This window comes from Carassius carassius, chromosome 18 (genome assembly GCF_963082965.1).
Source record: "Carassius carassius chromosome 18, fCarCar2.1, whole genome shotgun sequence".
NCBI lineage: Eukaryota > Metazoa > Chordata > Actinopteri > Cypriniformes > Cyprinidae > Carassius > Carassius carassius.
Genome location: NC_081772.1, coordinates 8,860,805 through 9,004,983, shown reverse-complemented (window position 1 = coordinate 9,004,983; position 144,179 = coordinate 8,860,805). Strand labels below are relative to the sequence as shown.

Here is a 144,179-nt window from a genome sequence, read left to right as displayed (position 1 = left end):
TGAGCTAAAAGTTGAATGAAGGCTTAATGCTCTGCATGATGATGCATATCCTCCAGGGCTGTGAAGGTGAAGACTGACTGATGGTGTTTTCCCTTGTGTGTATGTGTGTGAGTGTGTCACAGCTGTAACTCATCACCGGAAAGGGTAACATCATTGGTGTACTACACATTCTTCACTAGCTCCAGATCTAGATGTGTCTAGCCCACGTATTAGGTTCAAAATTCTGAGTAAGATTGTTTTTATGATTAGATACAATACATTTATCCAATTCAAACACATCAAACAAAAACAAATGAGGTAAAAACTGTGGACTTGTAACAAATACTTCTCACACAAAGAAATTTAATCTTTACAATTTTTGAATATTATTAACAGTACTTTTTATTTATTATTTTTAAAGCATTTTTACATTTTAAACAAAGGTGCTAACATTTTAAACAAACTATGTGCTCTCTTGAAAAACAGCAGTAGAGCACGGTGGATGCCAATATCCAGTATTCCCAGTAAAATTACTAATAAAAAATATATGCTTTCAACACAATGTAAATACACAATGTATGAGAAACTGACATAACGCAGAACATTAAATTAAATATATATATTTCTATATATTTATTTGCTTTTAATTCATTTTTTTATTAAGTTCATAAGTACTTATAAATTCATGTTGGTTTAGTATTCATATTTAAAATGTAAAATAAAATAAAATAAAACACACACAACAAGCCTGTTGTTGTTATTAGAGATTTGAGCTTTGTAATTTCTCTTGCATTTCAGTGCTCTTCGCAGCCAACAATGTACCACACAAAACTTGCCATTTTGCATTTTGTGCAGTTCATGTCAGCAGTTTATTCTCATGAAACATGTTGAGTGAACAATTTACTAAACCAGTTGGAGCACCTTTTGCTTTCACACTTGTTTCTGATTTAATCGGAGCAGGATTGATTTGTTGGAGTTCAACTCAGTCAAGCTCTTTGCTGAAGTTTATTTCTGTCTTCTGCTAGAAGAGAGGCTGGGCCTCAGGGACCACAGTTAGCCAATAACATCATGTACCATCAGAGAAGAGATCAAAAGATGAACAGATAAAAGCATTCTCACTGTTTAAATTTCTTTTCCAGCTCCTTGGTATGCTAAAACACTCTTACATCTGCCTTGAGTTGATCCATTTAATTATTGCAATAAAAGAAAAGCAAGAACCCCTTCTCTGGCCTCGCGGTGACAGAGTCCTGGTCTCTCTGTCAGTCATGTTTGTTGCGAGGGGAGTGATGATGCTAATTATGAGTGTGATGCATCCACAGGATATTGCAGCCATGGCGCTCAGTTGGTAGTGTGGACAGGTGGCGTCTCATGCATATTCATGGGTCAGCCCTTGTTCCCTGACAGCACCGGTGTGACAGCGCAGAGAAGTAAGCAAATGGTTTCAGAGAATGTGATGCATAGTCTGTTACCATAGCAATAGGCCTTCACTCAGTCCACACTAGACAATTGGATAAAAATGTTTCTATGTGTGTGCGTGTGATGTTTGGTCTAATGCTCCTCTCCAATCCTTGACTATCACAGCTCAGGAGCTTATGTTTATCAGATATACCCCTGACTCTCTAAGGCTCAAACCCCATCAAACCTGTTTTTAGTATTTCCCTAGAATACTGATTTATGAAAGAAGGACATAATCGAGTAATTTGACTAGAATATAATTAAAAAGGAAAAGTATAGTGAATGTACCATTTTATTTTTCACTAGAAGCTTAACTATTCATCTTTTCATTAGTTTTTATGCGATTTTTATGGTTGATGAGCTGCCCACCATGATGAACCTGAGTTTTTATCTTCATCGCCAGATGGTTGCTGGCATACAGAAAGAAAGTGCAGAAAGCACTGACATGCAGCGTGCATCAACAATTTGACCCCAACCCACTGAGGTCACAAAACAAGTCAATGCTTTCCTGCTCTGGCTTTTTCGTGAAGCCTGAAATGTTCAGTTTGCCTCAACTGATTTAGACAGAAACCGCAGAACTCTGGGTATAACAAACATATGCTAAAAGTGCCTGCATGCTTTTTATAAACGAATGATGAGTCTTACATTTTTTGAGGCTTTGCTTTCCTTCCTTCCTTAGACAGAGGGGTAAATATGGAGAGCATTCGTCAGTCAATCATTGCTACTTTTAATACGTTTTCAAAACACATTTTGATTTAATCTGAGGCTAAATTAAAAGTTCATGTTTTTTCCCTTTTTTATTGTTGTTATTTTTTTATTTTGTCTAGTTGTTTGTATTTGTTGCACAGTACTTTTTTAATTTTAACTCCTTCTTTTAATTCAATTTAAATGTAATTTTAATGTAACCTGTTGAGTAAATTAATAAAACATATATTCACTGACAAAGAAACTGTCACGCTCAGAGGGAAGAAAGAGAGAGATGTAAATGAACTTAGAGAAGTATTTAATAATAAAGGATAAACTCAAAACAGAAAGGTTTCATTCAGAACATAAATCACATCATAAGAAATAATGCAAAAGCAAACGTAAAACAGGAACAAACTTAACTTGTAGACAGACAGAACGGCGGGAAGACTGGTAGATAATACTGTGGTAGAAGAGAGTAGTTTGAGTCCAGTGTCTAACGAGTAGATCTGACAGTGTTCTGATGAAAGTGCTGTGTATATATGGAGGTGCGTTGATGAGGAGCGGCAAGTGCAGGTGATCAGAAGGCGGGTGATTGGGAACGAGTGGGCGTGGTGATGGAACCTGACGGTCTGGATGTGTTGCTGACAGTACCCCCTCCTCCACGGGCAGCTCCCGATGCCCGGGAGCGACGGCGAGGGCGGCCGCGAGGTCTGGGAGCAGGACGATCCGGATGTTGTTGATGATAGTCCGAGAGTAGAGATGGATCGAGAATGTCATTGCGAGGAACCCAGGACCGTTCCTCGGGGCCGTAGCCCTCCCAGTCCACGAGGTACTCAAGCAAGCCCCCTGGCCGCCGAGAGTCCAGAATCTCCCGGACAGAGTAGACCGAAGGGTCCTCCTGGACCTCCGGAGGAGGAGGCACCTCGGCACCGCCAGGTTCTGTGGAGGGAGTAAGAGGAGGATTAGTGGCAGGTTTGAGTAGGGAAACATGGAATATAGGGTGAATACGGTAGTGTGCAGGGAGCTGGAGCTGGTAGGTGACGGGGATGATTTGCCTCTGGATGGGAAACGGTCCGATGAAACGGGGGCTGAGTTTCCTACAGGGCAGTCGGAGGCGGATGTCCTTCGTGGAGAGCCACACTAGCTCTCCAGGTTGGAAGGTGGGAGCTGGACGACGTCGGACATCCGCAAAGGTCTTATGTCTCCGAACTGCTTGCTGTAGGTGAACATGGGCCGAGTCCCAGACCCTCTCACTTTCCCGGAACCAGTGGTCGACGGCTGGGATGTTGGAGGGCTCCTTGGACCAGGGAAATAGAGAGGGTTGATAGCCTAGTACACACTGAAAGGGAGTAAGTCCAGTAGTGGATTGTTTCAGAGAGTTTTGGGCATATTCGGCCCAGGGAAGGTAATGGCTTCAGTCATGCTGGTCGGAAGAGCAATAGGCCCGGAGGAACCGTCCGAGTTCTTGTATCTTCCGCTCAGTCTGGCCGTTCGTTTGAGGGTGGTAGCCCGAAGATAGACTGATGGATACCTGAAGTTTTTTGAAGAATGCATGCCATACCCGGGAGATGAACTGTGGTCCCCGGTCCGACACAATGTCTTCAGGTAGGCCGAAATAGCGAAAGACAGACTGGAAGAGAGTTTCTGCGGTTTCCATAGCCGTGGGCAATCCCTTGAGGGGAACAAATCTACACGACTTGGAGAACCGGTCTACGATGACTAGAATGCAGGTGAAATTGTTGGATGATGGTAGATCGGTGACAAAATCAATGCCAATGTGGGACCAGGGACGGGCAGGTATGGGTAGTGGCCTGAGTTTTCCTTGTGGTAACTGTCGTGGAGTGTTGGTCATGGCACAGACCGAGCAGGCACGGACATGTTGGGTAACCTCACGGGCCATCCTGGGCCACCAGTACCGGGAACGAAGAAGTGAGAGGGTCCGCTTGCTGCCTGGATGTCCAGAGCCCGGAGAGGAGCGCATGGAGGAAGGGACGTACTGTTTCCCTTCTGGACCTCCCGGCGGAACTGGCTCTCGGGATATGGCTTCCTGGAGTTGTTGGTCCAAGTTCCACACGATGGGGTTGAGGAAGAGCTCTGGAGGAAGGATCAGACCTCCGTCCTTCTTCCCCACGAAGAAGAAACTGGAGGCGGCTGGTGAGGTAGATGGCACGATGAAACCTTGGCGGAGAGCCTCCTTAATGTACTCCTCCATGGCCTTCTGCTCCGGGATGGACAGAGGGTAGATCTTACCCTCGGGAAGTTTCGCTCCAGGCAGCAAGTCAATGGCGCAGTCCCATGGCCTATGAGGTGGTAATCTGGTAGCAGCCTGCTTGCTAAAGACGTCCTGGAACGCCCTGTAGTCCTCCGGTATGGAGATGCACTTGGTGGATTCAGGACTCTCGACGAGGGTTGACTGAAGAGAGAGTTTTGGGACGGGTAGGTGTCGAAGGCAGGATTCGTGGCATTTAGAACTCCACTCGAGGATGTCACATCTCTCCCAATCCATGGAAGGTGAGTGCTTAATCAGCCAGGGACGTCCCAGGACGATGTCCACTGTAGCACCCTCCAACACCAGAAATGAGATGTCCTCCACGTGGAAGTTGCCGATTTGAAGTTGGCAGTCAGGCGAACGTTGCTTCACTTGGCCGGATCCCAAGGGCTCTCCTCTGATGGTGTTGATCTGATAATGAGGATGTTGAGGTAAAGCTGGTAGGTTGAGGGTTCTCAGTGTGTTGAGGGAGATGAAGTTCCCCGAGGCACCCGAGTCGATGAGAGCTTGGGCTGTGAAAGCAGAGTCTTTAATCCGCAGAATGACCGAAAGTTTTCTCATGTTAGTTACGTCTGGGGAGATATTTAGAATACTCACAGAAGGTAGTGATGGTTTGATAGGACAGGAAGTGATGGTGTGGTTCTTGCCTCCACAGTATAGACAGAGCCCCTGGGACACACGGCGGTATCTCTCAGCAGCGGATAGATGATAGGAGTCGGTCTGCATCGGTTCTGGTGTTGGGGGGGAATGTCCAGGAACGGGCGAGGCGGCTGGCAGAGAGATGGTGTCAGGAGAACATGCAAACAGGCGCTGAGCGATCTGGGTGGTCTTTTGGATGAGCCCTTTGAGACCGATTGAATCGTCGAAAATCACCAGTTTCTGTCTGATGTTACAATTCAACCCCTGACGGAAGATTGAGCAGAGCGCTGGTTCATTCCATCCACTAAGGGTCGCTAGGGTGCGGAACCGGAGAGTGTACTCACCAGCCGAAGGAAAGCCTTGACGCAGGCGTAACAGTTCATCCAAGACTGATAAGGATCCGGTAGTCCTTCCAAAAACTTCCTTGAAGTGTTTAGTGAATGCAGATAAATTACCGATTATGGGATTTTCCGCTTGCCATAGTGCACTGCAGGAGGAAGCCGTTACATTTGTCCGCCTCGCCCGAATAGCAAGCAGGTAAGGCCATGGGACTTCCAGAGGCAAAGGGGGAAGTGCTCGGTGAAGGCTGGAAGATTGATAGGAGAGGATCGGAAGTGGGGCGAGTTGACATAGTGAAGGATCTGTATCGTGTCTAGGTCAGATCTTCTGTCACGCTCAGAGGGAAGAAAGAGAGAGATGTAAATGAACTTAGAGAAGTATTTAATAATAAAGGATAAATTTAAAACAGAAAGGTTTCATTCAGAACATAAATCACATCATAAGAAATAATGCAAAAGCAAACGTAAAACAGGAACAAACTTAACTTGTAGACAGACAGAACGGCGGGAAGACTGGTAGATAATACTGTGGTAGAAGAGAGTAGTTTGAGTCCAGTGTCTAACGAGTAGATCTGACAGCGTTCTGATGAAAGTGCTGTGTATATATGGAGGTGCGTTGATGAGGAGCGGCAGGTGCAGGTGATCAGAAGGCGGGTGATTGGGAACGAGTGGGCGTGGTGATGGAACCTGACGGTCTGGATGTGTTGCTGACAGAAACTGACAAAGGATTTTGCATTATTAGATTTTATTATTATATTTTTCTTTATGACAACATAATTATTGTATTCTTGCATATTAGTGAGAAACAGTGTAGGCATTAAGATGATTTGTCAAGATTTCCCTCATAAAATATAGACATATTCCACATGTGTGTCACCACATGGAGTTTTGGCAAAAAAAATTTAATAAATAAAAATAAAAAGGATTACATTAGACATAAATTCATGCATCCTGGATAAATGTAAAAAGTAAAAAAATAAGTTTATTCATCTAACAGGTTTTTACACCTGACGTCTGTACTTTGAGAGCTGAAAAAAGGTAAGGTAAACTTTATGTAAATGTGCAAAGAAAATATTCTCAAGATAATATTGTGTTAATATTCCATGACTTTAGCACAGTGACAATACAAACCGAATTATAATTTTTGGGGGGGGAACAGTGTGGTATTTTTAGTACTCTGTAAATTGCCCATAGGTGTGAATGTATCTGTGTGTGAACCCTGCGATGGACTGGGCATCCGTTCTGGTGTACCCTGTCTGTGGACCAAGATGGAGAGGCTCCAGCCCCCCGCAACCCTGCAGAAGATAAGCGGTATGGAAAATGGATGGATGGTATTTTTTATAATATTATGCATACTATTTTTCTCCCACAGTAAAGAATTAAAATACTTAAATTATATAGCCTGCTAATATATTTATACTTCAGTTCCCACAATCCATTTAACTTTGATTACACACATGGCTGCAGCCAATCACACACCCTACATAATCCCTGGACTTCCTCTCTCTCACTGCAAAGTATTGTTTGTATTTATTGCTAGTTAGCCGATAGCACTTTATGGAGCCATTCCTTGTTTGCCCTAGTTCATAGTTTAGTCTTGTTCTTTGCCTGTATTACTTGTGTCTTGATTATTGTCTGTTTTCCTCACTGTGTCTGATCTCTGCTTGCCCTGGACTCTATTGCCTGCCGTGGATTACCTCTCTCGTCTCGCCCCTGTTTGGATATTGTTTGCTCCTTATCAGAACTATTGCTTATTTATCTGGATACCCCTTTGTCTTGCTCACTGGATTATGTTTGCCGATCGTTGACCTTGCCTGTCCCTGGTTTACTCTTTGTCTTGCCTGATATGTACCTGTATTTAACCAGCTTTTGTATTCTTACAATGTCGGAAGTGTAAATTAATAATGTGTATCCCCCCCCCCCCCAAGTTATATGCATCAAGATATCACAGTTTATTTGTCAGAAAAAGTCAGCGGCTTGAATTCATCTTTTGAAAGCTCCGGGGCTTTTGTGAAAACTACAGATCTTACTTCCAAATTCTGTAACCCCACTCATGGATGGTCATATTGAGCTCAGAGAATTGTGGTTGTTAAAGTTTTTCAGCCTTATTTTATTAAAACCCCTTCTTGCCAGTGGTAAATTACCCCTTTAGCCCTCAGAAATCTATAATATTGTGAGTTGTTTAAAGTTATTAAATAATTAAATACCTGTTTTTATGAAATACGAGTAAATACATTAATTTGCACTTGTACAACAATTATATTGTATAACAACTGTCAGGAACACCATGCACTGACCACCATTGCTGAAAAGAATGTATACCAATTCCCTCTGGGTTAAAACCAGCTACTTAAATATAGCAACAAGTCACTGTATTGTATATTTCTACAGCCATTTCATTCCAGATCATTTTGTGCTGTTGACAGGAGAGTAAATCTTGAAGTCAGCATTACACGGTGAAACAGGATTTGTGGGGGATTTGAATCTCTTACAGATCAATATACATTCTCAGCAGTCCTGCCTTCAGGAATGAATGCACATGGTACACATCATGCCCTCAGAGACCCACCTATAACATGTAAGTACACAGGTAGAGTTGATTAACATTAATAAGTAAAGCATAATGCTTATCCAGTGGTTGTTCTCTCAGAATAAACCCCAAAAGGGTGATCAGGACCCCGACCGAAGCGGTCTTGTATCAGCCTGAAGGGGTTTATTCTGAGAGAACAACCGGCTGGATTTACATTATCCTGCTTATTACACGGCTGCTTGCCACATACATAAATAATTAGACACTAAATATTGATTTGAGTTGAGAAATTTGAACGTAAAGCTTCCATGAGCAAGCTTGAAGTTCAAACTACATGGACATTTAAGGGAGACGGTGCAGTCAAATCACATATTACACAACATTTCACCACAAAAATAATTAAGGCAAAAAAAGAATTAAGACGAAAATGTTTTAAAACCTTACCAGTTTGTTAGTTCTCTTATAATCCATTACAGCGTACAAAACAATCGTAGCAAAATGGTAGCAGCTGCATTTGTATGAAACGAGAGCAAGTCCGCGATACCAGGATGACAAAATTAAACAATTGTACACCATTTTGAATTGAGTTTGAATATTTTATCAGCTAAACAAATGCAAAGATTCCACCTGCTGTTACCCAGATGAGCCTGTGTTATTAGCTTTTACCCGTTGTTATCTTTATTTTTGCTCAAATTGTGGAACTTATGTAGGCATTAATGCTGCTGGACTAAGCAAATACTAATATATACAGTATGTGTTTTTGAATGAAAGATTTCCAGATTTTTCAGAACCTCTTTTTCTGTAAAAGACCATGAGATTTTTCTCTAAATGTAATACCTAGTTTTTGTGGTTGATATAATGTAATAAACAATATTCATAATCATAATAAATTCTAAATAATTCGTAATTCAAAATAAATTCTCACAAAGGAACATGCTCCTGTCCCAAAGCCAGATATCACCACCCGTTTTATCTGACCCTCTGATGTTTTCTCATATCTGACAACAAGGTTTAAAATTTCATTTAATCGGTCTCCGTGCCTCTCTACCTTTTCGCTATTACATTTATTAGATACAGCTAAAACTGTAACAGAGCCAGATACATAAAATGTAAAAAATGATCTATTACAATGTCTGATTGTTTTCAGAGAAATCCCTCCAGGGGGTTCAGCAGCTTAGAATTGCTTTCGAATCATTACTGCATCAATTTGGGATTGAATGAACGGTGTGTTTGAGAGGTGCTTCCCTGAGATAAACTGCATCTGATAATGCCAGATGACACATCTGGGATTTATGTGCGGAGCTGATATCATTCATAGTCAAATCAAACTTAAAATGAAAGATAAAATAAAATTAGAACACATAAGGTTAATATATAAATGGTGGTTTCCTGTATATTGCTGTAGTGTTGGCGCTGTTCATGTTGGTTGAAGCTTAATGTCGCGGTGCTGAGACCCACAGCCATAATTGATAGCTTTTTACGAGAAATGACATGGACACATCTGGCTTGTATACTCACATTAACTACCAATTTCCTCAAAAAGCCTGTGCACATTCCTACAAAGAGGCTTGGTATTCATCACTCTCATCTATAATATATCTACATTTCAATATTCCACCAAACAGCAAAAACAAGAACACAGACAAGTTACAAAGAACCAATTTTAGAAGTATATTTTTCCCTGTGTTTGTACTTAAATGCAATAATTCAGTATTTGGAAGCTTCTGGTAAAATCTGTGGAATGTTTAGCCTTTATGTTTAGTATATTAAATTGCAAATCTGCAATTATCTGACTCACACATACAGTATCATGCATTAGCAGAGCCTGTAGGTTGCACTAACACAAGGTTTCATTAATACAAATTATGCTGTGTTATGATCCTCTTTTTTTGCATTTAAGAGTTATTTTGTTCTAAACTTCCTCAGAGATTACTTTGCTGTGATTAAATTTATCATAATGCGAGATGTAGTTGAAAGAGCCCAGAGGTTTGAGTTATATTGACCTCCATACAGCAGTGTTATTTTAGTAATATTTATATATTATGATTATTTTTGATTTCATTTTAATTTGAATCTTTAGTCATTTAGTTCTGTGCTTCTGTCATTTATATAAGCTTTTCATTAAATACTTACTTTTATTCCAGCAAAATTAACACAAATGTTTTCATAGATTTATTAGTTTACTTAGTTTTATTTTAGTTAGTAACTTTATTACTTCATCTTAAATTTATTTCAGGTAAGTTTAGTTTAGTTTGTATTTTTTCTGATAGTAACATGCAGTAGATCTTATAATGGTGCAACAAACTGTGATCCACCAGACTGCAGTCAACACTTTCTGCTTCATTAAAGATTTAGTAAGAGCTGCTTATCACAAAGATTTATTTATATATATATATATATATATATATATATATATATATATATATATATATATGATTTCTTCCATAACATTTTTTGTTTTGTAAAGATTTCTTCAAATTGAAACCAAACCACCTTCATTGATCTTCTCTGTTGAATTCTAACCACATTAAATAATTACTGGGCCTCATTATGTCTGCAAATGAATGGCATCTGCGTGGAGAACAGCTCTTCATTTTTAAAGAACTTCAAAAGGATGTGGATACCTTCTGGCTCGGCGGAAAACTTTGATGTCTCCACGTCCCATCAGTGATGCGCTTCTTTCATGTTACAGAGGCAGTTTATTGATTTTAGATAAACCAAATAAGACCATTAATGAAATCAGGACTTCATACTCCCTGACATCTAGCAGGTGTTGCATCACTGAATATCACCAGCACCCAGGCACTGTTGTTCTTGTAATAACATATGGACTTTCTCGATGAACATGACATTAGACACACCAGACTGCGCATTTTTGGGTACATTATGCATAAAACCTTCATCATAAACCCAACTATGAAGCACATATACTTGTAATTTGCAGTGGTCCTGTTTGTTCGATTGGGAAGCAGATATTAGCATTAATGAGAGGGTTTGGATTATATTTCCATAAGAACCGGTCAGAAGAGGCAATGGAGCACTATAACCCAGATTTAAATGATCTCAATTTGTGGAATGACATTATGCAAGCAGTTACCTTTCAGCAAATGTGAAGCAATCAAGAGGCAAACTTTCAATGATGTTAAACCACTGTGCTCTGTCTTGCAGTTAGCACAAAATTAATTAATCTTTGCTTAAATAACACTGAAGTTTCATGGTCTTGAGCCTGTCTAATGTTCTATCAATTGCATTTTTAATTTTAGTGGCTTCTCTCCAATGACACACAACAGCAAATGTATTTTCTACAGTGGGCAAAATTAGCATTTCAGGATAAAGAGAAGATAAAAAAATATCAATATGACAGCTTTGATGATCATCAAAAATCTAATATTATCTAATAAGGCCAGTAACTTATGTACAATTTAACAAATTAAAGATCATTCTCAAATGGTTCATCTGATGAGATGGGTTTTAATCGTGGGAATGGAAAAGAATCACCCCTTTAAAATAATCACATTTTGTTGCTTTGCAGCCTGAAATAAAGACGAGCACAGTTTTTTTTTTATCCAGCTGTATATACCCAGTGCAACCTATAACATCCAAGTGAAAGATCACCAACATGCCAGTAAAACAACAACAACAACAAAAAAAAAAAACAGAATCACAGAGTTGAAAAAAGGATCACCCCCTCCTAAAATAACTTGTCAATCAGTTGTAGCTAATCACCTTCTCAATGGCACACATAGCTATTTGACTTTCAGTTGTGATCATCGGTGGTCATTTTGAATCACTCAACATGAAAAGAGATTTCCTGGAGCATTTCAGTCCTTGGCAGTGCAACTGAAGCAAACAATCAACTATGGTGGAAAGACACTGTCAAAAGATCGCCGGGAAAAAGTTGTGGACAGGCACAAATCAGGAGATGGATAGTGGTGGGAAACTGAGGCATTGTGAACCGTTTGAGGCTTACATCAAATTGAAAAAATTTTCAAGAAAATACTGACACAAGGGGGTGATCCTTTTTCCAAGTCAATTTTTTTTTTTTATATGTTTTTTTTTTATATATTTCACTTGGATTTTATAAGTTGCACTGAGTATTATACGATTGGATAAGACAAAAACTGAGTCTGTCTTCATCTCAGGCTGCAAAGCAACAAAATGTGATTATTTTACAAGGGGGGTGATTCTTTTCTATACCCACTATAGACTTTTGATTGGCAAGTAATAGATAAAGATTCTTTATGGTTAAGTTATGGCATCTATCAGAAGGGGCTAATAAGGCAATGTTATTCAGCCAAACTTTGATTTATTTGCCTCACCAACAGACACATTTTTCAATCGAAAGAAAAATTATTTATGAAACTAGAAATATAAAACTGCACCAGTCCTGTGGCTATGGATAGATGTTTTCTGCTGGTTCAGCACCATTGCTACAATAAAATAATTGTATGACTCTCCTTGCATAATACTATGTTATGACCTCAAAAATCTTTTATCACAATTCATGTTTTGTAAAATGTGTAAATACATTACATAATGCATAACAGCACCATATGTATGGCTTTTCTTAAGTAGGAACTTTGCCCTGTAACCATCTGGTACAGCATTGGACTTGCAAAGCAGAGCACTCAGATATGAGTCCGGGGAAATACAAATTATGAGAAAAGACATTTAAGACATCTAAGAAACAAGCTAAAATGGCATGGTTACTTCAGAAAATGTATTTTCATCTCACATTTGCTTTTGCTAACACTACTGGTCAGATTTAGAGTAGGGTTTAATATTGGTGGTAAGGTGTTTTCAAATGAATATTTCAACCATAATGACACCGGTTGTTTCAACCATAATGACAATTTCAGCTTCATCTGTTTTTGCATGAAATGGAACTTGCAGTCAGCACCATTCACTAGACATTTCAACTGGAAAGTGTTGAAAAGCGTGCAAGAAGCAATCATATCAGAAACTTCGCCACTGGCACATTTTCCATTGAGGCTGGTTGAATTAAATTTTTTATGTATAAAATGAGAAAAAGTGAGTGCTAAATGTTATATATGATGTACCAGAAGCATTTTACCTAATTGGGAGTCAATAACCCTAAAGTTTATGGTTTGCCCTTTAACATTTTACTTTAACAATTAGGCTAATAATACTCATAGTGGAAGATTGTTTTGCATTCAGAACCAAATTTTAACATTACTAATGATATAAAGCAATGCTGTTGGATATCTTCGGTTTGCATTTAATGAGGATGTTTCAGAACTGTTTGTTAGCTCTGTTAGTAGTAAGCTGTAAAAATGTACAGTAAATGAGCTGTAAAAAATCTGTCATTTTCCATGTATCAATTCAAATATATTTTAGTATAAGTATCATTTCAGATCTGACCCGCAGGGTAATTGTCCTCCGCCTCCACACCTGCTGGGTCTGGATTAGTCTGTGCCTCTCCACTAACGTCAAAACTCTCCACAGGCCTTAGTAGAATTCCATATGATGGATCGCCTCTCCTCTGCTTGAGTCAGTGGCCACCCTTTTGCCACCATGTTTTTCCAGTGATAAAAGAGCATAATAATCATCTACATGTTGAGATTAAATAAGGAACCCTAAGCCATGGTTTTTATGTGGCCTGTTTTACAGCAAAATCTGGAATGTCAAATCTCAGCGCCAAAGGTCATGTTTTAATTTCTCCTCTGACCTCTCCATTCCACTGAGTCTTTGTTGTATCAGTATTCTTTCTGTGACATCACCACATTCACTAATCTTGTATCAGCTGTCTTTAAAGACCCACTCGAGTGGCTGAATAGCAGGCATCCGATTTTATCAAAACTGACATATCGTCATCTTGATCTGATTTCCCTATAATTCCCTCAACAGGATTCAGTGTGTATGCATTCAATTGTTGTGAGGTTGGCCAATTCCATTTAAACTCATAAACTGAAAGGGAGCCAATTCTGACTTGCTGCATGCACCTGAAAATTCCACATTGCACAGTATTTCTCAGTCCAAGGCCATTGCATGTCTTTTCAAAACGACTGTATTCATTGTGCCATAAAAAAGATGTGATTTTTTTAGGCTGGATGATCAGTGAGGTCTGGATAACCCCTTCATTCATTCCCACAGCTCTGATTCTGATTATGATAAATTAAATCCCCTCTTTGTTCCTGCCATAACAAACCTTTGCACTTGCCAGGCTGATCACTTGCACTGTAAGCTCTCAGCAGGAATTTTTCACAAGTGGAATCAGTCATCAAAGCTTTTTGATTTGCAGTTGACCCAATTGGTGTTTGATGTGATTGCATGAGGATGCTTTGGCTGTCTGCATGTGCTGATGTTCAAATGATGTGCAAGGCCTATTTGTCTAGCTGCTCCTTTTCTGCCATGATACTGAATTTATTAGTATGGTGTTTGTATAGAAGCTTGCATTTTGCTTTAACACCCTCTTGTATTTTATGAATTTTAAAGACAAATGCAGTAGGATGATAAAATAATGGCATATTTTGACAAGAGGATGCAATGCATCAAAGAAAGCTATTTAACAGTCTCTCTTCAATGTTAAACTGCAGGAGGTATAATACAGTTGAGCATTTGGAATATACATGAATTATTCATGACATTTTGAAGAAAGTCACCTCCATGAAAGTTAACGCATGAAATAAAATGTTTTAATAAAAAAGATGCCCTCAGAACTACTATTTCTGCTTTCCATCAAATAAAAGCACAGCATAGAGGTAATTTTTCACTTTTCTGTTCTCGCCTGTTCCATTTGACACCTTTATTCTCAGTAGGATCATGAAACTCTCTACAATTGGTTTGTTTCAAAACAAGTTTTCACTTTGTGCTTTAACAGGTTGTTGACCGTTCCTCAGGCGTATAGGCCTCCTTATTGATGCCTGCATTGGGAGAAAATCTTTAGCCATGGTGCTGACTTCAACAAATGTGCAAATGACAAACAGCACCCTATAGATGCAGTTGAAAGAGTGGAAAAGCTGCTAACTGCCTCGTAACTTGGGACTCATGGGACTCTACTGTCAGACCAGAAGTGTGTTAGTGCTTTAAAGAACCATATGCCAAATGTCACTTTGAAGAATCCAAGAACCCACTTCCCAGAGAAAAAGATTAATTGCTTCTATTTGTCCCCAGATACAGTGCCTGTCCTGTAGTAATGATGAAAAATATATATCAGTATCATCACTAAGTTAAGATGTGAAATGACTGTGGCAGGGTCAATGTTAGTGTAGCCTACATTAATTTGAAGTGGAAAATGGGGCTTGCTGGCACAATTTTCATTCTTTATTATATCTCTGATGTAAATTAGTGAGTGACGTGACATGTGGCCAAGTATGGTGACCCATACTCAGAATTAGTGCTCTGCATTTATCCAATCCAAAATGCACGCACGCAAGCACTGCCACGTATGCTGCGGCACCCAGGGAGCATTTGGGGTTTCAGTGCCTTGCTCAAGGGCAGTTCAGTCTTGGTAATGAAGGTGGGAGAGAGCACTGTACATCCCCCCACCTACAATCCCTGCTCCATACGAGCCTCAAACCCACAACCTTTGGGTTACGAGTCCAACTCGATAAACCATTAGGCCACGACTTCCCCAAATGAAAGCTTAGGTCCTTGGGTATAAAACAGACACTTTAATGGCCTCATAATATTGCCTGAATCCTGTTAATGACAAAAGTACTATTAATCATTGATTAAAAACTATTAATCATTTTCAAACTGAAGTAGCACCACTCAACGCATTATTGACACTTATTTGTATAATTAATTTATGACATCTGATTAATTTTACGATAATTTGTAGTGTTTTACCACTTTGCATTTAAATTAAGTTGAAGCCAAAAATATTTAAGGTTGGAGCAGTCTTTACATGAAAACATTTTCAACTAAAAACTATGCGTTTTTTAGCATTGTTGTCGCATAAACGTGCCTTTTGTTTTCCATATACTATAGGTTAATCTTTTTAGTAACTGAGATATTCCACCTTTTAAATAAAAACGCGCGAACTTTCGCCATGTTTGTGGGAACCATTCGCTCGATTTCATTATGATAATTTCATCCACAGAAATAAATGCTGATTTGTTTATCACTATTACATTTACATTCCATAAACATAAAATAAGAATAAATCTAGTTGATGTGTGTGTACATTTTCCTTTACACATTCTTATTTAAACGGACCCCTTGAACGCCATTGTAAAAGTCACCTATTCTTAACCATAGGGCCGCGGTCCACGCTTGGGCCGTGAGCACCACCTGGAGGGCCACAAAAAACTTTACGTTTTTCACCTGTGGGCCGCGAGGGCCGCAGGACCAAACAAGTTATCAATTGAAGATAGAGCCCTGCACGGGCCTCAAATCTAGGACCGAGCCCGGCCCTGGCCCGAGACGCTCAGGCACTAGCCTGACCCGTGTCCGACAGCTCATCAGAATTATCAGCCCGAGTCCGACACGAGCCCGTGTTTTTATTTATTTATTTATTTTATTACACAACAGAAGCCTGCCCTATTTGCAACAATTAAAAAAGGGGTCAGTTTTGTGTTATGTTTCTTTTCATTTCTTTATCAAGTTATTTTAGAAAAATGTTTGGAGCATTTTTTTTTTAAATGACGATTAACGTTAATCAGCCGAGCCGACAGCGAGTAGCCTAAAACATATTTAATCAATTAAGCCTCTCAAATTAACGCTAATACTTTACTTGGCTACAATAAAACAGATATAAGATATAGATATAAAACACTTCAAGCATATCACACAGACAGTTAGTTTAATATATGTTTATTTATTAAACAACAGTGAGTAAAATAAATAAAAATTGAAATACTGAGGCAGGCTCGCAACAGCGCTCGCAAACGAAATGAGAAATAGCCTACAATCTAAACAAATTAAATTCATTAAAAACAAACTTGCAGGTTATCTTACCTCAAAAATGCACCACAGAACATGTCCATTCTTTTTTCCATTAGTTTCCAACAGTTAAACAAAAATAAAGTCCAGTCAAATGAAAAGTAAGAACAGTCTCTTAGAAAAAGAATAGCATCCAGAGTGGAAGGTTTTAACCCAGTCCTCCTCTCTTCCATCACTCTTCCCGCTGCGCTGAAGACACGTTCGCTGCTGCTGCTGGCGGGACACTAAACACTGAGCGAGCCAGTCTTGACAGTTGCGGTAGCAGGGTCTCGTGCTGTTTCCACCATAGCAGCACATCTCGTCCATCACCTTCCATGTTGTGATTGAGGCGCATGTATTGCTGTACTTCATCGTCGCATCCTCGTCCTGCTCCACAATGTTTTCAAACTCGGCCAGCGCTCTCTTCTTTGCTGCGTGGCCCGCAACAACAGGTGCAGACACGGTAAATGCTCGCCGCTGCATGAATCATCATTTTATAATTATTAGTTGGCCAACTAGGCTATGATTAATACATTAATTTAGAGGCCTATAATAGCTACTACTACAGTAAGTGGATATAAGTGAAGTATAATCGTGGGTCGCGCTGACGGAAAAGCGTGCGTGCGTGAGACTGTCATGTCAGTATGTCAGTGTAATTATAACGGGTTGAATTATCAGATTATGAAAGTTATGAGGTTATGAAATGTCTAGGTTTGTTTTTCTATCGTCGACGTCAACTTCTCTTTTTTTTTTTATTAATGTCTAAAAATATAAATAGAAGGATAACCCAAAAAAGGCCCGAGGCCCGGCCCGCGTGTGAGCTATAACGTGAAAATTGGCCCGAAGCCCGGCCCTACGGGCATAAATAAGTCGGGGCCCGTCGGGCTCGGGCTGAAATGCAGGGCTTTAATTGAAGACACCAGAATGACCACTGTTATCCATGAGGCAGTTACGATACACCATCCCACCACTAGTGGCAGTAATGCCTCAGTTGTTTAACAAACGCTAATAAGCAGAAGAAGACACTCAGTTAACCGTAGCCTGAAGCAAAAGTTATGCCTGTTTCACCCCTGATTTCCACTGCACACGTCTGCGGCGCGTTACGGCTCCGACGTGGCTACCGAAGCTGTTCGTAGTCACTTTAGCACCACTTCGCTAAAGATAGGCGCCTAGTCTATTTCTGACGCACCCCGGGTCCAAACCGCACAGCAAATACAAAATAGAGATGAAAAAAATCATGTGCATTTCAAAATAAACACCCTGTGCAGACTCCCAATCGTATTTCACATTACTATATTAATGCGGCCAGAAATAGATGACAAGAGGTTCATCCTTAAAGTTGAAAAACCTCAGATTATTATATGACACCACAGATCAATTAAAAAAAGGAAGTGGTGTGGAGTTTAACAGCAGAAGTTGCATGACTGGAATAAACATAATTAAACCGAACAAAACATTAACATTTAGCCAACCATGTTAGATCACACAGAAATCAAGAAAAACAATGTAGGACCATAGGCTGTAGTGTTGGAGAGACAAATCACGTGATCTCGCGAATCCTACCGCTGTGATCCGCCTGTACCGAGTCTATTTTTGCTGTGCTGAATTAAGGCTGTTTCACACATACTCTGTCTGAAGTGCGTATGCGTTGCATATTTTTTTTACTCACCCATGTTAATGGATTCCAGCGTTCACACTGCATGCGGCTGAGGTCTGTCAGTGCGTTCCAGGAGCAGTCCGTCAGTGCGCCTGTATTTTTTTCATTTGCACTTTATTTAAATTTTCATTTACAACTCATTTCATTTGAAAAATATTATTTTGAATTTATTTTGAATTTTATTGTTTTTATTTATTTTATATAAATGCTATTTTTTTGTAAGTAAAATCTGTCGAATCTTAGGCTACAGTTTTTTTGTGTGTTAATATGCCTGACTTGAGCCTTTTAATTTTGTTCTTGATGCAGATTGATTTGTTCCTTGAATTGCTGTGTGTTTGACATCTTGTTGTATGTGCAGGTTTATATACACACGAATAATAAACGGCTAAACTGTTCATTTTTTTCATTTTGTTATTGAATACAAATCAAACCAAGGCTGAGATCAATAAACCAATACAGTGCTAATATTTGATTGGGCCCTGGGCCACTTTGTACTGTAAAATTTGGGCCCCGACATCAAAAAGGTTAAGAACCCCTGGTATAAGTTACACATTGGTTAATTAAACATAAAAGAAATAACGAAGGCAGAATGCGTGCAAGACTTTACACCTCTACCCAGGGCCGGATTAACCATACGGGCAACTGGGCAATTGCCCAGGGTCCCAAGACCTCTAAAGGGCCCAGGGCAGCAAGGGCACGAGCAAAATACTGTATCTGGTAATCTCCCGCTTTACATTAAACAAACTGTCAACACGGGCTTTTGCGCTGCACAGAGAGACGCTGCGCTGCCTATGACTTTGAACGTGAGTTGAGAGCGGTTGAGAGTCAGTCTCATGCGGAATGACCAATGAAGAGAGGGCCTCAAGTTAAGACCCTCTCCTCATTGGTCAGTCCGCATGAGGTTGGTCAAATGTTACGCCGAGCGGGTTACGTCAGGCGTTGCTACAACAGAAAAAAAATCTGACATGGAGAAGCTAAATGGGAGATTATTGTAAGAAATTAAAAAAGGAAAAGGACATCAGAAACGCAGAAAATGTGAAGTATATACCTAAAATAGGTAATTTCTTCACTCCTGTTAATGTTGCCGACAGTTCTGTTAAGTCAGCTTCCGTCAACGACGAGGACAACTCAGCTAGCCAGGACTTTTCTACAAGATGCCAAATGAAAGCAAACATGCACTTCCTCATTATTTAGGATTAAAATTGTGTGTTTTGCCAGGTTTTGTAGTATTTATTTTTATCTTGTCTTCTAGAGAGAAATTGTGTCACAGACACGGCTCTGCACTTTCTATTTTAGCTATTGGACATGAACTTGTTAGTGGCCTTGATTTTGAAGATGTTATACTGTACACCAGTTTGCACAGTCAAAGTCCAGAAAAAAGCCATTGTAAGATGTGTTTGCCAAATGAAGGCATTTCAAATTCAAACATGCACTTCCTCATTATTTAGGACTAAAATTGTGTGTTTTGCCAGATTATGTAGCATTTATTTCTGTCTTGTCTTCTTCAGAGAAATTGACAGATTTCTAAATGTTTATGTAGCACTACAATGTTTAACTGGTTAATTGTGCTGTGATATGTTGTTGTTCTATTTTAAAACAAGTTAAAATGAGCTTAGGATAAAAATGTTTATGAGCAGATAACAGTGATACTGCATTTTATTTATTTATTTTTTTCCTTGAGGTGCCAGCTTTATTAAAATGCTGTATATTGTTGTGGAGGGAAAACTGGCAGATTTCAAATTGTTTGTGTTGGACTAATAACTTGATTGCCTTGTTGAATTCTGAGGAAACAGGGTCACCCTGTCAGGGTGATTTCTGCTTAAAATGAGCTGAGGACCAAAATGTTTCTTGATGTGTTGTCTGTGGTCTTCTGTTATAGCTATATCAATTCAATACATTTCTATTGGGAATAAATGTTGTTAAATAAATAATGGTTTGAAAGTGGTTGCTTATTTATTCATTTTTGTGAAAATGGAGGATATTTCCCTCCCTCTCAATGTAGTGGGTCAATTTTACCAGATTATACAGATGCTGATGTGTTTTGTTTTCATAGCATCATATGTGAGTGAATGTCTTTGATAGGGGACATAGTAGTGCATTTGTAGTTCTATGAGCATTTAAATATTTGTAAATCAAAATACACCTGATGACAGTTAGAATTCGAAGTATTGAGTATATTTACTGTATATTACAGTAATATATTCTGTATATGACCATATTATGCTGATTCTGGGGTCGTGATGATGGAGCCCTTGAATATTGTTGCCCAGGGTACAACAAAGTGTTAATCTGGCCCTGCCTCTACCTCACTTGCTGATGTCATTTTCTATCATTGCCCCGTCTGAGCTCGGTTTAGAGAGAGAAGGCACAATTTACGCACACTCAAAAGAGCGCACACCACAGCAAAGCTCGCGGAGCACTGTGAACACACACGAGATAGGTTGGTGGGGATGAACACAGCAGTGGCGGATCTAGAAAATTTTGCATGGGGGGGCAAAGGGGTGGCAAGAGGTCTTGGCAGGGTGGCAGGGGTACATGGAATCCCTATATATGAATTGCTTTAAAAAAAAACACAAAAACACTTTTAAACTACAGTAGTTATTGTTTAATCATGCCCTTACACACTACAACGTTTTTTTAATTCACAACACACACACCAGTTTAGACTACTTAATTCTATTGTATTTGTTATTTCCCCAGTTGTAACCTGGTTTCATTGCTGTGATATCTGAGAGGAATTGGATTTAATAGGACTGCTTAGGCTTAGCTAATCAAATGATCGATCTCCTAACTGGCACTGTATTGTGTGTTGTAACGTAACAGCCCAAACTAAAATACTAAAATTTTAATTACTAAATAATTAAACTAAATAATTACTAAAAGTAATTAATTAATTATTAAAGCGATTTAAGGGAATAAAGAAAAAGAAAGGCTTGTTGTATTAGTGAAATAATTGTAACTATTTGCAACTAATATTTTATTTTTAATTTACATAAATGAATCAAGGAAATTATAGCATATTTTCAATTCAAAAAGGCAAAATGTAATAAATAAATAAAAAAGTTGAACTTTTCTATTGTAAAACAGTCAAATATTAAATTATCTACTTACATTTTACCAGGCATTTGTTAACTTATTTAATAATTTTGACATTGATGAGCTAGACCGCTGAACTTTTAGTCTTCCTAACAACAAACAGAGCGTTGCGTAATGTAGTGCATCAGAGCAGCATCAATAATAATATCAAGTGAATCTCTTATCTGCATCTTAAGTTTATAGCCAATAATAATGACAGGTTTGCGAACGTGAACTCGGTGAGCTCGCGCAAAACACATCTTCAGCACAGCGACTCATTTAAACGCCTCTGATTGGCCGATGTGATCAACATACATGTCTGTGATTGGCTACAATGCTCAACGTTGCAAAAGCACGTCAAAAGTACCTTTAATGCAAAGGGAAAAATATAAATAAAAATGTAATATGCACTGTTCATGATTAGTTAATCGCGGCCGCTGTAATCTTATTCACATTTGTTTTTCTGATGAATTGTTTTGCTCTGTGAGAAAGACAATTTAACAAAATATTCGGGGCTTTACTAAAAACTTTCGGGGCTTAAGCCCCATTAGCCCAGCCCTAGCGCTGCCCCTCAATATTTTATATTTTTTATTAAGCTGTTCTTGTCTTTACTAAAATCAAAATCAGGCTAATCAAAGAGAAGAGTGCTCTTACAAATCACGAGGGAGCGATTTGACCGCTGATTTTGCCTAACGTAATAGACTCGCTGTTTTTGCTGATGCTGAATCGTCTTTAGCATACAATACATTCATTACAAATGTAAATTTAAGTTAAACGTGTGTTTAAACTACACCTGGGGAAACTCACTTCACCTTCAGAGGATCTGTCCGGGGCAGCTCTGTCTCTGGTTGCAGGGCCACCGCACCGAAGCAGACTCGCTGTGTGAATGAGCCAGACTGAGCGAACGCCGCTCTGCACGTTTGAATCAGGGACGTAACTAAGTATTTGAGGGGCAGGGGGGAAGGGCGAATAATACATTTAAAATTAAAAATTAAATTGTTCACTTTTGGTAAATGTATTGGATATAGTGGTGGGTTGTTTTTGTAAGTACAGTTTTTGGATCATTAAAGTTAGGGGGGCAGCTGGGGGGGCAAGGCTCTAGAGTGGGGGGGCACCTGCCCCCCCTTGCCCCCCCTTGCCCCCTTGTAGATCCGCCCATGGAACACAGACCGACGCTGAGCTCTATTGTATATCTATAGCGTCACATCACCTCGAGCGCTGCGCGTGGACTGTCCTCGCTGCAGTCGTCACTGCGTCTCTGCCTTTCGCCCCAAAGAAAGCTTACCGCAGCTGTCAGCCTATTAGTGAGCACTTTTATCGCGTTTACCTTTTACAGTCGCCCGAAGCAGGAATCGCCAGACCTCCCTTTGGTTCTCTTTTCGGTAAGTCTCTCAATGACTGTGTGTTTTCGCTGGAATAAGAAACCTTAAGAAAGTCACTATGGAGCTGGTTCATCTAGCCTACCTGCAGCATTGCAATGCATTGATTCATCACAGAGGATGTAATGTGTATGATTATGAAATTTATGAATACTTTTGTATCTTGTATACAAAATAATCACTCTATTAAACCACTTAATTGAATGTTATAGCCTATATTTTAAGATTTTTTTAAGTGTTAGTAATATTTATAAACGAATCACTGTTTTATGAGTTCAAAACATCCAAAGGGGGGGCCAAAGGACACACTAGTAAAGTTGAGGTCAAAAATGTGAGCTTGCCTTGTCAAATGAATAGACATTAGTGGACAATGGCCCCAGGTGTACACGTCTGAGACAGCTGAGTCTTATTGTGTGTCATAAGGCTAGGTGAGAAATGTGTTTGTCCGCACAGGTTGGTGCATATAATACATTTTGTATGCTTTTGACACATTAGGTAGTCAAAAACACCAACAAAAAAAAAACATTGTGTCCTTGATTATTTTTGGAGTTGAACTGTAATTTTGACCCATGCTGCTTGTATTGTATTTTGCTTCTGGAGAGTTAAAGAAAAACAAAAAATGAGCTTTGAAATGATAGTTGTACTGTTTGTTCTATATATCTAGTTTTTGTCTTGTGTTATGATGGAATCCTATAGGAATTTCCCATTAATTTCACTTCCAGATTATGATTATGTTTTTTAGTTCAAATTTGAAAATACCTACTTGAACGAATGTCCTCAGTGCTAATACAGCTTCTTATATTCTGCAGGATCAATGCATAATGTTCAAAAGTGATAGAGCAGAAATAAGAGCGTAGTGTAATTGTAAGCATGTATTTTCTATAAATCAATTATACCTACAATCTTACACTCTCAAGGTCATACTGTAAAATTATTAAATAAATGAAATATAATGTAACTTTAAAGGGTTAGTTTGCCCAATTTGCAAAATTATGTCATTAGTAACTCACCCTCATGTCGTTCTAAACCCGTAAGACCTCCGTTTATCTTTGGAACACAGTTTAAGATATTTTAGATTTAGTCCGAGAGCTCTCAGTCCCTCCATTGAAGCTGTGTGTACGGTATACTGTCCATGTCCAGAAAGGTAATAAAAACATCATCAAAGTAGTCCATGTGACATCAGAGGGTCAGTTAGAATTTTTTGAAGCATCGAAAAAACATTTTGGTCCAAAACTAGCAAAAACTACGACTTTATTCTGCATTGTCTTCTCTTCTGTGTCTGTTGTAAGACAGTTCAAAACAAAGCAGTTTGTCATATCCGGTTCGCGAATGAATCATTCGATGTAACCGGATCTTTTTTAACCAGTTCACCAAATCGAACTGAATCGTTTTAAACGGTTCATGTCTCCAATACGCATTAATCCACAAATGGGAAGTCGTGGCCTAGTGGTTAGAGAATTGGACTCACAATTGAAGGGTTGTGAGTTTGAGTCTCGGGCCGGCAGGAATTGTGGGTGGGGGGAGTGCATGTACAGTGCTCTCTCCACCCTCAGAAACCACGATTTAGGTGCCCTTGAGCAAGGCATTGAACCCCCAACTGCTCCCCGGGCGCTGCAGCATAAATGGCTGCCCACTGCTCTGGGTGTGTGTTCACAGTGTGTGTTCACTGCTCTGTGTGTGTGCACTTCGGATGGGTTAAATGCAGAGCACAAATTCTGAGTATGGGTCACCATACTTGGTTGAATGTCACTTCACTTTCAAATGACTTAAGCTATTAACTTTTTTAATGTGGCTGACACTTCCTCTGAGTTCAAACAAACCAATATCCCGGAGTAATTCATGTACTCAAACAGTACACTGACTGAACTGCTGTGAAGAGAGAGATGAACACCGAGCCGAACCAGATAATGACTCGTTCACTAGTCAAGAACCGGTTGCATCGGTTTTCGGATCACCAGTAACGTTAGTTCTTTCTGACAGTTCGATTCAATAAACCTGTTGAAGAAAACGGTTCACCGGTTCTTTTGCGCTCGACGTAATGGCGTCGTTGGCGATGACTGCAAGCCTTCGATTTACCTGGGCTCATAACGTTAGCACAGAATCAGTTCAGAATCAATCACCAAAAGAATCAGACGCTCTGTGTGTCGGTTTGCTTCACGCTGAATCACACATGCACAGTATCATCAGCTCCTCGGTTCTCGAATCGGACACGTCTGACAGAAACGGTTCTTGACTCGTGAACGAGTCATTATCTGGCTCAGCTCGGTGTTCATTTTCAGTTCTCTTTTCACAGCAGTTCAGTCAGTGTACTGTTTGAGTACATGAATTACTCCGGGATATTGGTTTGTTTGAACTCAGAGGAAGTGTCAGCCACATTAAAAAAGTTAACAGCTTAAGTCATTTGTGGATTAATGCATATTGGAGACGCGAACCGTTTAAAACGATTCAGTTCGATTTGGTGAACTGGTTAAAAAAGATCCAGTTACATCGAATGATTCATTCGCGAACCGGATATGACAAACTGCTTTGTTTTGAACTGTCTTACAACAGACACGGAAGAGAAGACAATGCTGAATAAAGTAGTAGTTTTTGCTAGTTTTGGACCAAAGTGTATTTTCGATGCTTCAAAAAATTCTAACCGACCCTCTGATGTCACATGGACTACTTTGATGATGTTTTTCTTACCTTTCTGGACATGGACAGTATACTGTACACACAGCTTCAATGGAGGGACTAAGAGCTCTCGGACTAAATCTAAAATATCTTAAACTGTGTTCCAAAAATAAAGGTCTTACGGGTTTGGAACAACATGAGGGTGAGTTATTAATGACATAATTTTGCAAATTGGGCAAACTAACCCTTTAACTTGGCTGGCTTAATTTGCATGTGACATAATCTGTCAGGCTCGTGTGGATGTGAACACTGTTGTAATGAGTCGACTCTGGGTTTAAAATGCCTTTTGATCTCTGGACAGGGCTCATTTTGCACAGTCGTCATAACACCTGCTAGTCAGTTCTTAGATGACACAAATGCTTATACAACACATTGTTGTGTTGATCATAACACAGCATTTTTTGTGCTACAATCATAAGATGAGCTCAACACAAACAGCAGATCTGAACATTTGTTCCACCGTGCTGCTGCTACTTTGCATTAACCAATGCTAGTAGTCTGTGTGTACACCAAAATCAGTTTAATCTATATGCATTACAGCAGTGTTGTGTGAAAAGGCAAAATCATTTTAAGAGATCGATTCTGTCTGCGCGATATAGTCACAGGGGACAGAGTATTCTCTATGGTCTCTTGTTGCAGCTGAAATAGCACTGATGCAGCCTAAATGGAAAATGGAGTGGACTCTTGCTTTTTAGGTAGATAGGCTCTACGGTTCCTTTTTTAGCCTGCAGTGACCAGTTCTTTCCAACAGTATCAGTAGATCAGTGCGGCAGTGCCTCATGTTCAGATGGATCTTCTTAAGAGTTAGTAAGGTACTTGTTAAGTTTAGGTATGGGGCAGATGAAGAGATCTAAAATACTGTCACTGTCACAATCTCTAGCTGAAGTGACTGTGAGCTTTGCTAGAGGACACTCCATTCCAGATTCTTGCCATTATACCTCAGACTCCATTTACCATAATCCTTTGAATGGACTCATCATAAATTGCAATCACCTGTCTCTCATCTTCCATCAGTCTCACACTGTAAGAACAGCACCCACACACACATGCTCGCATCGCTGGTGATTGAATGTTTTGCCTTTCTCGTGTTTTGATCCATGGACTGTTACCTTGTTTTTGATTGACAACTGCCTGCCCTGATTGTTGCCTGTCTTGTTGGATTGCTCTTTTGTCTGTGTCTTGGATGTTATTGTTTGCTGTTATCTGACCCTGCCTGTCCTGACTACACTCTTTTTAATGAAGCCTGCTATTGGATTCCCACTTCGTTGTCACGGCGCCTCTATCGTTACAGTCAGACTAACACATTAATATGTGTTTTCTTCTTAGTGAACTGGTTGAGCCAGTTCACCAAATCGGACTGAAACGTTTGAAATGTTTCGCATCTCCAGTAAGCATTAATCCACAAATTACTTAAGTTATTCACTTTTTTACTGTGGCGGACACTCCCTCTGAGTCAAAATAAACCAATATCCCAGAGTAATTCATTTACTGAACTGCTGTGAAGAGTAAACTTAAGATTCACACGAGCAGAGCAGCATGTGTGTTGTACTAACTTTTCTATGTGGACTAAGAGGGCTGCGTAGCCTGCACACTGTGACTCCGTTTGTTTCAAACTCATCATTATGCGCACAGGATGTGCATAATCGTTCTGTGCTGCTCTATAGACCCCTTAATCGCCTACGTCACTGTGACGTCACCGCTCTAGCTGGAGGCAAAACATAAGGCAGAACTCATTGCAGGAGCGCTAAAAGTTTGAGGTTTTGACTTTAAAATGTCTTCTTGTTGAGTTTTTGGGTGCCAGAATAGAAGGAACAACACTTTTGTTTCAAAACTAAAGTTTTACCGGATCCTGGCAGACATTCCTTCACAGAAATCAAGAAGACAATTGTGGTTGAATACAATACGGCGTACAGACTGGACCGAGATGATCATAAATAATGCTCGTGTTTGCAGTGCACACTTCATATCAGGTAAAATAATCTATGCATATGAACTGGTGTGTTGGTTTTATCGAGTAAATAAGCAAGTTTCTGTTTTATAGGTGAAAAGTCGCCAACCTTCAGCGCACTAGCTAGTTTAAATGTTAAACAAACATACAGCGATAGATGTGTGTGCCATCCTTTGAATGGTCTCTTAAAATAATACACATTGCTAATCATAGTGAGCCCAGCGATAGGTTACATTAGAAAATAAGCCTTGACAAAATTCCCCATACCACCCAAAAGTAATTCATATGGCCATATGGCATACGGGTCAGGTAGCCTGCTTCCATCCGCGAGAGTTAATAAAAAAAAAAAAAAGCTGTCACGGTCCCGCAGAGTCAGGGACTGTACATATTCGGACAGTTCCGAACCTTCTTCTGCATCCATGTTTAATAAATCCCTCCTAAAACGTGCTAGTAACGCTTGTCAACATTGCGTCTGCGCCTCTTTTTGCCTCCAGCTAAGCCCCGCCCACCCGGAGACGTTGGAATGTTTACAAACTTTTAAGGGGTCTATACTATAATACTTTTCTGTGCAAAGATTACTATAGCCTTTTTTATTCTGTCCTATCTATCACATTACTGACTATTACTGTGCTATACATTTAAAAGACACATATTTTATATATATGTATATACACTTGTTTTTCATTAATGTATTTTACAACAATACAAAGAGCAATGTGTAACATTTTACCACATTTTAGACATATTCACTTTTATTTGTAAATAAAATATTTCACTAGATTTTATAACATTATTGTGCACCCTTGATTTTTCTAGAGGATCTTTTGCTGCTGAATTATCCACTAACCTAGTTTATAATAGTATTTTTGTGATAGAATGTGAATATATATTTTTTTATTTGTTATTTTTCATTCAAATGAAGTTGTCTATATGTTGTAGATTGTGTTTAACACACAAAAGAGTGACGATCAGGTCAACACAGAGAAGTATAGAAATAAAAAAAAATGTGCTGGTATCGGATTGGATCAGTATGAGCAGAGACTCATACGGGAACGGATCAGATACCTTTTTTGTATGTTTCACAGAAAAGCAGGAAAGTTATACAGGTTTAAATTTTGTGTGAACTACCCCCTCAGAGGAACTACCAACTCAAGAATGAATGTTTTGTCGTCATTTTAAACATGTGACATTTTCTTCAATAGAACACTGAAATAAAACTGTTTTGACCTGCTCTTTTCTACACAGTGAAAATGGATGTTGAACAGGGACTGTAAATCTCCAAAAAGTGGAAAACCCCCATATGCTAGCTTTGTGTGTGATTGAAATTTCAGTCACATGATGTTCACATTACATTAGTAAATGATGATTGATTTTTTTATATTTAAAGGTGCCAGATTTCTCAATATATGATGTCATACTCGGGGAAAGTCCCGTCCATCTGTGACACTCTCTGCCCTATTAGCATATATACAGCCCGGAGTGATAAACAACTTTACAGTTTACTTTCTGTAGCTGCTGGAGATACAATGTCGGTGCCAAAGAGCCATTAAAAGTATGGTGTGTTGGGATGCACCAACGAACATAGGAGTCTCCATAGACCGCTGAGGACATGTTGGTTACATTTCATTTTTGAAGGAAATGTCCTGGAGAAAAAATTGAAAAGTCCTATATGTTTGTGCTAACATTCTACACCGGACTGCCTTACTAAGTCAGTTCAGCGCTGGAGTTATGCAAAGATTGCTTCTGAAAGAGGGATCCATACCAATGCTTTGTGTGCAAATGTCCAGACTCCAGACAAACTAAGCATCATGCATCACATTTTGCTACCATTGTCTCTGCTGGTTTTCACTAATGCTGCTTTCACGTGCTACCAGAATGGTTGTGAATGTGAGGCAATGAATGTGAGCAATGTGAGGTCAGTAACACGGTCACCACCAGTTGAACCGTAACATCAGTATACCCATGAGAGTGAGCTCTTGAAGCTCCACACTCTTCTGAAAAGGGAGGCAGGAGTAGCAGCTCATTTTCATTTAAAGAGGACAAACACAAAAAACTCCGCATTTTGGCTCATACCCTAAAAGTGGCAATTTCAACAAGCTATCTGTGGGGTATTTTGAGATAAAACTTCACATACACATTCAGGGGACATAACAGAACAATTTAAAATATTGTGTGCATGAATTCTATGGCACCTTTAAGTGAACTATTCCATCCTTTAATGGTAGAAATATTGTAAATCTTTGAAATGAAGAGAACAAAATGATTTCACCAATCCTATTGACCAATTATTGGATCATTTGAACTTTCAGTTTTGTGGCTTGACAGAAATCTTTGACAATGTAGGGATCAGCTGGATAAGGATTCAATTTAGAATGATGCTTATTGTCTAATTAGTTTGGTATCATAAATCACACTTACATAATGGGAACGAGCTACTGTATATGGTGATGCATTATTGCTGATTCATAGTCAGTTTCAGGGCAACTGTTTTTAGCACTCAGAATTTGCTGTGCTGTGCTTTTTTCTCATGGGTGGATCCCTCATAAAGAGAGGTATTCCCCAAGGATACAGGCCTCCAATGCAGTCTGCAGATCAAGGCAGGCTATGCTCCTATCTTTAAAAGCTCCCCGGCTCACAGTCTGGGCTTGGTGGCCTCATTTTTACCATATCTAAAATGTATAAATGTTTGTTTTGTAGTATTTTCTGCATCCATGTCTTTAGTGAACAGTCAAGATGCATGTCTTTGCAATTGGCTTGAAAATAAAATGCTGTTGTGCTGTTGTGGAAACGAAATTAGTACTCATTATCGTCAGCATTGCTGCTCGTTTGTCAGTCTCAGGCTAAAAATTTAATATAATGAACTTTGAAGCGTAATGTTCTCATCAAGTGTTTACGTGAGCCTCTATGAGTGTGGTGAGAGCTCATCTATATGATTAAGAAGTAGTGAAGAAATTAAAAAGCAGCAAATTACTCAGCATTTCATCCACAGCACTACTGCCATGCTTTCCTTCTCTCTCTCTCTCTCTCTCTCTCTGCTTTCATTGTAGCCTTTATTAATGTAACCGAAGGAAGGGCTTTTTCAATTTGCAAAACAAAATGAAAATGTCACATTGAAAATTAGGATGTGATGACCTTTTGGTAATTATGTGAATGATGCTTTGTTTAATTAACCCATTTCCCTGACAGTATAGCTGTGTGTGACAGCCATCTAGGGGGAAATGTGTTATGGGCTACTCTTATAAGCATGTGGGCAGGATAAAACACTGCTCATCCTCCAAAGGAACAGACAAATTTGTAATAATAATTATAAGCTGAAATAGGGGATTTCTTATGAGAATGCTCTTATGACTAGTGAGATATTATTTACTGACACAGTCTATTCTGGAACGTTCTTTAGGCACCTTCTCATTTTCTCAGTGCTAAGACTACTGAATGACGGCTTTGTGTTAATGAAAATGATGAGATCTTTCAAGGAAAACACTCAACCAGAGGCTTTACTGGTGGTCACAGACTTTTGGTGTGTTTGTCCCACTGATCTAAGCCTCCTTTAATTGTAATCAGCCAGCATTAAATGATATAATCCACAATCACTCACTCAAGCCATCATTAGTGTTTGTGCACTTAGCCAAAATCACTTAATATCCCATTTTCTCAAATTCAATTCAATTTGTATAGAGTGACACTTATATATATATATATATATATATATATATATATATATATATATACTGCATAGGGTGTTTAAGGTAAAGAAGAAACCTTGAATCCAGACTTCGCTAGATTATTTATACAAATATATGGTCTATTCTGTGAAATGACTGATTTTGAAGGTGATTATGAAAGTGGTTCTGTATGAATTTTATAAGGTTTTAAATATTCTGTCTGTTTTTATAAATACAAAAGTGTTTATATTATATTTTTTAAAAACATTTATAATTTATTATTCAGTAAGGATGGTTTAAACTGATCAAAAAGTACAATAAAATAAATTGTTTTTCAAAATACTGTCCTTTTGAAATTTCTATTCATAAAAGAATCCTTTAAAAAGTATCACAGTTTCCAAAAAAATATTAAGCAGCACAACTGCTTTAAACACTGATAATAAGAAATTTTTTGAGCACTATATCAGCATATTAGAATGATTTCTACAGGATCATGGTCTGGATCAAGACTGGAGTAATGGTCACTGAAAATTAAACTTTGCCATTTCAGAAATAAATGATGTCTTAAAATGTATTGAAATAGAAAGCATTTATTTTAATTGACAATAATATTTCACAATGTTAGAGTTCTTACTGTATTTTGGTCAGCATAAGAAATGTAAAAATTGCCTCAGTCTTGTAGAACGACTTTTATACAGTTTATACAATTTATGCAGTTAAAATGAGCTCCAGCTCCAGCTCCAGGCAGAGTGAGATCATAGCTATTTTGATTTCTGTGCCTTGCAGACACCATGGGGAAACAGAACAGCAAGCTGACCCCTGAGGTAATGGAGGACCTGGTGAAGAACACAGAATTTAATGAACATGAACTCAAACAGTGGTACAAAGGCTTCCTGAAGGATTGCCCCAGTGGCCGACTCAACCTGGACGAGTTCCAGCAGCTGTATGTTAAGGTAGGGATGCTAGTCACTCTGTGATACAATTTTCCTAGATGTTCTGGCTTTTCATTGGTCCTGTTCCAGACTGAAGAGGTCACTGAAGAGTGCATCAGATGCACCTTGTAATTTAAAAGTGACTGGAAGAGCCTTCTAAATCATTCAGTTGGATAGTCTGATATATAACTGGCACCAAACTGAATTCAGATCTCCAGGGCTATGCTAGCTGGCTATCCAAATGGCTGGTTTGTATGGCATCTCAAGGACGAACAGTTGCTGTCATGACAGGTTTTACTCTCCTTAGTAGTTCAGTCTTTTAGATTTGTTGGGATATATATTAAAATTTTGACTGTTTAGCAAGGAAACATTTTGCTACAGATAACACTTTGTCTGCTGAGTTTATCTACTGTACAGCCTTGCAGTTCCAATTATAACATGACACTACATGCTGAATAATATGAATATGAATTATGTAAAGACATTATGCAAGATCATTTCTACTAACAGCCAGAGTAAATAACCATAGGTCTCACAGCTCTGTTTAGAAACCACAATGCTTTCAGATTGGCTTGAAATGAAAAGAAATAGCAGCTGTATGCAAAGCCTTTAAGTGATCTGGGATGGCAGTTTTTACAGCAAAAAGATATCAAGAGTTCCTGCAGACTGGACTGAATGATTGCTTGTGTGTGTGTGCGATGATACTTAAACTGCGATGATACTTAAACATTAACCAATAACTGTGCCAGTAAGGTGAAGGTTCTCTTACGAGAGCTCTCTCGTACTGCGTCTTAGCTAAGACGCTACGGGAAAAAACTCTTTTCACGAAATACTGAAGCAAAAAATTATCCTTAATTTTGTATTTTTGTAAAGCACATTTGCAGCAGTACACTGTAAGAAAAAATACACCATATCTACTCAATAAAAATGAGGCAACAGATTACAAGCAATATTATTAATTAAATTTCACAAGGTTTGGTATTGAGTAAATATTAATTAAATGAGACCCTTAATAGTTATACATTTAATATAAGTAGATTTTAATAGAAAACAGTACAGAATTAATTATAACCTAAACAAAAATATTGAGTTGATTTGAAAAAGATAAACTCCCTAATGTGTAAATAGTACTAATAAAAATTAATTAGATTCTACATATCATAATTGAGTAATCATCATCTACATTAATCAGCACATTGATTTAAATTTAATCAATGCAATTAATTAAATCTAAATATTTCTTTCTTATGAATAATATGGCCCAGAAAGTACAAAATTTAAATACTCAAATAAGAATTTTATTAACAATTCACTTTTGTGCTTTAGACACATTGTAGCACATCATTGAACACTGCAACCACAGTCTCATTTCAAGCCAGAAGATGGATCTTGCATTTCAAACCAGACATTTGAAAAGGACAGAATGCTGACTTTAAACTATTTTGTAAAAACAAAAATAAATGACATACAGAATGGTGATGTGTCCATAAACCTGTTTCCATGCTTTATCACCGAACTTAGCCACTAAATTGAGTCAATAATGATCTTAAAGAAAAATCCTCCAGACGCGCATGTACCAAAACAAAAGCAGAAAAGTGTAATTTGTACGAAGTAAAAAACATTTTGTACCTTGAACTAGAAATCTCAATGACATTAATGGGATAAGAGTCCAAATCAGTGCTAACTTACAAACATAACACTTTCAGATGTGCAATTCCCAAGCTCTGTAGAAGCTAAACATTGTGTAGCAAAACATGTACACTGCAACTACGGTCTCATTTTCAAGCCAGAAGTTTGCTCACGCATTACAAACCAGAAATTTGAAAAAGGACAAAATGCTGACTTCAACTATGAAAAAAAAAAAAAAAAGCAATGAAGATCTTAAAAGGAGAATACGCCATAATGGCATGTGCCAAAACATAAATAATAAAAGTGCAAATTGAACAGAATAAAATACATTTGTACTTTGATCTTACAACAATTGAAATGGCACGACATTCGTGGGACAAATCAGTGCAAACTTAAAAACATAGCACTTTCAAATGTGCAATTTTCAAGCTCTGTAGAAGATGAACATTGTGTAGCACAAAAGTCTACACGGCAATACAGTCTCATTTCAAGCCTCAAGTTTGCTCTTGAGAGACTGGACTTTACTTGAAAGCTTTGAATCATCCAGTTCCAAGAAAAGTTTTTGGAAGACCTCAAAGGTGTACTTTAGCTGTGTGGGATAATTAAGATTCAGCGCGTAGGTCAAGCCAAGGAGGACAGAGCAAGCCCTTGCAATATCTCCAAGTCCTGTGATGACTTCCACGCCCTCTATGATGATCCCAATGATCTTTGGGCTGTTGCTTGTAGAAGCTCCAGGCTTTGGGGTCACAGTAATGGCCATTATGAGCTGTTCAAGTTCCTCCAAGTTCTCAATGTCCTGCAACATGAAATTGTAAAACGGTCAGAAATATATTGCAAGCATATCACATTACTAGAAAATACATTCATTATTGTTTTCATAGCTTATAAATCTATTTTATTAGATTTTATTTTCCCGCAGGCCTTGGTGTCAAATTGGTCTGTTTTGTTTTCTTCTCCACTTTGATGTTTTTGTACAGGGTCCATGCAGGTTACAATAAGTCAAATTCAAGACCTTTAAGACATTTTAAGACCATAAAGATGTAAATTTAAGACCTACAACGATGCATTACCAAAAAATATTCAGATCAAAAAAATTCTGAAGAAAATCATCATTAATTTAATTTACAGATAAAGGTCACATATCTAGATCAAGCACCTATACATGAGAAATTAAGGAAATACGGTCCTTGAATTAAGTTAATGTAAATTAAGTTCACCTACGTTGAATTCTTTGAGATGTCCCACTTGTTCTCCAAGGTATTCTATAAGACACCGGAGAACAACCTCTCTGGTCCTCTCAATCGAAGAGTGCACCGAGTCCTTGGGGAGGAATGCAACAACTGATAAGTCAATCACTTAAAAAAAAAACTGGATGTTTCTGTAATTTAGAAATGTAAACACATGATGCCTATCAATTCTGATCATACTTTACATGCCTGTTTTACTTAATGTGTAAAGCTTCGTCAGACCACAAGGCAGAGCTTCATAATGGCTTTAAAATAGAAAATGTACTGTTTATGATTTTGTGATAATCCATTAGCCCTTCCACACATGCACTGCAAGCCTGAAATTATAAATACATCACCTGAAGGGGATGAATGTGTAAGCACAAATGTTCGAATCTGACATTAAATGGATTTAACCTGGACAGCTCTATAGTACAAAGTCTGTGTCATTTCTGAATTACCCCATGTGTGAATACAACAGTGAATTATCCGGAGGATTCACAGTGAGCGATTGGAGGTATTCAATCAAGATCAATTTGTAAAACAAAAAGCAGCATCTTAAAGGCATGAGCTGTTATTTTTTCCTTTTCTAAAATAGGGCAGCAGCTCTGGAGGACAATTGTCTATCCTTATTCATATAATTAGGAAATCTTATGGAACAAAGCTACTTCTAATTTTGAAAATTACTGTACCTGCAGCAGTTCCATTATGATCTCCAGTCTTCTTCCAAGTGCTCCACCTTTGGCACGAAATAGCATCAGTAGCTTGGGAGTGTGACGGTCTAACGCAGACATAAATTTTGGTTCCAGAAGTACAGTGGTTGTTCTTTGAAATTCTGCATTGATCTGTAACAAAAAGGCAACAATAGAGACAAAGGTATCACATCCGTTCTTAGCCTCTTAAACCTCTTTCATATAAATTGACTAACATTCAATACTTTTTGCCACTGTGAGAGTACTGAAGTCCCCCTCCACAATATTTGTATATTTGAACATTCTGGAATTGTAAATGAGGGAGAGTTAGATGTAATTTTAAGGATTTAATGACATTACTGAAACTTTATGGAAAAAAAAACATGTTAGACAAATTATTAATCAAAGTAATAGTATTTTTTTTACATCTTGAAGTCAATTTGACAAAATTAATTGGAAGCAATCCCTTACAGGGTCGTCAGTTTCACATTTTCATTGTTTCTTAACAGGAATTACACATTCCAACTTACTTGAGAAGGGTCAAACAGGGCAGGCCAGCGGTCCTTCATGGCTCGAACAGTTGGACACAGATTGATGATTTCATGTCGTCTGAGGGCAAATGTTTTGCTCATTTGGTCTTTGACTACATTTTCGTTGTTCTTCTTTTTTGACTCTGTGACCAGCTCTTCCCTTACTTTCTCCAAGCTCTGCTCATTTTCACCAGCTGGGTAGGGTGGCAGATAATTGACCTCTGCCCTTTTTGCCTTTTTTACATTTTTTGCAGACTTCCTGTCAGCAGGGCATTTATGTTTTAGAGCATTGCATGTAACATCTGGAATACCAAAGCCTCTTAACTTGGTTCTGTAGTTAGCCATCTTGTATTTAATACTATTCTGCCAACCAATGACGCCTGAAGAGCTGCCTGGATCCTTGAGACATGGATGTGCCTTGATAAGCGCTTCAGCGACAGAAAGACGATTCTGGAGTGATGGATAGGGAGTGTATGTATAAATGGACTGAGCTAGCTTTTCAAGTATATCGGACTTGATGTTTGGCATAGTCAGCAGTGTGCCCTCTTTTCTATAAACTTCATTTGCTCTTTCAAGAATCATTTCGGTTTCAACAGAGAACCGTGGAATAATGAAATCAGTTGGCCATGGTTTCTTTTGTAGGCTGCTGCTTGCTGACATGATGGCTGAGCTTTCAGATGACGACTCACACGAGCCACAGGAGTCTTGTACAGTGGAACTTGTGGAGGCAGGATCATGGGATTGCTCTGAGGTGAAACTTTCATCGTAGCTGTCATTAAGTGGTAATGGGTATAAACTGAGAACAACTGGATTGATTGTCACAACCTTAATTGTGGCCTTGTGTCTAATTTCAGCAGTGGAGTTGAGAGTAAAAAAGTCACCAAAATCTGGATCTAAATACTGCAGGCTGAAGTCGTCGGTTATACTTAATGTCAGTTTGATGGCCAAGTTCAGCTCCTCCATTGTCTCTGGTATTCCGGATGGAAGAGTCAGTTTCTCTATTCTGTGCCCAAAAAGGACCCGGAGCATTGCTGAATCCATGTCAGGTGGCCTAGTGAGAAGAAAATAGTCTTTAAAAAAATAAAGGTTATACCTCCATTAAGCACCAAAATTACTCAAACCCTCAAAAACAAGTGATGTGTGGGCATCCGTTATTTGTAAATAAGCCAATTCACAAAATCACAAACACCCTACAGTTTATGATAGAGGGAAAAGATAGAATCTACAATGTACAACAAATGTAACGTTTCAGTGTAACCACACGCATTCCTGCAATTGTGTAAGCTGCAAGTGGATAGACATCTTGAAGGCTGAGGTGATGAACAAGATTCACTTCATTACAGGTCTCCAACAGAAAAGATCTGAGGTGCTCCAACTACCAAGCATTGAGTTTCTTGACAATGAAGTAAAGGCTGCTTTCCAAGATCAACATCTGTATGATCTCTACAAAGTCTGGAAGCCCTCCTGTAGAACCATACGTCAAGATCATCCCAGCTGAATACCTTGTTCCATGGTATGTCAAAGTGTTTGACATCTGTACACTTGTTAGATGTGGAAACAGTTTCTTGACAGACTCCTGGATGTTAACATGTAGTACTTCCAAAGGCAAAGATGACACTTTACTGGTTACCAGGGCAGGCTTAGCCATATTTCTTTGCCAGTTGTAAGCCATCATCAGCTGATGTTTTGTTGAAAGTGACGCCAAGACATTCCTGAAATTGCTTGAGAACCTCACAACACGCTTGAAGAACTTATGCTTGGCCTCAAAGCGCATAGTCCACAGTCTAACTAGAGGACCAAATGCTTCTATGAGCGCAGGATAGTGCTCCAAAAAATGGTGTTTGGGTGTCAATCTTAAATCAGGGAAAACTTCTTGCAGTCTATGACGATGCTCAGATATTTTTTGGTCAAGATAAGCAACACTTTCAATGGAGTGGAGAGGGGCCACAGAGAGCTCTACAATGTCCTTAAGTGTCATGAGCATTTGCCACGCTGGATCATCAGAGGGTATCCTTGGGCCAATGAGTAGTGGCAGTGACCTTATGAGTGCCCAGTTCTCATGACCATTTCCTCCTATAGTACCACGACTACCAAAATTTACTGGGATGGGTTGAGGGCGGTCAAGATTGTCTGTAAACTCAAATGGAAATTGCTTTATTAAGTCATTAACTTCTGATAATGTGAAGTATTTGTTCTTAATGAAAGTATTCAGGCAGTGTGCTAATTCTTTAGGGACAATGCCTTCAAATAGGTCGTGGAGTATATCAGGAGGGTAACCTCTAACAAAACTGAAGTGACTCAGCTTCTTAGTCAGTGGGCAAGTTTTCTTGACTCCATAGCAATGAGGCAAGGTGGGGTCATCTTCTAGAGTTTTGAGATGCAAGTTATGAGTTTCCTCAGTCCGGGGTGAAAATTCCCCACAGCGTACCTCCTTTTGAGAGTATTCAGATTGAGATCCTAAGCAGAACCTGCAAATGTAAGGACCAGTGAAGTTTTCAACAAGTCCACCAAGAGAGTGTGCACCAAGATTGTCTGCTGCCACACAATATACAGTGCCTTTTATGTTCTTTCCAGCACAGGCAACAAAAACTCCTTCTTGTTCCAAAACAGACAGATCTTTCAAGAGAGGCTCTAAAACAATATCATAGCCGAATCGTTTAATGTCAACGGCTTTGCAGAGAATGGCCAAGTTTATTGCAGAAAGAGTAGAGCGCAGTCCAGGTGGTACATTTGCCAGGATCCAATAAACTGCAGTGATCTTGTGTTTCTTACGTGACGTCCCTAAAGGGTTGCAAACCTCAAAATCATCAGCATAGAGAATTAATGCTATTCTTGGTTCATCCACAGCAAAAAATGGATTTTGTTTGAAATTTTTCCCATCTTGAAATGATTCATACTGAGTGGATGAGATTTTTTTTTTCAAAACCTCATGTGCAATATCCTTATTGGTCAATATATGCTCCAAGGTCTGAAGAAGGGGCACATATTGAAAGCTGAGATTCTCCTGTGAATCAAGGATGTACTCTACTGGCTGGACAAATTCAAACTGTTTCTTGAAATACTGTCTTCTCTTATACACAGAACCAAAGGGCCCATTTTCTCCCAGTGCCTTGCTTGTAGGGTGTGACTTGCATATTTCCAACACCAATTCGTTAACAAGGTCCTCCTCCACATCACAATTGTACTTTTTCAAACTTGTATCGACAAGCTGACGGATTACTGGAGCAGAAGCGGTATATATAAAATAAAGCTCCTCAACCAAATCATCAATACATTTTCCAGAAACGTTGTGTACACTTTCCAGCTTCAAGAGAAGTGAGCCAATTCTTTGGTGAATTTCTTTTGATATATCCACTGTAGGATTTATACTGGTATCACTATCATCACAATCACTATCACCTGGGGGTAAAGGATCAGTTTCATTTGGTAAAGTTTGGTGTTCACCAATGACATTTGGCTTTAAGTCTTTAAGTGAATGAGGGTTGTGCTTTCTGCTTTTGTGCACAAAAAATGTTCCATATATATTGGTCTTAAATGTACATCCAACAAAAACACACTCTACGGTTTCATGACTCCTTAGATGATTCCCAAGGTGTTGGAAATATTCTTTTTCAGTGGGATATTTAGCGGAGCAAATAACACATGTGAAAGAGAGGACTACACCTGGCCCCTTAGCTTCATCCTCTGCATGATACCTTGACAAATGTGGTTGGAGGGCACTTAATGTTTTAAAGGAGCATGGACAATAATAATCAAGACAAGGTACCGAATTTCCAATCTCAAACGTCCTGTGCTGTAGTCTGTAATGCTGCAGAAGATCACCCCTTGTTGTCGCTCTGAATCCACAGACTTTACACTGCCATCTCATTTGGCTGCACCTAAGGAAAACAAAGTTTTAGATATGAGAAGTGCCTTTCAGTTTCACATTTCTACAGATAAAAATCATCCCTGTGTGAAAAATTAAATGAATTCATGCAAAATATTTACATATTTAGATAAATCCTGGATTTTTTAATTGGAGAAAAGGAGTTGATGTCATTTTAAAGGATTAGTTCACCTCAAAATTAAAACTTCCTAATTATTTACTCACCCCAATGCCATCCAAGATATCCATGTCTTTATTTCCTCAGTGGAAGAGAAATTAAGTTTTTTGAGGAAAACATTTCTGGATGTTTCTTCGAATAATGGACTCAAATGGGCTGAATGTTTTGAAGTCCAAATCAATGCGGTTTCAAAGGTGTTTTAAGTGCTTCAACGGGCTGTGGACGATCAAAGCTGAGGATTAGGGGTTCATCTAGCAAAACGATCGGTCATTTTCTAAAAAAAAAAAATTATTTACATACTTAAGCACAATTATTCGTCTTGAGCCGGTATAGGAAGCACCGGGAACTATATCTTCACTGAAAGGTCATGCTGTGGAAGTGCCAATAGATAGAAGTACCGTTTCTAAACAGTGGGGCGGTACTTCCGCCAGCGCCTGCACTGTTAAGCGTGACCTTTTAGGGATGACGTAGTTCCCGGTGCTTACTATTAATATATTATAATTATAATTGTGCTTAAAAAGTATATAAATAATTATTTATTTTTAGAAAATAACCGATTGTTTTGCTAGATGAACCCCTAGTCCACAGCCCATTGAAGCACTTAAACCACCTTTGAAACCGCATTGATTTGAACTTGTTTTACTCAAAAAACTTAATTTCTCTTCCACTGAGGAAATAAAGACATGGATATCTTGGATGGCATTGGGGTGAGTAAATTATAAGGACATTTTCTTTTTGAGGTGAACTAATCATTTAAAGGATTTCAATGATATAATTTAAGTTATTTTTTGTGGAAAACCATATCAGAGAAATTATTATTCCAAGTAAAGTTAGTCAAAAAAAAAAATTATAAAAAAAAAATAACCGGTGGCAGAGTGCTCTGAGACACTGAAGTCCTAGATTGCATAAGAAGAATAAAGTGACGGTAGGGGCCACTGTTTGATTCAACAACTATTTTGTGTTTAAATTTGGACTTATTTAGGTAAAAATGTAACTTAAATGACTAGCTAGCTAGTTAAAAAGACATTCATCACCAGTCATCTTTATGTCAAATGAACATTTCTTCCAATGGAGTTCAGCTCCCGAAACTCCAAATATCCAAATACAGTATTCTGTTACTAAAATGTTTTCAGAAACTTTTAGTTTAACGTTACAGTTTGGCTGTAAAATGAGAGAGTCTGTGCCATCTGAATTTGAATTCCTCCCCTCCTGCTAGTTACGTTCGCGAACTAACTTAAGTGCTAGCCGCTATGGACGGACATTACCACACTAAAATTAACAGATTTATGCATGGGAAGAAATATAATCGCGGCTCTAAAACGTAACACTGTTAATAGACTGACTTCACGTGGATTTAGCTAAGTTAACTTCACATTTGCAAGTTGCAACAAAACGGTGAAAAAACAAAGAGAAGTTACGTTACCTGCCCCGGGAAGACGAGCTCCACACACGAGAAGTAAAGCCACGGAACTGCGTCAAGTGCCGTCGGAAATATACGATGCTCTTCCAGCGATAACCCCAAATATTGCTCTTTATGGAACCTTAAAATTAAACCCAATGTACTTATTTACGCAATTTCATAAAAACATACTGAGGATATTATATTAACACGCAAAAGACCTAGGAACCATGACAGTGAAAATGCTAACACACATCCTTCAAAATAAAAGTTTGACTTCGATACATAAGAATTCTTCCAAAATGTATAATGCTGTTAATATTATAGCGCAACAACATCACACTATAGCCTTCCAACAGAAGCCAACTTTGTGTTGCTGCTAAGTCTCTTTTTCTGTGGTAACTCATTTTATATTGTAATATACCACTACATGCGTTCTTCTTACTAGCCCAGTGATAACAAAATAAGTTTTCTTACCTAAGTCAACCAGTTAAATTTTGCAAGATGAGCAATGTAGAAGAAAACGAACATTCACTGTCTGTAGCCTAACGTTACTCTTCAAATGTCTTGTAAGCCAGCTGCCTTTTTTTTTTTTTTTTAAAAAGGCGCACTTTGACAGGAAGTGCTTTTCAATTCAAATTTGCCTGATTACATTAATTTGAATTCACTCAATATTCTCTCCATTTGGGATTAGGTAAATATAATGCTTAAGTTTTATTTAACTACAACGGGTAGATTTTATTCCAACCATTTTTATTTGAAATTTAATTAAATATTTGCCTCAAAATCATAAACACAATTATATTGAATACATTTTAACCAAAAACATTAATTCAAATCTACATGACCACAGAATCATTTCTTACAGTGTACACAGCCATAGGCGAGACGGCTCGTCCGCTCATTGGCTTGTTCTGCGGCAACTGCACAGCCAACTGCACAGCCTATCGAGCGCTTCGCGCCCTTCTTGCCACTTTCCGCCGAAACGGGTCTGGCCCAACCTATAAAAGGAGCTCGAAAAGGCTGACTCACCTGATTTTTCATCTCTTCAGCGAAGCTCACGCATCGCTGGATCACGGAGGAAGCAAGCGCCGTCTGAAAAAGCATATCAGCAGGACGAGCCATTCTGACTTTCATGCCTTCCACTGCCGTTCCTGCTGCGCTATCCGGGGCCCATATCCTTTACATCCTTATATCCGTTTATATCCTGTGTGTGTGTTCGCCCTGCGACGCACACTCACAAAAAGAGCTGCGTCTTTTTAAAGATGCCCTCGTGCGGCTTGTGCAGAGCCCCGCTCAGCGAAGGAGATCGTCATGTCATCTGCGTCTCCTGTCTGGGTGAGGACCATGCAGCGATCGCGCTTGCTGACGGCGGCTGCCCTCATTGCGAGCTACTGCCTATGGTGACTCTGAGGACTCGCCCGGCATCCTTCTCGAAGCCTGCATCATCCGCTGCGCCGCAGCGCCGTAAGAAGCGCCGCTCGCAGCGCCTACCAGAACCGCCTCCAGCTCGGCCGAGCTCGCCGGTTCCCTCCGATTCGCCGGCCTCCCCTGCATCGCTTCCCGATGTTCAGCGTCCGCTGCTTGCCGACGCGTCATCTGAGGAAGTGGATCTCAGGCCCATGTCGGAGGAAGAAGACACGTGTTCTCTGCTTGTGAGGGTTGGGCGAGCTTCGTGGATCTCGCGCCCGCTGCTCAGAGGCCCAGCAGACGGGGGGATATCGATAAGGAGCTGATGCGTGTACTCTCTCTGGCCGCGGCGAGCCTTGGCCTCGAGTGGTCTGCACCAGCGCACCCTTCACGTTCCCGGCTGGATGGTAGCTATCTTCCAGATGAGCGCTCTTCCTCAAGCTCAAAGCACGCCCCTTTTCTTCCTGAGCTTTACGAAGAAGTAGCGAAAGCTTGGGACGCTCCATTCTCGGCGAGAATCCGCTCATCTGTTTCGCCAGCATTCTCCACGCTGGACGGTGCTAAGAACAGAGACTACCTGTCACTTCCGCCGGTGGAACAGGCTATAGCAGCGCACCTTTGCCCGCCCTCTGCTGGACGGCGGACTAAGGTGGCGTTGCCATCCAAAGCCTGCCGCATGACGTCATCGCTGCTCGCACGGGTATTCTCTGCTGCTGGGCAGGCTGCGTCTGCGCTACACACCATGGCTACGCTACAGATTTTCCAGGGCGATCTCCTCCGCAAGCTGGATGAGATGGGACCTGAAGCGATCTGTCTCGCGGGTCTGAGGAGTGCTTTGGATCTCTCCCTCCGCGCTACTAAGTCCGCTGCACAGGCCATGGGACGGGTTATGGCTTCCGCTAAGGTGGCTGAAAGGCATTTGTGGCTGACGCTTTCTGACATCAAGGAGTCTGAGCGTGCTGCGTTCCTTGACGCGCCGCTTACTCCTGCCGGCCTCTTCGGATCATCTGTCAACGAGTTTGAGTAAACGTGCCCACTTCCCAGTGCCCACATACACTATGTCACATACGGCGCGGGGCTTCTGTAAAAACGATCATCCGTCAACGAGTTTGTGGAGAGATTCGCCGAGGACCAGAAAGCTTCGCAGGCGTTCAAGCACTTCTTGCCGAAGCGCTCCAGTTCTGCAGCTAGCCGCTCTAAACCGGCCCCACAGAGCTCTCAGTCACGCCCACCGCCTCCTGCTGCGTCATCGCGACTGCGTCATCGCGACAGCGTCAGCAACGCAGCTCGGGACCCCGTTCTCGCTCTTCAAGCCGTCACCCCGCGCCACGGCAGAAGATTGCGGTGAAGCCAGAAGCCCCGAAAGCATCCTAGCATAGCTGGGAAAGCGCCGGTCTTCGAGTTCCGCTGCGGCCGAGCTCTCACCCAAGCGTGCCGCTGTTGCAGTTCCAAGAGTTGTGACTGCCTCAGTGTCCTCTGCAATGCACAAGCCTGCACGAGTGCCCGCTTGCCTGCACACAAAAGCCGTTATCACGGCTACCCAGATGTTTCACGAAAAGAGTGTTTTTTCTGGTGTTCCGGCCACGGCCGATGGTGCTATAAATGTAGTGACGATGCCCACTCCTCAGTGCCCATCTCCACATGTAAGCACAGCCCTGCACACAGGGCCTGTGCCCATAATTATGACTCAAGTCGGTCGCGCACACTGCATAGTAAGCGTGCCCACCCCTCAGTGCCCACAATTACTATGTCACACGTGGTTTCTGTAAACCACATGTGGTTTCTGTAAAAACGAAACCCGTGCACGCTCGTCCGGCCACGGCCGATCGTGCTATAAATGCAGTGACGATGCCCACTACTCAGTGCCCATCTCCACATGTAAGCACAGCCCTGCACACAGGGCTAGCGCACATAAGATCGACACAGATCGGTCGAGCGCGCCGCATAGTAAACGTGCCCACTTCCCAGTGCCCACATACACTATGTCACATACGGCGCGGGGCTTCTGTAAAAACGAGGCCCGTGCACGTACATTCTGCACAGGCAGACAGCGAGTTGAAAGTGGTAAATGTGCACACATGCAGCCCACAGTTACTCGCAGATATATCGAGTCCCACGGGACCCGCTCAGCCTCCCCCCAGTCTGTTAAGCGCCGGGACGGGGTCGAGGAGGAGCGATCTGCCCGCTGTGATCAGCGCGCTCCCCGCCTCAGATGCGCAGCACACTCGAGCGCCGCCGTGGCCCAGTCAACAGAGCGCGCTTCGCATCCAGCCCTTAGCCATTCATGCAGATGCATGGTCAGCGCTTCCAGGGGTTTTGGATTGGGTGCTAGGCATTATAAAGAGAGGCTACTCGCTACAGTTTTCTCGACGCCCACCGCGCTTTTCAGCGCGCGTCGAAACTACAGTCAAAACAGAAGTAGCACACATACTTCGGGCCGAAGTATCAAAACTGTTGAGCAAAGGGGCTGTAGAGCCTGTGTCTCAAGCTCAAAGCGAGGGGGGGCTGTACAGCAGATACTTTCTGGTGCCCAAGAGAGACGGGGGTCTCAGGCCCATACTGGATCTAAGACAGCTGAACAAAGCATTGATGAAACGCAGTTTCAAAATGCTTACGACCAGGAAGCTCCTCGCGCAGATTCGCAGAGGGGACTGGTTCATGTCAATAGATCTGAAGGAAAACGCTCACTGCCCCGCGTTCTTTTCCAAGAACGAAAGCGCACTGTCACGGAGATGGCCGTGCTGCCCACTTTATGCTTTCCCTCCCGTCTCCCTCCTTCCGCAGGTGATAGAACGGGTGTGAGAAATGAGATGTTCATTACAGCTTGTAGCACCTCTTTGGAAGAACCAACCATGGTTCCCAGATTTGATGCAGTTAGCAGATGTCGCCCCGTGGCCGGTGCCGTTGAGGAGGGACCTCCTCTCGCAGGCCAGGGGCTCGATTTGGCACCCTCAACCGGAGTTGTGGTCCCTCCATGTGTGGGCGCTCAACGGTTACCCGCTGATCTCGCAGTGGGAGTGCTAAATACCATCACTCAGGCTAGAGCTCCGTCGACACGACGTCTGTATGCCTCGAAGTGGTCGGTGTTCTCCAGCTGGTGCACAGCTCGAGGTTATTCACCCCTTAGTTGTGAGGTGACGGAGGTCCTCTCCTTCCTACAGGAGCTGTTGGATAAGGGCAGAGCCCCATCCACGCTCAAAGTTTATGTGGCGGCCATCGCGGCGTTTTCTGAAACGGCGCTCGGTCAGTCAATAGGGAGGAATTATTTAGTCATCCGGTTCCTCAGAGGAGCTAGAAGGCTGAATCCTCCCAGACCTCCGTCAGTCCCTATGTGGGACCTCGCGGTGGTTTTGGAGGCCTTGAAGGGTCCCCCTTTTGAGCCTATCCAATCGGTTAGCCTTCAGCATCTGTCGTTTAAGACAGTATTCTTGTTGGCTCTCGCTTCGGTGAAGCGTGTGGGTGATTTGCACGCACTTTCGGTGAGCAAGTCGTGCTTGGAGTTTGGGCCCAATGACTCAAGGGTCATACTCAAACCTAGGCACGGTTATGTGCCGAAATCCCTCAACACACCGTTTCGGGCTCAGGTTATTGCCCTGTCTGCCCTGCCGGTGTCAGTGGAGGATAGAGACTCGAGTCTTCTTTGCCCTGTCAGGGTTTTAAGAGCTTATGTGTCTCGCTCTGCTGCTTTTCGGCAGACGGAGCAGCTGTTTGTCTCGTTCGGTTGACGTTCCAAGGGAATGGCTGTTTCAAGACAGACTCTATCCAGATGGATAGTTGACACCATAGCGTTAGCTTACGCTTCCAGGGGCCTTCAGTGCCCGTTGGGCGTCAGAGCACACTCCACAAGAGGCGTTGCCTCGTCGTGGGCGTGGTCTACTGGGATCTCCTTGCAGGATATATGAATGGCGGCAGGTTGGGCCTCGCCGTCTACATTTATCAGGTTCTATAACCTGGACGTTCCCGCCTTGCAAGCAACGCTGCTGTCGGTATAGTCGAATCAGGGCCCTGAGGGGAATTCTGAGTTCACGAGCGCTATGCGCTGCCGACTGTTATATGGGCAGTATTGCGTAAGACCCGCATTGCCACATTGGTCAGGCCTTGCCTCGGCTGTGTGATGTCATATGGCCGCATCTACGGATGCTGCTAGATATGGGACGGAGGGCTTTTTCCCCTTTTCTGTCCTGGACTCTCTGTGAGTCCCTCAGGTGACTGTGCACTGTAAATCCTGGGCGTTGCTTCAGGTTTATTGGTGTGTGATCCCTGCGCGCACGGCGTTTTACATTGGGTTCCCGTAGCGTCTTAGCTAAGACGCAGTACGAGAGAGCTCTCGTAAGAGAACATACTCGGTTACTAAACGTAACCTCGGTTCTCTCTAGAAGAGCGAACGAGTACTGCGTTCTCTGCCGTGCGTACGATTCACTCTGGTTCGCCTCGGCGATGAAATAAATCAGGTGAGTCAGCCTTTTCGAGCTCCTTTTATAGGTTGGGCCACACCCGTTTCGGCGGGAAGTGGCAAGAAGGGCGCGAAGCGCCCTTATTGGTCTGATGTTGCATCAGCCTGCGCTCGATAGGCTGTGCAGTTGCCGCAGAACAAGCCAATGAGCGGACGAGCCGTCTCACCTATGGCTGTGTACTGCTGCAAATGCGCTTTACAAAAATACAAAATTAAGGATAATTTTTTGCTTCAGTATTTCGTGAAAAGAGACTTTTCCCGTAGCGTCTTAGCTAAGACGCAGTACTCGTTCGCTCTTCTAGAGAGAACCGAGGTTACGTTTAGTAACCGAGTACGTTTTCAGATATTTTATTTAGAATGAACACTACTTGCAAAACATTTATATGGATAAAAATTATGGCATCCTTTTTCCTTACCATTTATCAGTTTTAAGGTATTTGACATGCTATCTTTGTACCAGTATATAATCTGAGAGGGAATAATTTGAGCCCATAAATGAGCATGATTTGTATGGGCAAAGCTTGGTAGGCTGCTAGCATTGTCTTTTGCTCTGTTTTTGTAGAAGCCATATTGGTTGCTAAATTTAGCATCTTTTCAATGATTCATGCTTTTTTATAATAATAGGTTGCCAGACTAGACTGGGTATGAGATTAGTTCTATGGATAAATGAACTGCTCTCTGTATTATCTGCAGATATTTGATACAGTTTGTACAGTAATCGTCTTTGGGGTCAGTTGATAGAGATCACATAAATCCACCCTATTGATAGCTAGTGCATCTTAATCAATAGATGTACAGAAAATATCAGAACAGATTATGAACAGGAATAGAATTACACAGCCATATCTATAGCTAGGTTGAATGTACAGAATATCCCCAGCCAGCTGCTGGTGAAACTAGCATCAGAGTTTACCTTGTAAATAGACATTTTCCAAACAAATGTTATCACCGGAGGACCTGATTCTGAAGACACTTATTTTAAATGGTAATATTTTAATTTGTAAATTTTTTATATAATATACATTTTTTATATAATATTATATAATACATAATTATAATATTGTTGCAGTGTTCATCTTGCTGCTTGGCTGCTTGTTTTTTACACTGTTTTGTACAGTGAGTATTTTAAGTTGAATTATTTTTATGTGATTTCAGTTCATTGTATGATAATTATACATAATTCATATATTTATAATTATAAATATTATAATATTATAATTTCAACTAATCAGTATTGCATTTACATTTCAGTAAGTAGCTATATGAAATAATAGATAGATAACAACCAGCCAGCTGGTCATTATCGCAAAATAAATCCTTTTAGGGTGGCACAAGTCATGGCAGAGATTATTGGTTGACTGCAGAGAGATTCAATGGCTGACTGTACATTATCCCTTATGTGTAACATGGTAAATAATGGAAGGGAACGTGGAGTCGTGAAAATGTCTATTTAAAGAGACAATATGTGGAAAAGTTCCGATTCTATTCTAGGCATTTTATTCCATGGTTAAATATCTCAGTGCATATTGCTCAGACTCCAACACTAACTAAAGTACATTATTAAGCTTTTATCCAGAAGTGATGGCTGCACATTGTTTCAGTAAAGTGATCCCTTTGTCTCCTGGTGTTTGATTGTTTGCTGCGGTTTCAGATGTTAATACTGTGACAACAGTAATGAGGTGCTGTGTAATGTACTTTAGGTTTGTGCTGAATGAAGCACTTCAATAGTGCATGTTAAAATCTAATTGGCAGTTAAAGAGATGACATATAAGGTGATGAGGTGGTTGGTAGGACTCAAAAATGTGACAGTAAAGCCTCTTTAGCACAGAGATTCTGGAAAATACAAGGATAATGTGCCCCGTGATTTGTCCAGATTGTGGTTAATTCACACTGCCATTGATTTTCCAGAATCTGTGCATGCATTCACACACACACACCCCATAAAGACAGGTGACATTACGATGGGACGTGTAATGTGATGCATACCATTCCACTATGCTGGTGAATGATCTCAGCTTAAACGCAGATGGTGTGGTTCTCCCTGATCAATGCTTCATTCCAGTTTGTATATATTTTTTCATTGTAAATGTTGATCTACCTTCAAAACACCCTGTAAAAGAGTTGCGCGATAACGTGTTTCATCATTATAAGACACATCCTTTATGGCATCGGTCATGCTTTTTGTTCCTAGACTGATCCCGGCAATGTTACTAGTTCCCCATCCTAGGATCGATCCCAGAATCAATCCTGGGTTGTATTTGCATTCACAAAGAAGGCCTGTGTGAATGGAGCTTAAAAATCTCTTGAGTAGAAGTAGGGTGGGGGTATGCCAGATTAGCATTAGGACATTACCGTTACCAGAGGATTCTAACATGCTCCTGTTTGACATCAGTTAGTTACATCACCCTCACCAGACAGCTCAGACCTTCATCTTGTGGCCAAAAAGAGAGCTGTGGTGGATCGAACAACGGCCCTGATCTGAACTCACAGCACACGAATGTGGAATGACAGGATGATGTCTGGTTTGTGGCCCTGGCGTGGCATAGACAATGATGTGGCTTGACATTTTTTAAAAAGTAAAATAGTCTTGGTGAAGATTTTGAGTGTGTGTGTGTGTGTGTTAATCTAATATATTTAAAGTCACCTATAGCTGATGTATTTCTGAAAGTTTACAAAATTTAAAAAATCTAACTCTGTTACAAATCTAAAGTATTATATTGGTTAAAATTATATATCAAGGGGTAGAAGGAATGGGATGATGGTCAGGTTGATCAGGGCATCTAGAATGGATGGCTCAGAGAAAATCATATATTTAGGCTACAATTAGGACCCCCCGATTAAACCTGAAAGAAAGAAAATGTGGGATAAGGTAGGCTGAATGTATGAGAAAGGGAGGGAAAGGTGGGTTCAAGAGAAGAAGACAAACAGAACGGTATAAAGTGCAGATATATGAAGGTTTTGGGAAGTCAGGTGATTGCTTGGGGCATGGTCCTGCTCTCGAATGTCAGAAACTCCCTTTATTGTTATAATTCATTTTAAATTTGAGAAAACGTATTACTTAAAATTTTAATGATCAGTTTTGTTTTAATACATCAACACAAGTACAAAAAACTGTTCATCAGGGCATTTGATGGGTTTTAAGTTATTTTATGTTTGTCTGTCACTGCCCTATTCTGTCAAACAACCACACAGTCAAACACACAGTCAAACACACACACACACGCACACACACACACACACACACACACACACGTCTGTTAGAGCAGGCACATCATTGAAGTTGACTTCCAATTGCAGCCACAACCAGCTGATTTTCTAAAATTAGCGCACTTTCTTTTTCCCATGCTGAGCATGAAAAACAAGCATAGGCTGTCTGGGCCTGTATCTTTTTGCACTTGTTTAGTGTGTACAAAGATACCAAGCAGGGCGTCTAGAGTTTCCTGTGCTTAATTTCTAGCACAAAAACAACATCACTTTTAATAGCATGTTACTTAAACTGTGTCATGGGAATTTTTCATCCGTTCTTGAGTTAAATTAGATTTTCTGTCAAATATAGACCGAAATACTCAGTACAGAAAATTCATTCATATCGTCAAAGATATACACCAGAACGAGGGGAAATTCAATTTCTCATTTTTTTTAATCATGGCGTCACTTAATCATGGCTTAATCACTTTTAATCATGGCTCTTCTGTCATAAATTGTTTTAGTGATTGTTTTTTTCTGTAAAATCAGATTACACACGGTAACAAAGTGAAACAAACTAAAACGGATCCTTAATGTCAGATGGTGAGATGTGGCAGTTGAATGACTGGCCACATATGTTGAAGTACTGTAGCAGAAGGGGTAAATCAACCCTTGTGTCGGAATGCAGTAATGAATGTCCTATGAACTCTGGATTTATTGAAGTATATGTTGTGTGGAGAAGATGGAGCACTTTAATGTCACACAAGGTTGTCTTGGAGAAGGAGACAAATTGCCATCCTGCGATCAATAGGACACCATCTTATTCCCCATCCACAGTTGTTGTAAGAGGACCTATCAGGGATAACAAGCCTTGTTTTTTCATATATCTAGTATCATTATCATAAATCCTTGTCAGTTCAGGCTATCAGTTCATTTGCATTTTTAACATTGATGTATTTAATAATAATTATCATCATAATAATGGCTTTTTTAGAAGAATAGTTTTTTGTCTCCCAAAGGCGGTTTATGACTTACACATTAAAAAGGATTTATTATTATTGGGTTTGTAAAAAAAAATATTCAGCATTATTTTAGATAATGACAATGTACTTAATTTTGCAGAATGAATATAATATCAAGAAAGTGATGCTCTTGAGTCATAAGTGCTGTATCAATGGTATGCACGGGTTCAGAGGTCTCTCCAGTGGTGGAAGAATCTTAATAAAATTAATTAGAACAGATACAACTTATATATCTAACTAACTGGATTTACATAATTTTAAGGAAAAATGTTTTTTTATTTGGTGCTAGCATAACCAAAATTAATTGGAAAAATAATGCATCAAACTGAACCCACCCCCTGCATTCTATTGGTCAGTCAAACAGAGAGTCCCGGCCCGAACTCACACCATTGGTTGAACCAATGTTGCTGTATCAGCTCAGTCAGAATGCTTAAGCATAACCATGTACAATGTGTAAACAGTGCAATTTGAGAGGGTTCTGGTTGTGTTGTCACCTGGATTCAGTTGTGTATGTCTTTTCATGACATTTTATGAAAGGCATTGATATAAATACATTGAAATGAACTTCAGTGATGATTAGATGGTTATGTCCAAATGTGAGGATGGCACCTTCACCTGCCTTCTTAGTTTAATTAACTTAAAACTTGTGTGATTTTACATAAATGCCACCAGGTTTCAATACGTCTAAGAAATTAAATAAAAATAATGCTTCCACCAGCTAATCTTATGAATTAATTAAAATTGATAAATAAATATTATAAATATTATTATTGTTGTTGTACATAAATTACCTATTATGTATTTTATTTTATTTTACTTTACTTTATTTGACATGACACAACTCTTCTTTAGAAAGGCTAGAATATGTGTTCATGTGTTGACCATAGTCTTCCCCATCTAATTTCCCGTGATGTGCAAAGGCTGAATGCATGGAAAATGCTCTGATGTTACTCATAATTAGCCAGCATTCCCTATGGCAGCCTAGCAGAGTACTGTGCTTGTCTGTGATCCAGACACATGAAATGGGGCTTGTGATTATTTTATTTGACATATTCACCTGGGGTTAAGTGTCTTGTTGATGGGCACAATGGCTCTCCAGCTCCAAGGTCACTCCCACTGGGGTCAGAACGTACAACCTTTGGATTAAAAGCCCAGAGCCTAAACCACTCCACAAAGTGTGAATGGAATTGCAGAGTGTAAAATATAGTCATAAGAAACACAGTGTAACAAAGTTACACCTCTAGAAGCATTAGTATGAATTTGCTTGATTGTTTTCAGGATTTATGTTGTGAACTTTTACTAAAGCAGAAATTTTATAAGGAATGTGGGCCATTGATTCAACCTTTATTACAAATTCCAAACTTACTGAGTGCTCAGCTTTAAATTAAAAGTTTGATTGCACTGAAAAGAAAAGCAGTTCTCAGAAATGTCAGCAAATCTGTCATTTCGAGAGAATTAACGGAATTGCATTGCAGCAGCACTATGTTTTTATCATTAAATCAACCCTGACCATTCATGAAAAGAAATGAACTGTTTGTTTTTTCTTCCCATTCAGAATCAGATCTGAAGTGAACGGTTAGGAGTAGAAAGTGTTTACATAATGCTATTTGGGGCTGTTGTAGTAATGGAAGGGTTGTGACAGCCAAGCTCAATTATCCCTCGGGCTCATTGCCCATATATTTCGATCAGTAGTGCAGGGGGGGCGGTGATTATCCATGACCCCTGTGTTAGTGAAGTCAACTCAGTTTGTGGTACTAACCCACCTTCTCTGGATATTTTGTTAACTTAGTCCTGTTCCCTTGAAACCTTATTATCTGTTTGTTGAAATGCATTGTGCTGTAGAGGCCTAAGGGCTGCCTGAAGCTGCTTTGATACACTGGATCATAGGAAGAAGCTGTTAGGTTGAAAGGTTAGTTTGGACTGGCTACAGGATGCAATTATATAATCATATTAAGATGAATGTTGTAGTTTGCACAACTCACTAACAATGATGGATCTTGTAGTACTTTTTGTTTATTAAACTTGAAATATGACAAGGATATAAATGTGTTATATAAAATATTCTATTAGTCCTAATGGTTGCAGGAATGGGTTGCCATCTGAAAGTAAAGCAAAAATCATTTAAGCGAAAGTCGAACTAAATTATTATTTTCTCTTCAAGTGCATTTACTTTTTCATTCTTAAATGATAAGACTTGAATCTTGGCATTTTAGGAAAACCATAAGATGTGAAGTATGATGGTTTATAATCCAGAGTCTGGGATGCTTGAATTAGTCTGTGAAAAACACTTAAGGTGAACTAAACCCTCAGAATCCCCGACTGGTAGATAAGAGTCATGATGGAGATACTCTGACCAGTTCAACAAGGGTTGTATCCAACATGACAGCATTATAAATTGGCCTTTGTCAGGTTACACATTTTCATATCCTAATTGTCTCATTATGCTTAAATGATCATACTTAATGACACATAATAACACACAAAACCACAAATGCACGTTTTGAACTAGCTGTGTGATGCAAATTCACACATTGTGAAATGATGTTGGAAAGGTCACGTGCGGTTAGTCTTTTGTCTGTGTACTCCGGTTCAAAAAGGTATGGTAGGGCGGATTTTTTCCTCCAACTTCAAAATTGTCTGACATCGTTGTCTTACCTTCTTTTTTGTAAAGGGCATTTGAACTTTCTTTCCACATTTGCTTTGTAAACACTGGGTCAGTACTTCTGCCTACGTTATGTGTGACCTTTCCAATGTGATTTCGTAATGCATGAAGTTGGTCTAGTGCGAGATTAGTATTTGTGGTTAAAAAGTATATAGATTTTATTTTATTTTTTTAAAGAAAATGACTGATCGTTCTGCTAGATAAGACCCCTATTCCTTGGCTGGAATTATGTAAAGCCCTTTGAAGCTGCATTGAAACTGCAGTTTAGACCTTCAACCTGTTGGCCACCACTGAAGTCCATTATATGAAGAAAAATCCTGGAAAGTTTTCATCAGAAGCCTTTATTTCTTTGTGACTAAAGAAAGAAAAACATGAACATTTTGGATGACATTAGGCTGAGTAAATTATCAGGAACTTTTTATTCTGGAAGAGAACCAATCCTTTAATATTTTTGTAGATTCAGAATGATACATGATTCTTTGATGATTTGAAAGTAGGGCTGGGATAAACGATTATTTTTTAAACGATTAATCTAGCGATTATTTTTTCGATGCATCGATTAATCTAACGATTAATTTTTCCAGACCGATTCGATTTCGATTATCTCCCCATTAATTGACTACTAACAATTTATACATGTTGATTTACATATCTGAATGAAAAAAACATGAATTCCTTAACATTGCAATATATGTTTATTTCTCTTAAAATTACAAAATAAAAGACTGACTAAGAATGCATTACTTTGCACTTGTATAGAGATAGCATTCAATAAAACCTTGAAGCCTTGAAAACACATATCTTACTGAAACAAGCTTACTGAACACATAGGGCCTAGCTTACTGAAAAAAAGTTCTTCTTTCAGATGAAAATAACAACAACTTGATGTCTAGCATTCAATAAAAAAGTTCACCCAAAATACTTGTTTAGAGCAATTGAAAGAATACAGTAACCAATGTAAACTTTAGGGCTTTAAGCTAATACAGAGAGTGCTTTTCAAAAAAAAAAAAAAATTTACAGTGGCAGCCAGCAGCCTGTCATGTAGAAAAAAAAAATCTCCGAATGCTCCACATGAAACTTTGGCGTTCCGCCCTTTTTCTATCGTGTCTAATGATTTTGGGTTAATATGCACGAGGGAGAGGGAGAGAGAGAGAGAGGGAGACTTTTTTTTTACTTTTAACCCCCCTTTATTACAAAATATTCAAGGTTTAACTAAACCTTACATAGAATAAAAAGTAATTTAAAACACAAACATACAATAATAAATAGCACAGAAAACGAGGCAAAACAATAGCACAATTAAATATAAATTTGCAAAGCACCATCAAAATCAAGTTCACATATGCACTGGTTAACTCCCCAAATGTGATTGAAAGTCTCCAGGTCTTTAACCAAGTTATAGTATGCATGTTCCACCTTTAATCTAGTTTTAATTAACCCTTTTAAAATTAACATTACATCAGTTGACCCAACATTATTTATTTTGCTTTTACGTGAAATCCATATTCCAATTTTTGCTTGCCCAAACAAAAAATTAAGCAAAACATGGATCTGCTTTCTGTTTCTGCTATACTTTGGTCCATATATAAATAACATGGGTGAAAACACTTCTCCCAAAACTGTACACCATTCTTCTAATTGAGAAAATAAAGGCACAAGCCTCCCACACTGAAGAAATAAATGAAAAACAGTTTCAGTCATCCCACAAAAAGGACATCCCTCCTGAACCTGGGGATCGAGGTGTGCTCTGTATCTGTTTGTAGCTATTAACCCATGCACAACTCTCCACTGAAGGTCTCCAGACCTTTTTTTCAATGGGAGGCTTGTACAAGGCCCTCCAGCAACCCTTCGGGGAAGAGCCTGATCCGAATAGCTCTTGCCATTTTGACTCTTTAACTCCTCCTAAAGAATGAGAGTTTGAAACTTTTACACATGTAACATACAATGCTTCCTTCTCAGCTTTACTGAAACATTTCAGTTTAGGTGTCTTGAAGGTCAACATAGACCCCTCCTTTTCAAATATACCCACATCCGGAATTATTCTTAGTTCAGGAAAGGTTAAATCCATATCTTCATTTGTTGTTTCCACACTGCGTTTAAAATCTGTTGATAGGCTCTCGAGAATTTCATTTATCAGTACTTATCATACTATCTGATAAGTACAGTCTATCCAGTCGTGCTGCTGAAATCATCCCATCACTAACCTTTACCCATGTATATTGTTTAACCGAGGGATTATTTTCTCTCCATATATCAGTAAGATTAGAGGTTTTAATAACATTTTCAAGTACTGTTGGTGACTGAAAATGGGGTTCTTCTCCATTTCTATCAAGCAAGGCATTAAGTGTGCAGTTCCAGTCCCCAGCTAAGATAATAAAACCATTACCTTGCTGTTGTCCTAAAAACACTTTCAATTTGTTAAAAAAAATAATTCTCTCAGCTCCTATATTAGGTGCATATACACTCACAAACGTAAAGACAAGACCATTTAATTCAACCTTAACTGCTAAACATCTTCCTGGTTCAATTTCCTTTTTTTCCAAAACTTTGGCTTTTATAGAGGGAGAGAAGAGAATAGCAGTTCTTGCACTCAGGTTAGTACCATGTGTGAGCACACATTCATTCCTCCACCACAATCGCCAGTCAGCCTCATTGTTTACATCACTATGAGTTTCTTGTAAGAAAATAACATCTAATTTCTTTAACTTGATGAATTCTATCACTGTATCAGCTTTACTCTTATCCCTCATCCCATTAACATTTAGGGATCCCACGCGTAAGGTTTCCATAAGAGGGAAAAAGATTAGAAAAAGAACAATCAGAAAGAGATGTGTATTAGCCATAGTAATTAGTTATATTTTCCTCTTTTTGGTTTCCCTTTCCCTGTCTTAGACTTTTTTCGAATATCAGTTATATGTTTTTTTAACCTAAAACGTTTCTGTTGTGATAGCTCATCATTATTGCAACTTTTCCTTGCCCACATTACAGAAGAGATAAACTTATCCAGATCTGGGAAAAATTCACTCACTTCCGTGCTTCTACCTTTTGTCTCATCCAGGAATGTATTAATTTGTGCCACAGTGTACAAACCTTCTGTCTCTACTTTTGACATTTCTGACCCTTCAGACCAATGCCCATCATCTTTCATACTATCATCTGTGTACTGAGATAACCCATCCATATCATCCACGAGCATTGCTCAGCTATTTGTATACCAGTCTGAGATACAGTCTCATTTTCTTTTGCTTCCTCACCATCATCATTTTCATTTATAACAAGCGCAAAGCTGCATCCAGCCTGCTCACTACTCTCCACATCCACACCAGCATCGCTTTCACTCACCTCATTGTGCCCGTAGACCTCCCCTAACGGCCTTTTGTTTGGTTTCTTAGGTACTTGTTTATCCTGTGCTGCTGCCGTATTATCCTCGGTATCATTGTGATGAGCTGATCCATTTTCAGTAGCATTAACAGGCAGCTGCTGCTCAACATCCACTTTTTTATTAGGACAGGAGAAGCGTTTGTGGCCTATAATTCCACAATCAAAGCACTTTAGATTGTCAGTACTTGCATACAGCATATATGATCCATCTCCATGACTTACACGGAACGAGATCTCTAATGTGCGCTCGGATGAAGTCAGAAACATTAACACTTGTCTCCTAAACGACAAAACGTGTTTGAGATCAGCGTTTTTACATCCCAATGGTATGTTTCTGACAGGACTTGCAATTTTACCGTATCAGGTTAATTCTTTAACAATCGCCTCATTCGAGACAAAAGGCGGTACGTTGGAAATAGTGACTTTAGTTGCCGGAGCCGTTAAAGGAGTAACGGGCACAAACATTTCCTTAATCCATAATCCATTCTCAGTCACCTGGTTAACTAACTGCTCTGTTTTTAAAAACACGATGACTGCTTTGTTCATTCGCGGTGCTGAGAGAATATTGTCGAAGCCTATAATTTCTCCCACCACCACGAGAACATCCTCCACGCTCACGCCAAGTTCAGGTACACACCTGCAACCATTACGCAACGACCGGTGTGAGACTCCCTGTCTAACTTCAGAGGCCATACCGACACGCGACAAAAGCCGCGAGCGGCTTTAAATACTCAATAATCTTAAAACAATTATTATTAAGACCAAAAAACAGGAAAAAAAATAAGAAAACACTTTCAAAATGCTCAATTTACACGCTCGCTCTAACCAGCATGCTCAGACGCCCCACTACACTCGCACATGTGCACAGAGAGAGAGAGAGAGAGAGAGAGAGAGAGCGAGCAAGACAGCGCTCGTGTAGTTTGAAGACTGTGAGTGCGCGAGCGCGCGTGAAACTTGGGTGTTTCGACCTTTTTCTATCGTGTTTAATGATTTTGATTAATATGCACGAGGGAGAGAGAGAGCAAGAAGCTCTCGTGTTGTTTGAAGACTGTGAGTGCGCGCGCAGCCGGGGCTCTCTCTCGTACGCACTCTGTCACTGTCACTCACCGATCAAATAAGGCTTTGACAGCCCTAAAAACAAAAAGTCGATTAGTCATTCAGGCAACACAATGACTAGTAAGTTTTGAAAATATGTAATTATGTACAATGTATCAGTTTATGTTGTTTTGGAACAGATGCTGGAGATTTTGCTGACCACTGAAAATGTCATTCTCATAGCTGCATCACTTGCACATATCAAGCACACTTTCACATCAAGCATTATAGCATCGCTACAACAAACCTAGGAAATCCAGATAAACCACTGGGTTAATCTGTATCATGACTCACATAACATGACATTGCAATTACCAGTACAAAGTTGCCTTTAGAACCAAACTAAAAACATTGTAGACTATGAAGAGGAAAAAAAAATGCTTGTGAGATATACAAACATTTTATTTGAAAATTTGCTTGAAATGTCTCCAGGTAAGGATGTGCATTATGTTCCAGAAATGGCTAATTAGACATGTATTGCCATAACATGTCATTACTAATTTGACAGTTACTAGCAATTGAATATGTACAGTTGATCTGAGGAGCTTGAATTTGCTTTGTAGCTTCAACTCAAGTATAAAAGCATGCCGAACTCAAAAACAGCATGCCACCTATTAGTTTACATAATCCATAGCAGAGCATGAGCCTAGCGATGCTCGTTATCATGCTAATTTAAACGTATTGCAGATGGCACGCTGTCTTTGCTGAATAAGAGAGTTCTTTAACTTCGCTCATTTTCTCAGCAGGAGGATGACATCATATCATTGTGGCATTCACCTTCTAAATGCTTTCTTTGGCCTGTTGTGAAATAACTTGTGTATGCTGGGAGGAAAGGAAATGTTGCATAAATTATAGGACAATGTTTTTTCCTGATACATGGGCTTGAAGAGAAGGCTCTTAAAATGGTCTCTTATAGGGGAATGGAGGAAAATCATTCATGTGTAATTTTTTTTCTTGGTACATTTCTTGTTTTGTGAAGTAATATATTCTGTGACAAAGTGGGTCATTTTTCATCTTTAAAGGAGAAGTGTGTCATTTATTGGTATGATAAAAAGGCAAGTTTTTGCTTTAGCTTTAATATTTTCAGTGATGATACTTGAAAAAGTACGGAGCCCTGCACATGACATGCAGGAAAAAAATATTAGTCTAAATCGTGTGCGCGATTTACTAATTTGTTCCCTCAATGTACTAAAATGTGCACATGATTACTATTTCGTTCACTCGATTTATAAATTGTGTGCACGATTTACTAATTAATTCGCTAGATTTGCTAAATCATGGGAATGCAATAGTAATCGTGTGCATGTTTTAGTACATTGGGGGAACAAATTAGTAAATTGTGCACACAATTTATTTATTTTTTCTTGCTCCGTAAAAAAGTAAATTTAGAGACAGAACTTATTTTAGAGTGCTGACAGCATGTGCTGTTATCAGAAATAATTTTTTTTGGTCTTTTCTAATTCAATGTGTAAAGACTACTGCAAAGAAAGACATTGTTAAGTTGTTTGTCTAAACCAAGGCAACCAGGACAAGGCAAGGTGGTGGACGTGTTTTTTAAAGTAATTATTTTTGCAGTACTTTAATTAACACAGAAATTACACACTTTACCTGTAAAGTCTTGGTCATGCAACAACAATGCTAACAAACCAGTATTGTTAATATTAGCTAAAACTAAATCTATTAAAAAACATTTTCGTTAATTGAGATAAAGCTAATACAAAATATAAATATAAATATAAATATTAGATAAAAAAAACCATAAGAAAAATAGAAAAGTTACTTTGGCAACTAACCAACATAAAATTAGTTTGTTGAAGTACTGAAATTACTAAAATTGCAATGAAAAAGCAATAAGATTGGCAAAAGCAAATAAAATGACAAAATATAAAAATTAGCATTTGTTTGCATATGCTCATATGTTTTCATATGCGATCATAACATTGATTATGATCAAAATGTGCAGCCATAATCTTGCAGCTTTTACTAATAACAGGTGTCTGATTGTGTTGACCACTATACAGTGCATTTGCGTAGGTGTGTGTTTGTGTGTGTGTGAGTGTGTGTGTTTTGTTGAGAGATATGGCAATCTCCCAGCTCAAGCATTATCATCCACCCAGTTAGTATTATAACCGCTGAGGTTAGACCTGCTGTAGAAGCCGGTTGGTTTGAACTACACACTGAGCCCTCAACATCTGTCTCTCCTTTGCTCACTGTGGATGTTTATGTGTGATGAGAGTGATAACAGCTTGCATTGTGACTTAGATGTTGTAGGAATGTGCTTTTGGTGCATGTCTTGATAGCAAGCAGAGGAATAAGAATCTGTATTTCTTGCTGAGCACACTTATGCCATGTAGTACTGTCTTCTGTTTCTATAGCTTGACTATAGAGCTTAGTGCTAACAATGCCACAGTCATGGGTTTGATTCACAGGCTACACACATTCTAATAAAGTCATTAAATGCAGTTGATTGATGGTTTACCAGTCAATTAGTGAGGCTGATTAGGTAAAGATATGAAAAATCCGGCCTATTAATAACGATAAGTCACTTTTCCATGTTATGACAGATAATCAATGGCAGATAATGGCAGTCTAAATAAAAATTTAAATTCTAAAATCTAAAATTGAATTGATGCAAGTGAATATGTCAAATACAAATATATATATTAGTGCTCAGCAACGATAATATATATTTTTTTAAATCGTGATAAATCACATGATTGTCTGCAATTAATCGCAATTAATCACATTGTTATGCACATAACTAGTTATGCATTCAAAAGTAGTGATTTGTGCACTTTCTTCATTTAAAAGTACTGCTATATAAACAAGTGCAATAACATTTGGTTTGCAAACACTTTAAACAAATAAGGTGCTTTTTTACAGCAGTATTCCTTTTACATAGTAGCAGTTCAAATATTTCTTGTAAATCTTAACGTATAACATTAATGTAATTAAATTAAATATAAAACAAGCTATTTGTCACTGCCAGGACATTTATAGAAAATATTTTATAGTTTGTTAAAGGAAAAAAAGTTATGCTCAGAGTCCAGAGCCTCGATCATAACATTATAACAGGCACCTTCCTATTAGAGACCTGCACGATCGTAGGACCCATCGCAGCAGAGTGTGGCGCGGACAACATTTGATGGGCGGATAGAGACTCGTGTGTGGGGTGCAGGAGAATAATTAGGTGTGCTCACACTAGGCAATCTTAACCCCCAAAGCCTGGTTCGTTTGACTAGTGTGATCGCTCCGTTTAGCAGTCCCTGAAGAGGTGGGCCAGAGAACGGTTCACTTATATATAGATCAGTGAGTGTGAGCGCTAACCACGCCGGAGTGCAGATTTTCTGATACGTGCTGCATGATTGCGTGAATATTTCTTAGCAGCAAGTGATAGATGTGTACAGCAATATATTGTGAGTGGGCCGTGTGTTACCACGTCCCATACAACTCAAAATAATAAACCACAAAGTTAACAAACAATGCACTCCACTGTGCTAAGCAAGCAATTCTCTGCTGTCTTCACGTGCTATCAGAACTTACTATTTCCCATTTATGAAGTCGTGATTATGAGCTTTTCTGTTAAAAATAACAGTGGTTTGTGAATGCTGATGCTTAGCCTAAATACTTTGATCGGGACCATTGATCCCTCCTGTGACCTATGATTTGTCTGTATGTGTATTCAGAGCCAGTGAGCAACGGACTTTCATAATACTAAAAAACTGCGTTAACGCGCGATAAAATAAATATCAGTGTTAATTGGCTGGATCCTGTCTACAGGGTGTTTCTGTGATCGTGCAGTTTGCCTCACACTCTATACATACATTTAATGCAACAGCTTTGTTAGGGCAGGTTGTCTCTCTCACTCTTGCATTCTCAGCAGGAGTCACTCTCACCTTCATTTTGCTCTTCTCACTCGTTTATATTGATTAATTTAGCAATCTAAAGAGATCTAAATAAAAAATCTACATAGTCACTCTGGAGCAGGTTGAGGTAAAATGTCTCATTGTCACAAAAGTAGCTAATAAATCAGGGTTCAAACCTACAGTGTTTAAGTTACCATCACAAATCTTTGACCAAGACTGCCCTGTCCTCTAAAGTAGTTTGGAAAATATGTTCTTAGATTAAATGGTCTTAAATTTGTCATTACTTTGTGTCATGATTATTTAAAATATGTTTACAGTATGCATCCATACATTAATGGAATTTCACCCAAATATGCAGATTTGATTGTCAATGACTCCCCATTAATTATTTCCTCTTTAAAACACAAAAGGGGATGTTTGGAGGAATGTTTGAGCTGTTCTGTTACATACAGAAAAAGTGGATAGATGTTTATAGTGTCAAGCTCAAAGCATATACTACCATTTAAATTCAATTCACATAGCGCTTTTCATTCTAAAAATCATTGTAAAGCATTTTCACATAAAATTAAAGTTTCTACTTTAGATTTAGGAGTAGCTTATCAGTGGTGGTGACTATGTCAAGGTGATGTCCATATGGCAGAAATACAGTAAAAATCCTTCAGTTAGTTAATGACATGCATTCAAACAAACAAACAAACAAACAAACAAACAAACAGTGAACACTATATTAACAGCAATGATTATATGTTGCAATCAAACTTATTGCAAAATTTGGATCAGGTTTTCATCATCTGAGGTCCTTGGAGGGGTTTGCACCATTTCTGTGATTGGGGTCGGTAAGTTTTTTAAAGACGTATAAGGCTGCCTTTATTTGATCAAAAACAATACAGTAAAAACAGTAATATTATGAAAAATTACATATTTTTATTTCGAATTTTAAATAATTGTTTTTATGTCATTTATTCCCGTGATGCCAAAGTGGATTTTTCAGCAGCCATTACTCCAGTCTTGCCACATGATCCTTCAGAAATCATTCTAATATGCTGATTTTTTGTGATTAAGTTAGTATTATTATACATGTTTAAAATGGAAATCTTTTGTATCATGGTAAATGTCTTTAATGTCACTTTTGACATTAAAGCGGACTAAAAGTATTTTTTTTCTTTAAAAACAAACATACTACTGACCCCAACCTTGAAACGTGTGTTAAACACAAACTGTATGATTCTTTACTTTTATGATACTTTCTGGAACTTATAAACTACCATCCACTTTCCATATGGAAAAGAGCCTAACTTCTCCTTATGTGTTTCACAGAAGAAAGAACAATTATCAGGAGAGTGATGAGGTTGTGTAAATGATGGCAGATTTGTACATGTTAGTTTCCTTTAACACAACCAGTTTACTGCAAAGTTATGAAAACGCAAATGAGCTGATATGATATTATGTATTGTCTTGAATATGGCAAATTACTGTTCATCTCCTTTATGTACTCATCAGATAATAACAAATACTTGGATCCTGATCAGGTGGCATTCCCATGTGATAGCATGTCTCCTGACAGAGTACACATGTGTGAATATCTATTTCTACATTCGGATGTGCTTGGATCCAAAAGAAAGTAAAAAGAAGAATATTTGAGAATTTCATACAGCCATGCCCTAGATAGTTTCTAAAAAAAAACCCTCTCTTTTACGTAACATAAAAAATTATAACCTGCCAGATTTGCAAGGAAGAACTTTGGAAGGGGGCCGCCCAGCACAGCAGCAGCTCTCCAGTTCTTCATGACTTGCACTTTCTTTGTTTTCTTTTGCTCTCCTCTAGTTTGGTGAAGGGCAAGGCCATATGGAGCAGAAGGACCAACCCCATGAGAGAATCATTTTGCATGTGTGCAGGGTACATCACAGTGTGCATTACTTCCTGTCTCATCTCTCTTCTAAACCCAGTGCCAGTCTGGCAGGGCCTTATGACCGGACCTATGCTATCCCAGAGGGTTTCAGTTTGACAGTGTGTGAACTCTTTGATATATGAGAGCTCGCTGCATCTTCACAGGGTGGTGCTGTGTTCGATCATTTGATTTTGTGCTGGCTGGGTTCTGATGAGATCAGAGACTGCTGACGTCCCATCAGCCTCAGCTAGTGGGTTTGTGAGTAGGTGTCTTGCGCTCAAGTATATGTGCATAGGATACATCTATTTCTTTCTACAATACTAGTTGGGGTTACAGTGGAAAAAAATAATATTTATATGGTCAGTATTTTGTCTGGCTTGTCAGTAAATTTAAACATTAAACATTTCAGTATTTAAAAACCTTAAAACCAGATAAATTTACTAGGAGAGGCATGAGGTATTAAAGGGGTAGTTTACCCAAGTTGATGGTAGCCATTGACATCCGTGTTATGGAAGAAAAGTCAATGGCTACCATCAACAGTTTGGTAAGGTGAACTGTTTGTTTAAGACCTATTTACAGAAAATATGTCTTGAATTAAGTTTTGGTTTTGATACTGCAGTGGCAAACATATGAACATTTGTTACATTTAGAAAATGTAAATGTATCTTTTTTTAAAGATATTTACATATTATTATGGCAAGGCAAGACAAACAACTGATTAAAGGGTTCCTATTATGCTCTTTTACAAAGTCTTGATTTTGTTTTGGGGTGTACTAGAACAGGCGCTCATACTACGTTGTTTGAAAAAATATTTTTCACATATTTTACATTTTTAAAACGCCTCTATCCCCAGTCTGGCATTAATGGCTCAAATAGTTCATGTATCAAATGTAGGCACCTGGTCGGGAAATGTCATGCCCCTGCCTGTTGCGAGCTTCGGTGTAAATATAGCGTCAATATCAAATCAGTTTGAGCGCAATTTAAACCCGGGTGATTATAACCACTCTAAGCTAGCGTGTCACCAGATTGTAATTTTTGAAAAGTGATTTCTGTTAAATAAAATATCTCCTTTTGAATTGGACTTTGAGCTTTTTAAATTTGCTGATCTTTTTTATGCTCAAACAGCAACATTAGAGACTAACTAAAGTTGAAAAAATTAAATAAAGTTAAATGGATCTTACAGGAGCATGTTTAGCATAAACATGATGTTATGTGATGACATTTGGACCCTCTTGTCCTTTAAAAGATGAAGAAAGCTCAATAGCAGATTCTGGGAAATTCTTGGAAAAAACACCTCATCTGTCTCTATAGAGCACTATGAGATATTCATCTCCATCATTAACCTTCTTGAACCCCCTGAAACACACATAATGTCTTGGTGGAGACTTTCCATTGACTTATTTGGCTTTTATATTGAGCTAATGAGATTTTCTGTCATCCATCCCAATCCCTAAACACACAAACATTTCTGCATATTTATATTTTTTAAAAGACATGATTTAGTATGTTTATTATTTTGTTTGAACCGGTCCAATCCATGAGGAACTTTGTCCGTTCCCCCCTATGTAAGTGATTTCAGTTTTTGCTGTCCTTGTGGCACATTTGGTACACACTCACACTCTTTTCTCTAATTTGGTGAAAACTATGAGAATCTTATTTCCCAGTCTCTGAGCATGGGATCTGTTCCTACTGGCTTAGTTCAGCTCTGCCATCACTCTCCAGTGATTCCATCATTTAATATTTAGCAGTCAAATAACTCTACACTCATATGTGAGGTTAGATAACTATGATATTTACACTGGCTTCCCAAATGTCTCGTAATAAATTTGCAATTTTCAGCTATTCATCTTGCTAAAAAGCCTTCATGTAAAGTATATTTACAATAGTTTTTTGGCTTATAAAACATGCTAAATTATATCTATTGTCAGTGGTGCACATACATCTTTACTTTACTTGAGTCTCTGCTGTTAATTTTTGCTCTCATTCACTGAAAGGGTAACGATATTAGAAGGGGAAGGATGCCTTCTTCAAAGAGGAGCTGTGTGCTGCTCTTGTAGTGGCACAGACCGATTACACAGCTCTTGTCCGCATTGCAGCTCTCTTCTGCAAAGAGGCAGGCACTGTGCTGGACATTGATGGCCTTAGTTAAACACGCATACATATGCTCACCCACCACTAAAATCTCATACATTAGTTAAGTTCCTGTTTTTAGCTTGATGCAAAACAACAAAAAAAGAGAGAGAGAGTTGACAAGCTCTGCAGCACTAAAATGAAGCAGGTTTTTATTGGGAGCCTGAGCATTTCTGACAAACAGAAATAAGAGTCATTCTTATTATGCTGTACCTTTTTAATGTACAGTACTGTTCAAAAGATTTTTGAATGTTTTTGAAAGATGTCTCTTATGCTCATCAAGGCTGCATTTTATTTGTTATTAAAGTTTCATTTAAATATATTTTATATCTAAACATTTACTTTATTCCTGTGATGGCAAAACTGAATTTCCAATAACTATTACTTTTGAAAGCATCAATGTTGAAAACAGTTCTTTTTTTTCTTTCTCAAGTTTCTTTAATTAATTAAAATAACCACATTTATTTTCAGTTTTATAACATTGTCTTTAATGTCAATTTTGATCAATTTAACAAAATTTGGTCAAGCTCAGAATTTGCTTACATGAGGGGGTAGCTTGAAATTCATTTGGATTTTTTAAACTGTATTTTGTTAATAAGATCCAGGCTTTTGTTATTTTAAAGGCATTTTACTAACATGACTAGCAAGAAATATGTATTCCCAATAAAACAATATGGATTATACTCATATATGCTTAATATATTTTGTTCCCCTTTTTTCAGTTTTTCCCTTATGGTGATGCCTCAAAGTTTGCTCAACACGCTTTCAGAACCTTTGACAAGAATGGAGATGGCACCATCGACTTCAGAGAGTTCATCTGTGCCCTTTCCATCACATCACGAGGCAGCTTCGAACAGAAACTCAACTGGGCCTTTAACATGTACGACCTGGACGGAGATGGCAAAATCACACGAGTTGAGATGCTCGAGATCATTGAGGTACTTAATTCAGTCTGTTCTCCTGTTTATTTGCATAAAGCAATGATTAATAATTTTTTTTAATTTTGTACAAATTAAAGCTCCAGTCAGATCAGCCTTCTAGAATAAGCTAGCTATGTTATTTTATGTATTTATATTTACATACTCAAAATTTCTACCCAATGAAATTTTTCAGAGTTTGGCATATAGAAAAGTCAAAATTCCTTATGAGAAGGCCCATAGAGAGATTTTAATTTACTTGACTTTTCCAGGTCTATAAATCTCTCTTTTAAAATTAGGCTAGGTTTTTCAAGACTATGGGAATAAATATATTGATTTTTAGTCGTTTTGGATTATTTTATTGCTTGTCATGTCTTATTTTAAATCATCTTGAGTCCTAGAAGATAAACTGTGGTTCTATATATGGAGTGATTCGCCCCCTAATGGTCAAAGAGAGTTATGTTACCTTTATTAGTGCCACAGCTCAATGGGTCTCTGACTCCCCAAAATAATTTAATCCATATTGTTCTGTTTTCCTCATTAAAAGGCAATCTACAAGATGGTGGGGACTGTTATCATGATGAAGATGAATGAGGACGGCTTGACGCCCGAGCAGCGGGTCGACAAAATCTTCAGTAAGATGGATAAGAACAACGATGATCAGATCACATTGGAAGAGTTCAAAGAAGCAGCAAAGAGTGACCCGTCCATTGTATTACTGCTTCAGTGTGACCTGCAAAAATGAGTGTCTCAGAAAAGTGCCAGGGACTGCACAAATGATTAATGTTCCATTCAGTTTGCAGCTATTTCCACTGATAAAAAAAATTGCTTGGACTACCTTTCAATGAATCCGCTTCCTGTGTTTGAAACACTTGTGTGCATGAGAATGGTCTTTGCTAACAAATTTCACATATGCCCCCACATGAACACCTTTGCACACACAAATTCTCTCTCACACACACACACACACACATACAGAAAATGCCATGCACGCATAGAATTTCTGAATATTTTATATGGATATTAATATACCTATAAATATTGACTGGTCAAAATTAACTGCAAAGTACCTTCTGAATCCACTGGAGCATGCGCATCACTGATGTGCTGTATTAAATCGAGCTACTATTTATTGTACTGATGCTAGCTATGTGTACCATATACTGCATAATGTCAACCGAATCGATTCTTATGGTAATCGTAACTGTTCCGGGTTTACCCACTCGTCTGGATGGACAAAAAGATAAGCTTATGTCCACTGAATTTTTCCCTTCAAATGTGCTTGTACTGTTGGTGAATATAAATGTAGTTTATTTGCATGCCATTAGGTTTGCTATAAGAGTACTTCCCTCATTTGCATCCTGCATAATGAATGATAACAAGCCTTATTTAGAAGAAACATTAGAGATCTGAAATAGAATTAGATGGATAATTCATTGGTTTTGCAAGGTTCTGTGATGCATTGATGGGAAAAGGCTAGTTTACTACACCTTCTATGTCTAGCATGTACATCACATAAGAGGGATTCAGTGTGGCCGAATGTAATCTGTGAGAATAATTCAGCAGCTGATAGCATATATTCATTCTCATGGTGGAAATATTATGCCACAAAAAATATTCCCATATAAAACCTACAAGCTGTGCAGTTTCAGAATGTCATCAAATGTAATAAATTGCATATCATTGTGCAACTTTATGTGGGGCCTGTGCATGGAATGAATTTATAAATATCATTTTTGGGTTTAAAGTGATATAAAATCTTGACAGCCAAGATGTCCAAGACTGTATTTATTTCTACTTTTTACATAATGGTTTTAAAGGTGAACTCCACCTGAGGGTTTCAAAGGTTAACCCTAAAGTGATTACTTTTTAAATCCTGACATGTGCACCAACTTCACATTTTGAGCACCGACTCGATTTCTAAATATGCACATTTCTGTGCTCCATTTGAAAGTACATTCTGCCCGTGTCAAGAGCTTTACACAAGCATAATCTTGGTCATTGTAATGTTTACCTAGGCACTGCTCCAAATTCATGCAATGGCAAACTTTTCCAATTTAAAAGTTATTTTGTACATGTAGCATGTATTGTGCCCCTGATGCCATGGCTGCTCTACTTCTTGTGTTGTGGTTTAAACTAATAAAAGAGTACAAGGGATTTTTTCCTCAATGTCCGAGTTTGATTTGAAAAGATTTTGGTGGTCAGCATGTAGATATTGAAATGTATTTTTACCTGCAATGAGTAACTGATATGAGTAACTTTTATGCAGCTATGCAAATACTTTTAAAAAAGGAATATACTTCTGTTGTAATTTAAGGAAGAATCTGAAAGGCTATCATTTTCATGAGAGAAATATATTGGAATATTTTTGCAAAAACTGTCAGATTATAACAGATTATAACAGATTATAATTCTGGATAGCAAATGTAGTCTGTAAAACATAAGACGTCCGTTAGATGGCAGCAGAGTGTTTAATTTGTAGGACATGAGGCCGCATGAGGCCTAGATATGCATTTGAGTTGTATATATCATGTATATCTATAACATGAGCGGCTAAATATTGAAACATTCACGCCGATTTTGGTGTTTTTTTGTCAATTATTTGCCGATCAGTTGGATTTATTGTTCCGTTTATTAAACTGAAAAATTGCTAAGTATTAAATATGTTATATAGTCATTTTCTCTCCGCTATTTTGATTTTTTATATTGCCAATGTATCATAAATATATACATGAATAAAGAACAAATTAAAATTTACAGATTTAATAAACATATAAGAAATGCAAGAAATTCTTTAAAATAAAGATATTAAAATAAATATTACATTTCGTCAAAATATATTGAATTCTATAGCTAAATAAATTAAAAAGGCAGCAGATGTGTTATGAAATTAAATATGAGTAATTTGAGGAAGAAATTGCTTGGATATATAAGCTAGCAATAGTAAATGTGCTTTTGATGACTGAATTTACTACAATTAATATGAGATTTGGCAAGGAGCAATAAAAAATAATAATAAAGTATTACTTTCTTGTTTTGTTCACGTTAGAGAAACCAAATAACATCCTAGAACAAGCAAAAGTAGTTTTTGGTTAATAAACAAATGAATATATCTAAAATAATTGCTTATAAGGACAAATATGAAAAATATGATGTCCCGTTTTGCTAGGGGCACACACACACACAAAAAGAAACTTTTGTCTTTAATATTTTTTAGAATGAAACCTGAGTGGAATCGCTGCTTGACGTCACCTCAAAGGAACCTGACCGAAGCCTTCCCGGAAAGACGTCATCGCACTGCGCCATCAAACATTGCAAAGTGCGCAGCTACCTAGCTCGTGCTAGTTGCTACTGATTAGTACTGGTTAAGGCTTTTATTTATTTATTTATTTTTTTTGTAAAGTTTGAGTTTTGTTTCTTTAAAAAGGTCCAGCCATGGCGATGCAAGCAGCTAAACGAGCGAATGTAAGTCCAGATTCGGTTCAAATGATCGTGATGTTGATAGTGTATTGCTCAAAATGGATAATCGGTAACGTTACATTAGCGATTAATGTTTACTGTTGTTTTCCTGGTATAAACGTGATCAGTAACCTCTAAGACAAAGACATAAGAGTTATTGCTAGTTGAATGTTAAACATATTTTTTCCTGTTTTTAGTATTTTTACGATTAGACGTATTTAGGACTCGAGTGCCCTCTCTTATGTAGAAAAAACGGTCAAAATGTTTACCAAATTGCGTCCATGTCGGAATTCGTGAATTATTTTTCGTGATTAACATTACATGTCATTCGAAGCGCCTTAGAACGTTCAAATTCTTTAAATGACTGTGGTTTGTGTTTTAATAATCTAAAACGGTAACATTTCATGTACGTTATGTGTATATTAATGTTTCGCTTTGTTGGCACGTTTCAGATTCGTTTACCTCCAGAGGTGAACAGGATATTGTATATTCGTAACCTTCCATACAAAATCACAGCAGAGGAGATGTATGACATCTTTGGAAAGTATGGGCCAATTCGTCAGATCAGAGTGTAAGTATCAGGTGTCAGAGTTCTTAATAAACACTTTTATTTAAAGAAAGTGCTGATTGTGTATTTTTGTAAGATGGGTAACTGATTGTTCAGCTATTGTTTTAGTGGGAACACACCAGAGACGAGAGGAACAGCCTATGTCATATACGAAGACATCTTTGATGCCAAAAATGCCTGTGATCACCTTTCTGGATTCAATGTCTGCAACAGATACTTAGTTGTATTGTACTATAATGCAAACAGGGTGAGTTTAACTGTTTTTGCCTTTGATTCTAACATTAACTTTATTTCATGGGAAACTGAAATATTTTCATTATATTTTGTTGTATGTTAAAGTAGTAGTTCACCTAAATATTAAGATTCGGTCCTTTAATTTATTTCTGTTTCAAACAATTATAATTGTATTTCTTCTGAGGAGTAAAAAAGGGGAAAAAAATGCAAAATAGTATTAACCATACAATGAAAACAGACAGTGACTATTGACTAATCTCAGAATGAGCTTTATTCGCCAAGTTTGTGCAAACACATGAAATTTGTAATCTATATACCATTTTGTCAGTTCCTTTTAAAGTTTAATTCAATGATTTTGACTAAAAAAAAAACTCTAATGCTGCCTGTTTCCCCCTGTCAAGGCTTTCCAAAAAATGGACACAAAGAAAAAGGAGGAGCAGCTGAAAATTCTCAAAGAGAAATACGGGATAAACACAGACCCACCGAAATAGTCAACATTTGATTATTTCTGTTGTGCTATTTTTCTTCCTTGTACCATACCCATCTCACTTTAAACCTTTAAATAAAAAAGTTCCTGTTGAACAGTGTTCATTACTAGGACTGAAGTCTTGTTATATATTGACCTAATGTCTTTTTCAGTTAGTTTTCTGTTCATTTTGAATAAAGTGGTAAAAATTTGTTAATCAGCATTTGTTTTATTAAATAAATGTTTTTCTTTTTTTAAAATATCTGATTGGTGTCTTATTTGCATATTTGTATTATACATGTGAACTAGTACATAATTTATAGCCATACATACGTTTATAGCCAGCTAGATTTTACAAATTAAAATCCATAATGAACAATGATTTGACTGGAGAACATTTTGGATTCACATTTAATTGGTAATCAATATAATATTGCTTATAAGTTCATATACAGTATATTACTTTAAATATATATGTATATATATATATATTTCATTGCATTTTCAATAATTGCATTTATATGATTTTGGTTATACAATAACATTAACGTTGTTTAGAGATGAGTGAGGAAAAAACATTAACCTAGAATTAATTTGATTACAACATATTCATCTTTATAGTCATACACTATATTAATTGTTAATAATTCAATATCTTGCGTTGGTTCAGGATTTAAACTTTGTTAAATATCGTTGCCTCCGTCTTTTACTGAACTTCCGTCTGACCATAAATGAGCCAATCAGGTGAACGCGCGAGAACGAGGCGCGAAAGCAACTTTATGGCATCTAATTAGTATCTTTTGATTCCTTCGTGAAATTATCGGATATAGAAGTTGGTCTTCGGTTTTCCCCGATTTTCGTATAACTGAAACTTAGTTGATCGCTAAAACTAATATAAGTATCACGGGGTGAAAATTTCGTCCTCATCGGTCCCACACAAGAGAGGCCAAGATGTCGTTGGTCAGCACTGAAATAAAAGCGGAGTATATCCTGCAGTGGTGAGTGTTTGTCATAAAGGTTTATTTCATGTTGTAACGTTTGGCTTTATCTATTAAATGTGTGTTGATTGAAATAATTGACATTGGTCGAAATGGTTTTGTCGCGTTTTAGGCGTTCGTAAAAAAAAAAGGAAAGTCACAACTTTGTGAATAAATGTCCTGACGCTTTACTGACGCAACATAATCTAAAGTCAATTTCGGGAATTTTCAAAGGGTTGTTAAAACTAACAGCTTACGCCTAATACGAAGCTGAAGGTTACTTTACTAGATTAATTTTATGGACCAGTGTATTTGACATGCAAGGCATTGCAAAATGTGAATTTCATGTGTTAGCAATCAGAGGATGCACCAGTTGCCTGTAAATTCCTAGACCTCACCTGTGATAACAGTCAGTTGACACACTCCTTCCAACACCTTTCCTAATTACCGGAGTAATTTTTTATTTTTAACGTGTACTCTAACAGGTACCTTGAGGTAAACTACGGGGTTAATGCTCATACTATGTATTGTCTTATGTCATGTTCAGTGTTCTATTAATAAAAAATGTACAGAATAAAGTTTTGCAGTAAAGTTTTTTTTCGTAGTGCATTTTCCTCTTTCCTGACCCTTAGTGTTATATTTAATGTAACATTAAAAAACCTAAAACATGCTTACTTTGATGCATATAAATTGTAGTCTAAACTCTTGATATTGGTTGTCTTTAATTGTTGGATGTTTGTTTAGTGTTGTAAAATTATATAAAAAGTGTGTCCGTTTTATGTCAACTATTTACAAGTTTACGGAGTAATGTAAGAGTCCTTTTTTTCCTCATACTTCCTCTCTCTGTTTCTAGATACATCCAGAGAGATTTAGTCACAGAAGGGGCCACCATGTGTTCTATTCCAGGACTCCCATCAATGGGTTCAAATGTACCCGTACTCATTACCAGAGTAAACCTGAACCCAGCATGTGCTCTGGTAGAGTTTTGGGGGAATTTTGATCAAGACAGAAAATTTGCATATCAGCAGCTGAAAAAAGAGATTCAGAACCCCAGAGAGGTTTTTTGTGAATCGGATGGAAACCCTGGTGACTTGTGTCTTGTACGAGTGTATGAAACATGGTACAGAGCCCGTATAGTGTCCAGAGATACTGACGAGTACAGTGTGTTTTTAATTGATGAAGGCAGAACGCTGCGTGCCACTGTAAACACTTTAGCATGGGGCAAAAGGGACTTTTTCTATCTTCCCCCTGAAGTTGAATTCTGTGTTCTTGCCAATGTCCTACCACTGTCTCCTGAAAACAAATGGTCAGCAATGGCCTTAGAGTTCATGAAGGTCTTCTGTGGTCGAAGAGTTAGTGCCACTGTTCAAGATGTTCTTGTGCCTCATCGAACATTCCTACTTGACATTCCTTTTCTGTCCAGTCAGATGTTTGAAATGGGCTTTGCAAAGAAGCTGTACAGTGATCGGTTCAAGGAGTTTGTTGCCAGATCTTTGCAGGCCAACAGTGGGCCTGGAGAAACTCAGAGAATTTCTTCCATTAGGACCAAACCAATTGAAATCATCGAGCAAACAGAGAAGCAGCAGGCCTACATGTACCCAGAGCTACAGACCGATACTGTTGAGACCGTTGTGGTCACAGAAGTAACAAGTCCATTTCGAATATTCTGTCAGCTTAAGGTTTTTTCCCAGGAGCTGAAAAAGTTAACTGAACAGATAACTCAGCATTACGAGGGAAGAGTTTGTTGTAACTTCGCAAAACTAGAGAATCTAGGCAGCCCGTGTGTGTCAAGAGGAAGCGACGGCAAGTGGTATCGGTCTGTGGTGCAGCAGGTCATGTCTCCCAAGAATGTGGTTGAAATTTTGCAGGTGGATTATGGGAAGAAACAATTTGTACAAGTTGAGAATGTCAGACCACTTTCCACTGAATTCTTCAGGATGCCTGTCATAACATATGTTTGCTCCCTTCATGGAATAGTCGACAGCGGTGTTGGCTGGACAGCTTCACAAATTGATTACCTGAAATCTCTCCTGCTCAACCGCACAGTGATTGCCAAGTTTCAGTATCAAAGCACTTCTGAAGGTGTCCACTATGTCACATTTTACGGAGAGGAGAACATGAACATCAACAAATTGTTTGAACTGAAACAGAAATGTTCACTAGACTCTGATATGACCCTTACAGACTTTGCTGTTCAAAAGAGCCCATTATCTCAAAAGAGCAAGATTTTGGAAACAACCAAGGCCACACACATCGATGAAACCTTTTCTGACGTTAAAGGGAACAAGCCAGTCTTTTTCACAGAAAGTCTTACACCTAACACTTCACACGTGGCAGTTGTACAGCATGTTGAGAACCCTGGAAAGTTTTGGATTCAAACTCGGCGATACGCAGATGAATTCAGTCAGCTAATGAATGGTCTTGGAAATCTGTACAGTGATCCAACAAGCACTGAAGGATTGATAAGAAAGCCTGTTGTCGGTCTCCTCTGTGCAGCTAAAGCCCAGGATGGTGTGTTCTATAGAGCGGCTATCTATAAGGTAATTGAAAAGAAAGCAGAAGTTTACTTCCTTGACTATGGTAATACAGAACTTGTTGATTGTTTCAACCTTAGACAGTTGCCTCTGAGATTTCAGCAGTTGCCTGCTGTGGCAGTAAAGTGCTCCCTCTATGGCATTAAGTCCAGACTGAAACATTGGGACGAGAGGGCTACATTGTTCTTTTCAAAACTTGTTGAAGACCGAGTACTTGATTTGCACATACAAGACAAGCATCAAGACACTCACATTGTCCAGTTAGTGGATCCGAGATTAGATGGAGAAAATGATGTGAGCAAGTTGCTGTGCAATGCAGATTTTGCAGACAGTGAAAAGTGCTGTGTGGATAATTCTACCACAAGATCTTGTGGTTTAAAAACTACACACACATCTGGTGTATTCTTGACAGGAGCTTGGCATCAAACGCCTTCCAGCTCTTCTGCCATAACAGACAGTGGATCTGCTTTCAAGGAATACTTGTTTCCCATTGGAAGTTCACTGGAGGTGACTGTATCCTACATTGAGAGTCCAAATGATTTTTGGTGTCAAAAAGGCAGAAATGCAGCATGTTTAGAAGTGCTAATGCAAGACATACAGCGTTTCTATGCTCATAGTAAATTTCAGCCACCTTTGGAAGCAGCTTGTGTTGCCCGTCATCCTGAAACTGGGATATGGTACAGAGCCTTGGTCATTCAAAAGCACCAAACGCCTCATGTGGATGTCTTGTTTGTTGACTATGGACAGACAAAGACGGTTGCTGTTGAACATCTTCGAAAGATCACTCCAGCATTCTTGAAAATGAAAGGACAAGCCTTTCGATGCAGTTTGTATAACCTGATCCAACCAGTTTCCCACTCGGCTTTAGACTGGAACCCTGAAGCCACATTGCAGTTTCAAGAGTTTGTTGACACCGCAGCATCCATGAATGTGCCATTAAAATGCACCATATTTGCTGTAATGTATGACTTCCAGAAAGTTGTATTCAATGTGGTAGACTTGGAGACTCCATTCCAAAGCATTTGCAATCTCCTTGTCCAAAGACGTCTAGCTGACCGTGCTCCCTCTAAGAAAGCTCCTCTTCCACCCTTTCGCCTGGACACCTACTATTATTCTTCACATGGAGTCAAGACTGGGTGTGAAGAGGAAGTGAGTATCACCTGTGTGAAAAGTGTCACTCATTTCTTTTGCCATCTTGCCAGGAATTCGGAGGAGATTGAGAAACTTTCAAAGAAGGTCAATTTCCTATGCCGTCAGCTAGAGGAAACCAAGTGTCCTCAGACTTTTGGAACAGTTTGCTTTGCAAAATACACAGATGGACTTTGGTACAGAGGCCAAATAAAGTCTACAAAACCATCAGTTGTGGTTAATTTTGTGGATTACGGTGACACCTTGGAAGTAGATAAATCAGACTTACTGCCGGTTCCAATTGAAGCAGGAGAAATTATGTCCATCCCAGTGCAGGCAATTGAATGTGGGCTCTCAGATATGCCTGAAGATGTGTCATGTGAAGTTGGAAATTGGTTTCAGAATTTTGCGGACAGTCATTGTTTCACTGCTTTGATCGTGGCAAAAGACCCAGGAGGAAAGCTTTTGGTGGAACTTTATGAGGGAAAAACTCAAGTGAATGCACTGATCAGACAGAAGTTTCACAATGAAATCCATAGAAATGAACCAAGTGAATTCAAAGGATATAGTTCAAAGAACAGAAGTGCACAAAGTGGGGCAACCCATATGAAGGAAAGTTACAGTGGTCTAAAGCGAGATTTCGTTTATCAAGTTCCCCAATCCCGTGACAGTTTTGCAGCACAAGAAGGGGAAGTTGAATCAAAACAGCCACAGAGCAAGTGGGGATTCCATACAGATGGCAGACCAGAACCAACAAGAGATTTTGAGACCTTGCATAATTCCCAAAAACAACATGATCCACAAAGAAAGTGCAATGATAGAGCTGATGTGCGGCACCCCTGTACGTCTGACAAAACTGATTTTTTTAAACCCAAGTCCCAGGCTCTTCTTAACGAATCGGCACTCCCAGTAAAAATAATAAAACCAGGTCAAGAAGCTGAGGTATTCATCTCTCATTGCAATAGCCCCTGTAGCTTCTTTGTTCAGTTTGCAACTGATGAGGATGACATTTATTCACTTGTGGAGAAGTTGAATGCTGACCAATCAAGGTGCGCCAACATCGATCCCAGTGATATTCATGAGGGAGACTTGGTTTGTGCAATGTTTCCTGAAGATAACTCCTGGTACCGTGCAGCAGTAAGAAAAAATATCTGTGACCGCGTCAATGTTGAATTTGTTGACTTTGGAAACACGGTTACAATTTCTTCCTCAAAAATATGTCGTCTTGATCAATCATTTGCTTCGTTTCCTAGGTACAGCAATCACTGCTCTGTACATAAACTAAATGTTGAGAGTGGAGACCAAGAACTTGCACCCAACTTCAAACAAGTAATTGAACAAAACATTGAAAAGGTCATGTGCACATTTGTGAAAATGTCGGGGACCATTTGGGAAGTGAAACTTGATGTTAATGGTGTAGTGCTTGGATCCACCTGCAGGGGTGATGTTACACCAGCAACTGAGCTTACGACCCCAGGTGTCAAGCAGACATCTGATATCAAAGTCTGTACCCATTACAAGAACCCTACCATATCAGCTGGTCAAATAATCACTGGATACACCTCATTCATCAAGGGTCCTCAGCTCTTCTGGTGCCAGTATGCAGCAACGGACAAACTTCAAGAGATTTCAGATACATTACAGAATGCTGGTAATGCATCAGAAAAAACTATGAGTGAGCAATCTCTGCCAGTTGGAAGTGCTTGCATTGCCCTTTTCACTGAAGATAATTTGTGGTATCGAGCTAAAGTTACATCTAGGGAACTTGACATTCTCTCCATTACCTTTGTAGACTATGGAAATGAGGCAAAAGTCAATATTGGTGACGTTAAAACACTTCCACCTGAGCTATCAGATGTGCCCCCTCAGGCATTCGACTGCCAGCTTGAAGGTTTTGATCTTTCCAAGGGTTTCTGGGCTGAAGAGGCAGATGATGTGTTCTTTGAGCTAGTTAATGACAAGCTTTTAAATATCACTGTTGAGAAAATGGAGAACTCCGAAATGCCACACTTTGTCAAGCTGGATTGCAATGGTGCTGTCATTAATGATACCATGAGAAGCTATTGGAAAAGTCAAAGTGCTGAAACTTCATCTGTTGAACTATTAAGTGAAGCAAAACTGGTGCCTACCGATGTCTCTGTGGCTGCTGAAGTTAATATTGACTCAGTAGTTATCCATGATTCAGACACTGACTATGTTGACAATGAAGCCTGCACATCAGTTCTCGAAATGCAACATTCTGAACAAGAGCAGTTTGATTTACTGACAAGTACAAAAGTTGGAAATGAAGCACAGGATGAGTCACTCGAGATGATTACTGAAAATGTTGCCTCACTTGATACAGTGAGCATAGCGCCCTCTGATGCACAAGAGGATCATGAAACCATATGTGTCATGAAAGATGAATCAGTTTCAGCTTTCACAAGTCCATTAATCACAACACACCAACATGCGTTTCCTGAGACAGACCCAATACCCCTTCCTGTAGTTTTGTCACAGCACTCTGAGGGAGCTACATCTACGATTTCCTCCGAGAATATAAATAGCTTCTTGATGAATAACACAGATTCTCAATTATGCATTGTTGAGGAACCAGAGTTACCATCATTTGAGATCATTAAATCAGGTAAGCTTGAATGTGACATACAATTTGTCATGCAACTTCTAGAAATACAATATTCACTGTATGCAAATTGCCTTCTTTCCTTGTTTAAAAAAACTTAAAATCTTAATATTTTAAAGACTTGGGCTATTTAAGGCGAGCAACAGAGATGAAGCTTGTTGGATCAGAATGTGTGATATGGTCTCATGCAAGAAGAAATTGGTGCGAAGCACAAATTTTAAAAATTTCTGAAGATGCTGCATTGGTGAGAATTTATCTCTTCTCATTCACACTTTTTTTTTTTTATTTAAGTGTTACCGTTAGATGTTTTTTCTGGTAAAGAAACCTGGTTTTGTTTAGTATAACCAATTGTTTGTTCGGTTTATTATTTTTTTTTTTCAGGTGTTGCTCGTGGAACATGACTCTGAAGTGGTAGTAGATCCTCTCAATATCTTCGAAATTCTGCCAGACAAGCCATTGCAGGTGTGGAATGCTGGAGTTTTGTTTGTTTATAATCAAAGTATTTTTTACTCATCTACTGCTTTAATTGCAGACTTCGTGCATTGAAGCTGCAGTTCTAAGTGGTAAGTATTGTATTTTTCTGTATGTATGTATGTGTATAGATGTATATTTTTTAAGGAAAAAAACAGGGATACATTGTGTGTGTGTGTGTGTGTGTGTGTATATATGTATGCGTATATATATGTGTATATATATATTACTAATTTTTTTTACACCAATGTCTTACAATGTCACATTTTTTTTTCTCTCTCTTTGTTTCTGCTATATATATATATATATAATTAATTTTTTTATTTATTTTTTATTGATCCTTAAAACACAAAAATTGTTTTGTAGATGAAGTAACCAGGGAGAAACATACTAAATTGAAAAAAAGTCCTTCAAAGGTAAATGGATGTTTAACTGTGCTATGTAGAATGTTAAAGCAGTTGAGAATTGAACATGTACTTTAACAACCAATTCTACCTCTGATTACACCAGGTGGAAGATGCAGAATATGGAACCGTTGTCACTTCAGAGTCTGAAGAACCAAATGGTAAGTGTTTGTATAGATTTGCAAAATCAATGCATAACATACTGCAAGGGCAGACGAATAAATTTATACACATTAAAATATACTATAGTGTTATTAATTTGTGGTAAAGTACCATGTAATTCATAAGTGCAAAATTGTTCAAAATTGTGCGTTTTTTTTTATTTTATTTTTATTTTTTTATGTCAAGGTGAAGAAACACGCATTGCCCAAATGGATCCAGGTGATGAACTTGCAGACCAGGTACAGTGTGATGCTGTTATACCAATCAAAAGCGAATACAGTTGAGTGATAGTAATCTGATAGCGCTGTGTTCACTTGTAGCCTCAAGCCACAGGGTGTGCATCCTGCTCCATTGTTTTGGTTGAACATTCTGAGGGTAAGTGAGCTTGCTTGATTTACCTACTTATTAAAAAGTATCGGGACCTCAGTTCCAAATTGTGCATAGTACATTTTATGAATGTACTGTATAATGTCTGTTTGCATTAAAAAGTGATCTTCTATTAAATCTGCATTTAAATGAATGTCTGTGTTCAGACAGCATGAAATATCAAGTCTATGTGAAAAATTCACATTTTCACATTGACCAGGTTTGCATGCACATCATCTTTCACACAAAACTGAAGTGGAAAAAAACAACAACATTATTGTCCTGCTTTATCCTGGACATCAATGCCAATGACAGTGCTGTTTTTATTTTTTTTCAGTTGTAGCTGTGTCAGGGGATCTTGTTGAAGTACTTACTGTAAGTACACAAATATCACATAAGATTATTGAGGTTTAAAACTACTTAAATGGTTTTTAACGACTCCTCTTCAATTTATTTGTACTCCAGCCTGATCAGGTAGAAAGCAAGGAGCCCCAAGAGGATTTACATACTTCAGATGGAGAGCATGGAGGTTGCCTTTCATACTATGAGATATAAACTCAAACTTCATTAAAAATTAGCTGATTGTGCTATTTTATTGTAATTTGTAAAATATGACTTTTTAGAAGATGCTGCCAAGATGACTACTGGAGTGGAATTACTGATGGATTTCCTGGATGCTGCTCACCATAAGGTGTTTTGTCCTTTCTCTCTTTTATCTTGTTAAATACCTACACCAGTGGCTGAAAATATATTCCTTTCATATGTTTTTGCAAATACAGGATCTGTGTGAAACCGCGCTAGAGACTGATGACTTGCTTGAGGAGTTTAATAGTATGTCATGTTTGTGTTCCATATTCAGATGAAAGTCTTTCAATTTTAACATCTAGAATGGATGTTTAGCATTTATTAATTGTAATTATTTATTTTTATTAGATATACCTGAAGATCTTATTGTTCTTACCAGTGATGGAACGGAATCTGATACTGCATCTGATGGCACGGTATTATAAACTTACTGTTTACTCAATTCATTAACCACAAACATTTGAGGTGTTTATTGGTGTTCCTTACTTTGAATACTTCAGCTTCAGGGAGATACAGTTACTGTGGAAACCAATACTGATGCTGAAGAATCCTCATGTAAGTCATTTATGTGCGAATATAAATGTAAAAATCATTAACAGTCCCACAGTTTTTATTTGAAATAATATTTTTTGGTTTGAGTGAGAACTAACAAAGTCTCTTTAAAGACGAGTCATGTCACGCAGTGGCCATCTTTGAAATGCCTCTGGGGCATCCAAGTGCAGCTCCTGTCTCTTTGAATGGGGATCAAATTCTCCAAAACTGTTCACTAAGCTTAGGATAAAATGTCATCACCAAAGAAACCTGACAACTGTCATAAATGTTGTTACTTTTGCTCCAATAGTATTATAAAAAGCTTATTTCTCAGGCTAGATCAGCTAGAACGCATGCGCAGTCCTAAGAGCACGTCTCAGAGCGCTTGCTGTTTCTATAGCAACCGAGACTTCTAACAGCAGCTGCGCTGACTTTACCGATTATCGATTGGCTCTTTAATCCAAAAGGTGGGGCTTCCTGCGATTGAGCGGCCATATTGAGCGCTGCATTTTTTTCCCCATTCAAAACGATATGAGTGACATGTCTTGGGTATTCTATAGTCTTTTTTTGGAACTAATACAGCAGTGTGCTTCACAGGTGTACAAAAGTCAGATGCATCTGATTGCACCAGTGCAGAGGATTCATGTGTCACTCATCTGACCCTGAAGGTTGAGGACACATCTGACGATGTCATTTTCGTTGGTGTTTTGCAAGAATCCCAGGCAGACGTATTTGAGCCGGAGAGAGAAAATGAAAAACAGAAGCTTGACTAATGTAAACATTGTAATCCTCTCAGGAGATGGTTGATGTATCTTAAGAGGCAAGCTACTTGTGTAATGTTTTCTTTTTCTTTTGTTAATCACATTTATGGTCTGCCTAATACCATTTACAGTATAATAGCAACAATAAGCACTTCTGCCTGTTCATAGTGGAGCTGTAGTTTATTTCCTCCCATTACTGTTCAGTGATTTCTCATTGCAGATGAAGGCTGTTTTGTTTGTTTTTCAGTTATTACATAGCCTTTCATTGTTTTCCTTCTTGCATTTTGAAACAATATTTCTAAATTATACTTCATCCAGGGATTTTGTTGTTTGTTCAGAAGCTCTTAAATTTAAATTTGTGGGGAAAAGCAATTTGCTGCATTTTGTGGAAACTTGAAGTTTGCTTTAATAAATATGCAACCTTTGTGTAGCACTTGTATGAACATTTCTTAATAGAATGTTATTCAGACTATGCATGTGGGGGGGAAAAAAACATACCAATGGTGAGATATTCGGTTTAATATACAAAATTCCACATACATATAAAGAACTTAGGCACTTTTGTGGCTTTACTGGAAACCATAGAAATCTTGAAATCCCATGTGGTAGTTTTATTTTTTGCTGACCTGAAATTAGTAGTGTAAAAACTGATTATATTGACTTACAAATCACAAGTTTAAGTTACAGATCCATAAACTATGTGGCTAGTTTGTGTTAAAATCGTTGGGGTAAAACAAGCAGGCTATGCTGAATATATTTCACAGTATGGTATTTCATATTTTCAAATGGTTTGCTAACTTTTGCCATGTAACATTTGTCACAAAATTCATTGACAACATTGATATAAAAAACCCAATTTAAGTAAAAACATGAAGGCACATGATAAAAGGACGGTAAGTGTTAAAAAAAGTAATCCTGTATAAATTGTAGTTTGTCATGGTTAAAAAAAAATGTTGTTTAAATCCATAGTTACAATCCATAGTGCAAATTCAATCATACTCAAAATATAGTCTTTTATGGAATTTCAAAAACAGATTCATAGTGATCGATTGGCTCTTGCTCAACGATGTAACCGTCTGATTCTATTTGTTACATGTGCGTTTGCAAGATTACAGACATTTCATCTTACTCGATTAAATAGATGACGGAGGGATAGTAATATTGGTTCCTGCAATCAAGTTGTCATCTTTTCCATCAATTAAAGGATCCCACTGATTAAAGTCTCTGTCCATATCTGGAAAATAAAGAGATACGTTAGATATTGCAAACAAGTTTACAGTATTACACTACTGATGCAGTTTTTTGGGGGAAAGTCTCCAGTTTAACAAAATACTGATTTGATCAAAATAGAGTACAACATTAATATTGTGACATTTTATTAAAATGTCTTACAGAGCTGAATTTTCAGCAGCCATTACTAGCCTTCAAAAATCACTTGTATGCTGATTTGGTGCTCAAGAATCATTCATTTTATGTTGAAAACAGTTGTGCTGCCTAATCTTTTTGTGGAAACTGATTTTTATTTTAGGATTCTTTGATGAAAGTCTTTTTTTTTAACGTTTGATTAATTAGATGCATCTTTGTTGAATAAACACATTAAAACTTACTGACCACAAACTTTTTAAATGTAGTGTAAAAAAAAAAAATAAGTAAAAAAAAATCTATAGAAAGTGAGATGAGGTACACTAACCCGAAAAAGGTAAATTAACTCACTTAAGTGGCGTTGAAGAAAAGCCAAAGTTGCTTTGTTGGAAAGATCTATGGCTATGTGTGGATCTATATCTCCTTTTAGCTTCATGAACCTTCCAATACACTTCCCGGTAAGAAATGTGAAATCTGGGAAGCTCTGATGGACTGTCCCTCTGCCAAAACATAGTACAGCACAATTGAATGAAGCACATTTTTCAGACTGAATTACAACTTGACTTGAAAAAAAAAAAGAAAAAAAAGAATTACTGACTTGATGGTTATCATTTTTCTAGGAAAGATGGCAGAGTCCAGCTTCTTCATACGGATGATATTCTCAATCCACTGGAATTTTTCAGAGTTAATAAAAAAGATTGGCTGTTTCACTCCAGGGAAGATCTCCTCATCCAGAGGAACCATCCAGGTGTCCAGGGCCACACCACAGCTAGGAAGCAACATTGATGCCAGGATTAATCATTAGTTTTTTTCTTGCAAACTACATGGCACTACCACTGTGCTATTGTAATTAGTTTACCAAGTAAATGTGTCTTTTTTGGCTAGTTTAATTTGTTCCAAAAAAACCACCAACAAATTTAATGCTAATTTTTTTTAAACTATTATTAAATTATTTTCTCTATGATGCCATTTTGAGTGCATGACAAGATTTCAAGTAGCATGACAGCATGTATGAAAATCTAAAAAACAGGAAACTTGCAGAGGGTTTCACAGACACCAGTGTGAAGGATAAAATAAAGGCCAACTGCACTAACTGAGAACATTGTTTCTCAGATACCCTGATATAAATTTGTTATCTACCCACAAGATCTTGTAACACACAGACTCTTATGATATGTAAAGGTCACATGACTTTCTAGTCAGCTCAAAACATACTTGAATTTGACATCCTTGCTCAAACATTCGATCACCGTCGCGCCTCCAAAGGAATGTCCCATAATCGCTGTTCTAGACAAGTCCATGGAGTTCTGAAATGCAAGAAGGCTTGTCATCAGCAGACCGGAACTGAAGAATATGATTAAGCAGATCTTAATTTGAACTAAACTAACTTAAACTAATTTTAATATTCACCTCCATTGCTGACAAATCAAAGTCACTCTGTAATACGTTCTCCACAGACTTTCCTGAATTGATGTCAAACAGAATATCCAAGGCTCTGATGCATTCATCTGCCCTTTGCTTTACCTGAAAAAAAAAAAAAAAGTGATTCATTTTCATGGAACACAGACAGTTCCTTCAATGGTGCATTAGCCAGGACCACAATTCATTTCAGAATTAATACATAACGCTTATTGCTTAAAAGGATAATGATTATTGTTGGATTTTCCTTGCAAAACAACACAACAAACATTTTTGGCTGCAAATATCACAAAAGGGCCTACAAATTCTAATGTTACTGTTTAGCATATCTGATATTCTTGATATCAGATGAGTAACGAGAGGATGATTTCCTCACTTGCTTGTTTCTTAGAGGAAACTCCTTTTCGTCTGGTTTCAACGGCCTGTAGTACATCCAAACCTCTTCCAGATTATCAGACACAGGCTTGGCTAGGTCACATGATGGATGCTTTTTTGTTCCTGGCTCAGTATGTTTTCTGAAGTAGAAAGTTGCAGAAGCAGATTCATCCCTGAAATAATTTTTTTTACATTTTAGTGAAAGAAAGACAACACATAACTATAAGATATGATCTTGAGATTCTTAACAAGAGTGAGAATATTTCATGTTTTATAGAAGTAAAATCAAATTTCTAGTTAATGGACCCCTTTCACAGATTTCCAGACCGTAAATTGAAAACATCCTTTTTTTTAATATGTACATTTATAACACTATATTTTGTCTGGTTTTTTTAATGTTTTTTTTTTTTACAAAGGTGTTAAATTATATAAAACAGTTAATGCTGATGCAAGAGTGTTTAAAATACAAGATTGAGGAAGTGATGGCAAACATGATATCTTTCTCTTTTGACAAATGTACTGTAATCAATCTCTCAATATTTTTTTTTTTTGCTATTGGAGCAAATGAGATTGCAAAAAATATATTTGTTGTAATTCCCATTTACCACTATAGAAGTCAGAACTCAACTATGACAACTTGCACTTCGGACAACTAGTAATTAGATATAACAAATTTGTAAACTTTAGTTATAGAAAAAATTGTGTTCCCTACAATAGCAACACTACAAAGTATTTCCATTGCTACATTTAGATTTAAAGGGGTCATGAGCTGAGAAATTAAAATTCCCTTTATCTTTTGACATATAAATTGTTCTATAAAAACATTCGGTAAGTTTCAAAACTCAAAAATGTCTTGTTAGTCTAAAAACAGCTTATATTGAATGTACCACTTTATGAGGTAATATTGTGATTAAACCCAGCCTCCGTAGAAAATGATTAACACTTGCTTCTACATCACTGCCTGCTTAGCCCCACTCACCGATTTACACATGCAGTGTAAATACTTAGAGAGGCAAACGCAGGTCTATGCAGAAACCAAGCGATAAAGATGCTCAGAAGATAAGATGCTGTGCAGTGCCAAAGTGTGGAAAAACACAGTCTTTGCATAGCTCCAACATTAGGAAAGAGTGGATTAGCTTTATTTTTAATGAAGTTCCATGCCACGTCAGTAAGAATTGGGTCCTTTGTTCACTACATTTGACTGTGCATTCATTTACAAACAAGGCACAATTCGACGCAGGATATTCAGAAAGACTGATACTAAAAGATGATGCTGTGATGATTATACTGGAAAGGACAGTAATGTTAACTGTTAACAGAGTAACTGTTTTTATTACGTGGCCACTATTGCTTTCCCTGTTTTTACAGATTTTTTGATATACTGAGTATTTGTGCATTTTTAATCTAAATCATAGCAGCGTCCATCTGTAAAGGATGTAGGCTGTCAAACATACACAACTGTTAGCCAATCATAGCAGTGGTTGTTTACTTCTGAATATAGTACAATCCGACCAAGCCTATTCAAATATAGCATTGTGATGAGGGGAGTCAAAACAGGACAGAAAATAGCCTATTACTTCCAAATTATGTTTTTTTTAATGTAAAAATTTTGATAACATTATAAATGGACTTCAGGCAACAGCACAAAATAAGTAAAAAAGGCAGTTCATGACCCCTTTAATATTAAGTCTAGTTGAATTCAGACCCTAGTTTTTTTTTTAAACCTGAAAGGCAGTGTTTCACCAACACTGCTGTTCAGTGTTACTTGTCAGTCCACTGGTGAACACTGTTAAGAATGTGATGACCTAGTTTATACTATTGTTTGCATTCTTCTCACACACTTCGACTACTAACATACAAAAACTTCCACTGGCACAGGGCAAGGAGAGTTTACTGAACAGGAATTTTAAACGAGTCAGTTTGTAGTAAGTGTAGTAAGTAATCTCTTATCTCAATATACTAGTCCAGTTGCAAAGAAAAAAAAACTTTTATAGCTAATAAATTCCAATTGAAATCAAGCACCTGTGCTCCACAGCTGCAACAATGAAGCCCTGGGAAGCCAATTCAACACATATGGCTGAGTACAATGTCCTGAAATTACAACACACAAAAACACAGTGGCACTGTAAAACATTGAATCGAGGACTGATATCACGTTTGCTCTTGAATCTTAAAATCAAACACACCTGAAAGCTCCCAGTCCATGAGAGAAAATAATAACAGGATATTTCCCATCTGGTTTAAACGATGCATTCCAGGCTGCTGGGATTTTACAAGACCCTAATGCAAACAAACATACATAAATGTCCATAGCATGACAACAGCGGCAACCACTGCTTTAACCACATCTCAAAGTGAGGAAGTGGCATGGTTGGCTGACGTTTTCGAAGGGCTCAGCACTCAACCAAAAATTCTTACCAAAGAGGTAGTTAAAAATTCTTTCACTTAGTGCTCTGTTCATATTCATAAAGTCTGCGAGGCCATAGAAATACTCCTTGCACGGGACCCAATCTGCCATTTGAGGATTTTTGGATGCTTGGCACGGATAGTAGAGTCTCAAGAACACCCCCTTGATGAAATATACATACATTGTTTAAACCTGCTGATGACACACAGACAATACAAGTACACTGAATTCAAGTGCATACTTACTTGGACTGTGTGCCCCACCATCAGGTCTGCGAATCCCACTTGGTGGGGTCCTTTTCCTGGCGGGATACTCAGAGTGTTGTGCCCGCTTGAATTACCCATTGTGCAAACAGCCAACCAGTTCCAATTAGGTAGAGACTTTAAACCTGAAAAACAAGATTACCACGCTGTCACCACAGTTCATGACAGAGCATGACATGACATGTTTTAACAAGATACTTGACTCATCTCAGCTGGCACAGTTCTTGGTGCCTGACAACTTTTAGTTAACTCAGTGCTTTAACCATTTTGGTTTATTAGTCATATGAATACTGCATATTAGAGAAGTAACTCATGTGAGCTCACTGACTGTGCATGTGGGTGTAATAATGAAAGCCAACACAGTTATGGTTTACATGAATACAATATAAACAGTTCAAACGATGGTCGGAAAATTAGAAAAATATGCAAATACTTTTATGAAAATCAGTGACAAGATAGGAAGTGGCTGTCAATAGCGAAACCAGTGACAAAGACCAACTTGTTTACTATTAGCATACAAGCCACTGCTATGACAAGGTGTCGAACAGCTGGTAAAAAAATAATTTCTTATGACTTACTCGACGTTGACTTGGACCATTCATATATCCTCTTGACCAGAGTCAGCTGAAAGAGTCTGCCAACAGAACACATCGACGTTAGCAAGGCTTAGGCTAACAAACATCGAATCTCAGCTGAGCAGGAGGAGCCTCGACTCGACTCAGAGTCAAAGATCCTGCTCCAGTTTGAATCAGTGTGAAAATCGTACTGATTTTTTTGGTGAAAAAGTATTTTAAACAAATCTTTTCAGTGAATGATTCGTCGAAAGAATGATTCGTATTGAAAACACATCCCAGTTCACTCGCCTATAATGACAGATTGCAACGCAAGCCAATAGCATTCGAGTGCGGGCTTGTGAAGCAGCATTTCATTTGTTAGACTGACTGAAAAGAACACGCCCCTTTAATGAACAAACCTATTCAGAGTTAAGAATCGTTTCCAGAGTCTGAACTCTGAAGTTGAACAAGATTCGAACCGGCGAAACATTAGAAATCTCGTCCACGAATGAACTAAACCAGTGGTTTTCCAACTGGTCCTGCGAACACCTCCAGCACTGCACATTTTCTGTGTATCCAGTTCCTACCATTCACACCTGATTCAACTCATCAGCTCATAGAGAATGGGAATGCAAGAACTGAAATAGGTGTGTTAGATAATGTGAGGTGCTACTATGGTGCTTGCAGGACCCGTTTGAAAACCAGTGAACTAAACAAACGAGACAGATTTTCACGATCGAGGATCCACATGGCAGAGTCAAAAGCAGGCATATTGTTGGCTCGATTCATCATGTAATTTTGTGCAGAACGATGAAAATAACTGTACCAAATAATTCTGAAAACGTAAAGGCTGTTAATATAGCCTATTTGTTAAAAGTTTTTAATAAAGATTGTGAACGACTCTTTGTTTTGACTCTTCGAATCTTAAACTGATTCAAAAGATTCGAGTCACTTTTGATGAATCCAATCAATCAACTCCATGCATGAAGCTACCTTAAAGCCTACCTCATGTGTTAACTGAATGCATTTAAATTCACACATTTTGCTTCTAAAAGCGTTGTATTGCCAAAGTTTTATCACAATTTTAGCACTTATTTGGCTATCATCTTGATTTATCTAATACAGACATAGGAATTCTGTTTTCTGTACTTTATAAATAGCCCAGTTCTTTTTGTTTTCATTCAGTTACAGAAACATTTTCTAGAATATGGATTGCTTGAGCTGATTTTCAGTATGTTGGGCTGCATTGAGTTGCATAACCTTTGCAAACTGCACATAATTTGCTAACACTCAGACACGTGTTCCTTGGGTTATAACAGTACCGTCAGCAGTGAGATGTTTCAAAGCCATTGTTCTAATAAACATGGTCAAAGGTTAAAGTTCTCTATATATAATTTAAGCAGTCACAATTTCTTGTACTCCACATTTTATCAGGATGCTTTTACCTAGGCTGCTTGTCTTTACAGTGCTGGCTGCAGCACTTCACGCTGTGAGTAAACAATTTTCTGAATTTATAATTTAACTTTGATAATATTTACACAGGCTTTGGACCCTGTTGACTGGTATCTCTACATGCATTTAACCATATTCCTTCGATGACTTTCAGATTCCACTTTCAACTCGTATTCATGGTAAGACTTATGATTTTAATTAATTACTGTAACTAAAACATTTTAATTCAATTCATCTAATTAATTATATAACACCATTTCTTCTACAGAGGTTGAAGATGAACCCGATTTTAACCCTTTCATCAATATTGGTAATGTATATCAACTTTGATATATTACATTACACAACGAAGGCAACAAAGTTAATTTTAATACTACTGTATATTCAAATGCATACTTTAAGAATGGATTAATTTACAAATGCCTGAGCAACTTCTTTACAACCTTATTAAAAATTCACTTTTAACTTGTTTGTCAGGAGCAAAAACCCAGCTGATTGAGGGAGACATTGCCATACCTGTAGGTGCATAATCAATGTTTTATTTATTTATATATATATATATATATATTTTTTTTTTGCATGTGTTAAAATCTTCTTAATTTATCAGTATCTATTGTTGATTTTGAGAAGGTCTATTAAAATCTATCTCTTTACAGCCTGGACGTGTTGGTCTTATTGACAAAACATACAGATGGGCGTTCCCTATTCCATACATTCTGTCTGACAGCCTTGGTAGGTGATTTTTCAGTTGCTTTCAAAATCAAGTACAAAAACAGAAACTGACAAATTAGTACTTTTATTATGACAATATGATAATATGGATAACTTATTTTCTTTTTACAAAGACCTTAATGCAAAAGGTGCTGTTCATCAGGCACTTGAAATGTACCGTCTAAAGTCCTGTGTTGATTTCAAACCCTACGAGGGTGAGAAGACGTACATCAAATTTGAGAAGCAAGATGGGTATGTGTGAAGCCAACCACTAGAAACTACAAAATACGAATTTTGAGCATAAGCAGGTTCACACAGTATTTTGCCCCAATTTCAGTTCATCTGGGCCTGACATTAAGTGTGTACATGATGATAATAATAACAACAATGGTTGTTTAATAAACACATAGACTAACCCTAGCCTTCAAATAATGGTGCTCTATAGGGGATTCAGCCATCAGAAAACATACAAAGTCTAATATTATAAACAAATCACACTAACAGGACTTGCAATTGATGGCAGGTGCTGGTCGTATGTTGGAGATCTACAGAATGGGCAGGTGCTTTCTCTGGGGCCTGGTTGTGATCATAAGGCAGTGATTGAGCATGAACTGCTGCATGCCCTTGGCTTTTACCATACACAGTCTCGCCAGGACCGAGATGACTATGTGAAGATCTGGCTAGATCAGGTCACTGAAGGTTAGTTTGTTTGGTGTCATTTGCTACAGTATGTAGTTTAATATTCATTACATACTCTTACAATTTTGCATGTGACTTTTTTATGTCACATATATTTTTGTTTTTTAGGCATGGAGCATAACTTCAACAAATATGACGACAGTTTTGTCACAGATCTAAATACTCCATATGATTATGAATCTGTCATGCATTATCGTCCATTTGCTTTCAACAAAGACCCCAATATTCCTACCATCACCACCAACATCCCAGAGTTCTTCAACATCATAGGGCAATACCTGGACTTTAGTGAGATGGATATTGTCAGACTGAATCGAATGTACAACTGCTGTATGTTAATAATGTTATTATAATATGTGGAATAGAATATATATACATGTAGATGTAAATATATGAAACAATATATAATTATTTATAAACACTATTTATTTAATTATTATTTATTTGCTGCAGCCTCTTCTCTGACCCTGCTGGATCAGTGCACTTTTGAAACCATAAACATTTGTGGGATGATACAGAGTTCCACTGATGATGCTGATTGGGTCCATCTTAAAAGCTCTCCTGGCTCCGAGGACCATACACTCAGTGGACAATGCAGAGGTTACAAATCTCAATCACCTGAAAAGTATCTTTTTTTAAATGGCTGCAGTTTAATCACATTCTTGCCTTGTGATTTTTAGATTTAGGATATACTGTGCACTTTGACACCTCCACTGGAAATGCAGAGCAGTCTGCTCTCCTCGAGTCCCGCATCCTGTATCCAAAGAGGAAGATACAATGCCTCCAATTTTTCTATAAAATGACAGGAAGAGTAAAGGACAGGCTAGTAATTTGGGCCAAGATGGATGATGGAACAGGAACCGTGCGTAAATTAAAGAAACTCCACACAATCTGGGGTAATTGTTTGTCTTTTTGAACTACTAGTAGCCTATATGAAGAACCTTTAATATCCATGGAATCTTAACACTGATTCTTTATAGTGAAAAAAGGATTCTTTAAAAAGTTATTATTATTATTATTCTTTTTTTTTTCAAAAAGCTGCGTCTGAAATTGCATACTGAATATTAGGTACTACATTTAGTTTAAAAATAATAAATAGTATTTAATCTGAATATTATGAATTTGGACATACTATTTAGCTACAATTTCTAAATAGTATAAAAGTAGGCATATTCAGATGCAGTTTTTTTAAAGAACCGTTTAGAACTGAAAGGTTCTTTGTGTAACCCAAAAATGTCTCTTTTTTTGGCATTGCTGTGAAAACCCTCCTTTGGTACCTTTGTTATTAATAGTGTATATTGCAGGAAAGCTATAAGATATGATACACACAAGATTGTAAAATAATTTTAAATCAACGTTCAAAGTCCACTTATTCATTTATTTATTGTGTATAATCAAAACAACATGCTTAATCATTTACTATCTCTTAAATGATCCCTTATGTAATTGCTTATCATAAAATGAATGTGATGATAACAAAACGTTTTTCTCCCGCAGCTGATGAAGACAAAACATGGAAGATTGCTCATGTGCCGATACAAATAGGGGCAAAGTTCCGCTATGCATTTCAGGGAGTAAGAGGAGACCCCGTTAATTCTGAAGGAGGCATATTCATCGATGACATCAGCCTGACAGAGACGCACTGCCCTGCTGCTGTCTGGCGCATCCAGAACTTCTCAAGCATCCTGGAAACAGCTGACTACAACACTGTGCTGAACAGCCCACGTTTCTATAGCCCTGAGGGTTATGGTTTTGGCGTTCAAGTACGACCGCTGTCTAGTTACTCTGATTACACAGGCAACTACACTGGTCTGTACTTCCATCTGGCCAGTGGTGACAATGACATTGTGATGCAGTGGCCTGCTGTGAACCACCAGGCCACCATAGTGGTGATGGACCAGGATCCAGACATTAAGCTGCGGATGTCCTCTGCTCGTAGCCTTAGTACTGACATGAGCACAGGTATACTGAGAGTTATGGTGATTTGTATTGTGATTAAAGCAATACAACAAAAACTCATCCTTTTTGTCTTCCTGTTCCCTAGTCAGTGGAGGCAAACTAATATGGGACAATCCAAGAAACGTTGGGACCTTTGACCCAAGTTGCCAGTGTTATCGTGGAGATTCATTGGGATGGAGGAGTTTCATAAAACACTACGACTTACGCAGACGGAATTACTTGAAAAATGATGACCTAATTATCTTTGTTGACTTTGAGGGTATGTTACACTGACTATCACATTCTGTCTTAGACATTTAAACTGTTATTGTCTAACGTATTTTTTGTGTCTTTTTGAAGACTTAACAAGCCTTATAAACAGTGAAGTTCCAATTGCACCAAAGGTTTGAGGCCAATAAGTCTTTGCTAAGTTACGGTAAATATAGCAGTTTTATTCTTATTGACCAAAAGCACTCACACAATTGAGTATTTGTTGGTTAAACTACCACACCTTTTGATCTACCAAATTCATTAGGAAATATCACTTGTTTGATAAATGAGTGATATATTTATGAAATCATAGGAGAGAATTGACTTGTTTAATCTCTTGAAACAGGTGTCAAATTCTGAAGTCTGAAGAGAGAAAGCTGTGTGCATTGGGAGAACGTCATTCAAAACATTTTTAAAATGGAAGTATGACAGTCGCACTATGTAAAATCTGTGTTTAATATACTTAAACTGTTTTTAAGCACTCTCAATAAAGTCTTAAATTACACTCTTTTGCCAAATTGTCATTTTAATGCAGTGAATAGTAAAGGTTTTGATACATATTGCACAGGCATCTGAAGTGATATACCTACATGCAGTTGAACCTTGTTTTCTCTGTGAACTTTAATGTTAATGATATGATAATATCTTAATCTTATCTGAAATCTCCCTGATATGATATGACTGTATTCACCTATGTTTTAGGGCTGAGGTTAAACTCATCTCCCTATCTTGGCCTGTAGTAAACCTATACGTTTGCAGATTAAATATCAAAAAGATCATTTACATATAAGCCTTTGGACTTTAAACAAAAACGATGGTTGTTATGGCTGTTATTTATTATTTTCATTACATATTTTCATTTACATTTCAAGCATAATATTTATTTCCCCCTTCTATTCCAACTTTTATGATTGGCCATCAAATACAACATTGCTGCTCAAATATGGGCTGATTAAGTTTAAATTACATGTTATGCTTCGTTGCTCATCAAATGATATGAGTAACTCTTTTGTAACAATGTGACCCTAACCATTCTGACCGATTTAACTACTGATACTGTTGACATAAAGAAGAATAATAATAAAAAAGATCATGATAGAGAAGAGCTAAAATAGATAAAGAAGAGCTTTCTTTTGAATCATTTCTTTCATAGTACTTCTCACGCTCAAGGTATTTCAAACTTCATTTAATTATTGATTTTTAAAAAAAAAATTAAAAACAGATAAACTGAACAGACTGAACTATGCTAAAGCAAGCACAACCTATGTAAATATATTAATCTAATCTATAATCATTTTACCTTGCAGGCACATGCCCTTCCAACTCAGTATGGTACAACACTTTAATGATCGTGTTAAATTAAATGTTATCTATACTATTTGTAGGGACTCTTATAGATATTCATGCTTTATTAAATGTTTGGTGAGGATGCAGATGCAGATGAATTACGGGAGGACATTCTTGAAATCAATTTAGGTCAGTAAAAAAAAATATTTGTATGCTAAAAGTAGCAAAGCTAACAATTTGCCATAAACTTTATTATTGACATAAGTATCCTCTATGCAGTAAAATCCATATTATACATTGTATTTGTCCGTTCAATATGATTTTATACATTCAGATTCCCAAAGAGATTTGTTTGAAGGAGATATTGCTGGAGATGTGAGTCTTTACTTTCAAAACAAAAATCCATTATTCAAATCTCTACTGCCTTTTGTTTTTATTTTATCGTATTTACTATTCAGTCTCATCATCACAATTTAGATCATTCCTAAAAATAATTCTTCCCAGCCACGGAGAAATGCAATATTAGATGAAAAAGCAAGATGGGAGTTTCCCATTCCATACATCCTTACAGATAGTTTGGGTGAGATTATTTTCTATTACGGCGAATGCAAAATCAACAAACTGATTTCCAAGATGAGAAAATTCATACAGCTTCACTTGTTTAGATCTTAATGCAAAAGGAGTGATTCTTCAAGCTTTGGAAATGTATCGTATTAAGTCTTGTGTGGACTTTAAGCCTTATGAAGGAGAGAGCACCTACATTTCTTTCAAGCTGGATGGGTAAGTAAAATTCAGCCTTTCTGACATGTCATGAAAGTTGGAATGTCACATTTTTGATAATACATATTTCTTTGTTTTGTCATGGTTACAGATGTTGGTCATTTGTCGGAGACTTAAAGATGGGGCAAAATGTCTCTATAGGGGACAGATGTGACACTAAGGCCATTGTAGAACATGAACTTCTTCATGCACTGGGTTTTTACCATGAGCAGTCACGTTCAGACAGGGATGACTATGTTCATATCTGGTGGGATCAGATCATTCCAGGTTATTATTGCATCTATTATAATAATATCATGCAGATTTGTGCATTGCACTGGGTGGTGTTGGTGCAGTGGGTAAGACACATGCCTTTGGCGTGAGAGACCCGGGTTCGAATCCACTGTGTGACACCAATGTGTCCCTGAGCAAGACGCTTAACCCCTAGTTGCTCCAGAGGCGTGCGACCTCTGACATATATAGCAATTGTGAGTCGCTTTGGATAAAAGCGTCAGATAAATGCATTGCAAAATTATTGAGGAAGGATGGAAAATATGCACTTTTCTATTGTCACCTTCATTTGAGCAGGAAAGGAGCACAATTTCAATAAGTATGAGGATGATTTTATAACCGACTTAAACACGCCCTATGATTATGAGTCCATCATGCACTACAGGCCTCTGTCTTTCATCAAGGACCCTGATATTCCCACCATAACCACCACCATCCCTGCCTTCAATAACATAATAGGACAGCGCTTAGACTTCAGTGCTCTTGATCTGGAGAGGATGAATCGCATGTATCAATGCAGTTAATTTATAACATGCAACAACTACCTCTCACAAACATGGACATATTTTGTGCATATCTAAAAAGCAAATTAAACATAAACATTCTATACTTGCAGTATTGTCATATCTACTTGGTTTCTTTCAGGTGCATCCCGGACCCTCACTCTTCTGGATCAATGTGCCTTTGAGCAGATCAACATTTGTGGAATGATTCAGTATGATGAGGATGATGCTGACTGGGTACAGACTTCAAGCTCTACAGATGTAAAAGACCACACACTTGGAGGGCAATGCAGAGGTAAGGAGAAACTTTGAGAATTTCAGTTTAAATTAAAAGAAGAAATCATAGTCAGGGCTTAACAATAAAGATTTATATATATATTTTTGGTGGAAGTTACATTACCAAAAATATAACAGATTAAAAATAATAATAATAATATCCTGGTCTAAACAACATTTCCAAGACTATCCCTAGTTACTCTTGCAGTTTAAATTTTCTTCTGTTTTAGCAAACTATTTAGCATTATTTAATTTTTATTTAAAATAAGCACAATTTGAAACTTTCCTCTTGAAAATGATTAAATGTAAATGTAAATATTAAAAGTCCAAATGTTTAATAATGCCATTTTGCATAAACACTATGATTCATTGTTATTAGATGCTGGCTATTATATGAAGTTTGATACTGCTAACAAAGCTGAGGGACACAGTGCTTTGCTGGAATCACGGATTCTTTACCCCAAGAGGAACCAGCAGTGTCTTGAGTTCTTCTACAGGATGAGTGGAGACCCTGGTGACCAGCTTATCATTTGGGCTTATCAGAAGAGATGATGGGTCCGGAAATGTTCGCAAAGTCAGCAAAATTTACACATTCACAGGTCAGTTATAATGCAACATATAGACCCTATGTAGCCCCGCCCCTTTTCAGTACTGCACTCATTATTTTCTGTCTTCCACATACATATTGTACAGGGCTAAGTAATTAATTACAAGCATGGTAAGCCTAAACTGATCGTAGATCCATTGATGTCAATGGGTCTACGATGTAGGCTACTTATGCTTATGATGCTTTTGGGAAACACAGCCCAGTACATTATATATAATATAGTTAATATATGTTATATATTGAATACTGTGTGCCTTTTCGATTTCTTCAGGTGATGGGGACGAGTCATGGAAAATTGCACACGTCTCTCTAAATGTTGAGGAAAAGTTCCGGTATTTCTTCCAAGGTATTGTTGGCTCCAACAAAACATCAGGAGGGATCTTTGTAGATGACATTACTCTGACTGAAACATCATGCCCAAATGCTGTCTGGAGGATCCAGAACTTCACCAACCTCCTTAAATCTGTCCCCCATGGTGAAAGAGTCCAGAGTTCCCATTTTTATGCTTACGGACTTAATGTTTATCCAAACGGCAGGAAAAGCTCATTTGAAGACTTTGTTGGAATCACATTTCACATCTTTTCTGGTGAGAATGATGCCGTTTTAGAATGGCCTGCAGAGAATCGGCAAGTCACTGTATCAGTTATGGACCAAAATCCAGACACAACACTTCAAATGTCTAACAGCAGAAGCTTCACCACTGGTGCGTCTCCCTGTCTGTCTGTCTGTCCCTCCGTTATATTCCACTTTGATATCACTTTGCAGTATTTTTCAATGATTTAATGAAATCACTAACTTAGATGCTGACTCGCGGTGGAATAAACCATCTTCATTTGAAGAATGGGATGAAAGTTGCAGTTGCTACAGAGGTCCAGAGTTTGGCTGGGGCACATTCATCTCGCATGATCAGCTCCGCAGGAGAGACTTCCTCAAGAACGACGACCTGATCATCACTGTTCATTTTGATGGTGAGAATCTTCTTAAATGGAGATATCAGAAAATCTGAATATAGTGCAAAACTGTTGCACCCATCCCCATAATCACTACTGTATATATATTTTGATAACTATAGTGATAAATATATTTGCTAACTGTTAAAAGTGTGATCTTTTACAACCAGATTTGGCACATCTTTTAAAATCAGAAGTTCCAATCAAAGCTGGCCTCTCAAACGACCCTCAATCTAGAAGAAAGCTATGACAGACCAAAAGTCCGGCAGCCACGAGCGATCAGTGACCAATGTCAGCCAAACCCCTGCCAAAATGGAGGTGTGTGTGTCGTACATCGGGGGAAAGCAACTTGTAGGTTAGTGCACCTAAATATGACTGTTATCCAGAGGTGGGTAGTAACGAGTTACATTTACTTCGTTACATTTACTTGAGTAATTTTTTGGGGTAACTAATACTTTTCTGAGTATATTTAAAGATGGGTACTTTATACTCTTACTTGAGTAAATTTTTGGGGAAAAATCTGTACTTTTACTTCGTTACTGTGGGCGACGCTCCTCTCGTTACTTTATGCAATAAATGTTATAAATGCTTCAGTTTATTCCAAACGTGCCGTCTACTTTTCTCTGGGCAATGAGCGATGCCCAGTCGCGAATGATTCATTCTTTTGAATCAATTCTGTTCAAAGGCTTGATCAAACCAATTGACAAAGGAGTGAATTGGTTCATGAATCAGTTTGAATGAGTCGTTCAGTTCCCTGCCGCACGCGCTGAGCGTCTGAAGTGGTTCACTCGGAGTTGTAACGTTTAAGAACAGAAAGAGCGTTGAAAACGTGGCTGGAACTGCACTGAATTGAAAGCAAATCTGCAAAGGCTATTATTTGCTAGCGATGGAGATCCTTATTAGATGAACACCGCATGTGCTGTCTACTGTTTAACAGGTAATAACTTGGGCTATATTCGATTACAGTACACGAAACCACTGTGACATTAGTTTGTTGTACGTGTGTGGCTTATAACAGAGGGGAGTCAAGTTGAATGCAGCTTCCAAAAGACAAAAAATAGCCGATTAAGATTTTATTTATTTTAATACAATCACACCGGTGCTAGAACGTTCAGCAAGTCATATCATCAGCTGCTAAATTCAGATCTGTGATTGCTTGCTGGCGCTGAGCCAGAGACAGACACGTTTTTACAGCGCTGCACATTATAACCAATCACACATGATTCTTTTGAGCTTATTAAAGCATTGGCCAATCAGAGGTGTTCAGATGAGTCATCGCTAAAATGCCGGTGCTTCCTTCACTCACTCACTGACTGAATACCTCTTTCTGGCGAATTCTCTCGTCAGAAACAACAAAGTGCAGATGTGTGTACGAATCTTTAATTAAGATATTGATTTCACAGTGTTAACAGTTTCAGTGATTTTAATGGGAGTTTCTGAGAGTGATTGAAATCTAGACTGTCTGTGAAAATGATCTTTAATAATGTAAATGTTATTTGCTCTCTTTCTGAACAATGAAAGATTAGTAGCAATATTTATATCACATTAACTTTCAATGTTAAATTCACATTTAATATAAAATCAGTCGTATTAAAAATATGTTATGGCATGACACCTATATCTGTTACTTAAGTAAACAGACAAGGTTTTATAATAAATTACATAAATTGGAGTAAAGGCTGATGAAATATATACATTTATACACGCACACATACATTACATACATTTTATCTATATATCTAAATAAAAATAGGCTCAGTATATATGACCCAAAGTAACTAGTAACTAACTACTTGAGTAGATTTTTTATCCGATACTCTTTTACTCTTACTCAAGTAACTATTCAAGACTAGTACTTTTACTTTTACTTGAGTACATATTTCTATAAGTACTTTTACTTGAGTACAGTTTTTGGGTACTCTACCCACCTCTGCTGTTATCTCACCTTATTTCAATATGAAACCACAGTTTGCTGTTTAACAAGTGTGTCGGGTTGCATCAGGAGTTGCATCACCTGATTACATCAGGATTTGGCGTAAACTTGTGCCAAACAATTCCACTGTGGTGACCTCTAACATGAGCAGCCAAAGGATAAAGAAAGAGTCTGTTGTTTAAGAATAAAAATGTCTTGTGTTTATGTGGCTTATACAGTATGTTGACAGTTATATACATTCTACAGGTGTGTCTCTGGAGAGGTCATTGTGTACACAGGAGACTCCTGTGAGAAACAGCACATCGATGGAGGAATTCTGGGAGTTCTGATTGGTGGTGCTGCAGGAACTATAGCTCTTACTGTCGCCATTATAGCTGTGATCTACAGGCAGAACTAAACCTATGTCATCATATTTGACATCTGAATAACACCACTCTTTGATAAGCAAAGTATTTTATTGATGAATCATCTTACAATAAACATCTTTATTAACAATCCTATCTCTCTATTTTCCATATCCCTTTACAAGAAACAAGGAAACAGGTCTAACAAGAGAAAAAACTAAAAAAATATGTCAAGCTCAAGAAGAGTGCTTAAGAGGTGTTAAATTAATTTTGGTTCTTCAGATATTTAGTCACAATAACTAAATATTACATAGAAGTTGATGTCATAGTTCCTTATGTTTTGCAAAATAGAAGCAGAGCTAAAACTAATCAGCTTATAACCAAGGTATGTGACCAATTTTTACATTGTATGTAGAGAGACATGTTTACCAGACATGTAGAACAGTGTTAGATAAAAGACAACAACAATCAGGGTAGAAAACTATAGATAATTGCTACATATATACAGCAGCACTTGTATTCACAATCATGAACATCTATATATATTTTGTTTTTAAATCTGTTTCTCACTGTTTGTTCCTAATGTTATTCAGTAAATAAAAGGGGATGACCACAGCCTACACTTTGTTCCATAGATCCTAAGTCTTTTAAAGTACTTTCAGGTCTCCACCAAACAGTTGTGCTCCTTCTTACATTTTTGTTGCTGCTGTGGGTTCAGAGGTGGATGAGTACCTTTAATTTTTTTAACATGTTCTTTCTGCAATGCAAATTGGAAACAGAAAATGTATTAAGGAAATTTCTTAAGAATGTTTATTGACTTCTGTAAAGATGCCTTTGAAGTTGTTAAATAATGGATGAACACCGACTCCGACTCCGTTATGGAAGTGAATTGAAAAAACAATGACTTACCTGATTTGAATAATAACATTAGTGTCTTCCACTGCTTTAGAGCTTAATTTAATTTGTTTAATAATTGATTAATTTTTCAACATTGAGATTGTTACTGAATTGAACTAAATCAATATTTGAAAAAAAACTGGGTTGAATAATGACAAGGACCAGGTTGTCTTTTGTAGAGCTGCTTCACAGCTGGAATGGGATGTGCTATTTTCCTGTTTATTACTGTGAAGCTGCTTTGAAACAATCTGCATTATATCAAGCTCTATATAAAAAATGCTTACATAAACACTCTTGGTTGTAAATCAAGCAAGGAAATTAAGGTATATCCAAACACTTACCCTGTGTGCATTTACTTGTATGGATCATTTATTTTGTGGATGTTACTGTTCCTTGCTCTTTTGCTGATTTCTGATGGAAGGAAATCAACATTGTATATTTTTAATCATGATTTTATTATTATTATTAACATATTTTGAAATCAAGAATTTGATGTGTTCCCCACAACTTACCCCCAGAACTATTCTCAGTATTTCATCTCGGACCTGAAAAAAAAAAAGAAAAAAGAAAGAAAGAAACATGTGAGTGTCCTGTGGTGCTAACTATACAAATAGCTGTAATGTCAATTTCAGTGCATACCCTTTTTTCTGCAAAACATCCTGTCAACAAGATGAAGAAGCCCTAGAAGGTATAGATGATACACAGGAATCGGGTATAAATGATTTAATACATCTATTGTACTAATTAAAGTTTTATAATTTGCATATAAAGACTGGTGTAAATACCTGCAGGGAGTTGACAATGGTGAATGCGTAATGCACTACGTATGTAATAAACTGTGTAAAGTCATCCATCAGAAACACAAAAAGCCCCAGAATCCAAGTCCCACCAAAAATAGGCGTGAGAAAGATAACCACTTTGATGATGCTTTTCGCCGCTTCTTTGTCTCCCTTTTTGTTGCTCTCAGCCCCAGACGGCTTCAAAACGGTTGCAATGACCACCACCATGGAAAACACATTCACCAGCACGATGGTCCCGACTGGGAAGAGAAATGCGTGGATGGATCCCTGCATGGCTGACTTATAGGTAAGCCAGCACGTTTTAGAGCTGTAGTATGGGATGTCCTTTGTTTGGTCATAGTACACATATGTAACAGCCACAGTCACTGTCGGACAAACATAGCCAATGGTGAATCCGAGGATCATGTACATCTTTTTTCCGATATGACTGAAGACGAACATGAGCTGGTGTACCAACATGACGCTCAGACACAGCATCCAAAAGAACATCGCAAGGAAGAAATAATGCTTCGCCAACACCAATACCAGGCAAAGGGATTCATTTAGGATTGATGGAAAGGAGGAAGCTAAGAAGCTGCAGTCTGCTAAAAGCAGACACAGAGAGATGTTGAGGAGAGCAGTGTGCCGGAAGTGGGAAAGGTTGGATTTGACTACAACTTTCCAGACCAAACACTCGATGATGATGTATACGATGAGAGAGCATATGGAGACTCCCAGTCCAACGTACGTGAGCTGATCTAGAAAAGGCATGCTTACTGCATGCTTAGACATGAGCATGGAGAAGGAGGTGAGATGGTTGCATTGACAGTAGACAAGGTTCCCAGAGCCTTTAACGAATTCGCAGCCCTCATCTGACCATCTTTTCTCAGTAACGTTCCAGAACACGCAGGTCATCTTAGTACTGCCGCCCTGTTCATTTGGAAAAGCCATTTTTATGTTCACTGATTGCTGAGTGTTGTTCTCAACTGTGCTGGATACAACTATGCTAGGAAAAGTTGAATCCTCATAGCCCAGTTTTGGCATGCGGTTGGCCAAGCTCTGTAATCCTACTGTTTTCACCATATCTGCTGTTGCATTCAGCTCAACATCCACATTGAAAACGGTTCTGTTGCAACTGCTGCCGTTTCGGCAGATCTGAAGCTGAATATTTGTTGAGTTGTAGCCTTCACTGGCATTTATTCGGATGTTTTTCACGAGGCCTTCAACGGATGACAGATATTGTGTGGCCACTGAATTGCTCTCTTCCTTGTCTCCCACATCCCAGGTTACATTCAGCATGTTGCTGGCTGAGTCGATGAAATCCTATAAGAGAACAGATTTTTTTTACTGTAACTGGTAACTGTGAATATATTAACAATATTTGATATATATTTTATATATTTTTATATATGCATTTCAAGACTGTAACATGATGAAATTATATTGATTTAATATACTGTGTTAATCAATTTTTTTATTATCTAATATATATATCAAAGTGAAATGGATGAAATGCTTACTGCAAGAAGGTTCTCGCCTAGTGGCATGTTTGCTGATGCCTTGTTCATAGTTTCGAAAACAGAAACTGTTGCCTTGACATCACCAAAAGTGTTCTCACTGTCTTCAGCTGTGTTATTTTTCAAGCTCTGAAAGATAAACTGAGCGCCTTCTTGTGTTGCTCCAAGTCCTTTTTCAAAATCCTGGAGAGAGATAAAAATTAGACATTTCCACAATAAAGGCACAGTTCAGATGCCATGATTACCTCTTCTAGATTTGCGTACCTTTGCTTGCAAAGCTACACTATTCAGGATTGCTTTAACACACAGAGAGACTTCTTCCCCCCATTTGTTTCCATTGCATTTGCGTTTCATTATGCCCTGTCTCCCAGGCGCAGTGCAATCTATACTGGCTGTTTCATTATTCTTTGTTTTTGGCCATATTCTATCTTCAATTTTGTCCTCTGCACAAAACAGGTCACTGGCTATAAAAACAAACAAACAAACAAAATGAATCATCCAATCATTTTTTTTTCTTTTATTTTGCCAGTAACCAGAGGGTTTTGGACAATGGCATACATTTGCATTAGTAAAACATGACTTTCAGTACTTACGGTAAATGATTGGTACTTTTATTGTTTGATTTCGCAGCTGATTCAAAGAGTTCTCTAAAGTGCAACTGGCATCAAGTGAACTTGGTTTGCTTCCTGCTAGACAGTCAACAGTGAATACCGCTGTATAACTGATTATTCCATTGATTTCTGCAAAAGATAAGTATCCTTTTTTATCTGTGTTCGCTTCCAATTATGGATAAGTACAATATTCATGTAACATATGTAACAATGTGGATATGCTAAGTTTGACAACCAAGTGTTCAAGTACTATCTATCAATCTATCTATCTATCTATCTATCTATCTATCTATCTATCTATCTATCGATCTATCGATCTATCTATCTATCTATCTATCTATCTATCTATCTATCTATCTATCGATCTATCGATCTATCGATCTATCTATCTATCTATCTATCTATCTATCTATCTATCTATCTATCTATCTATCTATCTATCGATCGATCTAGCGATCTAGCTATCTATCTATTATTATTATTATTTTTTATAGTATAGTAATACATTGTATCATTTAAAATCTGTTTTTTTTTTACCATTCTTCTAATTAAATGATATACATACATTTTAAAGTGTGACATATATCTAACTCCTTTTTTGGGGGCCACTGCAAGGCACATTTTTGAAGTTTGCACTTTTTCATTGGAGCTGAAACACGTTTACATTAGCGATACTTGGTAAATTGCTTGATTATAAAAACGATTAAAATGATATGTCTGCATAAATATAATATAAACCTTGTGCGACTTGCAGACTCAACTGATCATCTGCTGTAGATAATAAAAAGTCAGCCTCACGTTCCATCGAATGAGAGATTTATAATATAATTATAGCCTTACCTGCTTTACTTGGTGAAATTTCAGTACTTCCGAGTTTTAGCTTGGCTGTGTAGGTTTCAGTGCTGTTTTCGATGGTACATGCGATGCTAACTTGGGTGGATGATGATACAGAACAGTCTGCAGTTTGTGGATTGCTTGTCACATTAATGACCTCTGGCAGCAGTGCAATTTGAATAGGTGCTATGGCCATGTGAGCTATGTTCCCTGAGACAAAAAGGCAGCTGTATATTCCTGGAATATCAAGGAAATTATAAATTAGCACAACATCTCACAATATAGTAAATGGAATCCTGCTTTATTCATATGATAGGATTCAACACACCTGACCAGTATCCATTTGTCTTGAGCAGTGTGACTGTTGAGAGATCTGTACAAGTATCTGACAGCTGTACTTCACTTCCTGGTCCCAGAATCAATGGGTCCTCATCACCTCTGGACATCTGCCACACGCACTTGCTCATAGCTTCGATACTGGTACAGTTCAGTTGTTGTTTTGAATTATAACACACTTTTCCTGTAGGTGCCTCCATGTATACCATGCCTGCAAAAGATAAGAAAATACTGTAATGGTAAAAATTTGGGTAGGAATGGCTGGATAGATTGAACAAGTGACCAAAAATACTGATGCAGTGTTTTACCTAGAGAGCTAACACTGAGACTGTAAACTGATTTTTGCGTCAACAGCGTAGAAATTATGCCTTGGACTTTGGTGGTGGCAAACACAGAACTAAGAGACACTGTGAAATTGTGAGCGTACGTATTTAACCCTGTGTAACTGTGTGACAAAAGAGAAGAAACATGACGTTTTTGGTTAGAAATCATCGCCATCGTAAATGGCATTCAAGAGGAAATGAAAATAATAAAGAGTATTCCAAGTCTTTTTTACTTGATTAATTTCAGCTAAAAATGTCAAATAAAATACAAATGATAGGAAGAAGATCTCACGTGGTGCTTTGGATAGTCAGTGAGTTGAAGGCATTTAGCACATTAAAAGCACTCCGCAACTGAAAAGCAAATATGTTAGGATGATGAGTAAGAGCTTTGTCATAAATGAATAAATAGCTGCTCTGTATTTTTAGGATTACATAAACTTTTCACTTTAGAAATATCATAGAACTTTATTATATGGCTCTCTCTCTACATGACTTGATGTGTAACTAAAGATACTTTTACGCTTTCATATGGACCCTTTTCACAGACTGAGTTTTTCTTTTCTTTTAATTTTTACTCTTGCATAAAATTACAAATCTGACCAAATTCTTTAAATTAATCCAAATGAACCCACATCATACAACTGACCTGAGACCAGTTTAAACCATTAAACACTCATCAAATTACCAGATCAGAGCCATCTGGTGGCGAATGATCAGAATGTTGAAATGTTTCGAATCCAAGTTCAATACAAAAAAGTATGACATAACAATGCCTCATGTGGAATCATATGGCTTGGCGATTTTGACACAAGCTGCATTCCACTGATTCAAACCAAAAGATGTTGCTAGGCCATTTGTACTGTATTTTTTAGAGGACTTTTGTTATTTTAGCGCAAGCCTCAAGATAGCATACAACAAAAAACTATTAAGAAATTTAACTTATTTCATCTCAAAGAAACATTTAGGTTCCATGTCTTTATTTAAGTGGTGTGTAGCCATGTAATAAGCAGGATAATGTATGGCCTTTGGGTCTGTCATCACTTCAAAATAAATCCCTATGTGTCAGTGTCTTGATCGCTGTGTGGGTTTTTATTTTGCTATAGTGACCTGCTGACTGTACATTATCTCTTACATATTTAATATTATATTATTCCTTTCTGTAGCTGCTTACAAATTTCAACGACAAATGATCATTTCAAATGAGGAGATGTTCACATACCATGTCTATGACTGTTGCGTTGCTTCCGGTGAGCATGCCAATGAGTGAAACTGTAGGATAGCAGCAGTGAAACAGTCATAAATGCTGTCCATAATTCCAAATGTATAAATTATTAATTGACTTTAATCTAAATTTAAGACAACTTACCGTTCATTTTGGGCAGACACAGAGGTGTGTAGGTTGATATATTTGCCACACATTGTTGCACATTGCAGCATTTATTTACACTGTCACACACAAGATTGCTCCAAACATAGTCTGGTCCACACCAGCATGTTGAATTTTGGCCAATTATCTCACACTCTACAGCAAACATATATGAACATATACACAAATTAAAACACACACACACACACACACACACACACACACACACAGACACACACACACACACACACATGCACGCACGCACGCACACACACACACACACACACACACACACACACACACACACACACACACACACACACACACATATTCTGTAAATGAAATGTAATCTGTCAAACTGGTATTTTTATGCATTTAATCCTTACGCTTCAAAAAAAGCCTTATCCTATTCCTTTTTATTGTTCATTAATGTCTATCTTGAAAATCTTTGATACCGATAGACTTGTGATTAAAAACAGAATAAATGCTGTCTCAGAAAGCATAAACCATTACTCACATCATGCTAGATTTAACTTACCTGCTGCTATTTCAGCGTCTGTGATAGTTACCACCGTTGTATCCAGAACAGTCCCTATAAGTCCAGGCAGATAGACTGCGACATTTAAGGTTTTATTTCCCTCAATCATGATCTCTGCCCAATAGGTCACCTCTGTGGACCCTGAAAACATATCAATTGTAAAATCATAAATCTGCTGCACGTTTTCTTAGTGTGTGCTATAACCCTTTATAGTTTGTGGATTCTAAAATTAGATTGTGGAAAAGATAACGTCTGGTCAAATGAAAACTTACCCACATATGAAGGCTGTTGTGTAACAGAAGAAGAAAATAGTCAGTACCTTTGTTCTGCTTCTGCTTTTTAGTCATAAGCTACTGATAATGTGTACCAACAAGAATGGAATTCTTACAGTATGTATTAGAAAACATACAGAAAATGCTGTAATGCGTAGAGTCAACAATACATTTAAATGAATTTGCAGCACACAGGAGTATGTGACAATCAGGCTATTATTATTGATGATTTCTATTATTCAGGATAAAATCTGTTGTTTCGTAATACTGCCTTTATGAACTTACTTGGCCAAACATGAATAGTGCAGCAAAAAGCAGCATTCCTGCACCAGAGAGTGTCTTGATCCTAAAGAGGTTAGATTGGATTTTTGTTTTTTAAATACAGTCACAAACGGAGTCTTCTGAAAGAAACTTACAAGTGAAACCTTTCTCTGAACTTGAGTGAAATTGTTCACAAAAAATATATTTTAATAAAAAATGTAACTATTTTATATGATAATACAATAAACGGAGGCATGTAATATCTTGCTTAATCAAACTGCAAAAAACACAACTTCACCAAAGCTAAAGGCTGCCTTCAAAAGCAGCAGTTAAATACATTCACATGGAACATTATTTTCAATAATTGTCACATAAACTGAACAATGATCTCACATATCAAGTTTGAAGATCAAAAAAAAAAAAAAAAATCAATAGATTTAATTAATTGAATCCAAATGACACAATGAGAATTAAAATGATCAACATATATTGTAAGATGAGTTTTTTTTTTAAATAAGAGCCTTAGTATTCTTATTTAACTGCTTTTGCTATAAAATATCAACTACAGATTATATAAACAAAAGTACTGACCTTATAATCTGCATTTTAAAAGAGATGATCCGCAAGTTTTAAGCAATTTTATCTGTCATAACAACATGTTCCCTGTGAAGAACAAGTTTCCAGAATGAAAGGTGGTGCTGAATGAGAATTAAAGAAAGTTGATGAATACAGTGGGGCTGGTAAAAGCTAATTTACAAAGCTCCCTCTTACATTTGCATTTTACATTCCCCAAGTCCATAGGCCACCTGGATAAGTTAGCACATGATAGTCATGGCTTTAGACTTTCCATTGAGATTTGGCTAACAAATGTAGCTCAGAGCTGCTTTGTCCAACTATGTTTGCTAGATTGCCATTTGTGACTGATTTAGATAAATCATTTTCATGTTATACATGCTGTACTTTTAGAAATAAGACTTTTAGACTTAATAAGTTCTGCTGTTTCTGAATATCGAATGCCGGGTGGCCGATGTACGAAATTGTTTCAATTCAAGCTTCTAAATCATGTGATACATAAAGATACAAGACACAATTAAAATGAACTGAAAATAAACTCAAAATGTCCATTTCAGCCCACGGATGTAAAATCCTACTTCCAATCTGAAAGTTTATATTTGTCTTCAGGTCAAGGGGAAATATCATTTTCATATATTAAACTTACTATTTCTTTTTTTTCATTTGTTGTTTTAAACCACCAGTGATGTGGTTATGTTTTCCTGTTGTTTTGACCGCTACCGTATCCAGCTCATCTAACTCACATATGACTATGGTAATATGTGGTAACACACAGGAACTCCACTGACCATGCTTATTTAGCATGAAAGGTGAAAACACTGAGCCTCATTATTTGGCTGTTGTGGAGAACATGAATATGGACAGTTGTGTAATGTTATGTAAAGACAGATTAAAAGTGTACAACATTATTAGTGAATTAAAAAGCATCAGTGTTAATGGGTATGGTTTTCATCATACACAATACAAACTCAAATCAAACTGCTGTATTATTGACATCATACCTTCTGTGTCCAAGTACAACTATACTGATTCAAAAGGTTTGTTTTCTCATCAAAACGTTACTGTAAACATGACTACTGTAAATACTGAGTACACTACCGTAAACATATATTAATTTAGTATAACATTAAATGAAAGTAAAGGTTTTAAGAACAATTTATTGTTAGGGAACACACTTGCAAATTAGAGTCTTATTTTCTTCAAATGCATTTGTTTGTTAAATAAGCATCCATGGAAATCTATCTATTTTGCATTCTCATTCAAAATTCCATTCAAGAAATCATGTAAAATGTGAGCTGGCATTTTGTCATATCATTTGTTTGTTTCCTATTGATTTATCTTATTCTATTTATAATATTCCAACGCAATGTAGCCTTCAGGTCAAAGCTGCAGCATTCTGTGAGGTGGGGCCTCAATGAGAATGTCTGCTTTCCTATATACTGATTTAAATATGGGTCATCTTTCTGTTTTTATTTTCAGTGTTTACCATAGCAATAGGAACGGTGCATGTACAGAAATCAACTTAAGTACAAAGGATCACAAGGTAGAGTGTTTTGAAAAGTTGAAAAGGACTTTTTCATTAAGTGATTCAGAGAAACAGTATGAACAAACCCGCAGCACCACAATTTACATCCTTTCCGGTACATTCAGGCATTGACGTCAAACCAGTGACTAATGCATTGATGATCTCCTAAAAGTGTACTCACCAAAATGAAAGGAACACAGTAGACATATGCAAAATTCAGACTGTTTGGTCATTCAAAATAAAATGTCCTGTGGATTGGAGCTCATGTAAAAGAAGTAATTAATAGTACCAACAATAATTTGTTAATTTTGTAAACAGAACAATGTAATAAATATACAAATAATGCATTTTTAAAAGTCATGGCTTCACCAGAATGGTACGAAACTTGGTGACTTTTATGGCACTTGGTATGTGAACACACACACAAAAAAATTGAGGGCATGATTTGAAAAAGCTAAATGGTCGTAAAAAAAAAAAATGTTCACACTCATGGTCTTTGGTCAAAAATGTCCGACCATAGGAAATGAATGGGAAATGAGAAAAAAATACAGAAAATTTTTATGTGTACTATCTACAAATCCCCCACAATGCAGAAAAATTACTATAAAGGGATGAAACTCTAAAACATCTAGAGTGCAAAATCAGCACACCAACTCACACACGTGCGGACACACACATACACAGCTATGAACAGGTGTGACTGTAATACTGCAACTATGTTAAAAAAAAATATATATATATATATCTGACTGCAATACAGTGAAAAAAAGTGGATGACAAGAAAGGGGTTACACTCTAAGAGTGAAAATCAAGAGTGTAAAATGGATACATCCACTCACACACACTTACTTACACACACTCGCAGACACACACATACAGAGTTATACATACTGTAATTGGTATGGCTATAACCATATAGCCAGTCAGTGAGGGAAATAAGAGGTTAAAATCAGATCTGACTCAGAAGGATTAAGCTCTGATAAAGCATTCCTGTTCATTTTTGTTACATTTGAATAGAATTATAATGTTTTGTGTAACAAAGTGCTTTCTGTGTTCAGGTTTGAATGTAGTACTAATGCGAAAAAAGAAAGAAAAACACACTACACTTCAAATCAATGTTTAAAACATTTAAAAAGTAGTCTATGAGAATGCTTTAATATACATTTTAATCCACAACCTAATAAAGTTAAGAATTATGTATAAAAACAACTAGGGAATTCACAAGCCTCTCGATAGAGTCCTATACAGGAATCTAGTGGTTACACCATGAAATTACAGGTTTTTTTTTGTTTTGTTTCACAAGCTACTATTCTGCCTTTAAAAATTGGATTTTAAAGGCCAAATCTCAATTTTAATCTGAAATACCTCCTTTTTCTTTCGTATTCTCTCAAAATACAAAAGAAAATATATTATTAAACAAAAATTAGATTGATTTTACTGAAGAAAAAAAAGTTACATTTCATGGTCACTTTTGACCATGAGTGTGACTCTCAAATCAGGAGTGCATAAGAGTTGGATATTAACTGAGCACTACTGATATCTACTGAGCAAATCTATCATAAGGAAGATTTCATGAACCATATGCATATGTGTGTAGGTCCATGGGTTAATAAGAAGCAAAAAGAAAAGTTAAATGGACATTAAAAAAAAAAAAAAAAAAAAATTATATATATATATATATATATATGTAGGCCAGATTAAATGTATACCTAGTTTTGTAATACCTTGTTTTTCCACACTCCCTTATTTGATATATTTTGTGAAATATGAATTATTTAAAAAAAATAATAATTAAGTATAAACAATATATATTATATATGAAGTATGAAATACTCACTGCTGATTTAATTGCTTTTTTTATATATATGTTTGGTGTACCACTTCATTGGGGCTATTGAGACATTTTAAGAACTGTAAAACAAACAAAACACACCTTGACATTGTATTGCATCAACAGCTTTATAGGGCAATCCTCAATAATAATACAGTATCAAACATTTGTTTTTGGATTATGACTCCTGATTTTCTATGTTTTTTTTTTTTAATAGCAGTGTGTTAATACAGTAATTTATTTTTTACAGTGCTTTTAATTTGATCATTTTTGCTATGTTTTTTTCATTCTAACTGTAAAAAGGTTATATGTCTGTTGTCATGAAACATTTTAGTGGTATCAGTTTTGTGTTTTATAGTACAAACCTTTTGTTGTTGCAGGAGAAGGAAGAGCAGGAGGAATAAGAGTAGTAGCAGTAAGATCAGCAGCAGGAGTTATGGGAGTAGTAGGAGTAGTTGGTGCTGGTATTGGTGGCACTGGTGGTGGTACTGAAGAAACAAACAAGCAGGAACAGTTATAACTTAAAACTTTGCGGGGTTACCTCTACATGTGTTATTGATGCTGATGGGGAGACTTGAAACCGTTGCAGTGAATCCATCTGAATGTGAGCAATTGTAACTTCTCAAGTCTCAACTGATTTATGCAAAATGGAATTTGGACCACATACAGATGGACTGAACAGTGAACAAACATTAATTTACATTTATGAAAAAAGAAACAAAATAACAAATATTGGATTTTAAATTAGACAGACACCTCAAGAAATCAACGACCTAAAGACATTGAACCACAATCATTATTTCAGAAAGGCGAAAAGACAAAAACAAATCATTTGTTGGGTGATGTTAAACCTCAAGCAGGAACAGCTAAAGCTCACAGTGTTCAAGCTGTAAAGACACATGAGCTCTGTACACTCCGGTTCATTAGATAAAACTGAAAACAAAAATAAAAACAGTTCTTAATAGTTACCATGACATAAATTGTTGCGGCTCACAGGACTGTCTTTATTAGAGATATTAAATCCACTCCAGCATGAACACATGTGACTCCCAATGATGTTAATACAGTCTGAGTATTGACCACACACTAACACTGCATCTTTACATTCATTGATGTCTGGACATTAGTGAGGTATTCCATAAATGATAAAAATCCTAATTTCTAATCATACAAACTTTGCTCAGAACACTTCTTTCAGGCTTCCAGAAAGTTATGCGTTTGTCCACATGATATATAGTCTTGACTGACTGTATATATTTATATTTAAACTGTAATTTATAATACCCCCCCCCCCCAAACTGAATTACATCTCTGTGTCTGTGTTTGTATCATTTGTGTGAGCAGCACTGTTAATTTAATTTTTTTTAAGATGAAACAAAATGGTCCAAATATGACAAACTGTAGTGAAAACTGCATATTTTTGACCACTGTGAATTTCATTACTAAGGGGAATTACAAATCAGGTGAACTTAATGTCACATAAATCCAAAACTCAAAAAAAAGTTCAGCTAATTAACCCAAACCTCTCTTATTTATGCTTATTGGTATCCGTTGGTAAATCCTGTCAACTCATAGTGTTCACGATCAACATAATAAAGAAAAAAAAAATAGATCACTAAATTGATAGACTAGTTGACTACAGGAATCAAGCAAATGGACTGTAAGAAGTGACGCTCGATAAAGATTAGTTAATTGTTTTTAAGATATTATTTTTTACATTACTGTAAGCAATAATTATTTTGTGTTTGATGCTAAATATATTCAGTTGAAAATAAAGACTGACTGAACTAAAAAAAAAAGGTGTTATCATTGAAACCATGGCTATATTAATTTCCTTTTTATGTTAAGCCATTTTGTCCCCACATTTGTTGTAAGGTGAGATGTATCACAATATGTTTTTATTTTATTTTCTTTTTTTCAACAAAAGTCACTTAAATTACTCATGTCAAGTATAAAATAAAGAAAGCATTTATGAAACTTTCCGTCAGTATGTAAAAATATATTATGGGAGTAACTTTGTTATGGGAGTGTTTATGTTATTGTGTTAATATCCAAGGACAGTCTTCACTTGTTGTATGGCAAAGAGGGAAATAAATAGTCTCACCACCAAAACCCAAATTGAACATTTTATGGAATCTTAAAATTTACAGTAACACGATGAGCAACATAAAGCTCGTCAGTGAAGCTTTTTGATCTCACCAGTAGTCATGTCGATATTTGAAAAAGTTGAGCTATTATTCAAACAAATAATTATGATGAATAGTTTGACTGTGAATAATGTTTTTGGTAACAACAATGTAAAAATGTGAAATATTGTAATTACAGGTGCTGGTCATATAATTAGAATATCATCAAAAAGTTGATTTGTTTCACTAATTCCATTCAAAATTGAAACTTGTATATTCTATTCATTCATTACACACAGACTGATATATTTAAAATTTTTATTTCTTTTAATTTTGATGATTATAACTGACAACTAAGGAAAATGCCCAATTCAGTATCTGGAGCTGGATTCAGTGCTTTAAGAACCTCTACGCACAGACGTATGCAAGAGATGGGTTTCAGCTGTCACATTCCTTGTGTCAAGTCACTCCTGAACAACAGACAGCATCAGAAGCATCTCGCCTAGGCTAAAGATAAAAGGGACTGGATTGCTGCTGAGAGGTCCAATGTTATGGAGAGGAAGAGGAAGATGCAATATGCCAGAGCCAAGAATGCAGAAGAGCTGAAGGCCACTATCAGAGCAACCTGGGATCTCATAACACCTGGGCAGTGCCACAGACTGATCGACTCCATTCCATGCCGCATTGCTGCAGTAATTCAGGCAAAAGGAGCCCCAACTAAGTATTGAGTGCTTTACATGCTCATACTGTACTTTTCAGTTGGCCAAGATTTCTAAAAATCCTTTCTTTGTATTGGTCTTGAGTAATATTCTAATTTTCTGAGATACTGAATTTGGGATTTTCCTTAGTTGTCAGTTATAATCATCCAAATTAAAAGAAATAAACATTTGAAATATATTTTGAATGGCATTAGTGAAACAAATCAACTTTTTGACGATACTCTAATATATGACCAGCACCTGTTCAACATAGAAAATCAGTTCAAAAAGTATTTTCTGCAAAGATATTATTGCAGCAACATAATAATTCTATTTTAGAGTGTTGATACGAACAGTTCATGGATGCCTGACTTTACATAGAATTAATTGAAAATTGAATATAGAGTACAGTACATGCTTTTTATTTAGATTACCAGATGATTAAACTCAAATTTTTATGTGCCTGATGGTGGTTGCTCACATGCTGTGTTATCTCCCAGATTTTTTTTTAAAATTCATTTTGTTTATAAGAAATACAGATCCTCACATAAAAACTTGTATCCACTGCCATTGAAATTGCACACTAAGAAAGAATACAATGCAAATGTAAGCTCATTTAAAAAAATAATAATTAGCACTACTGTTTCAGAAGGTCATGTGACATTCTCACATCTGATTCGTCAACCACCTCATCTAATTGAAGTGGAAAGATTATGTTCTGCAGATATAATCTCATCTCATTGATCACAGAGATGCTTGATAATTCCAACTTAATTTAAAACAAGACGTCCTAGGGTAATTCTGTGACAGAATCAACAAGCACACAAGCATTTTGAATGCATTTCTCATTACAGTGTACGATTAAGTATTTTTCATTGCGTTTACAAAATAGAGTGCACAAATACAACAAAAATAATCAGCCTACGTATTCAGTAAACCTTCAGTAATCAGTATTTATCAATCAGCATTTATCAATTCCTATAGATATAAATGCACACATACACACACAAAAAAAACCCCAAGAAAAACAAGAAAAACAACACTGACTGTGGCTCTAAAAGATTTACTAGAATTCACCAGAAGTTTATGCTAGTAATATTCCTAGGCATTATGAGAGGTACATTTTAGTATCCATTTATTTAACAGAACATATTTCTAAATTTTGTATACTAATATTACATTTCTATATCAACCAACTTTTATTTTGTAACTTAAAGCAGCTCTATGTAACTTTTGGCGCTCTGGCGTTAATAAACAGAACTGCACGCATCCCATGGAATAACATTCTAACCGGTGCTTCTTCTTTTAAGTTTATGTCAATGACGATTCATGCAGGTATGTGTGACGACCCGAAAAAGTCTACAACATTCCAATTAGAAGCACACATTATAAGTGTACTGTAGTGAATCGGGATAACACAAAAACGCGGTTTGGAAGATGAATTCTTGATGTAGGCTACTCGCTCATTATATGCATTTTGCAAATTTTGTACGCAGAAAAAGTTACATAGTGTTTCTTTAAAATGTACTGATCCAAACTTTTTAAATAAAATATTGATTTGCAATGCATCACACAGGGACTTCTGGAAATGATCTTTAATTTATTTTAACCATAAATAATAAGGTGATCATTTTTACTTATAAAATATATTTTCATATAAAAGTGTTTTTACATAAAAAAAATTGTCTTGTTATGTATAGTTTTTCAATAAACATATTCATATGTCTTACCTGTAAAATCTTTTTTTTTTTCATTAAATATTTTAAGGTAACCTACAGTTGCTGTTAAGCATTCTTACCACTCTCCAGGACACACATCTCTCCTTCATTGGGAATAGATGGATTGGTATTCAGTCACAACTATTTAATCTCTAATAAAAATTGACGTTAATCTAAAAAAAAAAAGACAGGTATCTGTTGGTTTTCAAGAATGGTTTGTTTTTACATTCTTCCCCTACCTCTAAATCTATACTCGTTTCTGTGAAATCAACCTTTTCCACAACACATTCACGGGTCAGCAGGACAGCTGTGATAATTCCTGTGAAGTACTTTAATATTTGTCCTATATAATTTGTGCAATATAATTGTCATAAATATACTTGATGGAAGAGGTCCTGATTGAATTAAACATATTATCAAGTAAATATATATCACATAAGATATCAGGAAAAACAAACATTTATTTTCATTAAGTCTCATTTAGATAATTAAAGGTTTCAAAATACTGCATGACTTCTGTCTCATTAAATGAATTATCTAAACTGAAAGTTTCAGTGAGATATTCTAAATGTCATTATATCAGAACTAAAACCTTTTGAAGGCTCAAGTGGTTTTGGGATACATGAGTACAATGTCTTGCATGATAGCATTTTTCTGACAAAAATAGTGAACCAACAATATTTAGTAGTTAACTGTACCATGATTGGCCATGTTTCTAACTGATGTATGTTGGTCAAAATCACTTTCACAACATTCTTTAGATGGCAATTATATGGCTCTTCCAGACACCTGACATCTCTAAAATAGGAAATTATGTCATATAAAATCAGAGAAAAATGATAAAACTGAACAATGGAGTCAGGGAGGGCAGGGTGTCTGTTGATTGTCTAAAAACAGCTGAAGAAAAAATTCAAACAGATGTTGTTTTGCTAAAAGTTTTTCTCAGTTCGTGTTTGGTACATTTGGTACTGAAGTGTTCATATTAGTTAACTGTAAAAAATATTAAAATAAAATAATATTAACTAATAATAATAATAATAATAATAATAAAAACTAGAGGGGAGCTTGTTTACTGTTAATTAAGTATTAAGTTACTCCGTAATGAAGACAAGTCTTTATGAAACCTTATGCACCCTTGCAATTGTGTGATAAATAGCAGGTGAATAGTTTGGACACTTGTTAATTCAAGCTCTAAATTATAGTAATGTACCAAATGAAAGGGTTCCCTATATATATATATATATGTATATATATATATATATATATATATATATATATATATATATATATATATATATATATACACATATATACAGTACAGACCAAAAGTTTGGACACACCTTCTCATTCAAAGAGTTTTCTTTATTTTCATGACTATGAAAATTGTAGATTCACACTTAAGGCATCAAAACTATAAATTAACACATGTGGAATTATATATGGAATTATATACATAACAAAAAAGTGTGAAACAACTGAAAATATGTAATATTGTAGGTTCTTCAAAGTAGCCATCTTTTGCTTTGATTACTGCTTTGCACACTCTTGGCATTCTCTTGATGAGCTTCAAGAGGTAGTCACCTGAAATGGTCTTCCAACAGTCTTGAAGGAGTTCCCCGAGAGATGCTTAGCACTTGTTGGCCCTTTTGCCTTCTGTCTGCGGTCCAGCTCACCCCTAAACCATCTCGATTGGGTTCAGGTCCGGTGACTGTGGAGGCCAGGTCATCTGGCGCAGCACCCCATCACTCTCCTTCTTGGTCAAATAGCCCTTGATGCCTTCAGTGTGACTCTACAATTTTCATAGTCATGAAAATAAAGAAAACTCTTTGAATGAGAAGGTGTGTCCAAACTTTTGGTCTGTACTGTACCTATAACATCTCTAGAGGGATTTAATTCAAACCTGCATTTTACTCAACCCTGTCAGATATGAGTCTGCATCCCGTGAGGCCATAGCTCCTAACAAGACGGTAACCAATGGGAAAGGATGCAAATTTATGCAAACCCACTTTTCACCAGGGCCCAGATATGGGTATCTGGTAGAGCTGGGGACCCACCTGAGTATACTGTCAACAGTTATAATAATGGCAGAAATGTTAAGGGGTTTGCCTGAACCAAAAACAGAACATTGAGGACCCAAGTGAGAGGAATCCCAGTAGCAGGAATTACATTTTATTTGTATTTTTTTTACTATTTGCTAATAATATTTTAAAATATGCACACTTTCACACTTATTTGTATGTCTCAATATGTTAATGTCTTGTCACAATTAGTTAGGAATTACATTAATCAAACAATGATACCATATTTTCAAGAAAAAAAAAGTTGACTAATTTGCATCACTGCATATTCACTTTTTTAATGTAAAACAATTAAATATTAAATGTTTTACTCGTTCTTTACTCTTTTTTACATTGACTAGTATTGAACTCAATATCTCCCTCAAATGTTGTTTCACTTACACAGTGGATTTATGGAATTGATCTGAACTGCAAATTATATTTTTATTTTACAGTATGCACCCTCTTCATTTTTATTAGTATTCCTTATACACACTGAAAATGCACAACTGAAAAATGCTCTTGTCTCATTGTATTCAATTATACATTAAATTAATTTGTATGATGTGTAAATGAATGTACTACTTTCAATTCAAAACAGCGACTGCATCATTGAAAATTGTTGGTCAGTTACATTAGTATAATATAATTGTAAAATATTACACATTTTCTGTAGTTTACTGATCGATTTAAATGTTTTCTGTTATTAATCAGTGGTTTAAGTACTGTACTTATCCTTGATTAAATATATAATATATATTTGTATTACTACTTCAGAACATAGAAACACCTCAACCCAGAAATCAGTAGCAGATAGTGCAGTTTACATATAATTGCGGTATAGAAAACCTGTTAAGCAAAGGCTGTTTAACATGTAATAAAGTAAACTATAGTTTATGAAGCAGCTGATTATGCATTCATAGTATCTGTGCCACTGGAGCTGTGTGAAGACGTAGCTGCTGAGAAAGCATTGGCTTCAGATATGTTGAACACATCTGCAAATAGACATTTGAACATTATTTAAATATTTATTGTCTATTGTAAATAATGTTGACCTACTAAAGCTATTTTGACTAAATAAAAGTCTGTATAGTAAAATATGCAGACAACTCTATCTATTTTAACAGTAAGACTTACTTCTCCGCATCCTTTGAAAGAAACCCAGTCCACTAGAAGATGATGGTCCTGCACTAGTACTCTGTAATTTAAGATATCAGCTATAAACTTCGCATATCTATAATCTGGTAGCATAACTAAAGGAGTAAAAGCCAACTGTAAGATGTTTAGCAAAATCTCATGGATCATATGCATTGTTTTGTTGGTATTTACCCTGGTACGGTTAGAGCTGGTAAGGTTTCTTGGTGACAGGAATCCTGCCAGAGCCTCACGTATCTGCAACCATATAAGACAAAACAGGTTAAAGCACTGAAGAATTACTGAATGACTCAATAAAAGTTTGAATAAAATGATTCTGACAAAATGTCTTGTCAAATTGTCATGCAACAAAAATTAATTCATACCTTGCTGTCTAAAAGTGTTCCAAACACCAAAATAAAGAATCCCTGCACAAGTGATACAAATATATGAAGAAATTGTCCTGAGTAAATAATATTAGTTGCTGTTCATTTTATATTAATAACAACAAAGAACATTTTTTATTTTACATGATAATACTCTGTTGTGAGGTTTTATAATGGATTTTTAGAAGTATAGAATATAATACTTTGTAGTAAGTAAAGAAAGTAGTACCTGCAGTGAATTGAGGAGTGCAAACACCACATGAATGCCTAAATCCTGTGACACCATGGTTCCAATGCCAAATCCCCATGTTAGACCAAAGATAGGAGTCAAAATGGCCACACATCTGGCAATGACCACCAGGGCATGTTTCTCATCTGGTTGAATAGAAGCACCAACTCCTCTCCTCAACATCTTGTACAGAACCACAATCAAAACCACAAGGTTTATGGCTACAATAGTGAGAGCTGGAATCACAAATGCCAGCAGGGCCTTTGATTCGTTCCAGTTCAGCCAGCATGCATTTTGTTTGGAAATATAATTTTGAGGTCCAGCTGTTGAAGCAACAGTAATAACCGCTATGAGCAAAGGTGCACCATAACCGGCTATGAAGGCAATGACCATCATTTTGGTCCTTGACATTTGAGACAAGACCATGACTGTACGGTAAAAGAGCAACAGCGCTGACATTAACATCCAGAAGAAAAGAGCCAAGTAAAAAAAGTGCATGAAGAAAACCACTGGACTGCAGCGACCCACTGAGGTTGGCTGTTCTTGTTCTGCGATCGCAGCTCCAATGATAAAACAGATGTTTGCGATCAGCAGGGACACGGCAATGTTGACTATGGAGACATGCCGCATGTAGGACGTGTCATTTCTTGTCATTGACTTCCACACGATAATCTCGATAATGAGGCACAAAATCAAGCTGGCCATCGAAATAGCTACACCAATGTAAGTTATATAGGCTAAGGCTATGTTCTTAATGGAAAATGGTGACATTAAGATTGAAAAAGAGGTTGTGTGGTTGCATTCACATGTAATCTTGCCAGTTTCATTCCCTTTACTTATATAGGGCTTTACTTCACATCCAGTGGAATCCCATGCGTCAAGATTGAAGTTCCAAAAGACACACTGAGGATTTCCCAAAGACGGATCAGTAATGTCAAATGCAAAAGATATGTTGTTAATTGTTTTGATGTCAATCTTAACTACAACCACATCTCCATTGATGCGCACATCTGATTTTCTACTGTTATTACTTCTACTGGTAGTAGTATTACGAGTAGGTAGGATTTCATCAAGAGTTGTGAAGACTATGATGGTTATAGGGGTGGATATAGGAATCTGCGGAATCTCAATCTCGGTAGTTGAGTTTGGCAGGTTTGATATTCCACTATATGAGGTGCTGGTTGTTACAGTTCTGTTCAACTCAATAGATGTTTTATTAATCAAAAAACTGACATTTGTGAGACGGGCTGCTATGTTCTCAATAGCGCTTAGAAGTGCAGTGCTGGTGTTATCAGTCCTGTTGTCATTGTTCAGTTTTTCCCATGAATTAAAGGCCAGTTCCGAAACAAGGATATTCACTGTGTTAAGAAAACCCTGGAAATGAAAATCATGTTTAGTAAAAACATTTTTTTACAAATATTTTATTGCTAAAAAAAAGTTTTTGCCACAATTTGACTGATGTCTTTTGTGCATACACACTGTAAATGTACATACCTCCATCACACGCTGATTAATGATAATGTTTTGTGAAATACTAGCTACTTTTAAAAGAATTTCAACGATTGTTAGGACAGTGACAGGAGACTGTGTAATTGCATTCTCATTCTTCTCTGTTACATTACTAAGCTCAGTGACAAACTCTGGTATGTCCTCCACCAACAAAACCTACAAATTACAAAGTAAATATGAAATGTAAATATCAGAATTTTTTAACTAGACAATTTATTTTTCATAAATGGATTAAGATTACCTGAACTTTATTTGCAAGGTTGATGATAACTTTAAGAATACAGTTTGTCTCCTCAGGCTTCCATTCACCCGATATACATTTATATTTTATGGTGCCTTCCTTGTCTCTTTCACAGGGACCTGTCAAAGTTTCACCTTCCTTTCCATCTCCAAGCTTTTCATTTTTACAGCTTAACTCTATAGTAAATATTTAAGAAAAACAGAAAAATAGTTATTTCTTTCAGACAGCTGAAACAGAAAAACTATGTCCCAGGATAAAGAAAACTGAAGGTTCACCTTCGTTTACTTTGATAACTGTAACATTTGAACTACCATAGCTGAAACTTTGAAGTGCCTGGTTCTTGAGTCGACAAACAAAGGTTTCACTCCCACATTCTCCTTGTTTGATTATATGATTTAATGTGATGCATCCATCCTCTGATTGTATGAAAGAAGTAAATGCAATAATTGAAAACACATGAAAAACATGTTGAATTGAACAAAGCAATTAATCACAACTGTAAACTCCAGTCAGCAACTTATTTAAGAATATGTATTGTATGTACAACCTGTAGGTACCACAACATCCCCAGAAGATATTGGGGTCCACTCCACACTGTTTTTTTCTTCACAGCATTCAAGTAAAACATTCTTGTTTACACATTGGAACTTTCTTTCATTTTGACCCACTTTGATATCTGGAAGTGGTTCAATAACTACATCTTGCCACTGAATGTAAGGTATTGTCCTGTTTATGATACATGTGTATCGACCTGCAAATAATTAAAAAAACAACACAAGATTATTTATGCATTTATTATTTTCTAAAGCAATAAAATAGACTGGTTTACATAATGGTATTTATTCAATAACATACCTACAACTTACCTTCAATAACTTAACTACATTTGCTAGTTGAAAGCAATGTAAACATAAGTAGTTATGCTATAGCATAATACAAGTGGAACATCATACTAGAACAAGAAATTGTTTTTGCTAGTCCAAATTTTTTCATCAAAAGAAAGTGAATGGAATCCAAAATGTCCCAAAAAGGACCATTAAAGTTTAATCACAAGTGCTTATTACCTGTGCACTATATTCTAAAATCCATACCCTCTGATGATCTCATACAGCCAGTTGATTTTATTTAACATCTTAAATTTTGGTCTGCTCATCACACAAAACTTAATTTATCAGATGGAACAAAATTGGTAACACTTTAATAAGCATACACTAATAAGTACAGTACATGACATTTCTCACTAACAGTGCTCTTATGATTTTATGTGTAATATATAGTTTAGCAAAGTAAAATAAAAATAAAAATATATATATATATATATACACACATACGCAAACACACACATTATATATATATATATATATATATATTACGAACATTATGAGGTGTGAAATTATTTTCTGGGAAGCGCATGGCGAACATAGTTCCAGGCAGCACTCTTGACCGCATTACAGTTCCATATCACCTCACATAGTTAACTGTAACAACAGAAATTAGCATACAGTACCTATACAGCAAACAGGACTAACAAAAACAGCAAAATGAAATCGTATGTGTATCAGTATATTAGATCTGTGGAACAATGTCTCTTGGGACATGGCGACAACACACTACTTGTGCAACTCAACCAGGTCTTACCCCCTCTTATTTTCTTTACATATGCCTTGGGCAGGATTTATTTTAATGTGGGGTATTGTGATGTGTACAATCCTGAAAAAAAAAACTCAGATCTTTTTCATGTATAAAAAGCAACATTATTAAAGGAAGTTAAAAGTTTAAAAAAGCATAATAGGACCTCTTTATTTTAAAAAGTAATCTATTGAAAAACTTATCTGAACTTGATAAATCTGTATAATATATATATATATTTACTTTAGATGGAAAATAATTTGTTATAGTATGCTGTATATATATATATATATGTGTGTGTGTGTGTGTGTGTGTGTGTGTGTGTGTGGACCCGCCTATACTAACTCGTTCTTTAAATAACAAAGAAAAAATGTTCCAGACTTTAGACCAGGCTTTGGTGGGTCTTTGGCGCAGTCTATTTTCAGCTCCTTAAAATAGCAATGCACCAGCAATGCGCCTGAACACACCTCTTTTTTAGACCAGCACGCCCATGGGCGCACAAATGAGCACAAATGCATTTGCTAATTAAACGACGTGGCGCTGGACGGGAAACTAGCAAACACACTTGCACTGCACCTTGCGTCACATTGCGCCGGGTGTATGATAGGGCCCTTTATTTCTCTTATTTTTACTGATTAAGCTTTAACCCTTTTTCCTATGCCAACTGTGTGTGTGTGTGTGTTAGACTAGTTTAAGTGTTTATGTAGTTAATAAAGCCTTACTTGTATCTCACTTGGTGTTGTTCATTGTTTGCTCATAACTGGAGTCTGTAATCATGCAGATTTTTGCAACATACTGAGTAGTATTGTACAGTAAGCAAGTTATTTTCCTTAACCAGGAAATTAACGTTCTTATAAATGACAGACAGTTGACACTGAGAGGTCAAGAAAATACTTACAGTGAATCTAAATATTTATAATTAATCATAACTAGTTCACTACACAGACCTTATAAACAAAAGTAGATGGTTCCATAGCTTTGCTCAGCTAGCACAACAGCTTTAATCTTGACATAAGAGGGAGAGTCAACATGTAAGATTATTGCTGGTAGGATGAAGATATGTGTTATTCACCTCTGTCAAGCACACTGACGCTCTTCACAGTGAGAGTACTATTGTCAGATGAAATTAAGTATTTATTGGTGTTTAGTGGGAGCTCTTGGCCATTCACTGTCCATCTCATTGTACCATCAACATAATCTGGGCGTATGCATTTTAGCTCCATATTTTGCTGAGGATACCATTTTTCTGCAGTGGACAGGTTCTTTTGTTCTGAAAGTAGAGTCCACAAACCATATTTGAATTTTTTTATATTTTATATTTATGGTTCTTTTAAAATTTTTAAAAGCAGTATTAATCCTTATAACAAACCAGAATTTTGTAAGCAACAGGTTGTAATCAATAAAAATGATAAATGATAAAAAAATAAGATTAGATAATGTCTAGCCTTACCACTTTCAGCAAAACCATCCAGATCTACAGGGAATCCTTCTGTTATGAGAATGTTTCCAACCTGTTTGTTTGCCGCTGCAAATTCAGGGCTGTTGGGGCTGCTGATTGTTGACTTAAATTCATAGTCTGCTATAATGCTACCAGGCCTATGGAGCACAAATACAAACCACAACAATGAGAACACACTGTTTAATACAAGTGGTAAAAACCAAAATCAATCTTTTAAATGAAAACCTTACCTAAAACGAGTGACTTTTACTGAAACCGTTATATAGACGGCCAATTTTCTGTAACTTTCTTCAATCTGTACAAAATTTAAAAAAATGCACATTAGGAAGTTTACCTTATGATAAAACTGAAATAAATCTATGACATTTTCAAGATGAATTACTCTATGGTAAGAACCAAAAATATATAGATGACACCTGAGCATACAGATTTGGGCTGCTTTACTGTCAATAAACAGACTGTATCTTTATTGACTGTTAATTATTTATCTAATGTGATTTAGAATGATAATAATTCACAAGAAAGATTAAGTAAAATAAATACACATATTTGCAAAAAACAAACAAAAAAAATTACATAAAAAGTTATACTCTGTATTGCAAACTCTGTAATTAACATTTGCACAGTATTTTTTTCATTTAGCTTTATCAATACTTTTTTATTTACAAAATATGGAACTACTCACTGCTGATTCAATTTTACTGGCATAGCGTATGAACTTCTCATCTTTGTTGTTGCTGAGACTGGTATCAAAATCTTCTTTTATTCTCAATGACATTTGAAGAACTGTTAGAAAAAGAGTACATTTATTCATCTGTTTCAGTCATATGACTATTTTCATTCTTCCACCATATTCATGACCAACAGCAGGGCAAAGTACAGAAGATACCAAAAATGTTTGTGTTTTTGTATTCGCTGCCATTATTTTGCTCTGCTCATGTTAATGAATATGTTGGCTGAATTGAAATTTCAAATGACTGTAACTGCTTTATAGAACAATTGATAATAATACAGTATAATAATAATACTATATCAATTATTAAATCCAGTTCACACGAAAAACGGTAACTATGATGGTGGAAGATATCTTCTGTTTATTTTAAGTACACGCTCATCTGCTGCATTAAAATCTCAAGCTCGTTACAGCAGGATTGATTCTAATTTGGTGTATTTTTATCATTCATTAAATGGAAAAAAATCGAGCGTAATTCCAGTGATATCATGTATGTGTGCCTTTATCGTTATAGTTGCGGTGTGGACTCTGCTATTCTTTAATATTGAGTATGGTTTATTTATTGTTATCTTTAAAGTTATCGTCCTTGATGTGAACAGACCTTTAGACTTGCTGGGCTGGGCAATACATACTGGCTGCCACTATTGTCAGTTAAAAATATTTTTAAAAAATCAAAATAATAATAATAATAAATAAATAAACAAACCCTTGTATTACTTATTTACTTATAACAGTGTCTTATTAGAGCAGAATAAACAGAAACACATACACAGTGTCTGTGTTGGTCTGGTTTGTGGCTATAATTTGTTTTCCTGAAGATTCAAAGCAATTAATCTACTTTAGACTTTTTTTTTGTATGATTTCTCAAATTTACTTTTTATGAACTAAGCTCTGTGTAAAATTAGTACTTGACTTCAAAGAGTTGACAATACTCATATCAAAATACGAAGCTATCATTGGTTTTTTACTGCAAAACTACTAAAAAAACGTACTGCAAAACTGCAAAAAATCTCTGTTATATGTCTTGTCATTACATTTGTTTCGTGTTTTAATTTTTTTATTTTTGGAAAAATAATTACTTCATTACAGATGGGTCGGATATGAAAATATAAAGATATCATTAATAACTTCAAACTTGCAATAACTGTAAAAAGGATCTATTACACGTGAGTAGTCATCAAATACATTGTGTGGTTTGTCATTTTTTGTTTCTTTTACATTACATACCACATGTTGTTGCAGAATATTACTTAAAAAAATTAAATTGCAGCAAAAAATCTGTGTTGAATTGGTACTTTACTTTGTTACTGTTGATAGGACTGATTTCAGAATTTATCATTCAAATAACTGTAAAAAGGTTATATAAGTGTCGTCATCAAATAAATTTTTCTGGTATATCAGTTTTTTTTTTAACAGTACATACATGTTGTAGGTGTTGTTACAGGTACTACGGCAGAAAAAAAGAACCAAATAAACCTTTAGCATTTCAAAATGTAATATTTATAATTGTAAAATGTAAAATACCCCCTGTCATGTTGCAAGCGGCCAATTCCCCTGTGCGCCTCAGCACTAAAAGAGCATTTCTTAAAGAGCAAATTTAAAAGAGCTTCACAGGTGCATCTTTGTAAAGACGACGGATCAGCCTTATAAGGATGCCGTTTCACCCATGTGTTTCTGGGTGCTGTTGTTACCTGGCAACGGGTGATGGTCACGATCGCTGCCAAATGTGTCTGGGTGTCGAGCACGCTGAGGTGGCCTTTGTGGATGAGTCATGTTCCCACTGCGGGATTATGACCATTTCGGAGCTGCAAACCAGGCTCTGCAACCTGCAATCTGGGGCTCATTCTGGCGGCAGACAGACGAGAACCACTTCCGGCAGTAGCGCGGCTGGTTTGATGAGTACAGTGGTGGCAAACCTCGCAGGGACCAGCTGTATTCAGTGGGACTCCCCCCGACCAGATGTCAATCTCAGCATTGGAGATAGAGCTGTCTGATGAAGATTCGGCCGCTCTGCCGCCCCCCGGGACGATGGCAAAGCCTGGGTCAGGTCCAAAGATGGCAGCTATGCTTCCCCAGGCCGCCGAGATGGTAGGGCTTGAGTGGAATCCTCCACCGTGTCCCGAGCCAGTACTGGAGACCAAGTACTGCCTTTCCGGGCCTGTAGGCATTCGTCGGGTCTAACTGGCGGTGCCTATGTGGGCTTGCGAGGAATCTGCTTCCGCCTTACACGCCATGGTGTTATTGCAGGTGCACCAGGCTCAGGCACTGAAGGACCTGCTCTGAAGAACCACCCGGTCATAATCCAGCAGTTCAGACAGAACTCCCAACCACCACGAAGGTCACCACAAAATTCGCTGGGTCGTGCGATGTCCATGTTAGTGGTTAGTGCTATCTCTGGCTGTGTCTGGCAGACATGAGGGACACTGACAAGGTCCGGTTTCTCAATGCCCCTGGGTCCCAGGAGGGCAAGGAGAGTTGCGGACAGCCAAGCATTGGACCTCACTCATCCAGATGGCAGCAGCGGACGGTTTGGGAGCATCAACAAAGGCCCTACTCAGGCACCCTCTGCCAACCTCTGGAACCAGGTGAGCCCTGCACCCCACACTCACACCACATTCCGGCCTGCTCACAAGCCGCCCGAGTTGGGTTCCTGGGTTCCACCTTGCTGCCCCACCGCGGGTGCAGCTGTGGTTCCGCTAGTCCCGCTACGGTTTCTAAGCACCTGGTCAGCGCTGCCCTGCCCATCTAGCTGGCTTCTACGGACCATCAGCCTCGGCTATGCGATTCAGTTCGCCTGGCGTCCACCCTAGTTCAGCGGTATCTGCTTCACTACAGTGAAAGCAGCCGATGCCCCGTTCTGTGGGCAAAGATCGCAGTCCTACTGGCGAAGGACGCGATAGAGCCAGTCCCTCCAGCTGATATGAGGACGGGTTTTACAGCCATTACTTCATTGTACCCAAGAAAGGCGGTGGGTTACGACTGATCTTGGATCTGCGAGTTTTGAATCAGGTCCTTTATTGGCTACCATTCAAGATGTTGATACAGAAAAGCATCTTTGAGATTTGAGGTTTGCAGCGATCGACCTGAAGGACGATAAGCTGCCCATGCCACACACACTCATGCAACCCCAAACCATCAGAGGTGCAGGCTTCTGAACTGTGTGCTGATAACAACTTGGGTGTCCTTGTCCTCTTTAGTACAGATGACATGGCATCCCAGTTTTCCAAAAATAACTTCAAATATGGATTCGTCTGACCACAGAACAGTTTTCCACTTTGCCACAGTCCATTTTAAATGAACCTTGGCCCAAAGAAAACACCTGCGCTTCTGGATCATGTTTAGATATGGCTTCTTTTTTGACCTATAGAGCTTTAGCTGGCAACAGCAAATAGAACGGTAGATTGTGTTCACCGACAAAGTTTTCTGGAATTTTCTTGAACCCATGTTGTGATTTCCAGTAGCATTTCTGTATGTGTGCAGTGGCGTCTAAGGGCCCGAAGATCACGGGCAACCAGTATGGTTTTCCAGCCTTGACCCTTATGCATAGAGATTGTTCCAGATTCTCTGAATCTTTAGATGATATTATGAATTGTAGATGAAGATAACTTTAAAGTCTTTGCAATTGTTCTCTGAGAAACTCCTTTCACTATTTTTTGCCACAGCATTGGGGGAATTGGTGATCCTCTGCCCATCTTGACACTGAGAAACACTACCACTCTGAGAGGCTCCTTTTATACCCAATCGTGTTGCCAATTGACCTAATAATTTGCAAATTGGTCCTCAAGCTGTTCCTTAAATGTACATTTAACTTTTACAGCCTCTTATTGCTACCTGTCCCAAATTATTTTGAATGTGTAGCTTTCATGAAATCCAAAATGAGCCAGTATTTGGCATTACATTTCAAAATGTCTCACTTTTCACATTTGATATGTTAGCTATATTCTATTGTGAATAAAATATAAGTTTAACAGATTTGTAAATTATTCCATTGCTTTTTTACTCACAATTTGTAAAGTGTCCCAACTTTTTTAGAATCGGGTTTGTATAACTTGAACTACATGATGCCAACTATCAAATTTATCTTAAAAATAAATACATAAAGAATGCTTTAGTAGAAAGTCTGTGTAAAATAGGTACTTCACTTCCTTACAGTTCACTTCAAAATGTAAAAATGTCATAAATAATTTCAGATTTGTAAATAAAATATTTAATTATTGTATATGTGAGTAGTCATAAAATATATTTTGTGCTATTACTTTTTTTCACAGTACATACCTGTTGTAGTAGTTAATGTAGGGGTTGTAGGTGATTTTAAAGTTGCAGCTGTTGTTGAAGTTGTTGCTGGTTGGTAAGTAAATGGTTGGAGAAACAAAAACAAATCAATCAAAACTAAATAGAAAAGAAATTATCAAACCTTTTTTTCTTGTAAATGTAAAATGTATTTTTTTTAAGATAGAGTAGTTTTAAACAGAACATACATATTGCTGTAAGTGTAGGTGTTGTTAAAGCTGCTGTTGGTGTTACTGCAGAAAAAATAGAACAAACAAGAGCAAACTGAACTTTTATAGTTCAAGAAAGAAAAGTAATATTTAAATGTATTTATTAAAAAGATGACACTAACAGTAAAAAAAAGTAAAAGGGATTGTTTACCCAAAAATGAAAATTAGACTATGATTTACTAATCCTCGGGGCATTTTATACCTATCTTACATCCCTCTTTCAGGCAAATCCAATCTGAGTTTTATTACAAATTCCTCTGGCTCTTCAAAGCTGTATAATGGCATTAAATGTTGCCTCTGTTTTTGAAGTTGAAAAAAGTGCATCCATCCATCATAAAACTACTCCACACAGCTCCGTGGTATTAATAAAGACCTTCTGAAGTAAAACGATCCACTAGTGAAAAAATATATAGATTTTTAAAAATGTATAAACTGTAATCACTCAAGCAAGTGTGTTCACAACAAGGCATTTGAGTGTACGACATAGTGGAAGGTGCGACGTAAGCTTTGAAAAGAATTTTAAAATACATCTGTAGTTTATGCCACTAGTAGTTTTATGATGGATGGTTGTACTTTTTTCGGCTTCAAAATTAGGGCCGCCATTCACTGCCATTATATAGCTGTCATACTACATGAGGAGTCAAGTAGCCAGGAATGAGGAGACGAGGAATTCACAAAATGAGAGTTTATAATAATCCAATTGGAAAACATAGAGCACATGGAAGACATATAAGAATCGACATACACAAACTGAAAGGACTAGGGCTTTTAAAGACAGAATAATTAGGGAAACACAGGTGCATAGAATAATTAACAGGGATATGGAACACATGTGGAAAGAAACACAATTCAATGACTGCAGGAGCCGAAGGAGGGAGGAGCCATGGAGGAGGAATGGCCGCTGACACCAGGGTGCTGACCAATGGCGGCGGAGCAGGAAGAGGAGGAGCCCGATGCAGAAACGGAGATCTAACGAGCCAGGGGGCCAGGGTGGAGACGAGGGCTCTGTCAACTGAGGCAGAGATCTGGAGATCTGCAGCGGAGCTGGAGCAACTTAGGACCAAGAAGGAGCTGGCGGGAGGAAGGGGCACAATGGAGCTGGTGGGACAGAGTGACGAGTCTGGGCCTCGAAGGCTGGAAGCGTAGTGAAGGGGACTCCGACCAGGGCGACACTGGAGGATGGCAGTCCCGCAAGGCTCACACTGCAATGATGGTGGGCTGAGGGTGAGCAGAGGGGTTGCCAGATGACAGCGGTGGAGGAGGCTGGAGCGAGTAGGAGGGCGGGTATTTTTGAGGAGCACTTTCTAGGAGCAGGCACTGAAGGACTTGAAGGCGGGTATTTTTGAGGAGCACTTTCTAGGAGCAGGCACTGAAGGACTGGAAGCCCCCTCAGGGCTGGACAAAGGAACTAAGGACGAAGGAGGGCTGGACAGGACCAGCGGAGATGACGGAGAGAGGAGAGTGGGCAGTTTGATCTCTAGTTCAGACTCCCAGTCTATTAGATCCCCCTCCCGGTATTGGCACCAACATTGCTCCATATTCAGGTCACCTTCAGCAGCGATGCAGGGGGCGGAGCTCCTCTCAGCTCTCACACTTTCCGTGGCTTTCTTCATTGTGGTGGGCACTGTAGCCGGCTCTTCCATCTGGTCTGACGGCTTGGGCACTCCATCTGGGGTGATCCTCCACTCAGTCGCTTGGCATTGCGCTGATTTGCAGATCGCGCTGAGAATTGGCCTTCCATCATCAGTGTGCTCTGCATTTTTCACAGCGGGGAGATGGGCACTTGGTTAGGAGTGGCACTCCACAAAGGTGGCAAAATTTTCTCGGGGAACATCCTCAGATGACTGTTATCTGTACGCCATGTTCTGACACCAAACTGGTGTCATAGAACGCACAGAGTGTGCCGTCTGGGTAGTTAGTGAGGCTTGCTAGGTACCCAGAACAGTTCTCCCCCTGCTCCAGCAGGAGAAAGAGGTAATCCAGGCGAAGTGGTGGGACACAACAGAAAGAAAAACACGCAATAAACTATTAAGGTCATTTCTTCTGTCACACTACACGATGGGTCAAGGAGCCAGGAACCAGGAAACAAAATGAGAGTCTTTAATAATCAAAATGGGAAACATAGAGCATATGGAAGACATCCAAGAACTGGCAAACACAAACTGAAAGGACTAGGGCTTATGAAGACAGGGTAATTGGGGAAACACAGGTGCATACAATAACTAATGAACTAATTCACTATGACAAGGCTTGTGAATACTGGTTGGAGAAACAAAAACAAATCAATCAAAACAAAATAGAAAAGAAATCATCAAATAAACCTTTTTACTTGTAAATGTAAAATGTATTTTTTTTAAGATAAAGCCAACAATCAACCTTAAGCATAAATTACTGTACATGAGACTGATATCAAAATGTACAATTCTAATAACAGTAGAAAGGGTATCTTATAAGTTTGTTGACATCAAGTACATTTTGTGGTATATAAGTAACAGAACTTACCTATTGTTGTAAGTGCAGGTGTTGTTACAGCTGCTGTTGGTGGTACTGCAGAAAAATAGAACAAACAAGAACAAACTGAACTTTTATAATTTTAAAGAAAAATTATATTTACATTTATTTACTAAAAACATGACACTAACAGTAAAAAACAAAACAAAAACAAACAAATGTCAAAAGGATAGTTCACCCAAAAATGAAAATTAGACAATGATTTACAAATCCTCAGGGCATTCTAGACGTATCTGACATTCCTCTTTCAGACGAATCCAATCTGAGTTATATAAAAATTTCCCCTGGCTCTTCCAAACTATATAATGGCATTAAATGTTGCCTCTGTTTTTGAAGTTGAAATAAGTGCATCCATCCATCATAAAACTACTCCACACAGCTTTGTGGTATAAATAAAGACCTTCTGAAGAAAAACGATGCACTAGTGTAAAAAAATATAGATTTGTAAAAAATGTATAAACTGTAATCATTCAAACAGGTGTGTTCACAACAAGGCATATTTTTCTTACACTAATGCATTGTTTCACTTCAGAAAGCCTTTATTAACACCACAGAGCTGTGTGGAGTAGTTTTATGATGGATGGATGCACTTTTTTCGGCTTCAAAATCAGGGCTACCATTCACTGCCATTATATAGCTGTCATACTACATGAGGAGTCAAGTAGCCAGGAACGAGGAGACGAGGAATTCACAAAATGAGAGTCTATAATAATCCAGTTGGAAAACATAGAGCACATGGAAGACATATAAGAACCGACATACACAAACTGAAAGTACTAGGGCTTTTAAAGACAGAATAATTAGGGAAACACAGGTGCATAGAATAATTAACAGGGACATGGAACACATGTGGAAAGAAACACAATTTAATGATTCCAGGAGCTGATGGAGGGACGAGCCATGGAGGAGGAATGGCTGCCTACTCCAGGGTACTGACCAATGGCGGCATTTTTGAGTAGCAGGCACTGGAGGGCACTTTTTAGGAACAGGCACTGGAGGGCACTTTCTAGGAGCGGTTACTGGAGGACACTTTCTAGGAGCGGGCACTGGAGGACTGGAAGCCCCCTCAGGGCTGGATGGAGGAATTAAGGACGAAGGAGGGCTGGACGGACCAGCGGAGATGAAGGAGAGAGGAGAGGGGGCAGTTCGATCTCCAGTTCAGACTCCCAGTCTATTAAATCCCTCTCCCGGTTTTGGCACCAACAATGCTCCATATTCAGGTCACCCTTAGCCGCGATGCAGAGGGCGGAGCTGCTCTCCGCTCTCACACTTTCTGCGGCTTTCTCCATTGTGGTGGGCTCTCCCATCTGGTTTGACAGCTTGGGCACTCCATCTAAGGTGATCCTCCACTCAGTCGCTTGGTATTGTGCTGACTCGCAGATCACACTGAGAATTGGCCAACATAGAGCATATGGAAGACATAATGCTCTATTATGTCTTCTTTTTATTATGTCAAACACAAACTGAAAGGACTAGGGCTTATGAAGACAGGGTAATTGGGGAAACACTGGTGCATAGAAAAACTAATGAACTAATTAAACATTGCTACGAACAGGCGTTTAAGGTCGAGCAGACAGCTGCATTTAGCTCAAAGAGCAGCTGAGCCCAGGACTCTGATAGTGGGTGACTCTATTATCAGAAACATCAATAGCCGAAATACAAATATATGCTGCTTTCATCAAGAAACGGTCTCTGATGTGAACAAGGAACTTTGGATTAAGCAGAAGACTTCAAATCAAATCATCATCCATGAGGGGAAGAATTATATTTTGAAAAAGCAGTCAGAAATCCTTAAGAAAGATTTCAGGGAACTCTTTGAAACACTTCGATGATTCAAAGTTCAGTTGTTCATCAGTGGACCACTTCCAGCAAGGGGAAAAAATATGTTTTCACTGATGCTTGGGCTGAACACAAAGATCTAGCAAGGGGGAGTGAATTTCATAGACAACTTCAATCTTTTCTGGGGACCCTAGACAACTGTTTAAACCAGATGGCCTCCACTCAAACAAACTTAGTGTTAAGGACAACATCTACTTCTCCGTCCGTCATCCTTCAGCAGAGTGTGTGAAACCATTCAGCACACACACACACCAGGTCTGAGTTGTCATGTGGTTGACACATCCCACAAGGACATGGGATATGTTTCTCCATTCTGTCACCGATGGAGTTTTGTTTTCTTGCTGCTGTCGCCTCTGGCTTGCTTAGATGGGGACACTTCATTTACAGCGATATCGTTGACTTGATTGCAAATGATTGCACAGATACTATTTAAACTGAACTGATATGATATATTGACATCACCAAATTCAATGATGAACTGCCTTTAAATGTAATTTTGCATTATTGACACACTGTTTTCCTAATTCATGTTGTTCAGTTGCTTTGACACAATCTTTTTTATATAAAGCGCAATATAAATAAAGGTGACTTGACTTGACACTGATAACACCACAACAAGCACCGCTCATGGACACCATCCTGGCTGAGCCCTGTCCACAGAGCTCATCACAGAAAGACTGTGACTCATCAGAACAGCTTCAAGACTCAGCACCCAAGAACGACACCACAGACACAGCAGAGGAAACACCAGAGACACAGCCATCTCACCAGACACTTTATCCCTCTCTCCAGCTTCTCCACTTCTATGCTTCCCATGCACAGAAAATGGAGGAACTAGTGTATGCTGGGACCAAACTCTCCCACTCTTTTGCTGCAAGTTCCCAGATATCAACTAAAAAACAGTGGGCCCCCCAACCACCTGTGGGCCCTGCTCCTGTGAGAGCTCTCCGACTGCCAGTGTTGTAATGTAATGAAGTAAAAATACTTTGTTACAGTACTGAAGTATTTTTTTTGGGAGTATCTGTACTTTACTTAAGTTTCTATATTTCAGGCAACTTTTATTTTCTCCATTAAATTGTCTAAATAAAATGTATACTTTTCCTCTGATACATTTGAAGAGACACTATGTACCGGATGAAGTGCTTATTCTTACCCAAAAATACAAAATTGAAGAAATCATTACGACTGAACACAATCTTGCTACTCAAGCTGTGTATGAACATCATACACATTTTGCATTTACTTGTACTTTTACTTTCAATACTTAAATACGTTTAAGATTTTAAAAAATACTTTTCATACTTAAGTACCATAAATATCATATACTTTAAGACTTTTACTCAAGTAATATTCTAAATGGTGACTTCAAATTCTACCAAAGTAATTTTCTGGTAAGATATCTGTACTTTTACTTGAGTATGACTTTCAGGTACTTTATACACCACTACCGACCGCTGCAACAGCGCCAGGGCCTAAACCCTCCATCTGCTGTAGGTGAACCAAAAACAACTGATATCAGTTCTCAGTGATATGTGTCGGGTTCCTGCTATAATAGCAGCAACATTCACAATTTTTTTACAGAACAAGAGGGAACCCAGTGTGCCTGTAGCTTTCTCTATTTCAGTTTTATCAATGTGATAGAAAGTCTAAAGCCTTTTCAAGCTGAAGGGCTAGCTCATCTAATCTGCGTTCTATTATGCATCAAACTAAGATTGTTTAAGACAAGAGAAGACACAAAGCACCTCCATCAAGTTATCATTTGTAAACATTCGCTCACTAAAAAATAAATCATTGTGGTGGGAGAGTTGTGGTTCAGAGGAGACGAGCGGCGGTAAGCGAGTCATGTGCAAAACTACTAACACCTGGATCTCGTTGCAGTGACTGGTGTGGGGAGGCGATATATAAGCCGGTCGGGAACTGGTGAAGGAGAGAGACAGCGGAGGACTCGTTGGGGGCCATGGAAGCAAGAAAGCCAGCAAGACAAAGACTGCAGAGTATTGTAAAGTAGTGAAGTGATATGAAGTGTATGCGCGTGTGGCGCGATTCATTTTTGTTTGTGTATCAATAAAATACCAACGACCCTCAGAACACTGACCCCGATCTCCTTCCTTCTCACCCAAAAGAACCTGAGACGATTACAATAATTTCTAATCAATGACTTAATAACGACAAACAATCTGGATTTCATGTTTCTAGACAAAACATGGATAGAAGACAGATGAAGCAGCCCCTCCTAACTTTACTTTCACGGATGTCTGCAGGACTGTTATGAGAGGTGGAGGTCTAGCTGCTCTATTTAAAGATGTCTATCAATGCAAGGATCATTTGGTCAGTACTTGTCTTTTGAATATCTAGAGATTGTGTTTAAAGGAGCTCCACACATTCTGTTTATTATTATTTACAGACCTCCAAAATACTCTCCAGCCTTTGTTGAACAGTTCACAGAAATGTTATCATTGATTCCCTCAGAGTTTAACTGTTTTGCTATCGCAGGGGATGTTAATATTCACATAGATGATGCAAAAAACAAAATTACAATAGAAATGATAACCGTTTTAAACACATTTGACCTGATTCAGGATGTGCAAAGACCCACACACAAATTTGGACACACTCTTAATTACATCTGTCTGCCGTATTTTAACGATCGAAAAAAAAAAAAAAGGTTAAGCGCACGGCGCAGATGCACTCAGTGCGTATCCAAATCCCCTTTTGATATTTTAATGACGGAAAAACGGTTGGCGCACTCGGGCGCATGGTGTAAACGGGTTGTCCCTATTCTCTTAATGAGTAATTGTTGTTTTTTGGGTGTAACGTGCATTTATATATATATATCTAATTAGCCTACAAAAAATTCTTATGCATTGCAATCCTTACATTTTTTATATTTGGCATGTTTGTGTGCTGCTGTGCGTCCCTGTGTTAAATAAGCAGCATGTACGTGCGTTGCGGACCTGCCTATACTAACTCGCTCTTTAAATAACAAAGAAAAAACATTGCGTCAGTCTTTAGACCAAGTTTGAGTTGGTCTATGATGCAGTCTATTTTCAGCTCCTTAAAATAGCAATGCGCCTTAACACACCTCTTTTTTAGACCAGCACGCCCATGGGCGCACAAATTGGGGAAAAAGCGAACAGCACCGGGCTGAAACGAGCAAACACTGCACTGCACCTTGCGTTGCATTGCACCGGGTGTATGATAGGCCCCTTTATCATTAACACCAAGCCTTCATGCAGACTCTGTTGATCTTCTCCTTGATAACTTTAAGAATGTTAATAGCTGCGTTTACATGGACTATACTAATCCAATCGTAATAGGACTAGAAGCACAATCAGAATACAAAAGTCACATTTAAACATGTCAATCGGATTGAATTGGCCAGATCCTAAAAAATTTTACCAAAATGTTTGACCAGGTTGTAAGGGGTGGTTTATTCCTTTTGTAATCTGAGCGAGAGGACATGTAAACACTTGATCGGATTGAAAACCGAAACTGGAAAGTACTGCGCATGTGCAGTGACTTAGAAATCGCGTAAAGACGTATGAAGCGTGGAACGAGCTGTTCTTCCTGGTGAATACAGTGTCATAAATAAGTGTCCTGTTATTATATTATTAAACTCCTTTCACTCAGCGTATGTGAAGTGGAACAGGACCACGTCCCACCAATCCTTGTTTAAGACTCTCATCAACAGACGACTCGTTTTGGGAAGGGGCACATTTACACCTTTTTTTCTAATTAGGACCCGAAGTAGATAAATATCACGTGTTGTTTTTAAAACATTATGCAACAGCAGCAGGAAACTGTGCATTTCAAAAGAGTAAATCCGATCAGAAGCTTGTGACATATAAACGAGCATATCAAACCGATCACTTTATTCAGCGTTCATGTAAACACTATGTCTGGATTCGTCAATCAGAATGAATTCAATCCGATTGAAGCAAAAAGTGTCCATGTAAACGCACCTACTGATGGCATTTCTCCAATAATTGTAAGTGAGAAAAGAAACAGAAATCAGCTTGGAGAAAATCAAAAGCAGTATAGAGTATGAAAAGACAAAGCAGAAAAGCTGAGCAGATGTGGTGGAAGACAAAACTTGAAATTCACTATTGTATCTATAAGGACATCCTTCGCACTTTCAAAGTGGAACTAGCCACAGCTAGACAGAGGTTCTTCTCGAGCCTTATAAAAAGTAACTTAAACAACACTCGCACTCTTTTTGCTATTGTTGAGAGACTGACAAACACCCCAGGTTGGATTCCCAGTGAAATGCTCTCAGACAGCAAATGCAACGAGTTTGCTTCCTTTTTTTTTGAGAAGATCATCAATATCAGGAAGGGGATTAGGACATCCTCAAGTTGTGCAGAGGTGAGACAGATTCGACAGCAATATCAAAAAGATACTATGTCTATTTTTTGAAGTAACTGATAGCAAAATTTTGGAAGAAATAGTGCAGCACCTAAAATCAACCTGCTATCTTGATACACTTCCCACAATTTTTTACAAAAGTGTGCTAAACTGTTAAGAAACAGATCTCTTAAAACTGATGAATGCCTAATTTCTTCCTGGGGCTTTATCACCAGTAGGGTGACCATTAGATAGCTGGAGGTCATCCAGAACGATGCTGCCAGAATTCTGACTTGAACCAGAAAATCTGAGCATATCACACCAGTCCTCAGGTCCTTAAACTGGCTTTAAGTTACATTTAGGATTGATTTTAAAGTACTTTTACTTGTCTATAAGTCACTCATTGAAATATATTGCAGATATGCTCACTAAATATAAACATAACAGACCACTCAGATAATTAGGATCGAGTCAGTTAGAAATACCAAGGGTTATCACAAAACAAGAGGAATCTGCTTTTAGTTATTATGCCGCCCACATTTGGAATCAGCTTCCAGAAGAAATCAGATGTACTAAAACATTAGCCACTTTTAAATCTAGACTCAAAACTCATCTGTTTAGCTGAGCATTTATTGAGGACTATGCGATGTCCAAACTGATTGCACTGAAATTCTTTTTAAGACAATTTTTTAATAACTTTCCAAGTTTTTTGAAAATTTGTTTTATTTTTGTGATTATTTTTTCATGATTATTTTACTTTCTTTTATGTAAAGCACTTTGAAGTACCATTGTGTACAAAATGTGCTATATAAATAAACTTGCCTTGCCTATAGGCATTAGCTGTAAATCATTCTTTGGAATCTTTACAATTGAATACTTCATTTACAAAAATAGTTGGTGATTTTAATATCCACGTTGATAATGAAAAAGATGCATTGGGACCAGCATTTATAGACATTCTGAACTCTATTGGGGTTAGACAACACGTTTCAGGACCTACTCATTGTCGAAATCATACTCTAGATTTAATACTGTCACATGGAATTGATGTTGATAGAGTTGAAATTATGCAGCCAAGTGATGATATCTCAGATCATTATTTAGTTTTGTGCAAACTTCATATAGCCAAAATTGTAAATTCTACTTCTTGTTACAAGTATGGAAGAACCATCCCTTCTACCACAAAAGACTGCTTTTTAAGTTATCTTCCTGATGTATCCAAATTCTTTAGCATATCCAAAACCTCAGAACAACTTGATGATGTAACAGAAACTATGGACTCTCTCTTTTCTAGCACTTTAAATACAGTTGCTCCTCTACGCTTAAGGAAGGTTAAGGAAAACAGTTTGACAACATGGTATAATGAGCATACTCGCACCCTAAAGAGAGCAGCCCGAAAAATGGAGCGCAGCTGGAGGAAAACAAAACTAGAGGTATTTTGTATTGCTTGGCGGGAAAGTAACCTATCCTACAGAAAAGCATTAAAAACTGCTAGATCCGATTACTTTTCTTCTCTTTAAGAAGAAAACAAACATAACCCCAGGTATTTATTCAATACAGTGGCTAAATTAACGAAAAATAAAGCCTCAACAAGTGTTGACATTTACCAACACCACAGCAGTAATGACTTTATGAACTACTTTACTTCTAAAATCGATACTATTAGAGATAAAATTGCAACCATTCAGCCGTCAGCTACAGTATCGCATCAGACAGTGCACTATAGACCCCCTGAGGAACAGTTCCACTCATTCTCTACTATAGGAGAGGAAGAATTGTATAAACTTGTTAAATCATCTAAACCAACAACATGTATGTTAGACCCTATACCATCTAACCTCCTAAAAGAGGTGCTTCCTGAAGTCATAGATCCTCTTCTGACTATTATTAATTCCTCATTGTCATTAGGATATGTCCCCAAAACCTTCAAACTGGCTGTTATTAAGCCTCTCCTCAAAAAACCACAACTTGACCCCAAATAACTAGTTAATTATAGACCAATCTCGAATCTCCCTTTTCTGTCCAAGATACTAGAAAAGGTGGTATCCTCACAATTATATTCCTTCTTAGAGAAAAATGGTATATGTGAGGATTTCCAGTCAGGATTTAGATCGTATCATAGTACTGAGACTGCTCTCCTTAGAGTTACAAATGATCTACTCTTATCATCTGATCGTGGGTGTATTTCTCTATTAGTTTTATTGGATCTTAGTGCTGCGTTTGACACAATTGACCACAACATTCTTTTGCATAGACTTGAACACTTTGTTGGCATCAGTGGAAGTGCATTAGCATGGTTTAAATCGTACTTATATGACCGCCATCAGTTCGTAGCAGTGAATGAAGATGTATCATATAGATCACAAGTGCAGTTTGGAGTACCTCAAGGCTCAGTACTAGGGCCGCTACTCTTCACGCTTTATATGTTACCCTTGGGAGATATCACGAGGAAACATGGTGTTAGCTTTCACTGTTATGATGATACTTAGCTCTATATTTCTTCGCGGCCCGGTGAAACACACCAATTTGAAAAACTAATGGAATGCATAGTCGATATAAAAAACTGGATGACGAGTAATTTCTTACTGCTAAATTCTGAAAAAACAGAGGTGTTAATTATAGGACCTAAAAACTTGTAATAACCTAGAACACTGTCTAAGACTTGATGGTTGCTCTGTCAATTATTCGTCATCAGTTAGGAACCTAGGTGTGCTATTTGATCGCAATCTTTCCTTAGAAAGCCACGTTTCTAACATTTGTAAAACTGCATTTTTCCATCTCAAAAATATATCTAAATTACGGCCTATGCTCTCAATGCCAAATGCAGAAATGTTAGTCCATGCTTTTATGACCTCAAGGTTAGATTATTGTAATGCTTTATTGGGTGGTTGTTCTGCACGCTTTGTAAACAAACTACAGCTAGTCCAAAATGCAGCAGCAAGAGTTCTTACTAGAACCAGGAAGTATGACCATATTAGCCCGGTCTTGTCAACACTGCACTGGCTCCCTATCAAACATTGTATAGATTTTAAAATATTGCTTATTACTTATAAAGCCCTGAATGGTTTAGCACCTCAGTATTTGAATGAGCTCCTTTTACATTATAATCCTCTACGTCCGCTACGTTCTCAAAACTCAGGCAATTTGATAATACCTAGAATATCAAAATCAACTGCGGGCGGCAGATCCTTTTCCTATTTGGCGCCTAAACTCTGGAATAACCTACCTAACATTGTTTGTGAGGCAGACACACTCTTGCAGTTTAAATCTAGATTAAAGACCCATCTCTTTAACCTGCCTTACACATAACATACTAATATGCTTTTAATATCCAAATCCGTTAAAGGATTTTTAGGCTGCATTAATTGGGTAAACCGGAACCGGGAACACTTCACATAACACCCTATGTACTTGCTACATCATTAGAAGAATGGCATCTACGCTAATATTTGTCTGTTTTTCTCTTATTCCGAGGTTACCGTAGCCACCAGATCCAGTCTGTATCCAGATCAGAGGGTCACTGCAGTCACCCGGATCCAGTACGTATCCAGACCAGATGGTGGATCAGCACCTAGAAAGGACCTCTACTGCCCTGAAAGACAGCGGAGACCAGGACAAATAGAGCCCCAGATACAGATCCCCTGTAAAGACCTTGTCTCAGAGGACCACCAGGACAAGACCACAGGAAACAGATTATTCTTCTGCACAATCTGACTTTGCTGCAGCCTGGAATTGAACTACTGGTTTCGTCTGGTCAAAGGAGAACTGGCCCCCCAACTGAGCCTGGTTTCTCCCAAGGTTTTTTTCTCCATTCTGTCACTGATGGAATTTTGGTTCCTTGCCGCTGTCGCCTCTGGCTTGCTTAGTTGGGGTCACTTCATCTACAGCGATATCGTTGACTTGATTGCAAATAAATGCACAGACACTATTTAACTGAACAAAGATGAAATCACTGAATTCAATGATGAACTGCCTTTAACTATCATTTTGCATTATTGACACACTGTTTTCCTAATGAATGTTGTTCAGTTGCTTTGACGCAATGTATTTTGTTTAAAGCGCTATATAAATAAAGGTGACTTGACTTGACAAAAAAA

At 37.7% G+C, this 144,179-nt stretch overlaps 8 protein-coding genes across 9 annotated transcripts; 5 read left to right on the top strand and 3 right to left on the bottom strand.

Annotated features, from left to right (window-relative positions):
* The first annotated feature begins 22,681 nt into the window (after positions 1-22,681).
* On the top strand, positions 22,682-69,795 carry vsnl1a (visinin-like 1a). Its single transcript, XM_059498456.1, has 4 exons — positions 22,682-22,897; positions 31,964-32,130; positions 67,444-67,659; positions 68,186-69,795. Exons 2-4 carry the CDS (start codon positions 31,969-31,971, stop codon positions 68,381-68,383), a joined length of 576 nt encoding a protein of 191 aa, XP_059354439.1. The 5' UTR covers positions 22,682-22,897; positions 31,964-31,968; the 3' UTR covers positions 68,384-69,795.
* Positions 69,796-70,916: 1,121 nt separating this feature from the next.
* Positions 70,917-72,625, top strand: sf3b6 (splicing factor 3b, subunit 6). The gene is made up of 4 exons (XM_059497943.1): positions 70,917-71,103; positions 71,550-71,668; positions 71,774-71,912; positions 72,301-72,625. The coding sequence occupies exons 1-4, from the start codon at positions 71,074-71,076 to the stop codon at positions 72,388-72,390; spliced, it is 378 nt and encodes a 125-aa protein (XP_059353926.1). The 5' UTR covers positions 70,917-71,073; the 3' UTR covers positions 72,391-72,625.
* A 549-nt stretch (positions 72,626-73,174) lies between these two features.
* tdrd6 (tudor domain containing 6) lies at positions 73,175-83,350 on the top strand. The gene is made up of 16 exons (XM_059497837.1): positions 73,175-73,363; positions 74,196-79,630; positions 79,747-79,871; positions 80,009-80,089; positions 80,160-80,190; positions 80,465-80,514; positions 80,609-80,663; positions 80,851-80,903; positions 80,985-81,039; positions 81,368-81,405; positions 81,496-81,559; positions 81,654-81,721; positions 81,810-81,861; positions 81,964-82,031; positions 82,116-82,170; positions 82,744-83,350. The coding sequence occupies exons 2-16, from the start codon at positions 74,233-74,235 to the stop codon at positions 82,917-82,919; spliced, it is 6,369 nt and encodes a 2,122-aa protein (XP_059353820.1). The 5' UTR covers positions 73,175-73,363; positions 74,196-74,232; the 3' UTR covers positions 82,920-83,350.
* Positions 83,351-83,817: 467 nt separating this feature from the next.
* LOC132092286 (platelet-activating factor acetylhydrolase-like) lies at positions 83,818-89,590 on the bottom strand. The gene is made up of 11 exons (XM_059498455.1): positions 89,312-89,590; positions 88,716-88,858; positions 88,482-88,632; positions 88,250-88,343; positions 88,086-88,154; positions 86,065-86,236; positions 85,680-85,793; positions 85,485-85,576; positions 84,868-85,038; positions 84,621-84,769; positions 83,818-84,141 (listed from the first exon to the last, which is right to left on the bottom strand). The coding sequence occupies exons 1-11, from the start codon at positions 89,382-89,384 to the stop codon at positions 84,041-84,043; spliced, it is 1,329 nt and encodes a 442-aa protein (XP_059354438.1). The 5' UTR covers positions 89,385-89,590; the 3' UTR covers positions 83,818-84,040.
* A 1,073-nt stretch (positions 89,591-90,663) lies between these two features.
* On the top strand, positions 90,664-94,862 carry mep1a.1 (meprin A, alpha (PABA peptide hydrolase), tandem duplicate 1). 2 transcript variants are annotated; one of them, XM_059497942.1, is made up of 14 exons: positions 90,664-90,776; positions 90,894-90,918; positions 91,008-91,049; positions 91,217-91,257; positions 91,396-91,471; positions 91,585-91,702; positions 91,974-92,149; positions 92,258-92,479; positions 92,603-92,749; positions 92,830-93,045; positions 93,647-94,111; positions 94,194-94,367; positions 94,448-94,502; positions 94,704-94,862. In XM_059497942.1, exons 1-13 carry the CDS (start codon positions 90,723-90,725, stop codon positions 94,495-94,497), a joined length of 1,806 nt encoding a protein of 601 aa, XP_059353925.1. In that variant the 5' UTR covers positions 90,664-90,722; the 3' UTR covers positions 94,498-94,502; positions 94,704-94,862. The 2 variants fall into 2 exon arrangements, with proteins under 2 accessions (XP_059353925.1, XP_059353924.1); XM_059497941.1 differs by having other exon boundaries at positions 90,666-90,776; positions 94,448-94,523.
* A 910-nt stretch (positions 94,863-95,772) lies between these two features.
* mep1a.2 (meprin A, alpha (PABA peptide hydrolase), tandem duplicate 2) lies at positions 95,773-101,587 on the top strand. The gene is given in 14 exon segments (XM_059498454.1): positions 95,773-95,833; positions 95,979-96,019; positions 96,149-96,224; positions 96,310-96,424; positions 96,516-96,691; positions 96,992-97,213; positions 97,340-97,492; positions 97,853-98,010; positions 98,012-98,072; positions 98,352-98,783; positions 98,881-99,048; positions 99,201-99,261; positions 99,263-99,385; positions 101,210-101,587. Coding segments are annotated over 14 exon segments (1,998 nt in total). The 3' UTR covers positions 101,361-101,587.
* Positions 101,588-102,545: 958 nt separating this feature from the next.
* Positions 102,546-108,852, bottom strand: LOC132092284 (adhesion G-protein coupled receptor F3-like). Its single transcript, XM_059498453.1, has 15 exons — positions 108,781-108,852; positions 108,509-108,649; positions 107,971-108,126; positions 107,824-107,873; positions 106,897-106,955; positions 106,590-106,726; positions 106,274-106,492; positions 105,952-106,182; positions 105,094-105,240; positions 104,765-104,964; positions 104,504-104,683; positions 102,990-104,306; positions 102,844-102,885; positions 102,717-102,749; positions 102,546-102,615 (listed from the first exon to the last, which is right to left on the bottom strand). The coding sequence occupies exons 2-15, from the start codon at positions 108,615-108,617 to the stop codon at positions 102,574-102,576; spliced, it is 2,922 nt and encodes a 973-aa protein (XP_059354436.1). The 5' UTR covers positions 108,618-108,649; positions 108,781-108,852; the 3' UTR covers positions 102,546-102,573.
* Positions 108,853-120,015: 11,163 nt separating this feature from the next.
* Positions 120,016-133,931, bottom strand: LOC132092276 (adhesion G protein-coupled receptor F4-like). The gene is made up of 16 exons (XM_059498449.1): positions 133,891-133,931; positions 131,165-131,230; positions 128,313-128,336; positions 126,842-126,942; positions 126,387-126,451; positions 126,148-126,293; positions 125,770-125,967; positions 123,616-123,819; positions 123,344-123,484; positions 123,069-123,244; positions 122,813-122,983; positions 121,319-122,692; positions 121,090-121,131; positions 120,899-120,961; positions 120,707-120,767; positions 120,016-120,564 (listed from the first exon to the last, which is right to left on the bottom strand). The coding sequence occupies exons 4-16, from the start codon at positions 126,932-126,934 to the stop codon at positions 120,479-120,481; spliced, it is 2,820 nt and encodes a 939-aa protein (XP_059354432.1). The 5' UTR covers positions 126,935-126,942; positions 128,313-128,336; positions 131,165-131,230; positions 133,891-133,931; the 3' UTR covers positions 120,016-120,478.
* Between the last annotated feature and the right edge of the window lie 10,248 nt (positions 133,932-144,179).

Bases quoted from the DNA above. Each gene is read 5' to 3' on its own strand.
- LOC132092276 (XM_059498449.1), bottom strand. From the start codon at position 126,934: ATGTCATTGAGAATAAAAGAAGATTTTGATACCAGTCTCAGCAACAAC. The intron at 122,693-122,812 runs GTATGTACATTT...TTTCATTTCCAG, and splicing joins TTAATCAGCGTGTGATGGAG to GGTTTTCTTAACACAGTGAA. The intron at 120,962-121,089 runs GTATGAATTAAT...ATATGGTTGCAG, and splicing joins GAACACTTTTAGACAGCAAG to ATACGTGAGGCTCTGGCAGG.
- sf3b6 (XM_059497943.1), top strand. From the start codon at position 71,074: ATGGCGATGCAAGCAGCTAAACGAGCGAAT. The intron at 71,104-71,549 runs GTAAGTCCAGAT...GGCACGTTTCAG, and splicing joins AAGCAGCTAAACGAGCGAAT to ATTCGTTTACCTCCAGAGGT. The intron at 71,669-71,773 runs GTAAGTATCAGG...CTATTGTTTTAG, and splicing joins CCAATTCGTCAGATCAGAGT to TGGGAACACACCAGAGACGA.
- LOC132092284 (XM_059498453.1), bottom strand. From the start codon at position 108,617: ATGATTGAGGGAAATAAAACCTTAAATGTCGCAGTCTATCTGCCTGGA. The intron at 104,965-105,093 runs GTAAGTACTGAA...TTGTTTTTATAG, and splicing joins AAAAGTACCAATCATTTACC to CCAGTGACCTGTTTTGTGCA. The intron at 104,307-104,503 runs GTAAGCATTTCA...GTTCTCTTATAG, and splicing joins TAGGCGAGAACCTTCTTGCA to GATTTCATCGACTCAGCCAG.
- LOC132092286 (XM_059498455.1), bottom strand. From the start codon at position 89,384: ATGTGTTCTGTTGGCAGACTCTTTCAGCTGACTCTGGTCAAGAGGATA. The intron at 88,633-88,715 runs GTAAGTATGCAC...TATTTCATCAAG, and splicing joins TGGTGGGGCACACAGTCCAA to GGGGTGTTCTTGAGACTCTA. The intron at 84,770-84,867 runs GTCAGTAATTCT...ATGTTTTGGCAG, and splicing joins AGAAAAATGATAACCATCAA to AGGGACAGTCCATCAGAGCT.
- vsnl1a (XM_059498456.1), top strand. From the start codon at position 31,969: ATGGGGAAACAGAACAGCAAGCTGACCCCTGAGGTAATGGAGGACCTG. The intron at 32,131-67,443 runs GTAGGGATGCTA...CCCTTTTTTCAG, and splicing joins TCCAGCAGCTGTATGTTAAG to TTTTTCCCTTATGGTGATGC. The intron at 67,660-68,185 runs GTACTTAATTCA...CCTCATTAAAAG, and splicing joins AGATGCTCGAGATCATTGAG to GCAATCTACAAGATGGTGGG.
- mep1a.1 (XM_059497942.1), top strand. From the start codon at position 90,723: ATGCTTTTACCTAGGCTGCTTGTCTTTACAGTGCTGGCTGCAGCACTT. The intron at 90,919-91,007 runs GTAAGACTTATG...TTTCTTCTACAG, and splicing joins ACTTTCAACTCGTATTCATG to AGGTTGAAGATGAACCCGAT. The intron at 94,112-94,193 runs GTATACTGAGAG...CCTGTTCCCTAG, and splicing joins TAGTACTGACATGAGCACAG to TCAGTGGAGGCAAACTAATA.
- tdrd6 (XM_059497837.1), top strand. From the start codon at position 74,233: ATGTGTTCTATTCCAGGACTCCCATCAATGGGTTCAAATGTACCCGTA. The intron at 79,872-80,008 runs GTGAGAATTTAT...TTTTTTTTTCAG, and splicing joins TTTCTGAAGATGCTGCATTG to GTGTTGCTCGTGGAACATGA. The intron at 80,664-80,850 runs GTAAGTGTTTGT...TTTTATGTCAAG, and splicing joins AGAGTCTGAAGAACCAAATG to GTGAAGAAACACGCATTGCC.